The 144,179-nt window shown below is 44.1% G+C and overlaps 2 protein-coding genes and 1 long non-coding RNA gene across 4 annotated transcripts; 1 reads left to right on the top strand and 2 right to left on the bottom strand.

The window, feature by feature from the left end:
- LOC110257822 lies at window positions 15,236-20,644 on the bottom strand. Its single transcript, XR_002340827.1, has 2 exons — window positions 20,471-20,644; window positions 15,236-15,539 (listed from the first exon to the last, which is right to left on the bottom strand). It is a non-coding gene; the product is annotated as an uncharacterized LOC110257822 (long non-coding RNA).
- Window positions 35,001-91,648, bottom strand: SLC9A6 (solute carrier family 9 member A6). Of its 2 annotated transcripts, XM_005657924.3 has the most exons (17): window positions 91,579-91,648; window positions 91,218-91,442; window positions 79,889-80,088; window positions 77,627-77,704; window positions 77,279-77,355; window positions 76,864-76,976; window positions 74,037-74,142; window positions 67,920-68,061; window positions 65,997-66,102; window positions 65,455-65,543; window positions 63,181-63,294; window positions 57,050-57,161; window positions 55,859-56,012; window positions 50,305-50,335; window positions 47,326-47,405; window positions 41,081-41,186; window positions 35,012-37,699 (listed from the first exon to the last, which is right to left on the bottom strand). In XM_005657924.3, exons 2-17 carry the CDS (start codon window positions 91,384-91,386, stop codon window positions 37,427-37,429), a joined length of 1,950 nt encoding a protein of 649 aa, XP_005657981.1. In that variant the 5' UTR covers window positions 91,387-91,442; window positions 91,579-91,648; the 3' UTR covers window positions 35,012-37,426. The 2 variants fall into 2 exon arrangements, with proteins under 2 accessions (XP_003484206.1, XP_005657981.1); XM_003484158.4 differs by lacking the exon at window positions 91,579-91,648 and having other exon boundaries at window positions 35,001-37,699; window positions 91,218-91,576.
- On the top strand, window positions 109,811-122,397 carry MMGT1 (membrane magnesium transporter 1). Its single transcript, NM_001243208.1, is given in 4 exon segments — window positions 109,811-109,953; window positions 113,883-113,935; window positions 117,792-117,895; window positions 119,468-122,397. Coding segments are annotated over 4 exon segments (396 nt in total). The 5' UTR covers window positions 109,811-109,874; the 3' UTR covers window positions 119,628-122,397.

Below are 144,179 nucleotides of genomic sequence, written 5' to 3'. Positions count from 1 at the left end.
AACACATATTTAAAGATCCCTGTGTCTTCTCGGTGGACTGATTCTTTTATCATTAGGTAATTTTCCTCTTTTACCTGGTAAGTTTGGATTTTTGTCTGAAGTTTCTGTGATATTAACATAGCGACTCCCATTTTTTAATAAAGAGCGTGCAAGATGTACTTTCCTCTCTTTTTACTCTCAACCAACTTCTTATGTTGTCATGTTTGAAGTGGGTTTCTTGTAGAGAGCACAGAGTTGGGTCAGGCTTCTCCATTTACTCGGTCATCCTCCTTTTTTTGGCCCCACTCATGGCACGTGGAAGTTCCCAGGCCAGGGACTGAACCTGCACCACAGCAGTGACTGAGACACAGCAATGACAGCGCCAGCTCCTTGACACGCTGAGCCACCAGGAAACTCCTCACCTTCTTTAATTGATGTATTTAAACCAACTAAACTTAATATAATTTTTGATATGTTAGGATTTATGGCTGCAATTTTATGGTCTTCTCTTTGCTCTATTTCTTTTTTCTTGCCTTCCTGTGGATCACTTGTACCTTTTTTAGGATGACATTTTGATTTATCTATATTTGAAAAATGAAGAGGATAAATTATCCTACCAACATTCTCTTTACATACAAATTCTCTAAGATGATATGGGCTTTCTTTCCAATGCTCCTGACTTCCTCCTGAGCCCTTCCTGGCAGAATCTCTAACATCCACATTTCTACCCATACTCTGTCCAAGCCAAAGCAAGATTTTTCTACATGCTTTTCCAAAAGTTTCCAGCCTCCACTCATTATCTACCGCCACAGTCACTTCAACCTGTTAGGTACGTGTTACAGTGGCACTCTCCCGGAACACCAGTAAGGTTTCAATCAGGCGAACAGAACCAGTATGAAATATATACAAGGTTTATTATAAGAAATTGGCTCATGCAATGGGGCGGGGGGTAGCTGCCTTGGCAAGCCTGAAATCCACAGAGTAGACCAACAGGAAGGGCCGTCTGGGGCTCTCAGTCATGAGCTCAAGCTGCTGTCCAGAGGCAAAATTTCTTCTTCAGGGAAGCCTCAGCTCTGCTTTCAAAACTTTTCACCTGATTAAACCAGGCCCACTCAATTTATCTAGGATAATGTCTCTTCCCTGAAGGCCACTAAGTATGCACTTTGACCACGTCTACAAATTACTTTCAGAGCAAGTCCCAGATCAAAGTTTGATTGCATAACTGTAGCCTAGCCAAGGACACATAAAACTGGCCATCACAGACTGTAAATTGCCACATTCACCTTTTAAAACTGCTTGACAGCCTATACTAAAGCTAGCTGTGTATGTCCTTTATGACCCAGCAAGTATCCTTCCAGGTTTGGACCTAATATAAATCCATGTATCCACCAAAAGTCATGTACAGGAATGTTCCCAACAGCATTTATTTGTATGAGACTGAAATTGGAAACAACTCAAGTGTCCATCCATAGGAGAATAAATGAACAAATTGTGGCCCATCCATTCAATGAACTACTACTTAGCAATGAGAAAGAACAACCTATTACCCTGGGCAACGGTTCAGATGACTCACACAGACATGACGAACAAAAAAAGCCAATCAAAAATGACCACATTCTGTATGACTCCATTTATATGAGGTTCAAACACAGGCAAAACTAGCAATTGCCATTGTGCCTCAGTGGGTTAAGAACCCAACATAGGATTCATGAGGATGCAGGTTCAAGCCCTGGCCTTGCTGAAGAGGTTAAGGATCCACCGTTGCCACAAGCTGCAGCATAGGTCACAGATGCGACTCAGATCTGGCATGGCTGTGGCTGTGGTGTAGGCTGGCAGCTGTAGCTCCAATTCAACCCATAGCCTGGGAACTTCCACATGAAAAGAAAATGAAAAACAGGCAAAACTAATCTAGAGTGTTAGAAATCAGAATAGTAGTCACCTTGGGGTGGGAGTTGTTGACTAGAAAGAGGCCCAAGGGAGCCTCCTGGGTGCTGGTAAATTTCTGTTTCTTGATCTGAATGGCAGTTACAGGGACGTGTGTGTGTGTGTGTGTGTGTGTGCGCGCGCGCGCGCGCACGCATGTGTGTGCATGCGTGAAGATCAATCAAGCTGTGCAATTAAGACTTATGCACTTAACTTTATACCTTCATTAAAAGATTAAAATAATAGGAGTTCCCAACGTGGCTCAGCAGAAATGAATCTGACTAGGAACCATGAGGATGCAGGTTTGATCCCTGGCCTTGCTCAGTGGGTTAAGAATCCGGCGTTGCCCTGAGCTGTGGTGTAGGTCACAGATGCAGTTCAGATCTCATGTTGCTGTGGCTGTGGCATAGGCCAGCGGCTGTAGCTCCGATTAGACCCCTAGCCTGGGAACTTCCATATGTTGCAGGTATGGCCCTAAAAAGACAAAAAAATATTAAAATAATAAAAAGATCCAGACAAGCTAGGAGAATGAGTTGAAACCAACAAAATGATCTTGAATGTCTAATAACTTTAAAGTGGAGCTTGAGGGAGACCCACTTTGGTAGTGGGGAGAAAGCCTTGGGGGCTTCAGCTGACCACAAGTTCTGTATGAGTCAGCCAAGTGACATGGCAATTTTAAAACTGCAAGCAATCCAAGCCGCTTTAGCAGATGCAAAGTCTCTGTTATATTTGATCTTCTTGGTTCCAGCCCATCATTTGCAAATCTCTTTGAATCTTAATTCTGTCATGTGGGACAAAATGGGAGTGTAGAAAGAACTCTTAACTAGGAAAGTAAAGTCTTGGAATTATCTAAGACAACAATCTAGAGTTGAGCAAATGTCCAATGAGTTGTTTTCTTTGTAACTGGACTCAGATTTAGAGACCAGACGCAACACTTTTTAAAGGTTGTTTACAAACTTAAGAGGAACCAGAGGCCCAAGAGGTAGGATGGTAACGAGAAATAATAACCCTGCCATATATAGGAGAGCTTGAGACAGACGACTAAGGAGGGACATGGAAGGCTTTTTGTCTTGAATGTGTTTTGTTTTGTTTTTTGCTTTTTAGGGCCACACCCGTGGCATATGGAGATTCCCAGGTTAGGGGTCCAATCGGAGATACAGCTGCCGGCCTACACCACAGCCACAGCCACGCCAGATCCAAGCCATGTCTGTGACTACACCGCAGCTCACGGCAACGCTAGATTCTTAACCCTCCAAACAGGGCCAGGGATCGAACCATACATCCTCATGGATACTAGTCGGGTTCATAACCTGCTGAGGAACAATGGGAACTCCTATTTTAATGTTGGAAGGGCTGGCATATGGAAGAGGGCATATCCGTTCATGCCTGAGGGCAGAGCTAAACCTGTGGTAAGTGTGATAGAGAAACTGACTCAGGTTCCTTATTAAGAAGGAAGCATCTTTTTTTATTTTTTATTTTTTTTGAGGGAGGGTGTCCACAGCATGCGGAAGTTTCCCAGGGCAGGGATCAAACCCACGCCACAGCGACAACCCCAGCTGCTACAGTGACAATGCAGGCTATCCACTATACCACAAGGGAACTCTAAGAAGGAAGCTTACGCCTGGGGCTCTGCAAAGGAAAGAGCCGGCTGTCACGGAAGAGTTCAAGCAGTCGCTGAATGACCTCGGGCTGGACAGTGCTCAGACGACTCCTGGTGCATACTGCCTCTTTCCAGATGTGCAGAAGCGAAGAATGGCATGAAGGAAAAGGAAGATGAAATCTCAAAGGTAACGAGAATGAGAAACGCCAACACCCCTGTTCCACCATCACCATCCATTTGCAATCCCTTAAACGTGGACTGTGGGGATGTCTGTCAGGGGGAAGCATCACACATCTTAAACCAGAAATGGACCAGAAGTAGAAAGTAAGGTTGTTGCAACTTCCTGGAGGTGCCTCTGCAAAACGGAGCTAATACCAACCCCCGGCATTATGTTTTCAGAGGAGGGAGGGCAGTTTCAAATGCCACCTAGACTCTCCGGTCCATTTACAGGGCCACTCATTTAAAAAGCTCACCTCTGTGAAGCAGCATAGAGGACACCTTATTATGACACTTTTGGAGACCATGCGACTCCAAAACTCAAGTCCACCTGGGTAGAAAATCCATCAGATCTTTCTCCTCTCAATAAAGTGATTCGGCTCCAACTGTGTTTAACTTAGTAGAATTGGCATCAAAAATGAAGGATGACGCCAGCAAGTGTTGGTCAGTCTGACCCGGTCCAGAATGCAGTGCTTATTTTATGACACGGCTGCAAAAATATTGTCACAAGTATCTGTGACTATCTCTAAAGTACATAAAGTTATTAAAACACACTCTCTTACCGAAAGAGTACCAAATATTACCTAAACAAACCAAACGAGGAGTAAGCATATTTCACTGGCTTAAATAGCGCTGAGGAAGCCACTGAGGCAAAACATCTGAAGGGCTAGCAGGCAGGAGGGAGATCATTTCAGCAATGACGTGAAATGATGAATTGCCTCTGCTGGACACACTCGTCACTCCCGAAAGAACGCAGCTCCTACGCCCATCACGTTGTTCTTTCCCACAGACGCGTACGTCAACCCCGCCATCTCTGGATCTGAGCAGGACCAAGTCTGCCCTTTGTGTCCACAACTCCAAAGATGCAAAACCATGAAAGGAAAATAGACCCACAAAGCGCAACCTGCCTTGGGACAATTTTTAAGAGGTAAATGGCACGACTGGGATCCCATTTACATGTTTCCAGAGATACCCCTGGAATCATACTCTTTTGAGACGAGGCAGCTTGAGAAAAGGCAAACGCAGCCACACTGTGACCCTGGGGGAGCGGGACACAGAGCTCCAGCACTGAGCCACGCGTGAGGTTGAGCAATCAGTTAACGCTTCAATCTCCTCATCCATGTACCATGGATATAATACAACTTCCTGGGGTGGTTAGGAAAAACCAGGGGACGTCATGAATGTAAGATGTCTAGCCACACAGTTGGGGTCTGTTAAGAGCTACTTGGTATTATGATTGAGTCATCCGACAAATCTTTGAGTCATTTGACAAATGTTTATTGAGCACCTATTTGCCCAGCCCTGTTCTAGGTGCTGGAAATAGAGTAGTGAATAAGGAAACCAAAGTCCCTCCATGAAGAGATTTGAAATCAACTGAAGGGGACCAAACAATAAGCAAAATAAATAAGTCAAATGCGTAGCTTGTCAGAAGATGATAAGTACTGAGGAGAAAAATGTAGCAGGAAAACTATTCCATTTAGAATGGACAAGCAATGAGGTTGCACCGGGTAGCACAGGGAACTTAATCCAGTCTCTTGGGATAGACCATGATGGAAGATAGGATAAGAAAGATAAATGTGTGTGTGTGTGTGTGTGTGTGTGTGTGTGTGTGTGTGTGTGTGTGTGTGTATGACTGGGTCTCTTTGCTGTACAGCAGAAATTGGCACAAGATCATAAATCAACTATAATTTTAAAAAGAAATTTAAGAAACTTTGGGCTTGGTAGATGCAAACTATTCCATTTAGAATGGATAAGCAATGAGGTCCTGCTGCATAGCACAGGGAACTCTATCCAATCTCTTGGGATAGACCGTGATGGAAGATAAAATGAGAAAAAGAATGCATATATATATATATATATACACGTATGACTGGGTCACTATGCTGTACAGCAGAAACTGACACAACACTGTAAATCAACTTTAATAAAAATAAAATTTTTAAAAGGAAAAGAAGAATGTAGCAGGAAAACAGAATTAGGAGAGCTGGGATTGAGTGTAGGGTTGCAGGGTTTTGTTTGTTTGTTTTGTTTTTTGTCTTTTTAGGGCCACACCTGCAGCATATGGAGGTTCCCAGGCTAGGGGTCTAATCAGCGCTGTAGCCGCCAGCCTACACCACAGCCACAGCCACACCAGATCCGAGCCGTGTCTGTGACCTACACCACAGCTCACGGCAATGCCGGATCCTTAAGCCACTGAGCAAGGCCAGGGATTGAACCCACAACCTCATGTTTCCTGGTTGGATTCATTTCCGCTGCACCACAATGGGAACTCTGGATTGTGGTTTTTGATGGTTGGTCACCCAAGATGGTGACAACTAAGCCAAGACCTGAAGGAAGTGCATGCGTGAGGCTACCTGGGGGAAGGGTGTTTCAGGCAGAGGGAACAGCAACAAATGCCCTGAAACAGAAGCATGTGTGGGGTGTTCAGAATGACAGAGAGGCCAGTGCAGAGTGGTATAGATGACGGGAAGAGTAGTAGGAAAAGTGATGGGGACAAGATCACACAAGGCCACGTCCTGCCTGGCAGGCAGCAGATGCTACATGTGGAATAGGTTTTTGGGTTTTTTGGGGTTTTTGGCCGCCCCACAGCATGTGGACCACCCAGGCCAGGGATCAGATCTGAAGCCACAAACCAAGCTGCAGGAACACTGGATCCGCTGTGCAGGACTGGGGATTGAACCCATGTTCTAGTGCTCCCAAGCCACTGCCAATCCTGTTTCGCCTCAGTAGAAGCTCCTGGAATAGGTATTCTTATATAAAGCCGGCATCATCGTCAGACTCAAATATTTAAAGAATCACCCTTTTCAGGGCTGAATGGAAGCCCATGTCACCCCCAATGAAGTGGTCTTGCTTTAAAAAAAAAAAAAAACCTAAACTAAATCTGCTTAAACCTCTAGATTTGACAACCAATGTACAGAGAACACAAAAGACAAAGCAGCATGTTCCATGAAACTACAGGGACGCGGTCAGTAAACTAGGGAATGTGCAGCATTCAACAGGGTAAACAACCAGTTCTTTCCAACAAAGAAATTCTAAGGGCCAAGAAGAGCTGGAGGTGGAAAACTGCCAACACCAAATGCTGACGAGGATTTGGAGAAGCAGGACTCTCCTGCAGTGCTGGTGGGAATCTAAAATGGTACAGCCACTTCCAAAGAGTTTGGTGGTTTCTTACAAAACTAAACGTAGTCCTCCCACATGATCCAGCGATCACAGCCCTTGGTATTTTACCCAAAGGAGCTGAAAACGTATCTCACATAAATATGCACATGGATATTTATAGCAGCTTTATTCATAACTGTCAAAACTTGGAAGCAACCAAGGTGTCCTTCAGTAGGTGAGTGGATAAATAAACTGTGGTACAACCAGAAAATGGAATATTATTCACCGCTAAAAAAAGACATGCCCTATCAAGCCATGAAAGCCATGGAGGAAGCTTAAGTGCATATTATACAGACGAGAAGACAATCTTTGAAAGGCTATATACTGTCTCATTCCAACTATATGACATTCTGGAAAAAGCAAAACCATAAAAATATCAGTGGCTTCCGGGGGGGTGATGGATAGGGAGAATACAAAATTTTTAGGGCAGTGAAAATACTCTTTATGATACTGTAATGAGGGATACAGGTCATAAATTTGTCCAAGCTCATAGAATATACCACACCAAGTGTGAATCCTTAATGTAAACACTGGATTGTGGGTGATAATGATGTGTCAATGTACATTCATCAGTTGTAATGAATTGTAACGAATACACCGCTCTGGCGCAGGACGTCGATGATGGGGGGAGGCCAGGCATGTGTGGGGGCAGGAGATATGGGGGAAACCTCTGTCTCGTCCTCTTAATTTTCTGTGAACCCAAAACTGCTGTAAACAATAGTCTTTAAAAATCCAGTAATAAAAAAATGAAAAAATAAAATAAAATAAAATAAAAATTAAAAAAAAATCCAATAGAAGAGCCTTACTGCATTGCTTTATACTTTTTTGTACCTATGATGTCTAGAAATTTTTGCTGGTACTACTGGAATTCTGATTGTTCATCTCAGGAAGTCTTGTCGCTTTCATGGAATTACATTTGTAAGGATTTCTCAAAATTCAATTTTTATTCCATTGTTTTTATATTCCCCTTAGACCCTACAACGGATCCACTGTTTAAAGGAAGACTCCTTCGGTCTCAACTTTGTAGAGTTTCCCCTTCCGCTGCCCTCTAGAGCCCTGTGCATTCCTCATTAACCATCTTTGTGCACCTTTTCCATGTGTGTGTGATAAATTAATGAGAGAGAGAGAGGATATGAATGGAGAAGGGAATGTGGAGGCAACGAGTATAGACAACTCTTTTAAGGAGATTTAGTGTGAAAGGAAAGAGAACAATGAAAGACGGGGCAGTTGTTAGAGAAGAAAGTGAGTCAAGAGACATGGGGTTCACTGAGGGGAATGATCCACTTGAGCAGGAGAAAGGCCTGACTTGGAGGAGGTGGAAGGAATTGGAAGGATGGCTGTAGCTCGGTCCTTGAGTGGGTGATACAGGGTGGAAACCTAATGAAGAGCTGCAAGGGTTGCCCTTCGATAGAAAACACACCTCTTCCAATGTAACAGATTTGGTTGCGGGAGCTTTGAGAAGTTCTTTTTATCTTCTGCTGGCTTCTATTTTCTCAATAAACTAGCAAACTCGATCACCCGAAGGTTTGGGGAGAGAGAGTAGATGTGCCATGATCTTCCACAGGAGTTGGGGAGTGGATGTTGAGGAAAATGGTTTGGTTGCCCCGGCAACTCCAAGGACCCACTTGCGGTGAGTGGTCATGAATTTAAAGTGAGACCAGATAGCGTGCTTTTGTGTTTGCCTTCAGCAGCAGTTCAGCGACAGGTGCAGAGCAGGGAGAGAGGGGGACGTAACCAGTTTGGGGTTTTGCCAAGTGAGTATGCAGCAGTGAGAGGGCAGTAAGCTGGAGGGCGGGCGAGGGAGTGATTACCGTGATGGAGCATGAAGCACAGGATCAGCAAGGAGGGAAGAAACGTAGTAGGCTCAATGGATGGGAAGCCTCATGGGGTCAAAAGATAGCTGAGAGCCAGCCGGACGGATAGGAGATGCTAGCCTCCCATCTAGCCTTGCAATGAGACATTGAAAGTTTGGGTGGAAAAATTGGTAATGACCAGGTTGAGGGGACGATCATGAAATTGAGTGGCTGAGGGGGAGCGGAGGGTGAAAGCAGACAAGGTCATTGGCGGAAAGAAGGTCAAGGAACTGAGAGGCTGGGCTGGAAGGCCCTTGCCTGTGGACACTGAAGTGGCTGTAGCGCTGTTAGGAGAAGAGGTTTTCGTGGTGGTGGCGGCCCCAGAAAGTGTCATCACCAGTGGGAGGAAGGAGACGAGGGCAGGCAGCTCTGTAGGGAGTTCCAGTGTCTCCTCCTTGACTCTCCCGAGCCTCTCATATCTGTGTGCTTCCCTTCCCATCACCGTGCATCCCATTCTCTCTTTTGCTTTCCTTAATGTACTTCTCACTGTCTGAAAATATCATTTAGAATCCAGACTCCATGAACTGGTCTCCTCCAATGCGTTGTTCTCAGGGCCCCTACAATGCGTTAGTAGCAAGCAGTGAGGAAATACTGAAAAAAAAAAAATAAGGGAGTTCCCATCGTGGCTCAGTGGTAGTGACCCCGACTAGTATCCATGAGGACACAGGTTCGATCCCTGGCCTTGCTCAGTGGGTTAAGGATCCGGTGTTGCCCTGAACTGCGGTGTAGGTTGCAGGCATGGCTTGGATCCTGCGTGGCTGCGGCTGTGGTGTAGGCCAGTGGCTACAGCTCCGATTCAACCCCTAGCCTGGGAACCTCCGTATGCCGTCGGTGCGCCCCCCCGCCCCCGGAAAAAAAACAAAAAGAAAGAAAGAAAAGAAAAGAAAAGAAGAAAGAATTTTATCACCAGAGCGCTGCCTTCCCAGCCTAGAGGAGGGCCCCTCGGGAGCCTTGGGAAAGCTGGGGGAACACGGTGCATTTAGGGGAGGGTGAGCCTGTGTCCGTGGGTGAACAAGGTTTCTGGGAAGGGGGTTTTCGCGGATCCAGTTGTGAGTCCTCAATTTACGTAGAGTGTGGCCACTTATTTTTCTCTTCGGGAGAGTGTTGGGGGCTACATGTTGAATGAGTATAGAATTCACCCGAGGGGCTCCGCTCTCCCCCCCCCCCCGCACAGCCCAGTGGGGGTTCGATCTTAGTTCCCAGCCAGCGTGGAGTGACACGATTTGGGCCGCCCTCCAAGCCACAAGATGCTGCCTTTCCCTGAGGCTCTATCTCCACCTTTTCACATCCCCCCCCCATTTCTCCCTCTCCACTGGCTCCGCAGCCCCTCATCAAGGTCGCCAGTGACCTCCTGCACCCCAGTCCACTGTCACGCCGCTGTCACCAGCTCAGGGCAGCGACAGCTTCTGCCTCCCTGAATGAAGCATCTTCTTCTCCCAGCTGCTGGGCAGATACCTCGGCTTTCCCCCATCTCCCTAGCTTCCCCCCCCCACCCCCCGCCGCTTGGCCTCAGGGCTCTGTCTCTGGTCCTCTCCTCTCTCTGCCTTCATCCTGCTTCTGGCGACTTCCCTCGGCCTGGCCTCTCCGCCCATCGCCAGGCTCTGGGTTCCAGGCTTCGGCGTTTCCATCTGCCGACCAGACTTCGTCTCAAACTCAAAGGTCCAGAACCGAGCTGTTCATCCTGCCTCTGCCCCCCGCCCCCCAGATCTCAAGCTCTGTCCTGCCCGTCTCTCTAAATGGCTCTGGCAGAGACCCCGTCGCTGGAGCCAGAAACCTACGCGGCAGCATCAATTCCTCTCTCTCCTTCGCTCACCTCCATTTATAAATCCCTCATGGAGCGCTGTCAGTCTGACCTTCTACGCAGCTCAGGCCTCCGACCATCTCACCTCCATCCATCACTTTAGGCCAAGGCAGCCTCCTCTCCCGCCTGGATGGCAGGACTCAGGTTCCAACCAGTCTTCCTGCCCCGGTTCTTGCCCCCCCACTGTCGCCTGGCCACAGTCCCCTCAGAACATAAATTGGAGTATGTTTCTCTCCCACTCAATACTGTTGCATGGTTCTCCCATTGTCATCAAATACAAAGCCCAAATCCACGATGTGCCTCGCTCATCTCCCTGGTTTTCCCTGCAGGACTCCTCCCCTCCCTCAACTCGGTGAAGTTTCTTGGTCCCTCAGAGGAGCTGACACTGCACTGTGAGCTCGGGCCCTGCACATGCTGTCCCCTCGCCTCCCCACCTCACCTTCACTGTGTTGACCTGGCCAACCTCTCCTCGTCCTTCCCGTCACAGCTCAAATGCCACTTCCTCCAGGAAGCCCACTCTCACTCTCGCCTGCAGCCCTCGAGGTCCTTGCTCTGTGTTTCCAGAACATTCTACATCCTCTTCCTGTCACAGCACTGGAGTAACTGCGTTGTGGCTGCCAGGCTTTCGTCCCTCCATCTGGAGTGGAGGCTCTGCAGGGCAGGGAGCTCTTGTCACTTGCTCTTCTCTGTATGCCATGGGTCTAGCTCATAGGAGGTACTTGGCACCAGCTCATCCTTATGCCAAATATTCTTCGCCCACATCTTTAAAAGTCTGGCTGCTCATCCTTCTGATCTCAGGTTAAAGGTCATCCCAGGATGCGGTCCCTGAGCACCCCATCAGAGCTGGCCACCCAGCCACTCTGTCACGTCACTCTACTTCCATTCTCTGCACCGCACTTGCCATTCGTGGATATTTTCCGTGCCTGTGCATTTCTTTTCGGTCTGTTCCCGGCCTGGCTTCCCCAGCAGGAACGGAGGCTCCATGGGCCTTGTCCTGCCTCGCCCCACATTGTCACACGGCACCTAGGACAAAGCTTGGTGCACAGTAGTAGGATGAATGTTGGATGAATATATGTTGAGTGAATAAACCAATGAATGAATGAAGCAAATGTAACCCTCAGAGGACAGCTGGGTGTCCTCCCGTGGAGGCTGTAAATGAAGGGAGGCGCTGCGGAAGCCTCCTTCACAAGCTGGGGCCCAACGTAGGTCGTCAGTGGTTCCCTAAGGACCGTGGCCAACGTGATCGCAGAAAGAGCTGCCTCCTGCACGCAGGAGAGAAGGACACTGGGAAGGCTCTTTTTAAAAAAAAAATAATATATATATCCAAATAAGGAGTTCCTATTGTGGCTCAGCGGAAACGAATCTGACTAGCATCCGTGAGGACACGGGGTCGATCCCTGGCCTCCCTCAGTGGGTTCCAGCGTTGCCGTGAGCTGTGGTGTAGGTCACAGATGTGGCTCGGATCTGGTGTTGCTGTGGCTGTGGCATAGACCAGGGGCTACAGCTCTGATTCGACCCCTAGCCTGGGAGTGTCCATACGCCGCAGGTGCAGCCCTAAAAAGACCACAAAGAAAAAAAATGTCCAAATAGGGCAGACCTTTGGTATGGAAAGGAGAAAAATAGCCCCACATGGCCCTTCGTGGCCTGTGAGAGGGAGGGGCTGGCAGAGGGCAGCTTTTCAGAACCTCTGGTGGGTGTTGGAGACATTAATTGGTGACAAGGAAGAGCTGGGACACCGATGTCACACGACTACTCATAAAGCCCAGTTTCCCAGTGGCTAGCAACAAGACCCCGGGCAGCACGGAGCTGCCCGCGTGTCTCATGGCCCTTTGGGACGGTCTCAGCTTTTCCAGAGGGCAGTGAAGAGGAAGACTGGCCCCCGGTCCCCGCATTCCATGGCCACCCAGCCCCTAATTGTCACCAAGCCTCCCACCTCCCCACCCTCACGTCCTCCACCCCAGACGGCCAACAGCAGGAGCAGAAAGCCATCTTTCCACCTCCAGAAGCTCTGGCCACAGGACCAGGTCCCATCTGCTAAATCTACTAAATCGGGCCCTCACTCTATGAATACTAAGGGCTGGCCCACAGAACTTCTCCCTCGCTCAGCATCAAAAACCAAGGTTCAGAGCTTTCCAACAAACATTTCTGGCGCCACCGTCTTTCTTTTTTTAAAACTGCAAACTAAAGGGCTCTCTCGCAAAGAGCCCTCCTCCCCGCCTTGGTGGCGAGCCATATGCCAGTTTGGACATCTCCCAAAAACCAGACTTCTTGTGCCAGACTTTTTATGAACAAAGCACAAGTTCCCTCAAATGCTGCCTGATGGATGGCAGTCCTCTGGGAGTCAGCCCTGGGAGGATTCACGCCTGAAAGCCACTTGATTATTGAGTACCGTCAGAATAGAACCAAGCCCGAAATATAAAACCCGATGCCCCCGGGTCCCATTTGCTGGAGGCAATTCAGCGCATGATGTGCCCTCTGGTCTAAGGGACCCTCTGTGGCGTTGCCCAAACAATAGAAGACGTCATTCCTACCCTCGAAAGGGTCCAATGAGGCCAGATCTTCATATGTGCCAAGGACACACATGTTTGTCATGGAACTTGTAGTACAGACACATACGGCGTGACCAGCATTGGCCTGATGAGTGGGCAGAGCTCTCAGCTTTCCTTTGGGCTGAGACACGGAAGACCTGACTCCGGAACATCAGGACCAGACAGCGTCTCTGACTCAGGGCTAGTGATGACAGCTCGAGTTTAAATTCTGGTCCCTGGAGTTCCCGTTGTGGCTCACTGGGTTAAGAACCCAACTAGTGTCCATGAGGATGTGGGTTCGGTCCCTGGCCTCGCTCAGTGGGTTAAGGATCCAGTTGCCACAATCTGTGGCATAGGTTGCAGATGTGGCAGATGCGGCGTGGATCCCGTGTTGCTGTGGCTGTGGCTGTGGTGTAGGCTGGCCGCCGCAGCTCCGATTTGACCTCTAGCCTGGGAACCTCCACATGCCGAGGGTGCGGCTGTAAAAAGAAAAAAAATTGCCATCTCAGAAGACCCACAGAGCCTCCCACCCAAACTGGCCACCTAGTGGAGTGCTGGTTAACCAAGAGTCCCTGGAAACGGCCAGCCTGACCACCGCGGCCAGGGCAGGATGGGAAGCCAGAAGCACCAGAGGAGTTTATACTTGCAGCTCCAGCCTCATCCCGCTCCCTTCTTAGTAATCCGCTTGATCACACTCCATCACGCAAGCACATTTACTTTAATGGGAAGTAGAGCCACAAACGTGGATCCGAGGAACTCTGGCTGCGCCTGGGACTCTTAAGAGCACAGAACAACTGTGAGCTCAGGAGACACGTTGTGGGGATGGCAGTGGCCCTTGGCGGGTGGAGAGAGAGAAAAGAAAGAAAGGACAATGACAGGACGAGCATTTTGCTGAACTGGTTATCTTTTTGCTTCACAATATCCCTGTCCTGTCACAGAGTTAAGTTTAAAGGAAAATGAGACAGCAGAAATGTGGAGCAATAAGTAGGCATTTCACGGGTCTCAGAAACCACCAGACTAGACCCCCCAAGCCCAGCGGTCAGCACGGGGCGGGGCCACGGGGCTGCCACGCCCACCGCCTGGCCCTCTCCCGCCAATCCCAGGCCGGCCCGCAGCAGACCACATCCCCGCCCCAAGGGACGCTTGCCCATCCAAACTTGGCTGTGAGAAATGCAACTGAGCAAAGGGCTCCCTTAGCCCTTAGCCCAGGCTGTTCTTAGCCGAATGGGCCCAGTGCACCAGGCGACAGCAGAATCCGCTGCCACCAGCCCAGAGAAAAAGATGGGGACTTGCGGGACAGATGGGAAGGGCGTTTGAAGTAAAGAAGTGGTCCCTGAAGAGGGAGGGGAAAGCCACATGCTGAGGGGTCATTTTTCTGAGAAGCCGAATGGCCCCAGTTTAAGAAAAGACGCAGCAAAATCTCCAAGGGTGTTTGCCAAATAGAACTTTGACTCCCAGGTCCCTGGGTGAGGTGAGCTGGCCTGCGAGGAGATCACACCTGGAGCACCTTTTAGGAAACTGGCTTCAGACCCTGTAGCTCATTTCTTGGGATAACCCGAGTGCTGCATTGAGAGATATATATATTCTTTTTAGGGCCACACCCGTGGCATATGGAAGTTCCCAGACCAGGGGTCGAATTGGAGCTGCACCTGCCGGCCTACACTACGGCCAGATGTGAGCCGTGTCTGCAACCTACACTGCAGCTCACGGCAAAGCCGGGTCCTTAACCCACTGAGCAAGGCCAGGGATCGAACTTGAAACCTCATGGCTCCTAGTCGGGTTTGTTACCTCAGAGCCACGACGGGAACTCTCTGGACTGAATTTTTTAAACAATCGGTCAACGTTTGATCCATGGCCATGAGGCAGCTCTTCCAACCAGGCTGCACTACCTTGGGTCCCCGAAAAGAAGGTGAGGGGGATATTCTCAGGTGTCACTTGGCGGTGAGGGGCAGCCCCTGCGATGTCGCGCTGGCTGGCAGCGGCCGGGAAGGAGTGTGCAAGCTCCCAGGGGAGCTTCTTGGAAGGGCGGCACTCCGTTCGCCCTGTCAGGGCCCCAGCCTAGGTATTTTCAGCTTCGCGGGCCGCGTGGGCTCTGTCACACAGGCTCGACCCCGCCGCGGAGGCTCCAACACGGCCATAGACAAGAGCAGAGAACGTGCAAACCAGGGAGTGTGGCTCAGTGCCAATAAAACTTTATTTGCAAAAGCAGCCCGGACCAGATGGGCTCCCCACGCTGGCACCGGGCCTGTGGTCCCTCAGGTGTGACCCCCGCCCTCTGGGAAGCGAACGCTTATGTGCAGACTTCTTCTTGTTCAGCATCTCCAAACTTGCTGAAAGGTAAAGGGACAAGCGGAGGTCCCTAGACGCCCATAATCACGTCTCTTCAGCCGTTCTCAGTTTAATCCCATGATGTCATTTCTGCAACGCAGTGGGTCATTGACAGGGTCACGTTACTCAGAGAAAAACAGGATGTTCGACACCTAAAATATTCAGAACAAGCCCAGAGCTCAGCGCTGCAAAAATGCTCTTACATAATGGGAAGCAAGGGAGAAGGGGAAGGGAGCGGTGCGCAGCGGAGCCAGGCCCGCACGGAGGAGGGGCCCGGGCCGGGCTGCCCCGGAGAGGACATCGCGCCGCGCAGCTGTCACTCCCGTGGACAGATGACTTCATTTCAGCTCCCCCCACCACCAAAATCAAGGGGTAATAATCTCTCACTTGGGAGAAATACCATATGGTAGATGCTTTGAAAAACTGTAAGAAAAGCATACATGACCTGGGTGAAAAAGCTCCTTCCAAAAGCATGAAATGTGTCTAGAAAAGGATCAGGCAGTTTCTTTGAAATACCATAGCTTCCCAGAAAATCGAGTCTAAACCAGTGGATTAGGTAACAAGAGGGGCATTATCAAGGCAAATGGAAGGGGGGATCTGTTTCTGGTGTTTACATACCTTTAGGGCAGCCCAAATCCCCCACACTTATTTGCAAAGCCTTCCCGTGACCCGCTTCTGCTGAATCTCCAACCTCAACGCCCACCATGCTCTGGCTTTTACTCCAGGCTCAAAACTACATAACACAACGACTTCTAACTCCCCAAAGGCCCAGGGCCATGTGGCTTCTGTGCTTCTGGGGCCTTTGCTCACGGGGTCCCTCGTTCTGGAAGGCCCTTCTTGCCCCGTCACAATTCAGACTCTGTATAGGTATCAAATAAATAAGCCAGAGGTGTAGATCATACAGCACAGGGAATGGAGCCAATACTTTAGAGTAACTTTAAATGGAGTATAATCTATAAAAAGATTGAATCACTGGTATACACCTGAAACTAATATTATATTGTAAATCGACTATACTTCAATTAAAAAAAATCAAAATTCAGCCTCCCTTGGCTGTTCCCTGACCCTCCCAAATGTGTCCAGCACCCCCTCTTCTGTGCTACCTAGGGCTCTTGCACATATTTCTTGCATGGTGTTCCCCGCACTGTTGAGTAGTTTGATTACATGATGGATTTCCTCCACCAGACATGAGCTCCTCGCTGTTGGATACCTCACTGGCTCTCGAGAGCCTAGACGGTGCCGAGCTCACGGGAAGAGCTCCACAGGCATTTGTGGGATGGGACGTCCAACAGCAGGGGCGCCATATTGCCCAGGTGTCCCCCTCTGACCCAGAGCTGTATTTCCCAGGGCTTAAGTTGGGCCTCCGGGTTGTGGTCTTTAGAACACAAGCACCTTTGGCCCTGGGTTCCTCGGCATGAAGCTCCAGTCAACTGAGTCACTGGCATAGCTCTTTCATGAACGGAAACCCAACTCTCCGACAGCAAGCCTTCCAGCCCCATTCTTGGGACTCTCCCAGCCAGCTCCTTCTTATCGTTCGGGTCTTATCTTCACCGTCTCCTCTACTGAGAAACTTTCCTTGGCTCCCCGGCCTCGGGGAGGTCTCCGCATCACTGTGTCTTGGCACACCGCTCTTTGGCTTTGTTTCTCATCACAGTCCGTAATGACTTGTTGTCTCTCTTGCCCTGTTTATCATCTGCCTCTCCCACTCGAGGGTTCGTTTCATCAGGACAGGGGCCATCTCATCCACGGCTGGAGCCCTGGCCTGGAACACGACTTGGCATTTGCTTGGCCTTGAATACGTATCTGTTGAATGCACAAAGGCCGTGAGGGCTGAGTAACGTAAGGGACCTGGAATGCCTCACACAGGAACCGCTGCCTCCGGGCAAACCGTAACTGTTCCCTCCTCGACATCTCTTCAAACGCTCTGAGCCCAGGAAACAGTTAGGATAACGAAGCCACGTTCCTCCCGCTCCGGCCCTTACAAAAATGCTGCCCTCCGTCTACAGACTAATGAGAAGGCGGATAACCGCCAAAAAAGAAGGCGGTTGTCATCTTTCATGTACAAAGAAGGCGTGTGCAGAAGTCGACAGCATTCACGTTTCCCTCAAGGGCAGCAGAAGTTAAATTCCCCACGGCTTGAGCAACCGGGAAGACCAGAAATCTTCACACATAACCTTAAAAGTGGATCTGACCATACTGCAGAGGGAGACAAGCCCAGCTTGGGAGATTATGCCCATATAAGGCGCTGCAGGCCGCTCCCAGTGGAGCCTGACATAATTTGGCACCTCCGAGCAAAGACCAACAGGACTGCTCTCAGGGCTTTGTTCCCCAATAACCCTGGATCTGCTGTCTACATTTTCATCTAAACATTTGAGGAAAAACCTGATACCACCCTAAACATTGCAGGCCTTATAGACGTTTGGAAGAAGTGCTGAAAATAACTCCAAGGCGGCCGTTGTAGACACACACACACACACACACACACACACACACACACACACACACACACGCTCGAGACACCCTGAGCTGCTAAGAGGCTGGGGAAGATGGGGCTCTAGAAGCCACCTGAGTCCAGACATGGGCTGAGAGGTGCTTCCTCTCCTGCCAGCGACCTGTAAGTCCAGGCGGTTGGCAAACTCCTGCTGTAAAGAGCTAGGCAGCATTTTTGACTCTGTAGGCAGCAAGGCCTCTGTCACAACGCCTCGACTCTGCCATTAGAATGGAAACACCTGTATGTAAATGAATGAGTGTGCCTGTGTGTCAGTAAAATTTTATTGATGGACACTGGAATTTGAATCCCATAGAATTTGTGGGGGGCAAGGGGCACAGAGCACAGCGGCTTTCAGTGGGATCTCCGCTCCCAGACCAGGGATTGAACCGGGGCTGCAGCCGTGAAAGTGATGAATCCTAACCACTAGACCACCAGGAAAGTGCTAGAATCTCATACAATTTTCACATGTCATAAAATAGTCTGTTTTGATTTTTTCCAACCACTAAAACATGTAAAAGCCATTCTCAGCACTCAGGCAATATAAAAACACACAGGAGGCGGGCCAGATTTGGACTGCGGGCTGCAGCAGACTGGCCCCTGCAGCGGCAGGCTCGCACAAGAAACACAGCCCTAGGCATCAGGCCGCACTTGGATTTTTCAAGCCTACTTCTGCCGCGTTCTGGCTAGGTGACCCGGGGCAAGTCAGGGGAATCTGAGCCTCAGTTTCCCCATCTGTGCAGCCTTCCCTGCCAGCTCTGGAATGAAGATTGAAGAGATAAGCCTAGGGCTTCTTCGGTAGATCAATGGGTTTAGGATCCACGTGGCCACTGCTGTAGTTCAGGGTCGCTGCTGTGACATGGTTTGACCCCAACCTAGAAACTTCCGCATGCCATGTGCGCAGCCAAATTTTCTTTTAAAAGGAAGAAGAGATAGGCTGGGAAGCACTTAGCATAGTTCTTGGCACACATAACAAGCTCTCAGTAAACATTAGCTACTGTTATCTGAAATTCCCTTTAATTAGAGTTGGGGTTCTCCCTTTGGGTGACCCGAGTGCCTAGCACAGTATCTGACACACAGTAGGTACTCAGGAATGGTTTGCCGAATGGATGGATGGATGGATGGACAGATGAAGAGAACCCCACTGAAATGTAGCAGTTGATGCCTTTGCTCATTAGCTGCCTCACTTTCAGACTTTTAGTTTTGGCCCAGTGTCCTGGTCAGGTCATCACTGGGGACAAACGGCTGGGGCTGGACTTTGTGCCATGTCAAGATGTACACGCGGTAGCTGTTCAATAATTATGTGCCAAATGAGTGAATGAATCAACAGCTATTGCCTAAGCCAAGCCAATGGCGTCTGAAGCCCAAGAGAGACCCTTTCCCCGCCCCCACCATCCCTAGGGCTCCTGACGTTGGGAGGGGTCCGGAGGCAGAGGAAGACCCCTCTGGAAGCCTGCTCGGGGAGGCAGAAGGTCATGGAACGGCACTACCTGTCTGCCTTCCCCTGCCTTCCTCAGTTGGCCCCACTGGGGGCCACCGGTCTGCACCCCGCCTCCCTAGGAGACGTGGCTGGCACACAAACCTGGGGCTTTTTCTAAGCCGAGCTGCTCCCTGCATACACATCCTCACCCAAAGGGCCCTTGCTCCAGCTGCTAAGGTAAAAGAGGGGTTGGCCAGGGAGTCAGGCCGGTGCTTCATGGGAGAAGCCATTTCGTTTTATATAAACAGCATACGGCGCTCGTCTGCCCCCACCCCCAGGCCGTGGGGATTCCTGGCACGCGGGCGATTTTTAAGTTGCAGGGAATCTCCTGGGTCCCGGGGCGGGGCGGGGCGGGGGGGCTGCGGAAAAGACGGAAAGGGAAATGATCTCGAGCCGTCCGCAGCCGTCCCTAAACCACGAAGAGCCTCACAGGCGGACCAGTGGCTCCAGCACAGGCCTCGCTGGAGCAGGGCCCCGAGGAGGCGAGGCCGCGCCGCCGCCGCGATGCGCTGCGCGGGAACCAATGCGCGCCCTGTGCTCGCGCGGCTGCCGGGAAAGCGCGGCCTCGGGCGCCACCGAGCAGGGGCCTGCGGGCCCCGTGAGCACCGACCAGACCCTTAAAGGCTTCCAGCTTTCCTCCAGAGGAAGGCTTGACTTGGCTCCGACTACAAATACTGTCAACCACATCAGAGCTGTTGCACAAAAGCGCTCAGAAAATGGAAAATGTTCAGGGTATTTGTGGGAACCAAGAAGGAGCCAGACGCAAGCACGGCATCATTTTTCCCACCACCCAAGGAGCCACCTTCCCGTCCTGAAGGGACAGAAAGGGAAGGGGGCGGGGGGCGCGCGCGGCCAGCAGGCCCCGGGGAGCTCCGGGACGCCTGCGGGAGGCTGCATCTCAGAGCCCACTTTGGGCCTTTGAGCCCCGGGCACCCCCCCGTCTCTTCCAATTAATAAGAGTGATCAGCCGGGCACGAGCCGCCGGGGACAGAGGGGAGTGTTCACCGGCGCCCGGGCACTGCAACTAGGCAGCCCGGTGGCTTTCACCAGTCCGCGAACCTCTCCGAGCCTCATTTCTTGCGTATCTGTCAAAGAGACATGATCATAGCGCCTACCTCAGAGGAAGGGTGTGAAGAGTCGGCCAGGCCGTAGGGCTGAGGAGGGTAACGGCGCCAGGGGCCCAGATGAGGAGCTCAGTAAGTGGCAACTGGGGTCATTGCTGCTCCACGTGCAAAGCATCGAGTGATTAGGCGCGGAGGGAAAACCGAGAACAGCCTGCCCCACGCTCCTCCCCCGGCGCGGCCTTTGCACGCAGACCCTTTCAATTTCCTCCCAAGCCCCAGAAGGGGGAGGCGGGGCAGGGCTGACCCGGCGGTGGAAAAGCATGCGGATCCCGGATCCCTCGCGGCCTGCGTGCGGGTCAACAGCAACTCTGAGCGGCTGCCTCTCTCCCCTCCCCGCTCCCGCCCCCCGCCAGGTCCGTTTTCTGCAGTTGGCATCTCCTCGACAAGGCCCCTTGGCCTGGCACCGCGGGCAGCGCAGGAGGCCGGCCACAGCAACTGCGAAGCCGTTTGTTGGCCAGCTCACCAGGCTGCGCAGAGGCAGAAATACCAGAGCATTTGAAGGCAAAAGCCCCCCCCCCGGGGGGGGCCTTCTTTTAAGGCCGCACTCGCGGCACATGGAGGTTCCCAGGCTAGGGGTCCAATCGGAGCTGCAGCTGCCGGCCTACACCACAGCCACAGCAACGCCAGATCCGAACTGTGTCTGCCACCCACACCACAGCTCAGGGCAACACCGGATCCTTAACACACTGAGCGAGGCCAGGGATTGAACCCACGTCCTCATGGATACTAGTCAGGTTCATTACCACTGAGCCACAGCAAGAACTCCCAAAAGCTGCCCCTTCTGTGATGGCCATCAAAAAGAATGTTTCCGGAGTTCCCGTCCTGGCTCAGCAGAAATGAATCCGACTAGGAACCATGAGGTTGCAGGTTCGATCCCTGGCCTCGCTCAATGGGTTAAGGATCCGGTGTTGCCGTGAGCTGTGGTGTAGATCACAGACGCAGCTCACATCTGGTGTGGCTATGGCTGTGGTGTAGGCCGGCAGCTGTAGCTCCAATTCGACCCCTAGCCTGGGAACCTCCATATGCTGCGGGTGCAGCCCTAAAAAAACACAAAAGACAAAAGACAAAAAAAAGGAATGTTCCCAAAGGTATTTTTATCTCCTGCTTCTGAGTATAAAGCAGAAGAGAATAAAGGAGTGGCAGCGTCCAGTCCTGGGAAGAGGACGTTACATCTTGGTTTGCGCATTCGTCCATTCGCAGCATTCTTAGGAAGAAGCTGCTCTTCGCTGAGTAATACGCCCCTGGCGTGGGAGACAATGAGGCGAATAATACAAGGGTGCCTGGGCCCGGGGGGGGGCGCACCACGACCTGGGGGAGGACAAAGTCAGTGAGCAATTCTAGCGTGCTGTGCCAACTTCTCTGCGGGAGAGGAGCCCGCCGTGCTGTTGGGCCCCAGAAGAACGGGCACTGAACCCATCCTGGGAGTGTGTTTGTTTTAGTCGGAGAAAAAGCCAGCAACAACAACAAAAAATAGGCTTTGTTGGAAACAAATGGAGCTCAGCAGCCCAGGAAACCAAATGCACAGAGCCCAGAGCCAGCAAAGGCCGCTCTGGGTCTTACTCCTCTGGGTCACAGTGATTCTGCTGCTGTTTCTTGTCCATGCCCGAGCCCACTGACTGGGCTCTTGCCTCCAACCCTCAAGAAAGAGTTAATCGCTAAGAAAATGCTCACAATAAATATAGATTTTTTTCTATGGCCGCACCTGCGGTAGATGGAGTTCCCAGGCTAGGGGTCGAATCAGCGCTGTAGCTGCCAGCCTATACCGCAGCCACAGCAATGCCAGATCTGAGCTGCATCTGCCACCAACGCTGCAGATTGTGGCAACGCCAGATCTTTAACCCAATGAGTGAGGCCAGGGATCAGACCCACATCCTCATGGAGACATCAGGTCCTTAACCCACTGAGCAACAATGGGAACTCCACAATTTTTTTTAATTGAAGTATAATTGATTTACAATGTTGTGTTAGTTTCTGGTGCACAGCAAAGTGATTCAGTTATCCATAGACATATGCCCATTCTTTCTCAGATTCTTTTCCTATATAGTTTATTACAGACTATTGAGTAGAGTTCCCTGTGCTATTAGGTAGGTCCTTGTTGGTTATCTATTTTATATATAGTGCTGTGTACCTGTTAATCCCAAACTCCTCATTTATCCCTCCCCCTTCCTCTTTGGTAACCAGAAGTTTGTTTTCCATGTCTGTGAGTCTATTTCTGTTGTATAAATAAGTTCATTTGTATCCTTTTTTAAGATTCCACATATAAGGGATATCATATGATGTTTGTCTTTCACTGTCTAGCTTCACTTAGTATGAGAATCTCTAGGTCCACCCATGTTGCTGCAAGTGGCATTATTTCATTCTTTTTAATGGCTGAGTAGCATTCCATTGTGCCTATATACCACACCTTCTTTATCCATCCATTTGTTGATGGACACTGAGTTTGCTTCCATGTCTTGGCTATGGTGAATAGTGCTGCAATGAATATAGGGGTGCATTATCTTTTCAAATTAGGGTTTTCATCTGCCCCTGGTATATGCCCAGGAGTGAGCTTACTGGATCAGCTTACAATGTTAAATTGCAAAACCCCAAATAAAAATCCCACATCCTGTAGAAAGTAGGGTTCCAATTTTGTACTTATTTGTTTCTGTGTGTGGGAGTCCACAAGCACATAACAGAAAAAAGATTGGAAGGAAACACATCAAAACATTAAGGAAAAATACTTGGGGAAGTATTTTTCTCTCTTGTTTCTTATTTTCATTTCTCCACAATGAACATGCACCAATCTTTATAATCTGAAAAACAATGTTAATTTTAAAAGTGAAGAGGCTGCAAAAGGCTGCGTTACTGCATGATTCTGTTTATATGACATTCTGGAAAAGGCAAAACTATGGGAACAGAAAATAGGCCTGTGGTTGCCAGGAGCCTGGGGTGGGGAAGCGCCTGACGACAAAGGGACGCAGGGGGATTTTTTGGAGAGATAAAGATATTCAGTCACTTAATTGTGGTGACTGTATGTCTTTCAAACTTAAAGAACTGCGCACTGAAAAGGATAAATTTGGAGTTCCCATTGTGGCTAACCAGGTTAAGAACCCGACTAGTATCCATGAGGACGTGGGTTCGATCCCTGGCCTCGTCCAGTGGGTTAAGGATCCAGTGTTGCTGTGAGGTGTGGTGTAGGTCGCTGATGCGGCTCAGATCTGGCAGGGCTGTGGCTGTGGCATAGGCTGACAGCTGCAGCTCCAATTAGACCCCTAGCCTGGGAACCTCCATATGCTTCAGGTGCGGCCCTGAAAGGACACATTTTATTTTATATAAAGCATTCCTCAATAAATCAGATTTTTTTTTGTCTTTTTTTTTTTTTTTTTTTTTTTTGCTATTTCTTGGGCCGCTTCCTTGGCATATGGAGGTTCCCAGGCTAGGGGTCCAATCGGAGCTGTAGCCGCCGGCCTACGCCAGAGCCACAGCAACGCGGGATCCGAGCCGCGTCTGCAACCTACACCACAGCTCACGGCAACGCCGGATCATTAACCCACTGAGCAAGGGCAGGGACCGAACCCGCAACCTCATGGTTCCTAGTCGGATTCGTTAACCACTGCACCACGACAGGAACTCCAATAAATCAGAGTTTTAAAGTTAGAGTCTGGATCATTTCTTCAGTTCTATTATTTCTGGAGACTCCAATGGACCTAGGAAGCTAATGCGACATTTGGAAGATAGGATCTCAGAAGGAAGATTAAAGAAAGAGATAGAGGAAAATTTCATATTCCTCAGTCTCTTCAAGTTCAGCCTTACATGACTGGGGCTTGAGTTTGGTGTTTTGCTCTTTGCTCCTTTTTAAAAAGTCACTTGAGGCCAGGGTTTATGTGAAAGACAGAATTTTTCTTGGTCTTTAATGAGGTGACTTGAGTATGAATTCAAGTATATGGTTTACAAATGGGAGTGATATCTTTATGAAACACATCTGTGACAATACCTAATAAAACTTTTTATTATTATTAGAAACATTGCTTGTATGGTTAGAACAGACTGTCAAAATCATCCCCCTTGGACCAGACACATCACAAATTGATCACTAATCCCGTTGCTCTTGCCAGTGTCATATCGAAATTCAATCTGGGAGCTCCCTGGTGGCTCAGCGGGTTAAGGATCCAGCGTTGTCGCTGCTGTGGCTGAGGTTCCATCCCTGGCCTGGGAACTTCAGCATGTTGTGGGAATGCCCCCGCCCCCCAAAAATGCACACACGTGCACGCGCACACACACACAGAGATTTAAATTCAATCTGATAGAGAATGGAAAAAAGGGCAAGCCGGTGACATCATTTTCTTTATGAAGATTGGGGTCTTCATTTACCGCCAGGGGCACATCATAAAGGCTATCTTAGAGTAGGTGACTCCATGAGCCAGAAGCTGGCAAGAACTTAAGATCAGCTGTAGGAAGGAAATATGCCGAGACACAGATCCCGAATGACCACGGTAGACACTGGTTTTCAAATCCACTCATGTCGTTTAAAATTTTGAGACTGCTTTGTCTCATACTGAATATCTAATCAGATCATGGTCCATAAATCCTGACATTCGGTGCTTTCTAATGGAGGCAGATCCGAAGCTCCTCTTTCGTTTCTTCCGTAGGTGAACAACAGCAAGAAAAGGCTCCACCACAGATCAGGGTTAGGGAAAGGAGGTGAGCGACTGGCTCAGTACACAGGGAAGAGCTGATCCAGGTACCTTTTAATTGACCTGGAAATCCCATTTCTCTTTAGAAGTGGCTCCCAATGCATGACACAGAAACTGCATGCACAGATGCTCCTGGTTCAAATAAACTCAGTTGAGAAATCACAGAGAAATATCGAAAAGTAGAAAATAGCTAAGTGATTGATCCTGGTTAAGGGCATAATGAAAAGATGTCATGTTTTCTACAGGGAAAAAAAAAATCTGGTTGGTCTATTTTATTTACAAACTAGGGAATTAGAGCTTTAGACCCATAAAGCCAATGGCCCGCTGGATGTCTCCACTTGAATATCCCATCATGCTCAGTGTGTCTGAACCCGAACTCCTCCCCTTTCCCTGCCCCCCCCATCTGCTCTTTCTGGGGTCCACATCTTGGTGAATGGAACCACCGCTCACCAGCCCCTCAGTCCAGAAACCTGGCCGTCATCCTTAGGATTCCACCTTTCCTCGCCTTCCACAAGCAAGAAGTCAAAAGGTCTCTCCTGGAGTTCCCGTCGTGGCGCAGTGGTTAACGAATCCGAGGAGGAACCATGAGGTTGGGGGTTCGGTCCCTGCCCTTGCTCAGTGGGTTAAAGATCCGGCGTTACCGTGAGCTGTGGTGTAGGTTGCAGACGCGGCTCGGATCCCGCGTTGCTGTATCTCTGGCGTAGGCCGGCGGCTACAGCTCCGATTGGACCCCTAGCCTGGGAACCTCCATATGCCGTGGGAGCGGCCCAAGAAATAGCAAAAAAAAAAAAAAAAAAAAAAAGGTCTCCCCTAAACCTGCTTTCGTCATTCCCTTACTGTTACCATTGGTCTCCACATTCCTGGACCCGATGGATGCCCTTGTCTTCGTATGACTTGATCTCTTTACTGATTCTGATGTTACTGACCATCCCTTCTTGGTGAAAATTCGTTTTCTTCTTTCATATCTGTTACACCACCCTCTTCTTTTCTTTTTTAAAAAAATGTGTTGGGGTAGAGTCGATTTACATTGTTGTGCTAGCGTCACATTTACAGCAAAATGGATCTCGGGGATACAGACAGCCTTTCTTTCCCTGGCCCCCCGGGTTATTATTAGACAACACTGGGCAGTAGGTCCTTGTTAGTGTCTTCTTAGTTTCCACCAATCTCTCCAGTCCCTTTCAACATCACTGATTTTGCTTGTTTGCTGTCGTTGTTCAGTATTTTTTCTAGGACTCTTTCCGTTATAGACATTCTCTTGGTGATCCATCCACCCCCAGCATCTCGATCTCTCTCTGGTGCTTCGGGCTTATACACCTACCTTCTCCTTTAAGCCTCAATTCAATACCGCCTTCCTCAGGAACCACAGACTCATAATTCATCTAATGACACGTCCGTCTCTACTTCTAGACTGTGCGCTCCTTGAGGGCAGCAACTATGCCTTATTCACCTTTGAATTCCCAGTCCCCTGGGTGGGTGGGTGCTCAAATTTTTATGGATGAACAAATGAATGGTTACTGGACTCAAATATTGGTCTTGCATGAAAGGCAGAGGTCTGAATCCCCCGGGCGACATCCCTGCCAACAGCTCAAGAAGAGTAGGGCTCAGCTGGGTAGAGCATAGTGTGATGTGTGCAGAGTCGCTGGCTCCATTATTGCCCAGACCAGCCAGATCGGTCCTGGACGGTCACGCTGAGCCAACTGTGAGCTCTGAGCAGCCACCTTGAAAGCGTAGCGGTCATCGGGAGGAGAGCTGAGAACAGAGAATCACTAACCCAAGTGTTGTTAGGCTCTCACCCCAGCAAGTCATATTCTCTCATCCCTGGCTCCATCTGAGCCTCCTTTGGGGTGGGATTTGGTGTTGGCTCATGAAAGCCTTGCAGGGAGGGAGAGGAGCGTTTTCTCCTTCCTTAGGGCCCTCAGGGGTGACACATCCCACCCCGCCCGCTGCTGGGAACGACGCAGGGAAGCCAGCGAAGTGCTCTGTGTAGGTGGAAGGCACACATGGCGAGGCTCTGAATTTCATATACAAGCTTAGGTCAGTGCATCAGTCCTACGATTCCTGGGTGGAGGAATAAAATCCTGCCGAGGAAGGAATATAATCGTGCGGTAACAATACAAGCAATTTGGAGTTCCCGTCGTGGTGCAGAGGAAATGAATCCGACTAGGAACTATGAGGTTGCAGGTTCGATCCCTGGCCTCGTTCAGTGGGTTAAGGATCCAGTGTTGCTGTGAGCTGTGGTGTAGGTCGCAGACGCGACTCGGACCCCGAGTTGCTGTGGCTGTGGTGTAGGTCAGCAGCTACAGCTCCGATTCGACCCCTGGCCTGGGAACCTCCACATGCTTCGGGCGTGGCCCTAAAAAGACACACACACACACACACACACACAAAAAAAAAAAAAAACCCAAAAACAAAAAAAAAACCCAATGCACACAATTTAAGGAAATACCTATCAGGACCAACATTACATTTTTTTGTGTCTCTTTAGGGCCGCCCCCACCGCATATGGAGGTTCCCAGGCGAGGGGTCGAATCAGAGCTACAGCCACCAGCCTACACCACAGCCACAGCAATGCAGGATCCTTAACCCACTGAGGGAGACCAGGGATCGAACCCATGTCCTCATGCATACTGGTCGGGTTCGTTACCACTGAGCCACAACAGGAACTCGTCCATCTGTTTTTAATGATCGCTCCCGTGGATCATCTTTCTCTCAAGGTAGCTCTGAGATGACTTTTCCCACCGACTCCGGAGGCAACGAAGACTTCATTTTGGAAACATTGGCTGGGTGAGCTGGTGACTCACACCTCAGATGAATTAATAAAGTTAGGAAAACAAAAACCAGACGTTTCCTTCATCTCGATGCAGACCTCTCTGCTTTCTTTTGTCAGTTATACTGTCCACTGCTGATTTCCTTCTCTTGAAGTAAAACAAATCCTCAATTTTCAAAAAGTTTGCAGCTCTGCATATTTGCTGAGCTCCATCCCAACCGTGGCTACGGGGCTCAAACTTCCACCGGGCCTGCAGCTCCGGCCCCGACTGGCGGAGCAAGCTCGCGCCACGGTCTCTGCAGACAGCAGACCGCAGGCCTCCGGATGCTGGGCTGGACGAGCTAGAGAACTCTTGCAACAGCCTTTGGGGAAAAGCTCGTAAACCTCCCCAGAGCCAGCAAGGGTCTGGCCAAGTAGCCAAGTGGCTTCCTTTCCAGGTCCGGGATTCATCCTTGGCCCTTGACCCTCCCGGAAAATGCGTGCATTTTAGAGCACCCACAGCATGCACTTCTGCTCCTCTGGCCAGACCAGTGCAGGAGGACACCACGACCAGCCATCCTTCCCTGGGAACTTCAGAGGTTTTCTGGTTTTTTGTGAGGAGGGGAACTCGTTTATTTTTTCCTGCATCTATTGTACTTTGGTTAAAGCAATTATTTTCCCCAGACACCACCCAGAGCAGAAAAGCTCCCGATGTTCCTCGGTCACGACGGGAGCGTGTTTCCCGAGCTGGCATCCGCTCCCAGCTTTCTCGCCTGGGACCCTCAGTTCCCTTCCATTCCCCTCTTTTCCTGATGGGGCTCCACCTTCCCTTACCTTCCAGAAGCAAATGTCGGTTCACACCTTTCCTGCCTGCGTCTCTGAACTGTCATAAAAGGGAGTTTCTAAAACGGTAGCTCTGCCGTCCCACCCATCCTGGGCATCATAACCCTGCACAGACACTTACTCGGTACCTGCAGTCTCCGGGGCCTGTTGAGTCTACTGACTACACATCTGCGTTTGCTCCCTCCTCTCCTTTCCCACTGACCTTTCTAGGGTCCAGGCCACACCTTACTTTCACCCGGCCAGGTCCAGACCCACCACCATCCCTGCGTCCGCTGCTGCTCCGTCCGGGTCAGTCATCCTTCCTACTGCAGCCACAACGAGAGTGATCTTTCTCAGACCCAAATGTGGTCACGTCTTCCATACTCTGCCACCGCCTGGTAATCTAGGGGGCATGGTGGCCCGGGAAGATTCCTTACACCGGCGAGTAAATGTGGAGGTGTTGGCTAAAGCTAGGCGAAAGTCACAGAAATGGCAGGGCCTTCCTCGGCCTCTGACCGCTGTCCCAGCTGCGCATCCATCGTCCGGACTTTCCTCCATGTTGTCTGTATCCTTGCTAGTCTCTCCCACTGGATCGTGGACCCTGGATTTTGTTCGGCTCTTAAAAAACAAAAACCAAAAAACCAAATTTTTATCTGTCTATGTTTCTATTATCTATCTTTATTTGATCCCAGCCACTTGAGGCAATGCCAGATCCTTAACCCACTTAGGGAGGCCAGGCCTCACGAACACTGTATCGGGTTCTTTTTTTTTTTGATAGGCAAAAAATAGATTAATTACCATAGGACACGTGTGAGAGATGCAAGTAGGCAGACATGGAATCTCTGCCCCAAGGATCCGGTGAGCTACAGTTTTATAATCCAAGGGGAGTGGGGCTTGGAAAAGCCCACCTCTTCCTATGTCGGCTTCTTAACCCAGTGAACCACAGTGAGAACTCCTTGTTCAGTTCTGTATCCACAGCATCCTGCACAGTGCCTGACACAGAGCAGACATTCAAAACTAAATAATAAGAGACGATACCCTCTCCCGCAAAGGCAATGTGTTAGTTACCTACTGCTGCCATACCAAATGACCACAGGGAGTTCCTGTCGTGATGCAGCAGAAATGAATCCGACTAGGAACCGTGAGCTTGCAAGTTTGATCCCTGGCTTCGCTCAGTGGGTTGAGGATCCGGCATTGCCATGAGCTGTGGTGGAGATTGCAGTTGAGGCTCAGATCTGGCGTTGCTGTGGGAACTTCCATATGCTGCGGGTGTGGCCCTGAAAAAAAATTTTTTTTTTTTTTTTGTCTTTTGTTGTTGTTGTTGTTGCTATTTCTTGGGCCGCTCCCACGGCATATGGAGGTTCCCAGGCTAGGGGTCGAATCGGAGCTGTAGCCGCCGGCCTACGCCAGAGCCACAGCAACGCGGGATCCGAGCCGCGTCTGCAACCTACACCACAGCTCACGGCAACGCCAGATCGTTAACCCACTGAGCAAGAGCAGGGATCAAACCCGCAACCTCATGGTTCCTAGTCGGATTCGTTAACCACTGCGCCACGACGGGAACTCCCTGAAAAAATTTTTTAAAGTGACCGAAAACATAGGGCCTTAAAACAACACACCCTTGCCATGGTTCTGCAGGTCAGGAGTCTGGTGGAACATCACTGGGTTAAAACCCGGGTGTCAGCACGGCTGCCTGCCTTCTCGTGGCTCCAGGGGAGACTCTCTCCCCTTGCCTTTTCCAGCTTGAGACCGCATTCCTCTGTCTTCAAAACCAGCAACCTAGCGTCTGTCCATCCCTGCTTCCGTTGTCACATCTCTTTTTCTGACCACAGTCAGGAGATGTTCTCTGATTTTGCAGGCCCATCTGGATGATCCAGGATAATGTCCCCATTTCAAAGTCAGCTGATTAGCCACCTTAATTCCATCTGTAACCATAATTCTCTCTGCCGTGTGTGGACACCCTGAGGGGTCGTTATTCTGCCCACCATCAGCAGCGATGGCGAGGGCCCCTTTCTAATGCTTGTCACATGATTGCAAGGCTTTTACCTAATTGGCTGCAGCTGCCTTTAGATCAAAACCATGATTTAGTCACCTCTGCCTCCCTCGGGCCTGGCCCAGGGCTCAGCCCGAATGAGGTGCCCAGTGTTTGCTGACTGGAAGCCAGGAAGTAAAATACTGGTTGGTGGAATGTTTGAATAGCAACTTCTTGTTTCCCCTTAGAAAATGGAACTGTGATGGTTGGTCTCAAGAAAGTGTTAAAAACCCAATTTTGTAGCACAGTCAGGGGGTCCGTTGGCCATTATCTGGCTTTCTCGCACTAAAGTAGCTCTCACATTGGAAAAAACAGGCAAATCTTCCATTATCTGACAGAAGTCTTCCAGACTCTTTGGATGACAAAAACAGCGCACATGCTTTTTGCTTCGTCCACATGGGAACACAGCTGTATAGGAAATTCAAATTAACAAAAGAAAAAAAATCAAGCCATAAAGCCTTGTGACTCCCAGAGCAACCGAGAATTGAATACTTCTCAAGCAATTTTGGTGGGATTAGTCTTTAAACACACAGCGAACCACTTCAGTTCCAACAAATCTGGAGAAATTAAACCTTGCGTCCAAGAAGTGCTCTCAGAGCTTCCAATGTGTTTTTCCATCACTGCAAAAGAAATAACTCGCACAGCGAAGCTGCGGGTCTCTCCCGAGACCCCGTGACCATCAGCACCCAGGGGAAAATACGCGGGACACCAAGGGTGGGACTCCCAGGCCGCGAGTGCAAGTGCAGCCGGGGTGCCCTGGTAAAGGAGAAGGGCTCTTTCACTCGGCGGACAGAATTGTCCAGACACAGTCAGGTCTCATGGAGCTCAGGCTGCAGGCATGGCAGCCCCAGCTGAGCCCGTTCTCAGAGCTCGGCCTTCACCGTGGCAACCGCTTGGGAAACCTCCAACTTGCTGAACTGGAGATTCTGAAGGCAAAGAGCCCACAGCAGAAGCGGGGTCTGCAAAGGGTTTGCTATATTTTATTCATATAGCACCTCATCAGGAAGAGCTTACGGAACACGCAGGCTCCGTTTCAAGAGCCTTCTGTATTCCGGTCAAAATGTTTCAATGTCCATCACTTCAGCTGATGGCCCAAACAGGCCTGGCGGCTGCTTGGGGCCAAGATCATAATCCAGTACCTACCGCAGCGCTGGCACATGACAGTAGCTCAATAAATGCTTACTGGATCCGTGACCTGCCATCATTTTTGAGAGGAAGAAACAGGCTCGGAGAGGTTCAAGCGGCTTCCTGATCCCGCCCAGAGGCAGGCGGGCTGGGACTTTGGCCTTGGTGTTGTCCTGCCTTCCCTGTGCTGTCCTCCCAAATCCAACTGCCTTCCCTCCGCGTCAGCGAATGTTCATGGCGCATCTACCCTAAACCAGCCTTCCCACCCCGCTGCCCAGCTGTGCTCTGCCTGGCTGCTTCCTGCAGGTCCTAGTTCCAGTGTGACCTCCTGAGCGGGGCCTTGTCACAGCCGGCCCCTCTCCTTGCCACGTAGCCCGATCTCTGGAGTTACTGGTTTATTTACTTTTTAAATTACTTAATGAATTTTATTACATTACTTACTGGTTTATGATGGACCCCTCCCCCTACCCGCGAGTGGAAGCTCTGTGATGCCGGGGGCCGGCTCAGACTTTGTGCAGACACCGTGGATGAGGGACACAAGGCCACGGGAACGCAAGGCGCACTCATGAAACTGGCAGGGACAATGGACTTGGGACTTGGGGCGAGAGCGGAAGATGCGAAGGGGCGGGGCTGCTGGTCTGCGGGCGGCTGGATGTGGCTGGATGGGGGACAGGCGCCAGCTCCTCCTCTCCGAGGTCTGAAAGCTGCACCCAGAAGGGGGCTGGGACCCTGCCTCAGAGGGGTGGTGGGGGAGGCCGAGGGGGAGGAAGCTGCAGGGGCAGATTTGGGTTTAAGTGCTCCTTGCAAGGACCGTCCTGCACACCAGCGCGGCCATGCTAAGAGGGTCGCCCGCATCTATTTTATTCCTCATGGGAAGGAACTAGCGTGGCACCGGTTGGCCTGGCACTCAGTGACTATTTGATTGCACGAACGCTGTGCGGAGGGACAGCTACAGGAGAGCTGTCACTGTTCACAGGACTCGAATGGTCCCTTCCGCACCTGCCCGTCACCTGTGTGACCTCCGCTTCCTCTTGTGGGTGAACCTGAACTACCATGCGGTCAGGAAAAGCTTTCCTGTCCTATCCCCAAATGACAGTCCGCTCCCAGACGCTCCCACACAGTGCCACCACAGCCCTTGTGATGACGGCACTTGATGTCACCTGCTGACTAGTCTCACCAGCAGGCGGCCGGTCTTTCTGCATGAGTGGGTCCCAGCAAGACTTCGAGGTGGCCCTTGGCACCCGCTGCAGAATACGCTCTGTGAGAGCAGGACCGCTGTTGAGTTGTTGGCTGCTACAGCCACCGTGCAGGCCACCCATTAAGTGCTCAAATATTTCCTGAGTGATCTAATAACCTCATAGCTGAGAAATCAGAAAGGCTCGGCAACATCTCATAAGTGGTTGACGTTTCACGATAAGCAGGCAGTAGAGTCTGGATTCGAACCCAGGTTTGTGAAACTCCAAAGCCTGGTTTTTTTTCCCTACTACACCAAACTCGGCGGGCACAGAGCCGCTGTTCAAGACCGCATGCGCTGCCCTAAAAGGTGGGCTCCCTGGTGAAATGGCAGAAGGCAGAGTGTGAAGGCTTTGTCCACCGGCTCAAAGAGATACAGGCAGGCACTGCACTAAGAATTTGACTCGAGAAACTTTCCAACCAGGGGAACTCGTGCGGGACAGCCAACAGTGCTGCAAATGGAGCGACAGGGCTGCAGCTCCATGCCCTACCCTACCCTACCCTGGTGACAAGCAGATGGTGGCCAGCAGGACAGATGCCTGCCACCCCCTTCAGCATCCTTCTGGTTATACTAAAGTGGACCAGCATGTCGCCTGCCACTGGAGCCAGTGGAGCAGCAGTTAAGAAATCTAGACTTTGGGGCCAAGACTGGATTGGAGTCCTGGGTCTGTCACTTCCTGGAAATGTGACAACTTCGCTCCACCTCAGTCTCCTGATCTGTGAAAGGAGAATAAGAGAATAAACCCTCACAGCATGATAAAGATTAAATTAGAATGTGGATGAAAAAATACCTCCTACTACTTACACATCGCCTGGATCTAAGGGGGCTCAAAATATGGGAACTACTATTTTTATCATTCCCGATTTATTTCAAGCCTCCTGCCTCAGTGCTGCATCACCTGTGCGGAGGACTTCCCATCAAGGAGTTTCTGATTAAGTCGAGGCACGTACACTTTCATTTCCTTACACGCGTGCGCTGAGTCAGGTAAACACATGTACTTGCTTGTGAATCAGGAAACATGAGTCTGTTCAAGAAATGAGCCTGTGTGGCGGAGGCCACCACCTGGGTCTCCCACTGGACCATAAGCAAGGAAGCTGGCGTGGCTGGCAATGAAAGACAATAATGGCGAGGTCGGTGCCATTACCAGACTAAGCAAAGTCACTGTCAGCAGAGTCTAACCTACGAACCTTCTTACCTACAAAAAGAAAGACCTGTCTTTAATTTGGCAAAAAGGACTATTTGGGTGATCATGAGACCCAACTTAGAACTGCCTTTCTACCTAACTGGACAGAGAACTTACTCTCCCCATAGAATGGAACTAACATTTTCATGACATTATCCACCACTGAGCTAACAGGCTACAAATCAGTGTAACAGAATTCAACTGCTTTGAGTCATATTTCTTTTTTTTCTTTTTTTTTGTCTTTTTAGGGCCACACCTGCGGCATATGGCGGTTCCCAGGCTAGGGGTCGAATCGGAGCTGTAGCCACCGGCCTACACCACAGCCACAGCAACGCGGGATCCAAGCCGTGTCTGCGACCTACACCACAGCTCACGGCAACACTGGATCCTTAACCCACTGAGCAAGGCCAGGGATCGAACCCGCAATCTCATGGTTCCTAGTTGGATTCGTTTCCACTGTGCCATGATGGGAACTCCAGAGTCATATTTCTTAAATGGTCCGATTGTGACTAGAAGCAAATGCATCCAGCCTTACACATAAGCACCAAAAATGTGCCGCCCCATAGGTTATGTTCTGCTAGGTTTCGGTCTGTTGTTTTCCGAAACCTCACTCTTTCCCCTTGCCCAGGGGGTATACAGGTACCCAAACGAATGAAGTCGGCCCTCTTGACTTCTCACTAGAATAAACTGTTACTCAAGCACGGTGAGCAGTTCTTTGCAAGGCTATAATTTTTTTAATGACAGATTTTCCTAAAAGAAACCACTATAACATCTGTCCAAATACTCCAAGGGAAAACAAAAAAATACATAAAGATTAAAAGTCTATTACTTTAACAGCACACTGCCAAACACGGACAACTAGGATCAAACGCCAAGGAACCTTAGAAAATAACTTGAAAAGATGCAACGTTCAAGTCATTCAAACATGTAGGGTCCACAAAGAACAGAAAAACAAGTCCAAGAACAGTTGTACTTGTGCATGATGGGAACTCAGACTGTCCCTCATCCAAGTTCATCCAGGTGTCTCAAACCAAGAGATGTGTGTGAGCAGAGGTGGTTTTTTCTCTTTTTTTCTTCTTTGCTTGGAGATGTGCACACAGATTAGAGGAGAGGAGAACCTTCCAGATGCTGAGCTGAGCACAGCAGACTTGGTTCCCCTTTGATAGAGTACGAAGGCAGATTTAGTTGACTCAAGCTTTACCGGTTTCCCTAGAAAGTCTCATGCATGCTGAAACAGAAGAGTTACTGAATTTGTCATGCTAAATATTTACAGCCATTTTCACAAAGTGAGCTCGGTAACTTGATAGGATAAAAAAAGGTAGTTGTTAATTTCTTGTATAACATTTTACAACGTGAATGACTTAACGGGTAAGTGACGCTGAAGTTCAAAGTCCCTCAAACACACATTGACAAGAAATTATTACTGCATGAAGAGGCACACATCATAGAAAATGCACACTTCACGGGGTTCCTGCATGGCAGGAAAGTCGCTACCACTACATGACAAATGGCAATGCCAACAGTTAGAGCTGCCACTCAAGGGTCCAACACTAGAATTCCCTTAAAATCAGAAGGAGTGTTTGCATCACGGCAAGGAAACCTTCGGGAACATACATACATATTTTGTTTGGGACAATTTGACCATCATGTAAACAAATCCATTTTTCAAATTGGGTAAGATTTAAGGCAATGCTATTCAGGCCTGAGGGGGGCAAGCCCACAAGAGTTTCTATTTTTCTTCTGAAACATTTACAGGTCAGAATCGACATCAGAAAGGATCCCCCCCGCTAAGCATTCAATGCACCTTTGGGTATTTTCAGCCTTACAAAATAGAACTCGCTTTCATACTCTCAACATGCAATGGGAAATTGTTATGCACTCTTGCTTGAAAACTGTGAAAGACGACAACAAAACAAACATGGCAGCTCAGGTATCTCCTATGAAAAAGTTACACGCAAATAACGACAACGACACACGGTGCACACAGAGGAGCGAGGCCAGGCCCGTGCGGTAAGCTCGACGCGGAGCCTTCTGTTTCTCCCAGGACTGGCTTGGGTGTAGTGTGGAGCGCTCATGAGTTTATAAATTAACTTTTCACATCAACGACAGACTAACGAAGGACGATTAGACACAGTAAGTTCAAAAATTTTACATTTTGCTCCTGTTTGGCTGCTAAAGAGCAGCAATTTAAATTGATATAAAAAAAAACTTCTGACCACAAAGCTTGCTATACAGATAAAGTACACAATCAAAAAGTAAGCAGCAACTGAATTTCTTACTTCAACTGATCTGGTACAGAATATTTACACAGTTGGGAAGAGAGCTCTCTGAAACCGCCACTCTCCTCCCTCCCCTCCAGGCCTCTGCCCCTCGCTGCCCCTCCAGATGGAAATCAAGGGCTCTGAACCAAAGAGCTGTGCTTTGGCTAAGAGCGCTGCGCCATGCAACTCCTTCCAAGGTCTTGGTCTGCAAGAAAAGAAACCGAGTCTTGGAGGTCATCTGCAGCCTGCTTTTCCGAAGAGCACTGCACTGAAGCCCCCAAACCTGCTCTTTCACTGCGAGGGGGAGAGGGCCCTGCACTTCACTCCCCAACCCGAATGGGGCAAGATCCGCCTCTCGCACCACAACAGACAAACAGGAAAGAAAGAAGTGACGACTGAAGAAGGCAGCAGCAATCAACCCAAGTTTCCCCGACACAGGAGCTCCTCCAGCCTGGGCTCCCCCAGAAATAACACTCCCTCTTCCCTCCCCCTCCCCTCCCACAAAACAAAATGAATTCACATCACAAGAACTTGGTACTCTGGTTAAGTGTCAGGTAAATATAAGAAAGAGTCAATCTGTCACCTTGCACACTTGAACTGAGACATAAAGCTAAAAGAACACATGACATCACTGTGAAATTAACTTTCTAAAATAGCTCCGGTCTACATAGTGCAGCCAAGAAGACGTAAAAGAATATTTTGTTCACAATCTGCCTGGTACAGGGTATTTATAGTCTTTCGAGGCCATATAAATAGCATTTATATAGCTTAAACATTCAGAGACATGCACTGGGACTTTTTAGGTAGTACGAATTTCTTCATAATCACATGTGCAAAGTTTACAGATCACTTAAGTGAGTAATTAGTGAGCCTAGGCTGGACCATGTCTCGTATTATCTAACAAATTTAACGGGGGTTCAGAATCATCCATAGGAAGAACCAGGCGCGTTCCCCGAATGACCAGTTCGTGGTCTCCAAGTGCGAGCTCCCGATCCAAGGCGTCTTCAGAGCTGTTTCCTACAAACCTCCTCGGGGCTCCGGACGTTGCCGATTCGGTGTTGACGGTAGAATCCCCATACGTCAAACTAATGTCACCATCATTGAGAATAAGATCGGAGTCATCATCTTTCAACTGTTCCTGGTTCTAAATGGAAGTAAGTTTTAAGAATTGTTATCCAAGTCAGGAAACATTTCCAGCGGTAGAATTTTCAAGGATGTTCTATTTAAACGCAGCAGGAGCTGCCCCCTCCACTACCCTGCCCTTAGTACAAAGTCTACAGTCCTGACCTCGGTTTCAAAGACCCTGTGTGGCTTGGGCCCTGCAGCTCCATCTGCCACTACAGTCTGATTCCCTCACCCCGGCCGCCCCCAGGCTGAACTGCAGGCGACCGCGTCCTCTCACCTCCTGTCCCCTGTCCCCACTTCCTGTTAAGTAGAGCCTACTTACTGCTGAGGTCTGGGCTTAAAAGTCACTTTCTCCCGGAGCTAGCTTAGGCGTCCTCCTGTCCTCAGCCCTCTCCCTAGAGGGGCACTTAGCCTCTCTCATAACTGCACAAGCAGTGGTCTGCTCCCCCACCCCCCAGGCCCTAGGTACCTTGTCGCTGTCCTTCCATCACCTCACAGGCTGGCACACACAGAAAGTGCGCACTAAATGTAAGTTCAACCGATTGTTGGGTGGATTTATATAAATGAAGCTTTCACTTCTCTATCAACAACGCCTAGAAATCAGTGTCCTTCTCCGCATAGACTGAACCCTCACTACATACTGGTCACCCAGCTCAATAAACCTCGGTTCTAATGGAAACTTTGGGCCAAAAGAGTACAATTAATAAAGTTCCACAAAAGGATTAAATAGTCCAGCATATACAGTGTTATTTTGGTAAATTAAAAAATGTATGTGTACAGAGAAAAACCTAGAAGGGTATTCAACACAATGAGGATAGTGAGCTCTGCATGATAGGATTGCTAGTGGGCTATTTTTTCTTTATGCTTCTGTACTATCTGAAATTTTATCAGAATGAAAACATATTTGTTTGGAAAATCAGAAAGTCATTTTTTTTAATGTAAAGAATAACAATCACTCTAAACACTCATATTGATTTAGCAAAAAAAAAGTCTGTGACTACTCCTAGAGGGAATTAGAACTGACAGAAACATCCTACACCCAGCTCTCCTATCCTGTGTATGCTTGAAAATCTCAAATTTGTCTAAAATAGTCAAATAGAGTAAGGACACTTGGACGAAAAATTTTTTAATAATTTTAAAGTTGCTGTTGCTAGGTATTTGCCTAAATACTCAAAGACATGAATGAAAAAGCAAAAAAACCCATGCCACCAACCAGTCATAATCCCTTCCTGCTCACTCTAGTTATAAGAGTAAGTCTGGAGTGTGTGTCTATCGCCTAATTCAACAACACTCACAAAGCTCTGTGGCGCCTTCACACATCGGCAGGGGCTCTTCGGCACCTTCTAACATCTTTAATAAGTTTGAGGTTTGGGGCATTATCTATCAAATTTTAAAATGCATATGCCTTTTGATGCAACAATTTAATCTTTAAAATCTATTCTAACTTGATATACTTGGGTAAATTTATATATACAAGAATATTCACTGTAAACATGGTTCATAATAACAAAAACAGAAAAGGAAACAACTTGAAGGTCTAGCCACAGGAGGCTGATTACATCAAGCTTGGTAAAGCCACACTATGCAGCCACCAACAGAGACGGTAAGGGACCTCGGGGACTCTTAGAAAGGCATCCACTGGGGGGGTGGGAGGTTGCGCCGGGGGTTTGGGATGGAAATGCTATAAAATTGGGTTGTGATGATCGCTGTACAACAACAAAAAGGAAGGCATCCACAATATATCATTGAGGGAAAAAAGCAAGTAGCAGGACGATACTCTTGTTATGATCCCATCTGTGCAAAACAATAACAAAGCTCTCTATACACATGTGAGTTCGTGTAGATAAACTCTATCAGGGGAATCCACATTAAACCCTTATAAAGACTTGTCTCTGGGGGATATAGGTGAGAGAACGAGCGCAACTTTTATTTTTCACTCTGTCCATTCCAAAATATTTGTACATCTGGCCACAAGCATTCTACTTTTATAATTTAAAAAGTAGCTAACAAAAAGTAACATTAAAAATTAAGTTTTATGGTTTTTACAGGTTATATTGTAACCCCCTCCCCCCAAGAGATGTTGAATTCCTAACTCCCAGGACCTGTGAATGGAGCTGATCCGGTCTTTGCAGATGATCAAGTTAGGATGAGGCCCTTGGTTGGGCCCTGATCAAGTACGACTGGTGGGTGTCCTTCTAAAAAGGGGAAATTTGGAGACACAGACACAAGCACACACCCGCACGCAGGGAGAATGCCACATGCGGATGAAGACGGAGATCTGTGGGCTGCATCTACAAGCCAAGGACTGTCAGCGAACCCCCGGAACTGGGCAGAGGTCTGCGACCGGTTCTCCCTGAAAGCCCTGGGCAGGAAGCAAGCCTGCTGGCGCTGGCGCCTGACCTCAGCCTTCCAGCCTCCAGGCTGTGAAACGGGGCATTTCCATTGCTAAGCCGTTCAGATTGTGGTGCTGTTACGGCGGCCCATACGACAGTGTTGTATCGTGCTATACTGCACAGGACCCACAGGCATCACGGAGCTCTTCTGGTTTTGGGGGAGAGCGAGTGGCTCTCTGGAATCCACGAGCCAGGTCTCACTGACTTAACTGACAAAGCTGGCTGACCCCTCTGCCCAGAGCCATGGGGGCTAATAGGGTAAAGAGGGCATGGGCACTGGGTCCGACAGGGGAGCCTGGGCAACGCGGGAGGACACAGGTTTGATCCCTGGCCTTGCTCAGAGGGTTAAGGATCCAGAGTGGCCGTGAGCTGTGGTGCAGGTCACAGATGCAGCTCAGAGCCCGTGTTGCTGTGGCTGTGGTGTAGCCCGCCGAGCAGCTACAGCTTTGATCTGATCCCTAACCTAGGAACTTCCATACGCCTAAAAAGCAAAAAAAAAAAAAAAAAAAGATGAGGTACTATTTTATATCCGTTTTCAAATGATGTTTCAAAAGCTGTGGTATATAATTACAGATTTCAGTCCACTTACCAGCAGAACAAAATATGCTTACGTTTCCATTCATGGATTTTTGTATCTTTTTTGTCTTTTTGTCTTTTCTAGGGCCACACCCACGGCATATGGAGGTTCCCAGGCTAGGGTCTAATTGGAGCTGTAGCCACCGGCCTACGCCACAGCCACAGCAACGCCAGATCCAAGCCACATCTGCGACCTACACCATAGCTCATGGCAACACTGGATCCTTAACCCACTGAGCGAGGCCAGGGATGGAACCCACAACATCATGGTTCCTTGTTGGATTCGTTAACCACTGAGCCACAACAGAAATTCCAGATTTTATATGTTAAAAACAAGCAAAGCAAAACAAAACAAAAAACCAGTAACCCATCCAGAGAGCAGATAAATTTAACGTAATGAAGAACTTAAGTTCTGAATAAAACCAACTTACTTCATAAGCCTGGGGGCTGGTTAGGCATCTCGCAATCGGTCCACAGCAGGCAGGAAGGGTTGTCGTAAGAGGAGGCCCGCTGTGCGTCAGCAGAGGCTTCAGATAGCTGTGCTGGTTAAGGAAAGGCTGCGGCCCTTTCTTCACCAATTGAAAAGAACAACTCCTGTAATACCAATCACCGTTCACAGTGTACCTACGACTTCAGAGAGCAAACGCTGTCCGCATCATGTCAGTGAGACAGCAACGGGAGGAGGTTTCACTATTATCTCTATTGCACAAACAGGGAAACTCAGGCTCACCGAAGCCAGACTTGGCTACACGATTAAGCAAACAGAGGGCCAACACTCAAACCCCGATTGGTCTGATTCCAAATCCTGTGCCCTTTCCACTACATCCTACTGCCTTTCCGATTTCACTAAAGCCAAGAGGAAGACGAAATCGCTCTCAATTCAGCACTGAAGGAGGCGATGCCGAAGAACGTAAAGCAGGGGAAGAGTCTGAAAAGAGACCGAAGGAGGACTCCAGCGGTAGAATACAGTACTACAAATGGTTTTAATTACCTATTGTGGATGCAGCTGGTCTCTTCAATGAGTTGAAACTTTAGTATCAAAGGAAATTCAATTCTAAAAACATTTTTTAAATTATGTATCAAAATCTCATTTCAGTATTCCTTTATTCTCCAAAAATAAAAATAAAAACAGATGCAATAATATATGATACTTAGAAGAAAAAAAAGAGGGACTCAAAAGAAAAAGCAGTGACAGGGAGAAAGACACATATGCACATTCCCTACTTTCTAAAACTGCAACCTGAAGGTCAGTCCCAACTGAAAATGAGGAGGTCAGAGACATTTACATACATTCCGGTATTTACACACCCCAAGATTAAAGTACTCAGTATAAACACACTTACATAGTTCATAAAAAATCTTGCCACACAAAACCACTGAAAATCTGGAATGGTGCATTCTACTAGTGCATCAAGTACAGAAACTACAAGATCTTAATTGAGTGGTACTTAATGGGGGTAGTATAATCTAAATAACTCTATAAGAACAAAGTTCTTAAAAAAACAAAACTTACCAAATACTGACAAAAGAAAATCTGAATAGTCCTACATCTATTAAAGAAACTGAAAACCTCATACAAAAAGCTCCAGGTCCAGATAGCTTCACTGGTAACAATCTTCCTAGCACTTAGGAAGAAATAACACCAATCTTATACAAACGCCTCCAGAAAACAGAAAAAGAGAAAAATTATTCCCTACTCATTTTATAAAACTAGCACAATCTCGTTACAGAGACTTGACAAGGATATTACAAGAAAAAAAAATCATCTGTCAGTACCCCTCAAGAAAACAGACACAAAAATCAGATACAAAACATTAGCAAAATAAATCCAGTGACATACACAGTGAGAAACAAGCGTATCATGGTAAAGAAGGATTTGTTCCAGCAATGTAAGACTGGTTTAACGTTCAAATAATTGATGAAAACCAGCGAAATAACACACTAAAGGAGAAAAAAGTAAGCATATGACCTCGACTGATGCAGGAAAAGCATCTGATACTATTCAATACCTACCTATTCATGATAAAAATGTCTCAGCAGACTAGAAATAGAAGGGAATATTCTCAAACTGATCAAAGATATCTCAAAAACCTACAGCTAACATCCTACTTTTTTTTCCTGCACCTATTGAAAAATTTGGAGTTCCCGTCATGGCATAGTAGAAACGAATCTGACTAGGAACCATGAGGTTTCGGGTTTGATCCCTGGCCTCACTCAGTGGGTTAAGGATCTGGTGATGCCATGAGCTGTGGTGTAGGTTGCAGACGCGGCTCGGATCCTGCGTTGCTGTGGCTGTGGTGTAGGCCAACAACTGCAGCTCCAATTGGACCCCTAGCCTATGAACCTCCATATGCCAAGGGCAGCCCTAAAAAGACAAAAATACAAAAAAAATTGAAAAATTTCCCTCTGAGGTCAGGAATAAGACAAGAATGTCCACTACCATCACTTACATTCGACATTGTACTGGAAAGGTCCAGCCAGTATAATGAGACATAAAAAAGAAATACGAGATACTGGAAAAGAAAAAATAAAACATTATCATTCACTTGATTGTACAGAAAATCAAAAGAATCAAAAACTATTAGAAATAGTAAGTGAACTTAAGATTGCTGGATACAAGGTCTATATATAAAATCCAATTGTACATCTATATATTAAGAGCAAAAATGTAGAAAACAAAATGAAATACATACCATTTACAATAGCATCAAAAATATGAAATAGAGAAAAATATAATGAAACATGTTCAAGACCTATCACTGAAAACTATAAAACATTAATGAGAGAAATTAAAGATAATCTAAATAAATGGAGGGATATACTGTAGTCATGGACTGGAAAACTCAAGGCTGTTAAAATGTCAGTAGTCTCCAAATTCACCTATAGACTTAATACAAACTCAATAAAAGTGCCAGGGCGGGGGGTTGTGTGTGCGGGTGTGTACATGTATATGGAAAATGACAAGTTGTTTCTAAAATTTAGATGAAAATGCCCTTGACCTTAAAATAGCCAAGGTAATACTAAAGAACAACAAAATTATAGACGCTCCCTACTGGATAGCAAGACTTATTACATACAACGTACAGTCATTACAAGAGTGTGGTATTGATGTAGAAACAGACAAATAGAAAAGAGAGTCCAGAAAGAGACCCCCTCCTCCCGACTGACATGGCCAAGTAATTTACAATAAAAGTTCTACTGCAATACAGTGAGGTAAGGATGGCAGTTCCAATAAATGGTGCTGGGTCAACTGAATACTCAAATAAAAAAAGTAGGTCTTGACCCATATCTCACACCATGTGCAAAGATTAATTTGTAAAGGACTGAGGACTTAAATGTGATAGCTAAAACAATCACACTTTTCGAGAAAAGTAGGAAATAAGAAATATATAGAAGGAAAAAAAAAGATATAGGAAAATATCTTCGTGACCTTGGGATACAAAAGGTTTCCTAAGACACAAAAAGCACTAACCACAAAGGAAAAGATTAATAAAATAAACTTCATTAAAATGAAGAATTTCTGTTCCTCAAAAGACAGGATTAAGAAATTGAAAAGATCTGCTACAAATTGGAAGGAGATATTCACAATACATATAACCCACAAAGAACTCAATTCAGGAATACAGAAAGAACTACAAGTCAGTAAGAAAAAAGAAAAGGCAGCGCAATTAAATAACGAGAAAAAGAACTGACTAGATACACTTCATAAAGGAGGATATCCAAATGGCCAATAAACACATGGAAGGATGCTCAACCTCACTGCTCATCAGAGAACCGCAAATTAAATCACATCCCCACACACCCACTGAAATGGCTAAAATTTAAAAGGCTGACAAACAGCAAGTTTTGGAGGAGATGTGGGACAACTTAACTTGCTGGTGGGGTGTAAACTGGTCACAACCACCTTCGAAAACTGGATGGCACCGTTTATTACAGCTAAACATATGCTTATTCCAAATTCCACTCCTAGGTATACACCCAAGAGAAATGAGTGCCTATGTTCATCAAAAGATGCACATATGAATGTTCGGCTTTACTTGTAATCGTCAAAGGCTGGAGACAACCTCAACGTTTATCAACAATAGAATGGTTGACCAAAAAAACCCAAAAAACCAAAAAAACCCAAACCCCCAAACAATACAAAAAAACAAACCCCCCCAAATCCTGTAGTATAGTCATACTATGGAACACTACACAGCAATGATAAAAGAATGAATTTCTGAGAGTTCCTGTTGTAGCTCAATGGTAATGAACCTGACCAGTATCCATGAGGACGTGGGATTGATCCCTGGCCTCGCTCAATGAGTTAAGGATTCAGTGTTGCCTTGAGCTGTGGTGTAGGTCACAGATAAGGCTTGGATCTGGTGTTGCTGTAGCTGTGGCGTAGGCCGGCAGTTGCAGCTCCGAATGGACTTCTAGCCTGGGAACTTCCATATCCTGCAGGTGTGGCCCTAAAAAGAAAAAAATAAAAGAGGGAAAAAAAAAAAGAGAGAATGAGTTTCTTGTATAGGCAGCACTTAGCACAGTGCTAAGCGAAAGAAGCCAAAAGAGGGAGTTCCTGTCGTGGCTCAGCGGTAACGAACCTGACTAGTATCCACAAGGACGCAGGTTCAATCCCCAGCCTCACTCAGTGGGTTAAGAATCCGGTGTTGCCATGAGCTGTGGTGTAGGTCGCAGATGCGGCTCAGATCTAGTGTTGCTGTGGCTGTGGCATAGGTTGCAGCTGCAGCTCCAATTCAACCCCTAGCCTGGGATTGTCCGTATGCTGCATGTGCGGCCCTAAAAAGCAAACAAACAAAAAAACCCACAAGGCAAACAAGAAAGAAGGAAAACAAAGTAATACATGATATATGATTCCATTTATATGAAGATAAAAAAACAGGTGAAACTAATCCATGCCGCTAGAAATCAGAATAGGGCTGCCTTTTTGGCTGGGATGGGGCAGGCCTTCAGGAAGGCAGTACTGACTGCAGGGAAGGTGGTGTCTTCTAGGGTGCTTGAAATGCTCTCTCTATATTGGTGGCAGGCACACAGGAGTATACGTAAGACAAAATTCATCAAGTTGTAAGCTTAAGATTTGTATACATTACTGTAGTCAAGTTACATTTCAATTAGAACAATCTGGCTGCACAAAGGAACTGAAATCTGGAATGATGAATGCTTAGTTCTACCAGGGCACTAGGAATCAAATTTACCAAGTCTGAGGCTAATAATACTGAGTCAAACAATTCTTGGTGTTTACTTCTGTAAGAATACATAGAAAAAATTATTCTACTCTTTTGCTACATTCGTATCATTTAGTTACTTTGTATATTATGCAGAAAATGCACAAAACATTTTAGGCAGGAAAAACTGAACAATTTTGTTAAACCAGAGGGATGAAAAAGCCCCAAGAGATATGGGAGTGGCTTATACCCAAAATGCTGATAATGGAGCCAAAAATAATGACATAATTTTTCAACAATTTTAAAGAGGCAGCATCTCTCTCTCTCTAATGGGAGTCTTAATACCAGAGATATGCGGCATTCATGTTTTCATATATTAATCTAATCTTGAGTTCTTGCAAAAAGCGAATGTAAAATTCTAGCAAAGAGAATAAAGTAGTAGTTTCTAATGATAAGTGTCACATGTATTTTTCTTAAACATAGAAGGTTTTGATGAGAAAGTCAAAAGCAAGGAAAAAACATTTTACACGGTTGTCCCAAATCTGCTTCAATGGAACATAAACCAGGGTTTGATTCATTTACTGACAGGTCTCAGCTAGAAAGAACTCCATGGTCCCTTTTTCTACTTCAATTTTCAAAGAGGAAATTAATAAACGGCGAGTGATAAAATGCTTTTCAAAAGGCATGATTTAAACAGGTTACTATCTGTAACCCCACCTAAAGGAGCGCTCTGAAGAAGACTGTTGCAATAGGACCAGAAAGGAATCCGGTAAAAATAAGGAAGCACTGGCACTCCGAGTGGAGAGCAGAATCTCCCAGTCTCTGGAAAGGCCACAGAAAAAGGGCTCACTGTGGTCTCCAGCACTGCTGCATTTCTTTCTCATGGTTTTTTCCTAAGGCAGCCCTTCCTCTTTTGCCCTAGCAAGAACACTGACAAGAACCAACAAATACTTTTTGTGGCATTCATTGAATTAGCTGAAGGACAATAAATATTAGAGTGTGCTTGATAAATAAACCTATATATCAAAGCAAGGCTCTCACAAGGTCTCCCGAGGCCCTGCACGCAGCCAGCATCTGCAGGAAGCAGTCCCTACTGGTTTCGTGGGTTTCCGTTAGTAACCTTCTCCGCTGCACTGCAGAGGAAAGGGAGGAACAATGACCGCTTTTACGTCTCAGCTCAGGACGAGGGTAGTCAAAACAGTTGTTCCATTAACTTGTAATTGTTGGAGTTCCCGCTGTGGCGCAGTGGAAACGAATCCAACCAGTATCCATGAGGATGCGGGTTTGATCCCTAGCCTTGCTCCGTGGGTTAAGGATCTGGCATAGGTCATAGACGAGGCTCGAATCCCACAGTGCAGTGGCTGTGGTGTGGGCTGGCAGCTGTAGCTCCAATTCAACCCCTAGCCTGGAAACTTCCATATGTCTCAGGTATAGCCCTAAAAAGACAAGGAAACAAACAAAAAAACTGTAATTGTCCGTGTCCACACTACCAATTTTTTTCTCAAGGATACTTATGATCAAAGTTGTACCATATCCGGAAAAGCCAGGCACTCTCTGCTTTGGTGGTTCTTCTTTCACTTTCAGGAATACCCTGCAAACAGATAATAAATCAATACATACACAAAGATAAAAACACATTTAAGAATCACTTCTCTGTAGACTCAGAAATATCGCCTACCACATCTGAGATCCTCTCCCACACGGGTAACATCAGAAATGTACTAGCTGCAGTTCCTGTCGTGGCACAGCAGAAACAAATCCGACTAGGAACCATGAGGTTGTGCGTTTGATCCCTGGCCTTGCTCAGTGGGTTAAGGATCCAGCGTTGCCGTGAGCTGGGGTGTAGGTCACAGACACAGCCCAGATCTGGCATGGCTGTGGCTCTAGCGTAGGCCGACAGCTGTACCTCTGATTTGACCTCTAGCCTGGGAACCTCCATATGCCGCGGGTGTGGCCCTAAAAACAAAACAAAACAAAAGACAAAAAAAGAAATGTACTAGCTTGTATACTGCAGCTTGGGAATAAGAAACTGAAGTGTTTTTCCAAACACTTCCGTTACTCAGGCTGCTTGCTGATTTATGAGCCCACTGAGGGATTTAAAAAAACCCATGTGGGATAATTCACCCCTAAATCTGAAAGGTTTACACCCACAATGTGAACTATACCTTAAGTAGAAAACATCACATCGACATCCCAGTCTTTAAGAGCTGTCATGGGCCCCAAAAGTAACTGGCATTTTCAAAGCTGCCGCTATTATTCTTAGACACTAACAAAAGGCAAGCAAACAGGGAAAGTCCATGGTGAGCTGGACTGGCCGAAGGGAAAACATGCAGAGCAAGCAGGCCTCTGCATAGACAGCTTCCAAAAGCCTAAAGTGGGTCCCTATGTGTAATACGGTGTGGTCAGTCTGGCCCGTCTGGCTCTGACACGACCTGGCTGGGCCCTTCCCTCTCCGGGCCTGAGTTTTTTCATGGATGCAACGTGACTTAAAGGCTCTTTCCAGCATGAATGGTCTATGGTTCCATGAATTTCGAAGAGTGCAGAGTTCTGATTCTGGGTTTGGGTTCCTGCTCTTCCTGATTCTTGAAATAAATGAATCTTCCTCTCAACATGCAGCAGCACACAGGCCCACACGCAACGTTTAAGAGCACCGGGTGGGCTTATAAGAGCCAAGAAGCACCCAATTTTCCTCTCACACCAGGAGGTGTTGGCTGGTACGTCTCCGCTTTCTGAAGAGCAATGAATCTATAAATCCCTCGATCTTCTCACCACAAGAACACCTGTTCCCCCCCCTCCTCAACTCCATACCTATTATAATCCTCCTCTGCGCTTCTCGGATGGACACCTGAAGTACTGAGTAAACAATATGCTCAGCGAGGGCATCCATACAGCTTTGAGGGCAAAGTAAAAATGGTATTTTTTTTTTCTGGATGTTACAGCCAGTACTCAGCACCTGACTGTCCCCCTCTCACTCCATTTCCATTTCTCCCCTGTGGTGACAGGGGTGACAGAGCAGGTGGAGACCCATGCAGATGGTGATCAAGCATCTGTCTGGTGAGCCATTTGATAGCTCTTCTTGTTTGGACGTGAGGGTGGAGGCGCTGAGGGGCTATTACCCCTTGGAAGCTATCCCAGCAGCTCAGCCTTATGGAATTTATCTAAGCCTGGTTTGCACAAGTATTTCAAGCCCATGAAATTATACTTTCAGGTTCTGACCACAGAAGAGGCAAGTACTATGTCACATACATACTCATGACTAAACAGCTGGCAAAATGAACATATAGGAAATGAATCTGCTAAATGGGTTTTTTCCTGAACTACACCCTGAAGACAAATAGACTAGGGCTGGGAGTTCCCATCATGGCTCAGTAGTTAACGAACTGGACTAGTATCCATGAAGACGTGGGTTTGATCCCCGGCCTCGCTCAGTGGGTTGAGGATCTGGCATTGCTGTGGCTGTGGTGTAGGCCAGCAGCTGTAGCTCCCATTCGACCCCTATCCTGGGAACTTCCATATGCCGAGGTGTGGCCCTAAAAAAGACAAAAAGACAAAAAAAAACCCAAAAAACAAAAAAACAGACTAGGGCTTGTTTCAGACAAGAAAAAGAACTGTCTTTTGAAAGTGATGCTTTTCATCTTCAAAACCCTAATTTCTGTGATTTCCCACCTCACGTCTGGGGCAGAGGGACATATTCAGTGATGCTGCTCAGAAAGCATTAAGAAGCCGAGGGCAGATGCTCCCCTGAGGCACAGTGGGTTGAGAACCCGGCATCGCTGCAGCTGTGGTGCAGGTCACAACTTCGGGCTCGGGTTGGATCCCTGGCAGAGGAACTCCCATATGCCGCGAGTGCCACCCCCACAAAATAAAGCAGAGGGAAAAACCAGAAAAGGGTGGTCAGTTGAGGGAAGGCACTGGGTTACACTGCATTCGTCTACAGGCTCAAGCTCAGAGGACCAACCGAGAAAGTGACACATGGAGGTAAATAAGCCAGGAAACGTGGGCAGGGCTGAGGCTCAGGCTAAGAAAGCTGAACAGGCGGGAAGACTGGCTGAAGACTCCAAAGCTTCCAGGCAGTTCTCAAGGGCAGCTGCTGGTCATCCAATTTGAAAGTTCCACAGGAAGAGCAGCTGGAGTGGGGCTGACATCAGAGACAAGCCTTTATGCGCAAACCAAAGTGGAAAAAGGCTGCCTGTGCCAGGGCAGGCACTTGAAAACCCAGGAGCACTGAAGGAACTGCTCTCGGCTGTGCCCAAAGCCCAGGTTGGCCCACAGATAGGAGAGCTGTCACCCTGGATCACCACATGTTGCCTAAAATTCAGTTTTGTCTCTGCTGAGCAGTGAGAAAAGCCAGGAATGATGTCAGTGAAAAGCTGATGCAAACAAGACAGGATCTAAATAATAGTGGCACGCAGTCTACAGTAGATGAGTTTTCTCTCCCAGCGACTGCACATTCAACAGAAACGCCAGAGACAACACAAACGCATATTTACCAAATGTTCTTGGTCTGAATCAACACCAACCCTGAGGGAGAAACACAGAAAGCAAATGAGATCTCAAAGCCAAAAAAAGGGTCTATTCACACACTGTCAGGCAGCCCGTTTTCTCAACGCAGAAGCTCCAGAACGGTTAAGGTTTCCGTGCTGCTACATGGCGGCTGGTGCTTTGGCTCCTGCCACTTTCCTTAGCAACAGCTTGGATCCTAAGGCAAGCAGGCTCTGCTAACGTTCTCCTCCTGCAATCCAACCCCACTTACCAGTTTCAGAAAGACCTCCTTGTCGTCTCTGACTCTCAGCCCACTGCGAGCAAGTGTTAGGGACAGCAGCACTGCCCTCGCTGCTGAGGAGCAACTATGGGGTAGGTCCCAAGACAAGACTGGCCCACCGCAGTGCCAGGAGGGAGCTGCCTGTCTGCAGGCCCCTCAGCTCTCCTGGCAACATTCTGTTATGACTGAAGAGAGGGTTCAATTCCAGGGCTTTTTTTCCAGAAACTAATGGGTAGACATCAGCCTTGGTTCTTCATAATTTCTCTTTATCTGCTTCAAATTCCTGCTTTCTCTACCCAGGGAACAACTTCATCATGAAGAAGCTCATTTTGACTCCTCTGTCACCTCGATGCGAGCGCTCGGCAACTCTATTCATTCTTTCTCTAAACTGCTCCTCAGATCTTCTCTCCTGTCCATTCCAGCTGCTCAGGCCCGAGCCTCCTTCTGACAGATGGGGTCTGGAGCAACTGGAGCAACTGCCTCTAACCTCGAGGTGGGCGTCTGAAGCACAGGACTCACCAGCTTATTGCCTTGACAAAAGCCTCGAGAGGGGCTTGCCACTCACAGGACCAAGGCTCAAGTCCTCTGCGTGGCATTCAAACGAGCAAGCCCCGCCGCTCCAGCCTGCCCCCACCCCCCTTCTCTACCACACACCCCGTGTCAGCCAGCCTCGACCGAGGCTCTCCCCAGGTCCTGTCCTCTCCGGAGCCTCCTTGCCTTTGCTCATGCTGTGCCCTCTACGTGAAATGCACTGGCACTTATCTCGTTCTCTTCCTTTGTCGAGTTCCCAATGAGCCATACTATGACCCTTTCAGGCAGAATCATTTTTCCTCTGTGCTTTTACAGCACCTCCTAGGTCCCTTCATCATACTACTGAGCACAGTAGAGTATAATTATTTACCGGTCAGTCTCCCCAAACAGACTGTGAGCTCCTTGAGGGTAAAGGCCAGGTCCCAGCTCAGCTCTGTCTCCCCAGAGTCTAGCACAGTACCTGACACACAAGAGGCGCTCAAACGTTTATCAATTAAGGTCACTACTACAGACAACACAGAACACACAGCAGGATGGGAAGCTGTAGCAGGAGCATCCCAGAATATGAATACCACCGAAGGGAAGGAAGCGCTGCAAGACCTCATCTGGAAGGCAAGTGAATCACAATCCAATATGTGAAAACACATGGCCATGACTAGATTCAGAATCCCCCCCCCCAAATACACACACACTCATTTCTTCGTTAAAATGGCCAAAAGGTCTCTAATAGCTTCTTAGCCATGGGAAACTCTAACCACATTCGTGTATCTAAAGTGACACCTAGTGGTCTGGCAGGCAGCAACTTGGTGAGTCTCAGGGGGAACACGGCTGGAGGCCGAGGCAGCGCAGTGGATGTGTAGCAGAGCAGTCACTACCCGCCAGGCACTGTGCTAAGCACACGGCATAGACGTGACTTAGACACAGCCCTGCCCTCAACGAGCTCACGGACCAGTGGGGAGACAGACACAACGGGACTGTGATCCCCCAGGGCTCTGCCATCAGGGAGAGCTGGCTTCCAGTCTGACCTCAGCTCCTTTCAAGCTGTGTGAACTCAGTTATGCAGCCCTATGAACCTGGAAACTGGGAGTGATGTCCACCACACAGAGGTGCTGCAAGGATTAACCCAGAAAAGGTGTCCAAAGATTCAAAAAGAGTGTCTGACACCTCGTTACCACTCGCTAAATCCTTACAAGGCTGAGATAAGTGCCGCAACAGTGAGACCCTGTGTTACGCAAGTGGAAGAGTGGTTCCGATAGAAGTGGGGAGAAGGAAGGCCTTTGAGCTGTGTCATTTCATGGGAGTGAAAGAGAATTCCAGACAGAGGCAACAGTATGAGCAAAGGCTCAGAGATGAGAGAAATGTAAAGTATGTGTGGTAAACGACCCAGAGCCAAATGCGACTGTCACAAACCATGCGAAAGGATGTAGGAAGAGCTGGCTGGCTCTGACTCACGGAGGAGCCACTGTCCCCACAACAGATCATGTCACTCTCATGCTTTCAAATCCTTCAAGATTGCGGCTGGATTTAAAAATCCAAACTCAGAGTTCCTGTCGTGGCTCAGTGGAAGTGAATCCGACTAAGAACCATGAGGTTGTGGGTTCGATCACCTGGCCTCGCTCAGTGGGTTAAGGATCCGGTGTTGCCGTGAGCTGTGGTGTAGGCCGGCAGCTGTAGCTCTGATTAGACTCCTAGCCTGGGAACCTCCATATGCCAGCTATAATGGAAAAAATTACAAAATATCATTATCAAATAAATAAATAAAAACCCAAACTCCTCACCGCATCCTACAAGACCCAACAGCAGGGGGTACACAACCCACAGCCCCACAGGCCACAACCAGTGAACCTCCTGCTTCTGTGAATAGTCTTGTGGGAACACAGTCATGGCAGCCAATTGGTGTACTGTCTATGGGAGCTTCCATGCTAGAGGTGAGTAGCTGAGGCAGAGACCACGTGGCCTTCCAAGCCTACAATTTCTACTCTCTGGCCCTTTGCGGGAGATGTTTGCCAACCCCTGCCCACCTCATTTCCCACCTACCTGTTGATCACGATATTCCAGCTAGGTGGGCTTTCTTTCCTTTTCCATTTAACAGGCTAAGCCGATTCCTGCCTCAGGGCCTTTGCACTTGCTCATTCCTCTGTGGACCACTCTTCTTCCTGCTCACTGTTTAACTAGCACTGTCGCGTCATTCAGGTAGACTGAGCTCAAATCCAACCTTTCTTGATCTCTACCTATAAAATACACTCTATCCTCAGCTACCATCATAGTACCTTGTTTGCCATCAAAGCATTTAATACGATCTAAAATTGTCATCATCATTTATTTGCTTATGAGTTTACTATCTGTCTTTTCCCACTAACGTATAGACTTTATGAGACCAGGGACTTTTTCTATCTAATTACCACCACCATACCTCTCCAGACCAGGGTCTCTTAACCTTCACATTATCAACATTTTGGCCTAGATCATTCTCTGTCGTGGGGGCTGTGCTGTGCACTCTAGGGTGTCTAGCAGCACCCTTGGACTCTGCCAACGAGATGCCAGTAGTAGCACCCTCTCTTGATTTTGTGACCATCAAAAATGTCTCCAGACATTGCCAAATGTTCCTGAGTCGGGGGGAGATCACCCCCAGTTGAGAAACACTAAGTTAGAGCTTAACACAGCACCTGGCATATGGTTGGTGCTCAATCAGTAGTTATCGAATGAATGAGTAAAAGGTACGTATGAAATGCTGTGCCTAGAGCTTTACACATATTAGCTCCCTGAATCCTTACAACAACCTTGGGAGGTACATTCTATCACACAGGTTACAAATGAGGAAACTGAGGCTTAGAAAGGTTAAGGAACTTGCTGAAGATCACAGAATTACTGAACGATGGCGCAAGAACTCAAAGTCAAGTCTAATCCTGTATGAATCATGAATCTTAAACCTAAAGGACTGTATTAGTATCCTCAAAATTGGGGGGAGTTAAGAGAAACTTAATTCCAGTCTCTGTTTGCAAAGAGGCCCCCCTGCACCGAAAAACAGTAACAGTGACAAGAGTTAACCTAAGTCTCATAAGTAATATATACAATTAGATGTCAAACTATGCTACAGGACAGGCAAGATGGGGCCAAAGAGCTTGCAAAGCTGGTGAGGTGGATTGGACTTGATGTTAGTAGGTAGGTTTGTGTGGGGTTTTATGGGGGGAGGGTAGCAACAATGGGTATTTCGTTTGGTTTGTGTGGCAGGCAACCAGGGAAGAGAACTGATTCTACTTAAATATCGAGATTCCACCTAAGAGTCTTATTTTCCTAAATTATCTTACATTTAGTTTTGTTCTTAGTAAAATAAAGAAGAGTCTTCATTTACAAGCTCTTGAGGAAAAAAAAAGGAGTTTAATCCTTCCAAAATGGACCACCCTCACTTCTTGATGCAGCCGTCTACGAGAAATTAGGTGAGACTGGAAGCTCCTCTGTCCACCAATGGTTTTTAAGTCCTTGAATAACTTAGAAACCTTTTAAGCCTCTATTTCCTCACTTGTAAAATGGAGCAACTGTGATTAGATGAATATGTAAAATGCACTTAGCACAATGCCCAGCACATAGTAGCTGCTCAACAAATGCCAGGTCCTCTCTGAAGGAATAATCATTATTACATTATCTCGGTGTATTTTCAATTACCTACAATAACAACACAGAAATTGTAAGAAAGGGATTTGAACAGTAAAGAGAGATAAGACAAATAACAACAATGAAAGTCTGATTTAGGGCTGGTTGCTATTTAGAGTGTTTAAAGAAAAGCATAATAGAATGGAAAAAATGGAGAACAGATTCTATAAAATGTAAAATACTATTTTCTCTAATGAACCTTACATATTCTGGAAGCCTAGTAGCTCTTAAGGTCCAAGAAGTTTCAGCCAAACACAGAAGTGAAATCTACAAAGGCTTTAACAACATAGACTGCTGTACCCATGGAAACCAACGCTAAACTCCTGAGATAGGAGGGAGCTTTCCCACTGAATACATTAACTAGTACGCATTCAAGACTAAGACCCTACAACCTTGGCCTTGGATTGTTAGGTCAGAAACAGTGCTGATCGTGAAGATGAGAAAGAATGACACTATCTAGTATTGACTGGGGTTGGGATAAACCAGACTATCTCATATGCTGTAGACAGAATTTTTGATCTGGTCTGGTGATACAGATCAAAAGCCTTCTGTATAAGCATAAGCCTTGACCAAGCAATTCCACTTCCAGGAACGGATTCTAAGGAAATAAACAAGTGTACAATGATGTATGCATTTACAAAGGTTCACATTATTAATGGTAATTGTAAGAGCAAAATTCTCAATTGTTAGCCCCAATAGCAAAATCCTAGCAACAACAGAAAAATCCAATATGGTAGGGATATAGCTAATAAATCATACCATATGCGGCCATTAAACTAATGATATACACTAACATAAATGTCCAATCTATAGTACACTTAAAAATCAGCTTACAAGAGTACCTGTAATGTTGCTCCTTTCTATTAAAATACATAATGCATAGCAAGAGGTCTGGAAAGACATCTCTCAAACTGTTAACAAAGCTTTTATATTTCTTTTGCATATTTTCCTTTTTTTCCTGTACTACATGTTATATACTTTTTTAAAGGAAGAAATGAAATATGAGGGACTTGTCAAAGCTTAAATTTTTCTCATGATTAAAAGAAAAAAACCCTGAATTATAATTTAGCATTAAAATGAGGTCCCCTGTCATTACTTACCTTATATGCAAGCATGACAGCATGGCCGTGGTGCCACCACCAAACACCCACACAGTAAAAAACACAATCAGAAGGGTGGTGCTAAACATCATTTGCCGGGCATAAGTGGCAGTATCTCGAATGGCCAAGGCAAATGCCATGGCGCCACGAAGACCTACAGGGGCATGGAAGGAGCACAGTGTGAGTGAAATCAATTCAGAGAAATAAGGCACGTTCTGAGAAGAGCGTGAACAAGTACATCATCTATATTAACCCGCCTAAGTATATACAAATAGAAAAAAGAATTAGAAGCTGATACTCAGAAGCATCGGTCATTTAACAACTTTTGTGAAATCTATTTTAAAACTGACTCACAGTAAAGTTCACTCTTTGGGGTGTACAGCTCCGTGAGTTTTGACAAATGTCTAAGAGGCAGGTGACCGCTACCACAGCTGAGACACAGAGCAGTTTCCTTGCCCCCTCCCAAATTCCTTCCAGCTTTCTCTTTGGAGTGTAGCCTCTCGTCACCCTACTAAACTCCCAGCAACCACTGGTCTGTTTCCCATCGCAACGCTTTTGTCTTTTTGCCAACGTCGTCGTGTAGATGGAACATGGAGCGTGCAACCATTTGAGACGGGCTGCTTTCACCCAGCACAATGCCTCTGAGGTCCGCCCACACTGTGTGTACCAAGTTTGCTCTTCTCAGTGCCGCGCGGTATTCCGTGGCATGGATGTGCCACACTTTGCTTATTCCTTCCCTCACGGAGCTATTTCCAGGCGTTGGCAGTTATGAACATGACTGCCACGAACATGCATGTACAGGTTTCTATGTGAAAGTGTGTTCATCTTTATCTTCTCCACTATACGGGACATAGCTATGAACTGAGAATTTGGAACCAGAACATGAACAAGTTCCCACCGAAGGGAACGAGACACTTAGTATTTTTTTGCTGCGCCCGCAGCATGCCAAAGGCCCTGGGCCAGGGAGCGAACCTGCGCCACAGCATAGACAACGCTGGATCCTTGATCCGCTGCACCACCAGGGAACGCCAGGGAATGGGACACTTTTTAAAAGAATTTTTTACTAGAGGTTGCAACTTCAAGGTTAAGGGAGTCTTATATTACCAACAAATCGTTTCCACCGAAAATCAAGCTGCCATACGCAGTATGAGTTGTTTCTTAGACTAGGTAAGAGAGGGGGTTATAACTTACCAGCAAACATCATCATGTGTTGAAAATTTGATCCAATCTTACTTCTTCTCCCCAAATTAAGTAAGAGAGACAAGGGGTAAATATTGGCAGCTCTTCCCAAGAAAATAGCAATCTAAAATTATTAATAGGTTAAGGATACTTCCTTTTACTATTATTTAAAACTTTACATTCAAGACAGTAAAAGATCACCTTAAAAAGTTCAGTTTCTCACACACAGTCTTTGGATTCCGCTACGTGACACAGCACCATCCAATGGAACCTTCTGCCATGACAGTTCTATGTTTGCACTGTTCAAGGTGGTGAGTGCCTGAAGTGTGGCTAGTGTGACTGAAGAAATGAAAGTTTCATTTAATTTCACTTTAATTAACTTAAATTTAAATAATTACATGTGGTTAGTTGTTACCAAATTGGATAGTACAGGTCTAATATATAAGAAATTCACTAGATGAACAGAAACATGTTTAAAAACAGAGCCTCTTCAGCGCCTGAAGCACAGGGAAGTTCTTGGTCCAGGGATCAAACCTGTGCCACAGCAGTGACCACGCTGGATCCTTAACTGCTGGACTCCCAGGGAAGTCCTCTTTGGCATAATCTTAAATTACTAATAGAACAGGTTAGTTCACCCTATTTGTCAATGCTGGTGGCGGGAAGAGTGATACTGGCTAAACTTGCCCTGGCTTCCTCAGAACAAAGGGCAGCTCAAACACCACAGACACCGAAATTCCTGCCAGCCTTGAAGTATTCCTGAGTTTATACTTCCACCCTGCTTCAAAGCCAAGGCTTACTGGGAACTAAGAATGGTTTTAACTCGAAACCGGTTTTAGTGCCTTTTTCTCCAGTCTGCTGTCCACAGAGACTCTTGCTTGACACACACAATTTTTCTTTCAGGGGTTACAATACAGTCTCCACCTCATTTTCTGAAAGGAACACAAAGGAAAATCTAAGATTAAAAACAAAAGAAGGTGTGCTGGGCAAAGAGTGCTGACCTAAGTAACCTTGGAAATGGGTTAAAGGCAAAAGGAACTCGGAGTTCCCGTCGTGGCACAGCGGAAACGACTCCGACTAGGAACCATGAGGTTGCGGGTTTGATCCCTGGCCTCGCTCAGTGGGTTAAGGATCCAGCACTGCCTTCAGCTGTGGTGTAGGTCGCAGATGTGGCTCGGATCCTGCGTTGCTGTGGCTGTGGTGTAGGTCGGCAGCAACAGCTCCAATTCGACCCCTAGCCTGGGAACCTCCACATGCCACGGGTACGGCCCTAAAAAGGACAAAAAGACAAAAAAAAAAAAAAAAAGGAACTGCACAGAAGCATTGCATGCTCATTGATAAAGCCATTTCCATGGGAGCACAGGAGACAATCCTGATACTGCTATGCACGCTGGAACAATTAAGTAACGGATGGTGGAAAGCGGGAGCCAGGGTTCCCACTGTTGGAATGGGAAGTCACAGATCAGCAAGGGGAGTAGGCTCGAGGGACCCATGTGGTAATGGATTAGAGCTGGAGACACAGCCATCTTTGGCTTAAGAGAAATACTGATGGTTACCTGTGTGAATATTTATAGGTACACTTAGATAGAGGAGTTAATATACACACATATATATTTCTCCTCTGTCAGCTGGAAAGGCTTAGAAGCCAGCACACTCAGTAGCACTGAGCACACCTAGAGCCCTGATCTTGGTTTCTAATACCATTCCAACCAGTGCTCCTTGGAGAAACGGCCGAGTCTAGGGCTGGGGCAGCAAATATACAAGGTGAGTATGAACTATCTTGCAGTTCTAAGAAAGTGAGGAAGCATTCACAAAAACAAACCAACCAACAAAAAACCACACACAAGTGACACAGGAGCACATGGAAAGAGCTTCTAATGGCCAAAGTTGTCAACAGTCTGAGCAACAAAATATTAAAGCAGTACTGTATTATAACCCAAAGTATAAAATAAATATCAATGAGTCCATACTGATAAATAAGCAATGGCTTACAACAGTAACATGGGGAGAATAGATAAATCTCCCATGGAAAGAATTTCAAATAATTTTGTCGGTACTCTGTCTTCGAGGAGGTGGAACTGAACTCCTCAGTCCCTACGTGCAGCTCCCTGCAGTGACTCCCCTCTAAGCAGTACAACAGAGAGAGGGGCTGAATGAGTACCTTTACAGTGGAGCCAGCAGACAAACACTAGCTAGGCCAAGCGATTAAGACTAACGCTGAGGTTATTAACACGCTAATAGTAGGTACCCTTGATAAGACAGCACGTTACTTCTGTAGTCTTCCCCCTGAAGAATGCACAACCTTGGTCCAATCATGGGGAAAATATCAGGGCAATTCCAAGTGCGGGACATTTTGCAAAATGTCTGACCAGGACCCCCTCAAAGTCAAGGAATGTCTGACTTTGAAAATGAAAGACAAGGAATGTCTGAGAAACTGTCGCAGTCAACTGGAACCTCCTTAAGTGTGACAACTCAGTGACATGTGGCAGCCCAGACAGTACCTCGGACCGGAACAAGGACATTAGCGAAAAACTCTGGGGATCTGAATAAGGGATGAGCTTCAGTTAACAATGATCTATCAATATTGGTTTATTCACTGTGACGAGTACACCACGCTAATGTAAGATGGCAATAGCAGGGGAAACTGGGTATGGGATATATGAGAGTTTTCTGTAGTCACGATTTTTCTGTAAATTCAAAACTCTTTTAGAATACAAAGGTCATTAAAAACAGGGATTCTCTGGAAAAACACACACACACACCAAGAAAATGAAACAATAACAACAAAACATGTGGGCCAATGTGACGGCGACTGCTAGTTATATCCCCAACATCTATTTTTCTTCCCTTGATAGTAGCTTCCTCCCTCTCATGTCCAATTTTCATCTGAGTAAGTAGCCACCTAGATAAAAAGAATGTAATTCCAGCCCCCTCCCAGGTAGGTCTAACCAATGGATATTAAGTGGAAGTGATGTGCCCATATTCTGGCTCAAGAACTTAAAGGGAATTGGCAGACATGGGGGTGAGCCATAGTGGGTCCTAAGAACAAGGGCACCTCCCTAAGGATGGGTACAAGAAGGCTGCCTGGGTCCCTGATGACTCTGTGGAGCTGAGCTTGCCACACCAGTCCAGACCTCTGCATGAGAAAGAAACTTCTATCTTGATTAAACCTTGGTTAATTTTGGTCATTGCCACATGAAACCAAATCTACATCCTAACTAACGTAGCCAGCAAGAGAACGAGCTCCGAGTAAGAGTCAATTTCCATGGTAGGACTCTGTATGGAGGAAGATTCAATTCCTAACAAACTCAGAAACCTATAGAGAATATTAAGCCTCGTTTCTAGATCAGTGTAGTGGATCAAACCACTTGATTGCTCAGAAATTTCTCAAAGACTAGCAGGATTGAAGTTACTGAAGTTACTGAACTCCAGCTAAGCTTCTTCTCTTATGAATAAGGATCTATCATTTTTTTTGCCTGGGATTCATTTTCTAAAGGCTAAGACTCTGCAGAATGGCATTTCAGTACTTCACTTTCAAATACAGATCCTACTTAAAGTTTTAATTAAAAAAGTATTTCTTGGAGTTCCCATCATGTCTCAGCAGTAACGAACTCAAGTAGTATTCATGAGGACACAGGTTCAATCCCCAGCCTCGCTCAAGGGGTTAAGGATCTGGTATTGTGGCAAGCTGTGGTGTAGGTCGAAGACACAGCTTGGATCCCCCTTTTCTGTGGCTGTGGTGTGGGCTGGCAGCTGCAGCTCCAATTCGACCCCTAGCCTGGAACCTCCATAAGCTAAAGGAGCAGCCCTTTAAAAAAAAAAAAAAAAGTTCCCATTGTGGCTCAGTGGAAACAAATCCAACTGGTAACCATGAGGTTTCAGGTTCGATCCCTGGCCTCGCTCAATGGGTTAAGGATCCAGTGTTGCCTCTGTCTTTTTAGGGCCACACCCACAGCATGTGGAGGTTCCCAGGCTCAAGGTCAAATAGGAGCTACAGCTGCCAGCCTACACCACAGCCACAGCAACATGGAATCCGAGTCGCATCTGTGACGACCTACGCCACAGCCACAGTAACTCCAGGCGTGAGCTGCATCCACGACCTACACACCACAGCTCAGCTCACGGCAACACCGGATCCTCAACCCACTGAGTGAGGCCAGGGATCGAACCTGCAACCTCATGGTTCCTAGTCGGATTCGTTTCCACTGCAACACAACGGGAACTCCCTGAGGTAGTTTTTTTAAAAATGCTTCTATTGACAATCACTAACTCAAACATTCCTCTCTCTGACCACAATCTCTCTTTCCACATCTCACGTTCATCCTGGATAATTCTTCCACCTCACCGAGACCTTCAGGCCAAAGTCCCCACTGTGTTTCTGTCCATCCTCTCCCACCTTCATTTCCTTTCTCAGGCACATTTCACCAGCACTCTTGCCAATACCCTACATCCACCTTCCCCTGTTTCCCCTCTGCTTTTACTGCACCAACTTGACGAAACTCCAAACTAGGATGGGCCCGACCATCTATTTCCTCCATGCTTATAGCTAAATACTCCTGGACAAAGTCACACAGCAGGGCAGAATGATTCTACTGTTAATACCTATTCCTCAAACGCAAATGGATCCCTAACACCGCTCAGTGACCCGACTGCAGTTCTTTGGTCAACTCACTCTCCCACTCTGTGCGACAACTATTTCCGAACCCTCTCCTCAAAACTCCTATCACCTATGGAAGCCAGCCGCCCAGAGGGTCCCTCGCATGTACAAGCCTTGTGTCGTCTCCACTCACACGGTACCAGAGATGTCTGTGTGACCAACAGCAAGTGGCAGAAAGGATGACGGTATGTCACCCCCAAGGTGAGTTATAAAAGGCACTCGGGCCTCCACGCTGGTGCCCTCTCAGCTCTTCCCCTCGGGAGGAAGCTCTGCTGGGAGCTGGAGAGGTCCGTGTGGAGAACTGCAGCCTCCAGCTAACAGCCGCGTGAGTGAGCCCTGGGGGGCTCCTGCAGCCCTCGCCAGTCTCGAGAGCGTGCAGTCCCAGCCCAGAGCACCACTGCAACCCCACGAGGGATCCTGGAGCGGGAACCCGCTGGCCATGCTGCTCCTGGCCTCTGGACTCTCAGAAACCGTGTGAAATAATACGTGTTTGTTGTGAAGCTGCTAAATTTCAGGGTAATTTGTTATATAATAGATAGCTGATAGGCCACCTGCTCCTATCTCACTTTCAGCAGCTGATCTCACCTCCTACTTTACAGATAAAAATAGAAGTTATCAGACAGGAAAGCCATCCTGCGAATGCACCTCCATCTCTACATACCCTACCCTCTCCTGGAACAGCAGTGGGGCTGCGCTTCCTCCCACTGAAGGCCAGGCCCACCCCACAGGCTCCGGGATTCCAGCTCCTCCCGCAGTCCCATGAGGCTGGCTTTACTGATGGCTCTCTCTCCTGTCATCAGCTGGGTTTTTAAAACTCAACTAGAGAAGCGGGGGGAGGAGGGGAATGGGGAGGGCAGAGGGAGGGAGGCGGGCGAGCCCCCTTCCAGCTTTCACCATCTTTCACCCACCGCCCGTGGCACAGACTGCGCACTGCTCCCCTCCATCCAATCTCTTTCTTCCTGCAGCAACACAGGACAAACAGATTTATGTTTTGGAGTTGGCAGAAGGGTAGGAATCTTTTTTCTCTCATTTCAATCTGTCAGTATTATCTGTGCAATAAACAAAAATGGCAACTGAATAAAGTGTTGAAACCCTTATTTGCTTTACTCAGGAAAATTTCATGTATTTAATGTATTCTTAACAACCACCCCTCCAGAAAACACATGCAAATCTCAATTAAAAAGTTTCCAAGGGAGTTCCCGTCGTGGCGCAGTGGTTAACGAATCCGACTAGGAACCATGAGGGTGCGGGTTCGGTCCCTGCCCTTGCTCAGTGGGTTAAGGATCCGGCGTTGCCATGAGCTGTGGTGTAGGTTGCAGACTCGGCTCAGATCCCGCGTGGCTGTGGTTCTGGCGTAGGCCTGTGGCTACAGCTCCGATTAGACCCCTAGCCTGGAAACTTCCATTTGCCGCGGGAGCGGCCCAAAGAAATAGCAAAAAGACCAAAAAAAAAAAAAAGTTTCCAAAACAGAACACATAATAAAGGATACAAATGCTCCTACTACAAATGTTGGGTTAAAGACATGGTTCTGGAAGGTGAAGAGTGTCAGTCCCATGTAGGAGAAGATGAAATTCTCTGCCAAGAAATTGAGAAGCTCAAACAACTGAAAGGAAATTTTAAAAGGTTAGTCCAGTAAATAGTTATATAACTTGAAAACATGAGCATTACTATGATAATGAAACATATTTCAAACATGTAACATTCATGTATATCCCCCAAAATACGTGATTCAGAGGGGAGCAAATGCAGAGACGTCATTCCTGCTCCACAGAAAAAGCCAGAAGCATCACCCCTTCGCTTCCCCAATCAGCTTCCCTTCTCCAATCCCCATATTCAGTCATTCCTATCCTCCTCCTCCAAACCCCGCCAATTTTTCTTTTGGAATGTGCTTTGCTGTCCCTGCCGCTGCCTTAGTCTAACTTTCATCATGTCCCATCCACAACGCTGCTGCAATGAGCCTAAGGGTATCTCTGCCACCGGCATCTTCTTCTATGCCCCCACCCTACGCAGCTCTCTACATATAGCAGCTAAAGGCACTGCTCTCTGTACAGGCTGTGAGGTCCACTTCCGATTCCTTTATCCTGGCAGAGAGTGCTTCGTGACAACTCTCACCATGCCCCCGTGCCACGTGACTTCCTGTTTTACATAGGTCTCAGCCCTCGTTGAGGGAGTAAGGGCCCACACGTTACACTCTTATGCTCTGAATGCCCCTGCCGCCTGGCCGCCTCTACCCGTTCACATCACTGGGATGAAAAGGTCACAACCAGAAGCATGATAATCACAAAAGAAGACATCTCACTGGTAAAGGCAAACATACAGTAAAGGTTGTATACCATGTACCAAGCTAGTAGGAAGGTTAAAATATAAAAGTAGTAAAATCATTGATAGCTGCAGTAAGTAGTGAAGGGATACACAAAACTAAAGGATATAAAATGTGATGTCAAAGCCGGTAAACATGGGGGAGGGAGAATGCATTTAAACTTAAGACATCAGCAAATATATGCACCCCAATGTTCACTGTAGCATTATTTACAATGGCCAAGATATAGAAGCAACCTAACTGCCTATCAGTAGAAGAACGGATGTGGGGTGTGTGTGTGTGTGTGTGTGTGTGTGTGTGTGTGTGTGTGTGTAATGGAATATTACTCAGCCATAAAAACAATGAAGTATTGCCATTTGCAACAATTTGGATGGACCTAGAGATGATCCTATTAAGTCAGAGAAGGACAAATACTGTATGATTTCACTTAAAGGTAGAATCTAAAAACCTACATAAATGAAATATAACAAAACAGAAACAGAGTCATATATACAGAGAACAAACAGGTAGTTTGCAGAGGGGAGAGGGGTCAGGAGGGAAAGACACAGGTGATGAAGACCGACAGGTACAAAATTCCAAGTTGTATAATAAATGAGTCACGGGATGACATGCACAGTGTGGGGAATACAGTCAGTAACTATGAAATATCTTTGAGTGGTGACGTATCATAACCACACTTATCTTGGTGATCATTTTGAAATGTATAGAAAAATCAAATCCCTATGTTGTATAACTGCAACTAACATAGTGTAGATCAATTATACTTCGAAAACAAACAAACAAACAAACTCAGAGAAAAAGAAATCGGGCAGGGGTTGGGGGGAATTAGACAAAGGTAATCAAAAGGTACAAACTTCTAGTTACAAGATAAGTAAGTACTAGAGATATAATGTACAACATGACAAATTATATTGTTGTACATTACATGAAAAATATAATTAACACTGCTGTATGTTATATATGAAAGTTGTTGAGAATATCCTAAGAGTCATCACGAGAAAAATTTTTTTCTATTTCCTTAATTTTGTATCTACATGAGATGATGGATGTTCACTAAACTTACTTTAGCCATCATGTCATGTAAGTCAAATCATGACACTGTACACCTTACACCTACACAGTGCTGTATGTCAGTTATACTTCCATCAAAGTGCAAGGAACAAAAAGCCATTAGGTGAGGAAAACAAGGAAACGAAGCTAAATGACTGACCCCTGGAGCCAGAGCAGGAATAGCCCCTGGCTATTCTGCTGACCTATCTCTACCCTAAAAGCTGTCACCCTTCAGTCTGCCCATCCCATCTATTTGCTGGAGTCAATGGAAGAGGAGCTGAAATAAGCAGACATCACTTTCAACACATCAAAGATTATTTTTTCTTAGCACAAAACAACTTCTGTTTCACTGCAAGGAGGGAAAGTTTATTCATAACCTATAAACTCTCTTACCTGTTTAGTTCTATGCTGAGACTCCGTGGACAAGTTATTATACGTATAATGGGCCTGTGTGATGCCACAAAACAACACTGCGACCACACCTATAAAGACAATGAGTTCCAAGTTCTTATCAAAGGAGAGTTCCCAATTTTTAAACTGAAGCTCTTGGTTTTTTTGTTTGTTTGGCTGGTTGGTTTTTTTGTGGCTGCACCCATGGCATGTGGAAGTTCCCAGGCCAGGAATCAAACCCATGCCATAGCAGTGACTTGAGCCACAGTGGTGACACCACTGGATCCTTACCCTGCCAAGCCACCACGAAATTCCTGAGGCTCTTATTTTAAAGGACTAAATTACATACTGAGTGTCAAAACTTTCAGTTGTAACTTAACTTCCATTGAGAATTTTTTGTAACATTCTATAGTGACAGTATAAATCCCAACCCTAACAAGATTGTTCAAATACTATAGGAGTTGGTTCACTTGTAGAAAAAAAAAAAAAAGACTGGCTAAGTCACTCTCTACAAAGGTTGACAACTAAAGGACAAGGTAACCTACCTGTGAAACCCCAAGCTTCAGCCAAGAGGAAGGTGCTCCAGGACATCAGGAAGAACAGGCCTGTCTCTAACAACTGGAACTCCCGTAGTTTGGTGAACTTTGTCACGTAAGACTGTCAAGGTTGAGAAGATCTTATAACACAGACATGTGACTAGAAAAAATCAGTAGTGAAAGCAAGGCCAACATGAAGGCAAATGGAGGCTTCTCCCGCCCAACACCCAAGTCTCAGTGTAAGGTGGCACCAAAGTGAGGCAGCTCTGAACTGAAGCGCTGTACTACGCAGTCAGCAGCTGCCCTTGTGTGAGCAAGTTCTACAGCTCAGCCTATGCAATTGTTTTATGGCTATCACATGCCTTGCAGGAAACCATGGAGTAAAAAGCAGATAGAACAGTAAGGGACAAGAGCGACAGACTAGATATACAATATGCCAACCCAATTAATTTGTGACCCAAAGCTGGACAGCTTCCATAATTACAGCGATTCACATTTATTAAAAATGAGTCAGAAGTTCCTGTCATGGCTCAGATGTAATGAACCCGACCAGTATCCATGAGGTGTGGGTTCGATCCCTGGCCTCGCTCCGTGGGTTAAGGATCCGGCGTTGCCATGTACTGTGGTCTAGGTCACGGACGCAGCTCGGATCCTGCGTTGCTGTGGCTGTGGTGTAGGCCCACAGCTGCAGCTCCGATTCAACCCCTAGCCTGGGAACCTCCATATGCCATGGGTGCGGCCCTAAAAAACAAACAAACAAAAAATGTCATTTCCAGGAGATTTCATGTTTATTTCCTCCTCCGGCTCCTCTGTGATGTAGAGTATTCCACGAGGAAGACACTGAGGCCTGCCACTCACTTATACCATGTTCGTGGCCATGGAAGGGCCTGAGTCAAGCTGCGGGAGACCTCAGGTGGGAATCTACACTCACTCCAACCACCGTGCACGACAACGCAAAGGGTCAGTTCCTCAAGGAACCTCTTTGGGGGAAGAGATGCTATCTGTTCTGGGTCCTCCTTCAGATCTCTTTTCGCTGTCCCTTTATGCCTCAGTTTGTCTGTAAAACGTACCCTTTCAATCTTCCGCATACCACAGTAGGGAAGCCTCTTCCAGCACAAGGCTGAAGTAGAGCAAAAGAACAGATTCTTGGAAAAAGTATTTGTTTTATAGGAAAGTACCTTAGAAGTTTTAGAGCTGGAAGTCCTTCAGAGATCCTCAAGTCCCACTCCTTTTCCGGTCCCTGCCCTCTACCCCCCTACACTGAGGTCCCATGAGGTGAAGTGTCAACGCCTCCCTATCAGAAGCTCCGAAGGCAGAGGCCACAGCTGTCTTGTTTATCTTTGATACAGAGGGCAGAGCACGTGGCATCTAGCAGACAATCAAGAATTTTTTTGACTGAATACAAGAATGACGTGCTCAGTGTTTCTGACAGCAAACTAGTGGCAGTGCAGAGGACTCAAGAGCAGGAGGTGAAAATCAGTGAGAGCTGAGATGAACTCCCATCTGTCCTAACCCAGGAACCCTATTCTGTTCAGCTGGCATCAAGGCTATACTGTCCTATTTGTCCTATTAAACAAAGAGCAGAAGACTGCTAGGCTGAACAGCAGCACGGGACACCCAGAGGCTCTTTGGACTGTATTTACCTTGGTATCAATTCCATCTACAACCTTACATTTCACCCTAAAGGGTCACTGTGTCTAATTCGACTTTGGTAGTGCGTGTTTGAGGGCATGGAGCCCTATGCAAAACAATGAAATTATTTTATTTAATTATTGGTACAGATGATTGCCTAATGTTTTCAAACTAAGTACTGGGTTGTAAGGTTAATAATTATAACACAATGTCAATTATGGAACTAGGAGAGACCACAAAACACAGTATATGATTACTCTGTGAAGTTAACAAGCAAAGATAAACGTAGTAAAAGGATATTAAAGCTGTCACCACTCCAGTAGCAGCACCCATTGCAAAAGATCCACTGAAGATTCCAAGGAAAATCCCGATAGACTTGAACATGGCTGTGACATCAAAGGTGTGGCTGTTGTCTCCAGCTGGCTGGTATGCTACTATGGAGCTACAAGAGAGAGACTGTTCTTACTTCTGGAAGCAACTTTTACTTTTAAAACATTATCTAAAAATAATAAATAAATGCTAAAAAAATTACCTAGTGTAGAGCCTGAAAGACGAAATCAGAGGAGGGGCAAAAACCAAACACTTTGGATTTGAATTGCCAAAATAAGAACCAAAGGTTACCACATCACAGTAGATCCAGCTAGCAAGAAAAACCAGCCTTTCTTAAACGACAATTTCAAAAGGTAGAACATTTTCAGATCCTCTCTATGAAGGCTGTTGTACCAAGCCTTTTATTCCAGCCCCAAGACACTGGGCAGTACTATTCTTTTATGAATCTGTTTACAACTTACTGGTACTGAGTGACTGAAAGCCCTAACATACCAATGCGAACAAAACTAAAGAAAATCTCCCGTATTTCCAACCGAGGCAGAAGGATATAAGGAATACTAGTCAATACTTAACCTGCGTTTCCATGGAAAAAAAAAAAAAGATGACTGAAGTACCCTTTCAATCCTTAGAATACCAGAATGGGCCCAATGCCTCTGACCTCTTCACTCACTGAAATGGACTTTTATTGGACAAGGGGTTTGAAAGGCCTTCCAAGGAATGAGAATGCACTCAACAGTACTTTTAGCATACCAGCTGGATCCTCCACCTCAAACTTCTGAAAGAAAGTCACTCCCTAAGAGGCTAGACAGGCAATTACAAGGGACATTCTCCATCTTGAACTCATAGTCCAAACCTGGTCTAAAAGTACTTCTTTTAAAACAGTTGCCCCAGGAAATAAATGCAGCTGAGAAAATCACTGCTGCCAGCAGGTCTCTGGCAAAAGCACCTACCATTACTGAATCAATCCTCATCTCAGTTAACTGAGGTGCCAGTGTTTTTATAATAAGACCAGATTCAAAGATATCACACAAGTCATATCAAAGAAAAGGAGAAAAACCACATTCCTAAGAATATAATGAATTCTCCCTGTGGTTACTGCAGTATTTTTTCTGGTTCAAGGCTAACATGTGGCCTTGCTATACCGTGTACACCAAGTTCTCTTTGTACCTCCCTAGTTAAGTTAAAAAACAAAACAAAACAAAATCTTCGACCAATCTAAATTTTCCTAATTTTATCTATTTCACTGAAGTATGGCTCTAACACAAATTTCTGGTAATGGTATCCAGAAGTTTCTGAGACTCAATCTGAATTGAAAAATTGAAACATCTGCATTTAAACCTTCAAAGTGACCTGATCATTTTGAGACCAGTGGATGTGATGTTGTTTTAGGAACTGTGAAATGGCCTTTAATGTCATGCTGTCTTACTACACATAAAGAGCCCCACCACTATAAATGAGGTTTGATTACATTATAACATGAAAAGACGGCAGCCAGCTAGAGAAAAGAAAAGATAGTGCTACAGCAACCTTCTTTCTCCCTGGCGATAGTTTTCAAAATGCTGGCAGGAACAAAAAAAATCAATGCCATGCCTCCCGAGACTGCTTTCCCTGGATTAGTTCACAGAAACTCAAGATTCACACTAATCATTACTCCATTCTTTAATCACTAAAGTGTACAAGAACACAGGAAAAGCGTGGGGGGCTAAAAACAGATAAGAGGTTTGTTTTCTTCCTTTTCAGGCAAATGCAGGCCTCTGGACTGAAATATTAACTCATCTTTTCTACATCAGTCAACATTTTATCTTGAAGCAACAACATTTTGATGAATACATCTTTTAAAATCCTGAGAGTAACACAATATATTATTCAGGACAGAAAATCACCCCATCATTCCACTTCCCTGACAAATCTCTTACTTTCCTTCTGTATTTCTTTCCCTTCTTTTTGTTACATGCATGCCATTTCATGTTTAGTTGTAATCAGAGTGAACCGATGGTTTTGAATTCTGCTTCTTCAACTGACAATGACATAAGAATTATTACAATCTCCCTAACCATGGTTTTTTAAGACTTCAAAAATGGTCCAAATGAATGGAACATAATTTACTTAACCATTTCCTCGTTGTGGAGCATTTAAAAGTCACTTCTAATATTTTTGCTACTATAAATAACAGTGTGAAAGAACCTATTTGTACTTTTTAAAAATTTTGGACGGTTTCCCTGTGCTACACTCCTAAAATAGGGTATTACTCTACCTATGGCTCCTTTCACATGTTGAGCAATGGCTTCTCAACAGATCTGGATGACATTCTAGGAGGGAAATATGACTTTATCCCTCAATTTTTTAGTGATCATATCCATCGACCTAGAAATACTCCTTCTAAAAATTATCCACAGAAATACTCTCAAGGATTCAGACATTTTCACATAAACATGTTCACGCTAGTGCTATTCACAATAATACAATATTAGAAACCACCAAATACTAATCAATAGGGTATCGGAGGGGTGAATTTGTCGTGTATCTGTACAATGGAACAATGGAGGTACTGACATAGTAGAACGTCCAAGTGCAAAAAGCAAGTTACAGAAAAGTATATATATGCCTCTTTTTGTCTAAAAATTAATATATTTAGGAGTTCCCTTGTAGCTCAGCAGGTTAAGGATATGGCACTGTCACTGCTATAGCTCAGGTCACTGCTGTGAAGAAGGTTCCATCCCTGGCTCAGGAACCTCCACAAGTGCCACGGGGGTGGCAAAAAAAAAAAAAAAAAGTACTGCTAACCTGTTGGGTCAAAAAACAAACAAAAACAACTTTGGACATAAATTTCAAGAAGGGATATCTTAACTTGTTAACTGCCAAACAGAAGCCCTTCGGAAAGGGGTCCCCCTCTTTGTACAAGGCTGTTTCTATAGAATACACACACTAGAAACTCATCGACCTAACAGAAGTCAACACAAAGAAGACTACTTCTACCTAATGTACTTTTAAAGACAAATGAAAGATGATGCCGAACGTATCGCTGAGCACTCCAGCTCGTAAGCTCCCATAGGCTGCAGCATAACTGCCTTCCCTTCTTCTCTGCGGCAGCAACTTACTGGATCACCTCTGTGAAGACACTCACACAGCTAACAATTGCCCTGTACAACAGCCCTCCCCACCGCAGTTCCACCAGACTATGCAATGAGTCAACTTCTCTCCTACGAATTTCGACTAGTACTAGCTAAGGACCATCCTTAGGAAAAGTGAGAAAACTATCACTTGAATCGTTCTCTACAAGGCTGAATCCTCTCACAGGGCCCAATGTGAGAAAGCTGCAGCAGGAGAAGTCCTGCTCCCTTTGGGAGAAGCGTTATGGAAAGGGCATTCTCTTTCTAACACATTTGTTCTTCACCAACACTGATACACAAACCCCCAAGCTCTGAATTTTCCAATGAGTTTTTTCTTTTAACACTAACTGTTCTTAAAATTGCAGGACATGGAGTTCCTGTCATGGCTCACTGGTTAACAAACCCGACCAGCATCCATGAGGACGCGGGTTCAATCCCCAGCCTTGCTCAGTGGGTTAAGGATCCAGTGTTGCCGTGAACTGTGGTGTAGGTCGCAGACGTGGCTCAGATCTGGCATTGCTGTGGCTGTGGTGTAGGCTGGCGGCTACAGCTCCAATTAGACTCCCAGCCTGGGAACCTCCAGATGCCGTGAGTGTGGCCCTCAAAAGACAAAATAAATAAATAAATAAATAAAGTTGCAGGGAATAAGTTGCTTTATTAATGGAAAAGCTGAGGCACAGGACACATTAGTTTAAAACAAGACTGGAAGAGAGATTTTTCTGACTCTTCCTCTGTTAGGGCCATGAACACTTATTACATATAGTAAGATGATTAAGGAGCAGAATAGTTATTCAGGAGGGTGAACTGATGCTAAAAATAACTGCCTGTTCCCTATTCTCTGTCGGGTAGCACTGGAGAGCTCACATGTTCCTATTACTGAAAACTTCAACAATCTTTGTAGCTTCAGTTTTTGTAACATATAAGTTATAAGCATATTATCCATTTCTTCCTCCCTTTGAATCATAGAAAAGCCAGGGAGCAGATCAGAAGCACAGTGACGACCTGCACCCAGCTGTGGCAACACCGGATCCTTAACCCACTGTGCCAGGCTGGGGATCAAACCTGTGTCCCAGTGCTGCAGGGATGCTGTCGACCCGACCCTGTTGCACCACAGCAGGAACTCCTAGGCTTTATTTCTTAAATTAAATTTACATTAGTGGTAGACGGCACAAAAAAATCTGGCAATAAATATGGTGGAGGAGGTAAAATTCACATACATTTACAGTCAAGAAAGAGAGCTGATCTTTTGCACATGTTCATACACAACATTTAACGGATTAGTGTTACCTCTCAGAAAGGCTAATTTTCCACTTTGTAGTCAGACAATAGGGCAATCAAGCTATGTGAACCAGAGTCGGTGACAGATTACTTTCATCGTTAATGAAGTGGAAATGAAGGAAAGAAAGAAAAGTAATAAGAAGGAAATGTGAAGGGCTTTTACTGCTCTATCATAGAAAGTTCTGGTATGGAATAAAAGCAACTATCTGTAGGGTTAAATATTTGCTTAATAGGAGTAGGAGTGAGTTGGCAGGACTGAGTTCCTCAGAAGTTCAGACCCACTTTTACCTGAAAATACCTTCTAATAGCATGCACAGTAATTTCTATAGCTAGATTAAGACATTTTCATTAACCATCTTTAAAAAGGGTACTCTTTAACACTTCCTAAAGTTTCTGAAATGATTATGTTAAATAAGAGAAATACAAATTAAACTTATGAGGTATTTCTCAATTATCAAATTGGCAAAAATTCAAAAGTCTGACAAATATTCTCTTGGTGAAGCCATAAGAAAACAGGCACTCCCATAATTTGGTGATTTAAATGCAAAACAGCATAATGCTTTTTCACAGGCAATTTAGCAGTGTAACGAAATTACAACTGTATTTACCCATTAACCCACTAATCTTACTTCTGGAAATTTATTGTACCAATACACCTATGTATGTATAAAACAGTTAAGTTCAAGGTTAATCAATACGGCATTACTTGAGATAGCAAAGGACTGAAAATCCTTTATACTTCAGCGACAGAAGACTGATTAAATACACTATAGTACAGTTCATGATATTGTACATAGAATACTATGTGGCTACAAACAAAGAATGAGAAATTCCTTGTTTTGATATAGAAAGATCTCCAGAATACAGTTATGCCAAAGTCCGATATAGAACATATATAGCACATTACTTTTTTTTTTTTTTTTTTTTTGTCTTTTTGCCTTTTCTAGGGCCGCTCCTGCGGCATAAGGAGGTTCCCAGGCTAGGGGTCTAATCGGAGCTGTAGCCGCAGGCCTACACCACAGCCACAGCAATGCCAGATCCTTAACCCACTGAGCGAGGCCAGGGATCAAACCTGCCACCTCATGGTTCCCAGTCGGATTCGTTAACCGCTGAGCCACGACGGGAACTCCCCAGCACATTACTTTTAAAATAAGAATATTTATTCATATGCATGCTTGATTTGAATTAAGAAATACTAGGATACCCTAGAAACTAATAAAAATGACTAACTATAAGGGGCTGGGGAAATAGGTAGATGAGGACCCGAGTAAGAACATGACTTTTCAGTGTACATCCTTCTATATAGTTTTGATGTTTGAAACACGTGAATATGTGCCCAAAACTTAATTTAGTGAAAAAATAAAATGTCCATGTTATAATGTTAAACAAAATACAAAATTATATATACACTATAATCACAACAATGTAAAAATACTACACATTGAAAAAAAAGAATTTAAAAAATGTCCTAGAATGTTTACAGTAATAGTCTTCAGGTTTGGGGAGTACATATTTTTTTCTTCCTTTTCTTCTTTGCACTTCCCATGTTATCTATAAGCATGTATTTCTTCAAGAGGAAAAAAATGCTTCTGTTTTTCAAATGTTTCCATTCATAATATACTTCGCTTAATAAGTGATTTTTGGTTCTTAGCAGCCTAACATTCAATATACGAAATATAATAAGAAAACAAACACTTACGAAGATAGCACTATGGCAACAGCATCATTGAGGACACTTTCACCAAAAAGAAGTGCATAGAGTTCAACATCAACTTGAAGCTCGTGGAATATGGCAAGAACAGTCACTAGCAAGTAGAAGGAGTCAGAGGAATATTAAGATGTTACAAATATAATATTTCCCTTCCATAGATGATCATAAGTTATTTAGAAATTCATTTTTTCCATCTAAAACTTTAATTAAAGTATAATTTACAATCTTGTGCCAACTTCTGCTGTACAGCAAATTGACCCAATCATACATACATATACATTCTTTTTCTCATACTATCTTCCATCATGGTAATGTCATTTGTAGCAACATAGATGCAACTAGAGAATTCTCACACTAAGTGAAATAAGTCAGAAATAGAAAGACAAATACCATATGATATCACTTATATCTGGAATCTAATATATGGCACACATGAACCTAACTAGAAATTCATTTATTCATCTCAGATTCGATCTTAACAAATATTCTCTTACTATATTAAAGACTCAGCAACTTTATGTCAATATTTTTCTTTTCCCTGACCGTGTACCTATAGTGTCTACTTCCTCTCTCTTATAAAGAACTGAAAATCATCTTGGAGGACTGACTTGGCCTACATTCTTCATGCAAATGCTAATAATCTTGTCCATCTCTTTTCCATAAAGAATACATTCAGGATTCCTTACAGACCAGGTGATCATTAATCTTTGATGAAGAAGACTATTATGAAAAGCATTTCCTGACACAAACTTCATTTTTTCCTTGGAGCCGTACAACTCACTTCTATTTGACTCACTAATTTCAAGCATACCAGTTCAGCAAAGACAGTAGAAAATGAAAACACAAGTTTGGTTTTCAGTTGGGATAAAATTTATGACCAGAATTACAGGTGCTATATTTAACTTAATAAGAAGCCAACTATCATGCCATTACAGCTTGAGAGAAAAAAACCTGTTTTTAGGAAACAATTACATGAGAATTCTTGAAAAATCAAAAGAGAGTAAAGTTGCATTCTAACTTTAATTGCTGAGTTACATACAACTCACTTGCTAAATAAACCCAAGCAAACGCAAAAGATTGTTATAAGCAGGGTTGGGAGGGCCTTTTCAAATGTCAACCAAAAAACAGGAAGCTTGTATTTAAACAGACACAGTTTCTAGTGCAAAGCACTTCATCTGGCATATGCTGATACCAAAGCTAACCAAGAGAAGGAGAAAAGGAGGGCAGGAGAAAAGGCTGTAGAATTTTAAAGAGAGAACCTCTGGCTTACTCTTCTCTTGAGCAAACAACTGCAAAATTAAAGAATTATCATAGGGGCAAATACCTATATAATTCAGAAGAAATATAACTATCCAACTTTATATAACCAAAACGGTTTTGCTTGAACCATTCAGGCAATACTCCTAGCAAACAAAATCAGAAGTTTTAAGTAATGTAGCCAGTCCAACTGACTCAGATTTCTCACTGACTCTGAAAAATCAAGGACCTTGCTTCTAGTGAGAGAACACAGAAAACAGACCACTGGCTCCTTGCAAAAACCATCTCATCTTCATATTGATAATGGGAACAGCTACAAACCGTAAGGGAGTAGCCTTGACTATCTCCAAGGAGGGATATGATTTTCAGTTTTAAAAATGCCAAACTACACAAATACCTCTCCAAAATGTCCTCTGAGCTTTAAAAATTATATCTTATATAACTGGGAACTATATCTAGTCACTTATGACAGAGCATGATAATGTGAGAAAAAACAATGTGTGTGTGTGTGTGTGTGTGTGTGTGAGAGAGAGAGACTGGGTCACCTTGCTGTATGGTAAAAAAAGTGACAGAACACTATAAACCAGCTATAATGGAAAAAAATAAAAATCATTAATTAAAATAAATAAAAATTTTAAAAAATCATCTCATATAGAGCACATTTCCTACTTTCTAGAAGGCCCTCTGTTATCAGCATTAACATAGCAATTCAGAGATAACCTTAGGATCCTACCTTTAATTATGCTGGATGATAATTAAAGAAGATTATTAACTTACAAGGTCAAAGGGTAAAACAGAACAAATCTCTACTAAGGATCTAAAGTCTAGTGAAAGAATGCATTCATCTTAGTGCAAAAAAAACGCAGTCTCTGCTCTTATCCCTACATCTTCAGCCCACATATTCTCTAAATTCTTAATACGAATGTGGCTGTGAAGCTCACCAATATTATATTAGGAAAACTACAATCTAATTCATCCACCTCAGTACAATTAAATTCATTCTCTAGTCATGCCACTATCAAAACTATTTTATAATCAGAAAGGCAATTTTATAAAAAAACAATTCTTCAATGTGTATTATAGCCCATCAATGACCCAAAATCATTCTTGTTCTTGCACAACGGCCTTCCAACAATCATTTAAAAACTTTTTCTTACTCTTAAATGCAGAAAGTTGAATGTAAACAGATTTTTAGGGATCTAGAAGTTTGAAAGGAAATTATTACCCATCTTAACTCCTATAGTTCATCTTCTACAGCCAGTCACTTGGGAGAGAGACCAACCTGAAATTCTGGAGAAAATACCTTATAGCCCAGTCTAAACTGCATCAAATTGTGGATCAGTAATAGGAAATAGAAGAAAGAGAAAAAAATGTCTGCTTAAGCCAAAAGGAACCATGAATTTTGCTTTTTTTCCTCTACAACTGGAAAATATAGTAATATGGGGAGTACCTAATCCTAAATTCTACACCTCGAAGGAAGAAATACCCACACACGTGCACTGATGACCAAACACTGTACAGCTTAAGTACTTGGGCCCCACTCCCATGTACAACATACCTGGATCAGTTGCCGATACAATGGCACCAAAGAGCAGGCAATCTGTAAAGTAAAAATCTCCTGCAAGTTGTCCGGTTACTTTCATCAGTGTTACACAGCCGTACATTATCGATCTGTTCAATAAACATATTTCTACTTTAGAAAAAAACATCAACTGTTAAAGAAGTCAGAACATAGTAAGCACAAGAAGATAGGTCTACTGCAGTGCTTTGTGACTAATCCCAAATTTACCTTATGCCATTTAAATAAGGTAATGCCTTAGCCTTAAGGAAAACTCAAACAACTTACTATCTATGTGAATACATTTTACTGCAAAAGTCCTTAAACACATTCAAGAACACTGCATAAATCAAATATGTATTATTTTAAAATTATAATTTGAAGGCTAAAAGTGTTTTAAGCCTCAAGTACTTACCCAATTACAAAACAAGAAATTGCAGTTCCAAGAAAAGCGTATGCTAGGATAGACCCAAGGTTTCGAAAGAAGTGTCTCTGACAAAAAAAAAAGTTACACTGTGTAAGAATACGCACCAATTATTTAAAAAAGAAAAGGTTTTCTCTTCTAGTATGCTATGCTAATATCAAATGCATTATTCATTAAAGGAGATAAGAGAAAGAATTTTTGGATAGGCGTAAATTTTGGCATCTCAAAAGAGAGGAGAGTGGGGGACCTGGAAAGAACTGCCTGTTTCTGAAGTGTCAAGGATGATAAAGCCCTGGAATTTAAGGTTGTTCAAAGCATATAAAATACAAAGGCACTTACTCTTTTCAGACTATATCCCGCATAAAATATGATAGGAGGAAGTAATATGTTGAAAAATACTTCCGGATCAAAAGTAACCTGTTAAAATAAAGAGATTTTTTTAAATGAATTCCCTCAGAAGATTTCATATTACATCATCAAATGAGCAAAACGAAAAAAGAGTAAATGTTAAATTGGCAAAAGGCAAGAATATTACTACTGTGGTAAATGAAAAATACTTCACATAGGACAATCGTTGTTCCACTTCTCAACCAAATGACAAGGAGATCACGTTGGAACAGTCAGTTCAGTCTTATCTGTGTGAGGTATGTTTAAATATATTATAGGCGTTCCCATCATGGCTCAGTAGTAACGAACCCGAATCCATGAGGAGGCAGGTTCTATCCCTGGCCTTGCTCAGTGGGTTAAGGATCTGGTGTTGCCATGAGCTGTGGGGTAGGCTGCAGACACTGCTCAGATTCTGCTCTGCTGTGGCTGTGGTGTAGGCCAGCAGCTACAGTTCCAATTGGACCCCTAGCCTGGGAACTCCCATGTGCTGCAGGTGCAGCCCTAAAAAGCAAAAATAAAAATTAAAAAAAAAATAAAGTACTATTATAGTAAAAATCTTTAAAATAAGAGAAAGCATGAACATATCTTTGCTATAAATAAAAGAGACCCAATAGAATTCCCTCTGTGGTGCAACAGGATCAGCAGCATCAACGCTGGGATGCAGGTTCGATCCCTGGCCTGGCACAGTGGGTTAAGGATCCGGCACTGCTGCACCTGTGGCTGGGATCCGATCACTGGCCCAGGAACTCCATATGCTGCAGGTAGGTCAAAAAAGGAAAAAAAAGAGACCCCAAACTGGTAATATACAATCTAGGGGTATAGCATTATTATCAGCAAGAGGAAAACAGACTTTTTGCATAGGTAACATTTCTAAAGGTATACAACATATTATGGTAAAAAGTTTCTGTACAACTCAAATTTCTAGTCCTGATAGCCCATACCTTTTAATACCTCTTCCCTATAATAATACAGACACCCCCTTCTGTTCATAAGGCTGTAGTAGGATTTGACATGAACACAAAGCAGCTACACACATACCCATGCTAAAACTTCATTCCCTAGAACTTTTAAGGAACTGGAATTTTCCACAGGTGGAAAAACCCTTGCTGCAAAGTAAACTTGAAGTTTGTATGCAATTTTAAAAACCATTAAAGATGGTCAGGAACACAACCAAGTAGCTATAAAAGCCAAGTCCTGCCAATGTAGAAGGCGGAAGCAGAGGCAAATGGCCAAGGGTGGGTAAAAACAGAGACACGAGCAAAGAGGCCCTGAGAAGCTTCAGGATAGAAACTATGAGAGGGACAGGAGAATGCAGCTCCAGGAATGTCTGGGAGCCGGGAAAAGGCAACCCAACCTACATCAAGCTTCATGCACAGCATGGTACACTAACTGCTACTCAGACTGAGGCCCCTGAAGTTACACCAGATTATTAATTAAAGAAAGATTAAGTTGTGCTTAATATTAGAGTATAATCAAGGAGTTCCTGCTGTGGCACAGTAGGTTAAGAACCCAACTGCAGCAGCTTGGGTTGCTGCGAAGGCTCAGGTTTGCTCGTTGCCCTGGCACAGTGGGTTAAAGGAACCGGCCTTGCTTCAGCCATGGCTTGGATTCAATCCCTGGCCAAGGAACATCCATGTGCCACGAGTGTGGCCATAAAAATTCAAAAAAAAAACCATAATCAAGGCAAGAAAGAATACAAAATATTTTAATGGAGGGAGTTCTATTGTGAGGCAGTGGGCTAAGGATCCGGCATTGTCACTGCTGCAGCCTGGGTCGCTGCTGTGGCTTGGGTTTGATCCCTGGCCCGGGAACTTCCACATGCCTTGGGCAAGGCCAAAAATAAAAAATGTAAAATTTTAGGTACTATCAAACAAACTCACTGTGCTGAAGTACTATAAAACCTCAAGGGCCATAAGCAATTTGAAAGAAACACTTATAAATTCTGCTTAACTCAATACTGGTCACCATTTATTACAACTGTAAACATTTACAGAGTAAAACAAAAAAGGTTATGCTACTTAGCCTCAATCAGAAAAATGAGGCTACAGACATGTCAATTTCCTTAGCACCGCATTACATTCATTGAGGTCTGCTCCACTTTAAAAGACTGATTATTCTAAATATCATTAAAAATTCATTATTTTTCTCCTGAATGACTTTGCTGCTATTATACTTTTGTAAAAATTCAAAGACTCCCTTTAACGACAAACTTACCTTCCTAAGCATTTCATTATCTTGAACGTTATTGAGTTCATGGGAACTAATCTCTCCTTTCAGCGTATACTCATAAAATTTTCCACTAACGTTTACCAATAAGGTCGTTGGGCTTGACTGCACTTCACAGCTCAGGGTCACGTTATTTACATCACTTGGAACATGAATGCCATATCGAAGCACAAGGCCCACCAAAAGACCTGGAAATAATAAAAGGATAACATAAGCTCTTCTTTTAGACAAAGACTACTTCTTCTGCACCCCACACATACCTTTGGATTGATAATAGGAACTCTTTTATGGTAGTCCCCTGAGTTCAAACCTCATTTTTAGACCAAATGCAGTTACATTTTTAATTTTTATTTCTTTGCTTCTTAGGGCCACACCTGCAGCATGTGGAAGTTCCCAGGCTAGGGGTCAAATCGGAGCCGCAGCTGCTGGCCTATACCACAGCCACAGCAATGGGATCTGAGTCACGTCTGCGACCTACACCACAGCTCATGGCCACGCCAGATCCTTAACCCACTGAGCAAGGCCAGGGATTGAACCCGCCTCCTCATGGATACTGGTTGGGTTCATTAACCACCGAGCCACGAAAGGAACTCCTGCAGTGACATTTTAAAGCATTAATGAATTCACAAATCTAAGAGTGTGCTATTCTAATCATCCAGTGATACAGAAGGGGACAAAATTCCCTAGGGTAACAACACATGTCACTGTATTCCTAGATCAAGATATAAATAACTGATTAGGATAGAAACAAAATGAGAAAATACATTCAAATCACCTGTACAGAGAATATGCTCCAAGGTATCCCAACCTGACAATGTAATCATGTTAGAAATGTGTTGACCACCTCCATCCGTCAATTCACAAGACGTAAACACATGCACTTCTCAAGTTACTCCTAAAGCACATGGCTGGCCAAACAATACAAACTTTACAAACTGGAAAGTCAATGACGTTTGTAGATTGATTGAGTTCTTCTAATATTAAAAGGTCAGATTTTTTTTTTTTGTCTTTTTGCCATTTCTTCGGCCGCTCCCTCAGCTAGGGTTCGAATCGGAGCTGTAGCCTCCGGCCTACACCACAGCCACAGCAATGCGGGATCCAAGCCACGTCTGCGACCTACACCACAGCTCACGGCAACGCCGGATCCTCAACCCACTGAGCAAGGGCAGGGATCGAACCCGCAACCTCATGGTTCCTAGTCAGATTCGTTAACCACTGAGCCACGACGGGAACGCCAGAATTTAATTTTAAAATAGATGTTGTAAAATCAAAACATGGAATAGAAGTCCTGACTCTGACACTATGATATCAATGTATTACTAGAATTTTACCTGGATCATCACATTGATATTCAAAGATGCACAATGTTCTAGGTACTATAAAACTATACTGACCAATAGGTTTAATAATGATCTTATGGAGATATAATTCACATAGCACAAATTTTACACTTTTAAGCTGTACAATTCCATGGCTTTCAGTATATTCACAAAGTTGTATATTCACCACTTGGATCACTACTATCCAATTCCAAAACATTTTCACTGCTCCAAAAAGAAATCCTAAACCTATTAGCAGTTACTCTCCATTTCTTCCCACCTCAACTCCCATTCCCCTGGCAACCGCTATTCTACTTTTTCTCTACCCAGATTTACCTATTCTGGACATTTGATATAAACGGAATCTTACAACATGTGACCTTTTATGCCTGGCTTCTCTTACTCAGCATGTTTTCAGGGTTCATCCATGTCATAGCATGTATCAGAAATCCATTCCTTTTTATGGTCAAATAATATTCCATTGTATAAATATACCTCAACTGCATATTGAATTCAAATGTCAGGAACTTTCCTGAACTCCACTATTAGTAGCCTTTCACCTTCCTATCTCTTTTCATTCTTTTTTTTTTTTTACCTATCTCTTTTCATTCTAACCAGTCAGCCTTTCTTTTAATATATGTGAATGGAATATGTGCCAAGCAGGTTCACAGATGAAAACAAGATCCCTCCTTCAAGGAGCTCTTAATCTGGTTAGCAAAAACAGACTGAATAAACAATTAGAACATGACATATGCATACATACATACATACGTGTGTGCATGTGTGTGTGTGTGTGTGTGCAAGGTATTGTAAAACAGAAAAGATGTACCTAAGCAAGTCCGAAAGAGTGGGGCATTAGGAAAGTCTTTCCAGAGGTGTCAGCTAAGCAAGTCACAAAGTAAAAGAAAGTGATTTTCCAAGTAGGAAGAAGAGCAGGACACATCCAGTTATGGAAGAGTGAGGAAGCATAGTCTGTTCAGGGAATCATACATAGTTCAGTATGGCTGGGATATAAAGCAGCAAGAGCCGAGGTGTGAAAGATTGGCACGAGCTGAATCATAAAGGACCTGGCATATTGGGAAAGGGTGTTTAGACTTCATCCTGAAAGCAAAAGGAAGCCACAGAACAGTTTTAAGCAGAGGCTTGACATCAGATTTCTATTTTAGCAAGACTGGTTTAGAATACAGAGGTTCAGAAGGGCCAGCTAGAAAGCCACTGCTGACATTCAGGCACTGAGTACAGGCCTAATCTAAGAGAGCAGAGATAGGGAGAGGGGGAGATTTTTTACAGTATTATCTTGTAGAAGGATCTGATGACTGAGTAGGCTGGGAGGAAGGGAGATGAAAAACTAAGAGGAACCTAAACTGACTTGGCAACTAGGTGGGTAAGCTGGCCTGGCCCATCTGGTAGGTAACAAGGCCAGTCAGTGAGACAGGGAACAGGTTTACAGGGGAAAATGCACAGTTCCGTTTTAGACATGCTGAGTTTTATGTACTTGTGACACATGCATAGCTGAGTACGTGGGATCTGGAGCTCAAGGAAGAGGGGGCTCAACTGGAGATACACACTCGGCCATCATAAGATGGTTGAAGTTAGGTGCACATGGCATTTCCCAGGAAGCAAATAAAATGGGGAGAGGACTATGGATATATGCCCAGAGTTTTATGCCAAAATTAAGGGGCTGGTAAAGGAGGAGGAGACCATGAAGAAGTTTAAGAAAGAAAAGCTACAGGAGGAGGAAGTGATGAAAACTAGCAAATGCTGCAGCAAAGTCAAGGGAGACAGACATTAAGAAGTGTCCACTGGCAGATGAATGGATTAAGAAGATGTGGTACAAGTACATAATGGAATATTACTTGGCCATAAAAAAGAATAAAATAATGCCATTTTCAGCAACATGGATAGACCTAGAGATTATCATACTAAGTGAAGTGAGTCTGAAAGACAAACACCATATGATATCACTTATATGTGAAATCTAAGATATGGCACAAATGAATCTATCTACAAAACAGAAACAGACCTTGAGACAAGGAGAAAAGACCTGTGGTTGCCACGGGGGAAAGGGAAAGGGAGAGGGATGGACTGGGAATTTGGGGTTAGTAGATGCAAACTATTACATTTAGAATGGATAGACAACTAGGTCCCCCTGTATGGCACAGAAAACCATATCCAATCTCCTGGATAAATTATAATGGAAAGGAATATTTTTAAAAATGAATGTATATATGTGTATAACTAAGCCACTGTGTTATGCAAGAGAAATTAGCACAACATTGTAAATCAACTATACTTTGCTTTCAAAAAGTGTCCATCGGGTTTGGCAACAAGGAGGTCATAGGTGACCTTGGTAAAAGCAGTTTCAGTGGAGCAGTGGGGGTGAGAGTGGGAAGTGATAAAGCAGAAACGGGGACTGTAAGAGCAGTCAGCTGGGAAGAGAGGAGGAAGCAGAGATGAAGGACTCTCCTGCCCCCACCCTTCTCCCTATATATTTTATGGGCCCATCTGATGCATATGGAGGTTCCTAGGCTAGGGGTCGAATCAGAGCTACGGCTGCCAGCCTACGCCACAGCCACAGCAACTCTGGATCCGAGTCCCAACTGCAACCCGTGCTGCAGCTTGTGGCAATGCCGGATCCTTAACCCACCGAGTAAAGCCAGGGATGGAACCCACATCCCCACAGAAACAAGGTCAGGTCCTTAACCCATTGAGTCACAATGGGAACTCCCACACATATTTTTTAAAAGTGAGCGGCAATGAGTAAATGGTAAAAACAGTACAATGACATCAACTCTAAAAACATTTTAGCAAAGGTTCATATTTAAAATAAATGAGTAGGCCAGCAGCTACAGCTCTGATCTGACCCCTAGCCTGAGAACTTCCACATGCCACAGGTGTGGCCCTAAAAAGACAAAAAAAGAAAAAAGGGGGACTTCCCATTGTGGCTTAGTGGTAATGAACCCAACTAGTATCCATGAGGACATGGGTTCAATCCCTGGCCTTGCTCAGTGGGTTGAGGATCCGGCATTGCTGTGAGCTATGGTGTAGGTCACAGAAGTGGCTTGGATCTGGCATTGCTGTGGCTGTGGTGTAGGCCAGCAGCTACAGCTCTAATTCGACCCCTAGCCTGGAACTTCCATATGCTGTGGGTGCAGCTCTAAAAAAAAAAAAAGAGAGAGAGAGACAAAAAAAAAATAAAGGTAAAATATTGACAGATCTCATGCCTCATAAGGGACTAATATCCAAAATATATAAAGAACTCATACAACTCAATGGCAAAATAACAAACGATCTGATTTTAAAAACTGGGCAGAGCATCTGAATAGACATTTTTCCCAAGAAAACAAAGGTACCTAAAAAGATGCTCAGCATTCCTCATGATCAGGGAAATACAAATCAAAACCACAATGAGATAGTACTTCACACATGTTTGAATGGCAATTATCAAAAAGACAAAAAATAGCAAGTGGCGGGGATATGGCGAAAAGGTAACCCATGAGCACTATCGGTGGGAATGTAAATTGCTGCAGCCACTGTGGAAAACAGTACACAAGTTCCTTAAGAAACTAAAACTAGAACTACTATATGATCCATCAATTTCACTTTGGGGTATTTATCCAAGGAAAATGAAAACATTAAATCAAAAAGATATTTGGACCCCTATGTTCACTACAGCATTATTTACAAGAGCCAAGATATGGAACCAACCTAAGTGTCAATCGATGGATGAATAGATAAGAAGATATGGTACATATATACACAACAGAATATTCTTTAGCCATAAAAAATAATGAAATCTAGTCATTTGAAACATGTATGGACCTAGAGGGTGTTACTAAGTGAAATAAGTCAACCAGAGAAAGACAAATACCATATTCTCTCTTATATGTGGAATCTAAAAAAAAACAAAACAAAATAAAAAATGGAGTTCCCTGGTGGCTCAAAAGGTTAAGGATCCAGCATTGTCACTGCTGTGGCTCGAGTCACTGCTATGGTGCAGGTTTGATCCCTGGCTCAGGAACTTCTGCATGATGCAGGCACAGCCAAACCACTTCCCCCGTTAAAAAAAAACTAAAAAACAAAAACCAAACTCAATAGATACAGAGAACAGATGTGAAGGGGGTATAAATTTATTTAAATTTTTAAAAATAAACAAAAGATACACTCTGAAAATCTCACTTCTGAAAAACAAAATTAAAAAGTGATGACTTGGGGAGTTCCCATTGTGGCTCAGCAGGTTAAGGACCCAACTAGTATCCATGAGGCTGCAGGCTCAATCCCTGACCTTGCTCAGTGGGTCAAGGATCCGGCGTCGCCATGAGCTGTGGTGTAGGTGGCAGGTGCGGCTCAGATCCCACATTGCTGTGGCTGTGTTGTAGGCTGGCAGCTGCATCTCTGATTCGACCCCTAGCCTGGGAACCTCCATATGCCACAGGTGCAGCCTTAAAAAGCCAAAAAAAAAAAAATAGTGATGACTGGGTATCAACTGTGTTTGATAAACATAACCCAGGAGAGAAAAAGTTAGATCCACAGTCATTCTGTGTATGTGATATACACACAGCTCCTCACTATCCAACAAGACCTCCTAATTGAGAGGCTCAGTAGTACTAAGTCGTCCCCTTATGTTTACGTGTAAAAATCACAGTTAAGCTACTACAAATAGTAATAATAACAGCATAAATTCTTTCCATATCCCCAAGCCTGACTGTGGAAGGAAGAGTGCCCACTGGTGACAGCACTCCATCCTGATGCTGAAAGGCCACTGGGTGCCCTGAGCAGGGCTCAGCCCTTGGACAAATTTGAAACACGCACCTTGGCAGTTCAAACATCTGCAAGGAGAATAATCACTTAGGCTGGGGGAAAAAAATGAAGATTCTTGACCACAGCATCAGACAGCTGAAAAATTGGAATGTCTTTGAATAAAGTTGACAGGTCAAGTTAACTTGGGTTCTGTGGGAGTTCCCGTCGTGGCACAGTGGTTAACGAATCCGACTAGGAACCATGAGGTTGTGGGTTCGGTCCCTGGCCTTGCTTAGTGGGTTAAACGATCCGGCATTGCCGTGAGCTGCGGTGTAGGTTGCAGACGCGGCTCGGATCCCACGTTGCTGTGGCTCTGGCATAGGCCGGTGGCTACAGCTCCATTCAACCCCTAGCCTGGGAACCTCCATATGCCCAAGAAATAGCAAAAAAAAAAAAAAAAAGTTAACTTGGGTTCTGTGAAAGGTCAAATCCTAACCAGGGAGTCAAAGCAATTCTCAGTAAAGAGAAAATACACAAGGGGAGTGCCCTGTTCAGGGGATAAGGCAGAAACGTCTAGCCTCCTACATAGACAGAGGCACAAAAAGTATTGATAGCATGAAATTTAAACTTACCACCAACAGGCAACAAAGAGTACAACCACAAAGAGACAACTTTCACAAGCCAGGGAAGTTCCACCCCCTGCCCTGCATCCCTGACCCTCGTGTGCTGGAGACCCTCCCAGGGATGCAGAACTAGTATCACCCAAGGCCCCACCGCTGCATGAATCCACAGTGGAAACTAGTTTTCCAATGGAGTTCAGCACATTCTTCAAGCTTTTCACACTAGAAGCTTCTGAGAGTCAAAAACATGGAAGGAACATGAGGTGTATTAAGTGTGGCCAAAAATGATATTTCTACAGATTAAAAAGTGTATATACGTATATATGTATTTTTTATATAAGTATATATATGTGAATGTGGGTATGTACATACATAACATTTATCTACTTCTTGAAGAATGCTATTAGATTGTCTTAAAAGCTAATTCAACTATTATAAATCTCTCAGTCATTATTTTCTCATTTATAAAATGGGGATAGGTGACTTGCCCAACATTATTTGGCATCGAGTGACAAAACCAGAACTGAAATCTGGGTTTTCTATTCCAAAGCCTCTATAATTTTCTGGTTACTTCCTTGCTCTCACGTCACCACTAACCTGTTCTCTGGCGGTTTAGGTCTCCATTCTCTCACAGCCATCCCTCACAACTCACCTCCAAAACCCCTATAACTTTTATTTTTTTTAGGGCTGCACCTGCAGCATCTGAAGTTCCCAGGCTAGGGGTCAAATCCGAGCTGCAGCTGACGGCCTACACCACAGCCACAGCAATGCAGAATCTGAGCCGTGTCTGCGACCTACACCACAGCTCATGGCAACACTGGATCCTTAACCCACTGAGCGAGGCTAGGGATTGAACCTGCATCCTCATGGATACTAGTCGGACTTGTTACTGCTGAGCCACAATGGGAACTCCCCCAAAACCCCTATAACTTTAAGTGTTAACTTCCTTCATATCTGATCTCATGCAAGTCAATACAGTGGACTACATGAGAAAAAGCACAAGTCTGGAAGTCAGCTAGAGGTGTGAATTCTGGCTCCATCAAGTTCTAGTCTGTGATCCCAGGAAAGATAACCTCTCAATGAACCTCATTAGTGATGATAGTTCTAACCTGTTTTGTCTTCAAAGATAAGTTTTATCTCTTTAACGTAAGGCACTATTTAAGGGGCTAACAGAATGTGGCTCCTGAAGCAGACTGACTGTATCTGAATCCTGCCTTAATACTTACAAGTTATGACTTCAGGCAGGTCACTTACCCTCTCTGTGCCCCATTTCCTCACCTGTAAAAAGGGAACGATAGTGGCACCTATCTCACAGGGTCTTCATGAGATTTAAGTGAGCTGATATTTGTGAAGCGCCTAGCAGTGTCTAAAGATCCTGATGCTCAATAAACACCACCTATTCGGGCACCAGACTGTAAGTGTTTTGAGGGCAGGGATGATGACTCACATCGGTGTTTCCTATGGTATCTCACCCATCAAAGACACTTAATAAATATTTATTGATGAGTCACATTAGTTAAAGCTGGGACTGTGGATGCTATAGTTTAAGGCATAATAAATACTGCTTCCCTGTCTTTAGCCTTTTACACTATCCGTAAGAACACTGCAGTGAGTGATCACTTTTCAGACTTACTAACAGTGACTCACTTTTAAGCTTCTTAAGTAAGCTAGCCCAATGAACAGAACGCTTGGGTGCTTCGACATTGTGTTTGTAACTGGAGCAATTAGGCTATTATTACAATCTAGAAACTGACCACATTGGCAATTTAATCTCTCTTTTTTTTAACTCTTGCTTCTCAAAAAAATAAAGGAGAAGCTTATTCTGAGTAGCATTTTTCCAGGATTTAGGTAACTCAATCATCAGTGGGCTGAATTTTGGAGGTCTAGACATTTTCATCTGGAAGTCAAGCTGAAAAATAAAGTCCTTAAAATAATATATTAACATAATAGCAATAATGGTACAAGAGCTGTAAGAAAAGATAAATGACAGGTGGTAATTAGAAAATGTCCGTTTCCGTAGCATTGACAATACTTTGACCCAACCCCATCTATTCTCAAACTGGACTTGGGAGTTAGTCAGGAGGCTGTGCATCCGCAGCCCCCATCACCCATATTGAGAAAATGGGACAGGCTCAAGAATGCCAAGTCGTGGGAAATCAACCCGATGTGACTCCCAGATAACACTCTTTCACTTTATATTCCACAAAAGATAGCCTTGTTTTTCCTTCACAAAATACTGACACTAAGGTACGCCATCACTTTTCATTAACTTAGAAACACCAGGGAATGCAAATCAGTTATCCCAATTTTCTCCCCTAGCCCAAGACTTAGAGAAGGTTAATGATATCAACTACCAAAGAGCAAATAGCTTCAGGGCAATTCTAAGACCCTATTTGATTTTTCAAAAATATGACGTCTGCCTCTAAACTTAAAGATTAAGCAATTAAACAAACTATTCTGAGCCTAACCTGAGAAAATGCAGTTATAGCAATAATAATAGTATCACAGCACTCATTTAATGAGCACTTACTTAGGGGTCAAGTACTAAGCTAAAACATTTCTCCCTCACAACAAAGCTACTATCATTGTCCTTAATTTATAGCTGACAGTATAAGAGGGTAAGGGACTTACCTAAGATCACACAGAGCTACTGGCACAGTGGGACAGGAACCCAGGCCTGACTCTAAAGCAGGGGTTGAAAATCACAGTGGTGGCCTGTTTTTGTAGGGCGCAAGAACTAAGAATGGCTTTTATCTTTTTAAAGGTTTGTAAAAAGAAAAAAAAAAACAAACAAAGAAGAAAACGCAACACATTTTCACAGCACATAGATTGATGTGATCCAAAAGCCAACAATAATTACTCTCTGGCCCTTTACAGAAAAAATGTGCAGACCTCTGGTCTACAGCCTTATATCTTTAACCACTTCATCATACTATCTCTCTGGACAGGAAAGAGGTTTCTGCGATCAGTTCCTTATTTTCACACCATAATAATCACTTGGCATTTAATGGCATTTAAGATGCCTTTATTTTCTTTATATAACCTGTCTACCGAAGAAGGATAAGTTCCTTGAAGGCAGGAATCATATATTTCTTCACATTTTCTGTGCATAACATAGCAGGCTGAGTAGCAAATGTTTGTGGAGGACAGTAAATAAATCACACAGTTATACAGAGATGTATAGCTTATCTGGCCAATTTAGCTTAAGGAATGCTGTATAGAAAATGCAAAAAAACATGAAATATGAAAACCACCCAATACATCTAAAAACTAAGAATCTTAGGAAGCATACATACTTAGAATTTCATTACCCCACAAATGAAAAATAAGCTGGAGTTCATGCATTTTCCTGATGCACACAACAACTTTCCCCTGCTATGCTACCCTTGAGCTGCACATTCCAGAAGTCTGTATTTACTGGAAAGGGGTGGGGGTGGGGGGGGCGCATGGAGAAATGTCTTTCTGTGCCAAGGCTTCTCCCACCTATCTGCAAGTCTGAGACACAAAGCTGAGCAATCTCATCCCTTTAAGCCTGTTCCAAATGAAGATAATCTTCACTCATGCACTGCCCAGAAAGGATTGTTTGCCCTCATCTCTCCAGCCATGTATGGCCTCGCGGTCATCTTAGATTAAGACAGTCAGCAATATTCATCTTTTCCTCCCATGAAGCCCCAGCACAGGCCAAAATGCCTCGGAGTCCATGGCTTGATTTGCCTTTCTCTCCTCATGACCAAAAAATAAAGATAAATAAGAAACATCAAAAAGAAAGCACACTAGGTCACAAGAACTGAAGCCCTTTACTCAATGATCTGTCCATAACCTATGCCACCAGCGAGTCACCCATAATACTGCATATGCATGGTGTTCCTATTTACTTTTTGGCTGAACTGTCCTGCTCATGCCATAGTACAACATGCTGCTGGAAGATCTTCACCTATTCTTCACCAGGGCACGGCCTGAATGATCAGGTTCAATCATCTGTATCCATATCAGATATTGCAAGCATAGTACAATAAATCAGGACGTCATTTCAAAAGCCCTAAGCCTTCCTCAGCTTCTTTCGTGTTCAGGTTTTTACTTGGGCAACAGTCTACTTTGCATTCTCAACCTCCAAAGGACAGGGCGTAGCAAGCAAGACCTGGGTGATGGGGAAAGGTGGACTCTGGCTTCAGAAGAACGCCAGATTCAGAGCAGCAGACAGACTACTGCAGCCTCAACGGCCCTTAAGCAAACTGACACCCCCGGAGAAATGGATCGCTAGGCTGGCTTCCCCTCCCCCAGTCCCCAGCCCAATCCGAGACACCGCACCCACTCCCTTCCATCCTCAGGCAGAGGCGGGGGGCGGAGGGGGGTGCGGAAGAAAAAAGGGGGTGGGGTCGGAGGAAAAAAGGTGTGGACTGGCAGAGAAAAGGGGGGCGCGGGGGTGAAAACGGGGGTGAGGCTGAGAAAGGAGGGGCGTAGCAGAAAAAGGGGGCGAGGAAGACGAACCGGGGGGGGGGGGGAGAGGCGACGGGGAAAATGGAAGGACTTGGAAGGGGAGCCGAACGCAGGCCGAGCAGGGCCGGGAGCGGAGGTGAGGCAGCCGGCGGGCAGAGAAAGGGGGAGCGCCAGCGGGGGACACGGGGTTGAGGCACTTGCCGTAAATCATAGCCAGGCCGGTTTCGTGCAGGAAGCGGGCCCGGCGGTGCTTGAAGAGCCATATCGTGAGAATGGTGAGCGTGAGCAGCAGGATGAAGATGAGCAGGTTGGCGCTGTCCTGCCGGTGGCTCTCCTCGGCTTGCTTCTCTGACACGATCTCCTCGTCCATGGCTCTCGCCGCTCCCCCAGCGCCGTCCGAAGCCCCGGCCCAGCCGAAGACGCCCACTGCGAGGAGCAACCAGAGCGGCCGCGTGAGCCCACGGGCCCGGGGGCTGGCGCCGCCGACGCCGCGGCGGAGCGGCGCCCGCAGCCAGCCGCGCCGAGCCATGACTCTCCCCCCACCCCCCGCCCCGCTCCTCACCCGCAGCCGCCCGCGGTCGGACCACGCCCCGAGGGCTCACGGGAAAGGGGCGGGGCCTCAGGAAGCCTTCGGAGCGCGCGCCTCCGCCGCCTCCGCCGCCGCCACCGCCCTTAAAGGGGACGCGACACTCCCAGTTCGCTGGGCCCCATCCTTTTGGCCTTTCGTCCCCCCCCCCGCCGCACCAGCTCCCCCCAGGCCCCGCTGCGCCGCAACGCAAGGCCGTCGAATCCAGTACAGTCCCTTCTGGAAACGAAGCCTGGGCTCAGCGTAATCAAAGCAGAGGCAGATTGTGCTCTGTCTACTTTGATCCTATTCTTAGTGCTCGCAGGGGAATCGATCTTTCATAACCCATCTGAATATTGTCCCCCAGTGTCTCTTAACAGGATGAGACGTTGTCCTCTTGGGAGGGGCCTACATCTCCATCTCTAATTTAAATCGGATTCTCCTTGTTCTGTCCTCGTTCGGAAAAAAACAGCAGCACTGTAGTAGTTCATCAATAATTGACTTAAAGGCAAGGATTATGTGTATGTATGTTCAGTTGTCTTTACACGTAAACGTTTACCTGATGTAAGTTATCTCTTAGAGATAAACTCCTCCATCTCACAAAGATTTGATCGATTTGTGCTCAAATTTACCCATTCTCCAAATACTCCCCTCCCTCCCCAAGAAGAAATCTTTTGTGAAGTGGAGGGTTTCTCCTCTTGCTCCTCATCTTTTTTTCTAATTTTTATTATGATTGATTTAGCATTCTGTCAATTTCTGTTGTACAGCAAAGTGACCCAAACATACATATATATATATATTCTTCTTCTCACATTATCTTCCATCATGTTCCATTACAAGTGATTATGTGCTATATAGCAGGATCTCATTGCCCATCTACTACAAATGCAAGAATTTTCATCTACTAATCCCAGATTCCCAATCCATCCCACTCCCTCCCCCTGCCCCCTGGCAAACAGGAGTCTGTCCTACATGTCCATGGTCTTTTGCTTTGTAGATAAATCATTTGTGCCATATTTTAGGCTCCACATATAAGTGACATCATATGGTGTGTCTTTCTCTTTCTGACTTTACTCAGTATGAAAGTCTAGTTCCATCCATGGTGCTGCAAATGGCATTATTTTGTCCTTTTTTATGGCTGAGTAGTATTCCATTGTATATATGTACTACATCTTCCTAATCTGTTCATCTGTCCATGGGCATGTAGGTTGTTTCCATGTCTCTGCTTTTGTGAATAGTGCTGCAATGAACATACAGGTGCATGTATCTTTTTCAATGAAAGTTTTGTCTGGATATATGCCCAAGAGTGGGATTGCTGGGTCATGTGGTAGTTCTATATTTAGTTTTCTGAGGTATTTCCGTCCTGTTTTCCATAGTGGTTGTACTAAGTCACATTCCCACCAACAGTGCAGGAGGGTTCCCTTTTCTCCACATCCTCTCCAGCATTTGTCATTTGTAGACTTATTAATGATGGCCACTCTAACTGGTGTCAGGTGGTACCTCATTGTAGTTTTGATTTGCATGTCTCTAATAATTAGTGATGTTGAGCATTTTTCATGTGCCTGCTGGCCATCGGTATGTCTTCTTTGGTGAAATGTCTAGTTAAGCAGATTTCTCTAGCTCAGAAGTCACCTTTGACACCATCTCTCATTTGTCTTCCTCAAAGAATATTTTCCCTGTCCTCAAGCCTCCCTACCTCTCGAACCAGAATTTTCACCTCTTTGAGAACAGTGGGTTCCTATTTTCTCTGTTCTTAGATCATTCAGTCTTTGTGGGCTTTTTGTTTTCTCCGGACTCTCCCTAGAATGTTTTATTTCTCCCTCCGCAGAAATGAACTCCAGATCCCAAGCCTTGAGCTGCCACCCTCCCTTCAGGCCTCTGCCTGGTGGCTACTGAGCACATCCTGTTGAGGTTCCCACCAATCTCATTTTTAAATGAGCTCATTTCATCCCACCAACACATTTTTTCCTTCTATTTTTTCATACCTTCGATGACACTAGGTATCAGTCCAATTCCTATCATTCTGCCCAGAAGTCATGATTCTCAAACGTTTTCATCTCATGGCCATATATCCTCTTTGCTAAGACAAACCACATCCAGGCAGCTCCTAGCTGTCCCAGTGTGGATTCACTCCTGCTCACCAGTTCATTAAATTCTGTGAGGATGCTGAGCTTAAGAAATAGAAAGTGCTGGAATGGTGTTCAACTCTTGAGTTCTGTCCCCCTGCCGGGTCAGGAGCTGTCCTAGTGACTGTGGGCCCATTCTCTGCTCTCAGTATCTGGGTTGGCCTGTGCCTTCCCAAGAAACCTCGTGGCCGCCTGTCCCCTCTACCCTCTCTCCAGCCTAATCATACTGCCCTGTTCCCATAGGGCTGTGTGGGGAGAGGCAAGGAGCACAGTGATGAGCCTTCCCAGTCTCCATACTGCCCCCTCCCCAGAGTTGTCTCTGTCACCCCAGAAGACCTAGGAATGCCTATTCCGGCTTTTTTAGGCCTAACCACCAAATCCGAGGCTGTTTCGCCCCTGCACAAAACCATTGTTCATTCTCCTAGTGTTTGGAACTCAAAAAATCCCGAGTCAGAGATGGCTTTCCTGGCCACAGTTAGCAAATGTCTTCAAGCTTCAGACTCTACCTCTGTCTACAGACCCAGCATCTTCGGCTGCCCCCCGCCCCCTCTCCAGCAACGCCTTTAGAGCAGAGTTCCAGAGTTCCGGGGGGAATCTTGAGACAGCAAGATTCATCAAGCAGATTCATCAAGCCTCCATCAAGCAGGCCAAGCCCCATGAGTCTTTGCTCCCCGTAGAAAATACTTTTCTCTCAACCCAGCACTCTCTTGGGTGACTCTCATCCTCCAGTTTCTCTTCTCACTCCTGCTTCCCCTGCCAGTCCTGTCTGGTGCTTTCTGGAAGGCCCTCCCTTATGAACAAATTACCCAACCCTCAACCCTCTCAGTTGCTGCAGTGAGGCCCCCTCCATTCTCCTTTTCCTGGTACCCAAATCGCGACCAGGATATCACATGCTCTGAAGCTATTTACTCCCCCCCCCCCCCGACTGTCCTAGGCGCCCGCGTGTGTGTACACACACATACACACACACACACACACACACACACACACACACCCCTCTTGCCCTGTATCACTCCCCATTGTGGTTCCAGGCTCCTTACTGCTCCACCCTCGGACTTCCTGGTCACTCTCACACACTCACGGGGAACTTGGGTATCGGGTTCACAGCGTCCTTCCCCCGCCCCCGCCAGCTTCCCCACCTCAGGCCGCCTGCGCTGCTCCTACAGGGAGGTCACAGGGATTTTGAGCAGCGCCTCCTTTTTTTCCTGGGGAAATCAAGATCCTCAGAAAATAGCCCTCGCTGTCTCACGCTGCAGTCTCCTCCGATATGCCATCAGTGGCTACCAGCTCCTCCTGCCCTCCGGCCTCGGGGCAAGGGCGTCCCCCGCCCTCGGGACACTCGGGCCTCCACTTATACCCTCGGCTCTCCCCCATCTCCTTCCCGCCTCCTCCAGGAGCGGCCCCAACCGTCTGCTGCCTCCACCGTCTCTCGCTTTGTGGTCTCTCAAACCACTTTGGGTCGCTCACAACCCCTCCTCCTCACTCCGCGCCTGGAGACCCCGCTTCGCAGGACTCCCTGCTGCCGGCTCTGCCTCCTGTGCGCGAGTCAGCCGGCCGCACCCGGCCTGCTGCCTGCTCTGCAGGGCCTGCAACTAAGGATGCTTTTGACATTTTCAGCGGTTGAGAAACAAAACCGAAAGAAGACGATTGTCTTGTCTTTTTTTTTTTAAATCCTACTTCATTTTATGGTGCTCCCAGATACTGCATTTTTTGAAATTTTTTTATTAAAGTATAGCTGAGTTGCAATGTGCCAATTTCTGCCGTGAAGAGAGGCTTGCTTCGTGACACGGGAAAACCCTGTGCCGTTCACGCTGCAGCATCCACCAGTAAAAGGGCCTGGATACGGCCCTGCCCATTTGTTTACCGATTGTCTGTGGCGGTTTTGGCACCGCCAGGCAGAGTCGAGTGGTCGCAAAGGAGACTGCACAGCCTTGCAAAGCCTGCAGGCTGTACTGCCGGGCCTTTGCAGGGAAGGTTTGCCACCTCTGCCTCGACCTCTGTCAATCATTCTTCTCCACTTCTCCCGGAGGGCTCTTTGGGAATGTATCTCAGGCCTGCTGCCAAGCCTCCAAGGAGCCCATGGCCCTCAGCTCTGGCTCCTGAGCTTGGGACCGGACGCTCCTCAGGTCCTGTCTCCAGGCAGCTTCTTCACTCCCTGTCCTGCCCTTCTCCCCCAACTACACTGTGCTTCAGCCTTTCTGAACTCCTTGTCGTTGCCTGAATGCTCCTCCAGCGCTCATGTGTCTCTGCGCCCTGTCACGTGCTCCCTCTGTTTGAATAGATCTGCAGCCCATTCCTCATCTAACTAGCTTCTTATCTGTCAACACCCAGTTTAAAGGTCACCAAGCTTTCTGGGAAGTCCTCAGGCTGAGTTAGGGGCTCCCTGTAAGGTTTCCACAGCCCAGCCCACTCTCACCCCAGGCAAATCTTTCTTTCAGCCCTCCAGGTTGTGAGTAGATTGAAGGCAAGAACCAGATGTTACTTAGTTCTCTACTGATAGCATCTAGCCCAAGGCCTAGCCAAAAGAGGTTCTCAATAAAACACATCCGAACCTCGGCTTGGTGGTAACAAACCCAGCAAGAATCCATGAGGACTCGGACTGGATCCCTGGCCTCACTCAGTGCGTTAAGGATCCGGCGTTGCTGTGAGCTGTGCTATAGGTCACAGATGCGGCTCAGATGCCAAGTTGCTATGGCGTAGGCTGGCAGCTGCAGCTCCAATTTGACCCCTAGCCTGGGAACTTCCATATGCCTCAGGTGCAGCCCTAAAAAGACCAAAAAAAAAAAAAAACATATCTGAGGCTCAGGGAGATCTCTTATGTTTGAAAATGACATTAATTCCCCTAGGTTCATAGATTCAGTCCAAGGATAAACAGAAAGAGGACATTACAGTACTGGGTACATAGTACGTGCCCAGGAATGACTTGATAATTGAAAAGCGTACATAAGAAGTCCAGAGTTTACTGCAGTCCTTGGTTCTTTGGAGGTGTGTGATAAACATGGAATTAATTCATGTGTCATGGGAAAGGCTGAACAGCTAAGTTGAGGCCATATTGTGGAAGGTCTTAATGCCACAGAAAATTTTAACTCATTCATTTCTTGATCAAAACCTCTCCAATATTGGAGTTCCCGCTGTGGACAGTGGGTTAAGAATCCAACTTCAGAGGCTCAGATCGCTGAGGAGGCTCAGGTTCAATCCCTGGCCAGGCATAGTGGGTTAAAAGATCCAGCGTTGCCACAGATTTGGTGTAGCTTGCAGCTGCGGCTCAGATTCAATCCATGGCCTGGGAACGGGTATGGCCATAAAAAAAAAAAAATCCTACTGTGCAGCACAGGGAAATGTGACCAATCTCTTGGTGATGGAAGATAATATGATAAAAAGACTGTATATATATGTATGACTAAGTCACTATGCCTCACTGCAGAAATTGACCCAACCCTGTAAATCAACTAAACGCTAATAAAAATAAATAAATCCAGCAAAGCTATACACTTGTTTGTATAATATGCTTAATTGGCAATAAATAATGTTGGCTCTTTATTTCCAAAAAGCCTCTCCAATATTAATTTGGCAGCAGAAAAGGGGATGAAAGAAACACAGAAAGATGGGCAATAAGAGAGGCCAGTAAAGAAATTGAAAAGTAGTCTTGCTGAAAACCAATGAGGCGTTCATTTGTCAGATGCGGTAGGAATGGAAACTGGGGGCTGGATGCAAAGGCCAATGCAGAGGTAGGATTAACCTATTTTGGCAACCCATTGGGTGGGTGGATGGGATGTGCTTGAGGAAGAAGGATTGAAAGATGACTTCAAGGTTTTGAACCTGCATAGTGGGATTTTTTTTTTTTTTTTTTTTTTTTTTTTTTTTACATTTTTACAGCCGCACCTGAGGCATTTGGAGGTTCCCGGGCTAAGAGTTGAATCAGAGCTACAGCTGGCAGCCTACGCCAGAGCCACAGCTATGCCAGATCTGAGCCACATCTTTGACCTACACTGCAGCTCATGGCAATGCCGGATCCTTAACCCACTAAGCAAGGCCAGGGATTGAACCCACATCTTGTCATTTTTTATTTTTTGTCTTTTTTGTTTGTTTGTTTTTTTAGGGCTGCAGCTGCAGCATATGGAGGTTCCCAGGCTAGGAGTCGAATGGGAGCTATAGCCACCGGCCTATGCCAGAGCCACAGCAATGCCAGATCCGAGCCACGTCTGTGACCTACACCACAGCTCATGGCAACACCATATTGTCAACCTACTGAGAGGCCAGGGATCAAACCCGCAATCTCATGGTTCCTAGTCAGAATTGTTTCTGCTGCGCCACAACGGGAATTCCTGAACCCACATCTTCATGGATACTAGTTGGGTTTGTTACCACTCAGCCACGCCACGATGGGAATTTCAGCACAGAACTTCTAATTGCATTAAAATTAGAGTCAGAAAATAGAGCTTAGCTCTAGACAGGTTGGATTAAGGGACTGGTGGGATAGCCAAGGGGAAGTATCAAAATGGGCGGTTAAAAGCTTGGGTCTGGAGTTCAGGAGTGAAGTCAGGACCGGCGATGAACTTGGGCGCTATCTGAACAATATAGAAGCTATAGGACTCATGTGTTCTCCAACGAAGAGGGGGTAGAAAGAGAGCCAATCCTGGGGCAGTAGTAGAGGGAATGCTTATATTCACAGAGTAGAAGAAGGAATAGGTCACACCCAGCAGTTAGATCCCATATAATTATGCTGGAGTTTTCAGGTTATTTCCTGAACCCAGCCCAATGTGCTAAAAAATCTACTAAGGCTTTGGGTGTTATTTTCAATGTCATGGCTATTTGAAATGCATGATCATATTAACCTCAGACAGGTAACCTAGGATACTTTGTGCAGAGGCGTTAATGAAATTCCACGGGAAATATCAGTGGATCTGGAAACAGGCCAGAGAATAGCAATTAAAATGATCAAAAGGGAGAAGCAACTAATGTTTTAGGGAAGACTAAAGGAATAAAGAACCTCTTCAGTCTGGAAAAATAGCTAGACGTGTCAACAACAGCAGCAAGAACAGTCATAATAATGGCTAACATTTATTGAGTGCTTCCTCTGTGTGAGTGTTTTTTTTTTTTTTTTTTTTTTTTGTCGTTTTAGGCATATGGAAGTTCCTAGGCTAGGGGTCAAAATGAAACCGTAGCCACCAGCCTACACTACAGCCACAGTCACGCCAAATCCAAGCCTCATCTACAACCTATGCCGCAGCTTGCAGCAATGCCAATTCCTTAACCCACTGAGCAAGGCCAAGGATCAAACCTGAATCCTTATGGATACTAGTTGGGTTCTTAACCTGCTGAGCCACAATGGGAACTCCTGTGTGAGATTATTTTAAACAACTTGTCCACATCATCTCACTCAATCCTGACAACAATATTATCAGTTAAGTACTATTACTACTCCCACTTTACAGGTGAGGAAAATGATGCGCAGTGAAGTAAAGTAACTTGTCCAATCTCCCAAAGGTAGTAAAGGAGAAGCCAGGACTAAAACAATCTGGAAGTTCTCTCGTGGCATAGCGGGTTAAGGATCTGGCATTGTCACTGTAATAGCTTGGATCACTGCTGTGGCATGAGTTTGATCCCTGGCCCAGGAACTTCCACATGCCATGGGCACAGCCAAAAAAAAGAGAGAAACAAAAAAAACTCAACAACAACAAAAACACAAAACCTCAATCTGATTCTAGAGCTTGCGCCAAGATGGTAGAGTAGGAAGACCCCTGAGCTCACTTCCTCCTAAAGACGCACCAAAATTGCAGCTATTTATGGGGCAACTATTGATAAGAAAGGCCAAGACGCTAGCAGAAAAGATCTTCTACAACTGAAGATATAATGAACCACAACGAGACAGGTAGAAGGGACAGATATGCAGTAGAGTCGAGACCCGTGCCCCAGGGTGGACAAGCCACAAACAGAAGGATAATTACAACTGCAGAGGTCCTCCCCGAGGAGCAATGGGTCTGAGCCCCACATCAGACTCCCCAGCCTGGGCGCCCGGCCCTGGGAAGACAAGGCCCAGGAATGCTTGGCTTTGAAGGCTGGCAGCCTTACTTTGGAGAGAGCCAGAGGGCTGCGGGAAATAGAGCATATATTTCTGGTGACCAGAGGGGAGTGTGTTGCTGGGATGCACAGGACATCTCCTACAAAAGGCCACTTATCCAAGGTCAGGAATGTAACCGACCTCCCAGGTACATAAAAATTAGCAAATTAGGGAGTTCCTGTCGTGTCTTAGTGGTTAAAGAATCCGACTAGGAACCACGAGGTTGCGGGTTTGATCCCTGGCCTTGCTCAGTGGGTTAAGGATCCAACATTGCCATGAGCTGTGGTGTAGGTTGCAGACATGGCTCGGATCTGGTGTTGTCATGGCTGTGGTGTAGGCTGGCAGCTACAGCTCCAATTAGACCCCTAGCCTGGGAACCTCCATATGCCACGGGAGCGGCCCTAGAAATGGCAAAAAGACAAAAAAAAAATTAGCAAATTAGGCAAAATGAGGTGACAAAGAAACATGTTCCAACTGAAGTAACAAAATAAAACCCTGAAGAACTAAGTGAAGTGGAGCTAAGCAATCTACCTGATAAAGAGTTCAAGGTAATAATTGTAAAGATATTCAAAAAACTTGGGAGAAGATTAGATGAACACAGTGAGAAGTTAGAAATTTTTAACAGTTAGAAAATATAAAGAAGAACCAACAGAGGTGAAGAATATGACAAATGAAATGAAAAATACACTAGAAGGATCAACAGTAAATTAGCTGATACTGAGGAACAGATCAGTGACCTGGAAAAAGAGTAGTGGAAATCATGAGGTTCAAAAGAAAAAATTAAAAAGAATGAAAATAAGTGAGGACAGATTAAGAGACCTCTGGACCAATATCAAAATACTACTATTTGCATTAAAGGGGTCCCAGAAGGAGAAGAGAGATGGGGAGGGTGCTGCAAACATACTTGAAGATGCAATAGCTGAAAACTTCCCTGACCTGAAAAAGGAAATAGACATCTAGGTCCAGAAAGCATGGAGAGTCCCAAACATGACCAACACAAAGAGGACCACACCAAGATACCCTGTAATTTGAATGGCAAAAATTATGATAAAGAGAGAATATTAAAAGCAGCAAGAGAAAAGCAACAGGCTACGTACAGGGGAACTTCCATAAGGTTATCACCTAGTTTTTTTTTTCTTTTCTTTTTTTCTTTATTTTAATTTTATTTTTTTCTTCCAATTTCATTGAGATATAATCAACAAACAGCTCTATTTAAGTTTAAGGCATACATCATAATGATTTGACTGACATACATCATGAAATGACTATCACCTAAGTTCAGTGAACGTCCATCATCTCATAAACATACAAAATTAAATAGGAAAATTTTATTCTTTGTGATGAGCACTCTTAGGATTTATTCTCTCTATTTTCCCCACCCCCTTTTTTGGCCATACCCACAGCATAGAGATGTTCCCAGGCCAGGGATTAAATCCAAGCCACAGCTGCAACCTACAGCCACAGCTGCAACAATGCCAGATCCTTAACCCACTGCACCACAGCAGGAACTCCTCTTGACAGTTTTCATACATAACATACAGTAGTGTTAATTATGTTTATCAAGTTGCACATTACATCCCTAAAATGCTTATTCATCTTATAACTAGAAATTTGTAACTTTTGCAAAATCCTCAATAAGCCAGACTATTTACTGGTTATTAATACAAAGATTTTTCACTCAAAAAATCACAAATCCATGTGGCAATGTGGTGCTTAATTAGATTTCCCCGACATTAGTGATGTTATAGGTTGGTAACATTGCTTCGGTTTCACACCAGGGGTATAAGACCCCATCTCTGAATTCTCCCTGCTCCTCCCTTCACCCCCTCAGTTCTCTCTTTCACAGAACACCCACCTTCCCTGAGAGAATCCCTGTTTCTCTGGTCATGCACAAACAAGTACCCCTTGGAAGAGTTTGGCAAAAATCATGATAAGGAGAGAATATTAAAAGCAGCAAGATAAAAGCAACAAGTTATGTACAGAGAAACTCCCATAAGATTATCATCTAGTTTTTAAATTTTTTTTTCTTATTGAGTAGTCTTAATTGTAATCAATTGTTATTTCCCCAATACATTATTATTTTTCTACTGTACAGCATGGTGATCCAGTTACACATACATGTATATATTCTTTTTTTCTCACCTTATCATGCTCCATCATAAGTGACTAGGCTTAGTTCCCAGTGCTGCACAGCAGGATCTCATTGCCAATCCATTCCAAAGGCAAAAGTCCGCATCTATTAACCCCAAGCTCCCAATCCACCCCACTCCCTCCCCCTCCCCCTTGGCAATCACAGGTCTATTCTCCAAGTCCATGATTTTCTTTTCTGTGGAAAGGTTCATTTGTGCTGTATATTAGATTCCAAATATAAGTGATATCATATGGTATTTGTCTTCTCTCTCTGACTTACTTCACTCAGGATGAGAGTCTCTAGTTCCATCCATGTTGCCGCAGATGGCATTATTTTGTTCTCTTTTATGGCTGAGTAGTATTCCTTTGTGTATATATACCACATCTTCCTAATCCAATCATCTGTCGATGGACTTTTGGGTTGTTTCCGTGTCTTGGCTATTGTGTTCATTCATGCTGCAATGAACATGTGGAGGCATGTGTCTTTTTTAAGGAAAGTTTTGTCTGGATATGTGCCCAAGAGTGGGGTTGCTGGGTCATATGGTAGTTCTATGTATAGTTTTCTAAGGTACCTCTATACTGTTCTCCATGGTGGTTGTACCAGCTTACATTCCCACCAACAGTGCAAGAAGGTTCCCTTTTCTCCACATCCCCTCCAGCATTTATTATTTGTGGACTTATTAATGATGGCCATTCTGACTGGTGTGAGGTGATATCTCATGGTAGTTTTGATTTGCTTTTTTCTAATAATCACTGATGGTGAGCATTTTTTCATATGCTTGTTGGCCATCTGTTATCATCTAGTTTTTTCAGCAGAAACTCTGCAGGCCGGAAGGGAGAGGTACAATATATTTAAAGTGATGAAAGGGAAAAACCTACAACCAAGAATATTCTACCTGGCAAGGCTTTCATTCAGATTTGCTGGTGAGATCAAAAGTTTTTTTTTGTTTGTTTGTTTGTTTGTTTGTTTTTTTGTCTTTTTGTTGTTGTTGCTATTTCTTGGGCCGCTCCCGAGGCATATGGAGGTTCCCAGGCTAGGGGTTGAATCGGAGCTGTAGCCACCGGCCTACGCCAGAGCCACAGCAACGCGGGATCCGAGCCGCGTCTGCAACCTACACCACAGCTCACGGCAACGCCGGATCCTTAACCCACTGAGCAAGGGGCAGGGACCGAACCCGCAACCTCATGGTTCCTAGTCGGATTCGTTAACCACTGCGCCACGACGGGAACTCCAGATCAAAAGTTTTATAGACAAGCAAAAGCTAGCAGTTCAGCACCACTAAAGCAGCTTTACAACAAATACTAAAGGAACTTCTCTAGGTGAAAATGAAAAGGCTAGAACTAGAAACCTGAAAATTATGAATGGAAAAATCTAATTGGTAAAAGCAAATATACACTAACAGTAGTAATTCAACCAAGTATAATGCCAGTAGGATGGCTGAAAGACAAAAGCAGTGAAATCACCTACACTTGCAATAAGTATTTAAGGGATACACAAATCAAAAAGATATAACATATGATGTCAAAACAGTAAATGTGGGGGAAGGGAGTAAAAATGCAGGGTTGTTAAAATGTCTTTGAACATAAGAGGTCAGACACCTAAAATAATCACATATATAGATTAAGAGATACAAACTTGCAGTTACAAAATAAATGAGTCATGGGTATGAAATGTACAGTGTGGGGAATATAGTCAATAATGATATAATTTCTTTGAATGGTAATATATCATAACTAGACTTATTGTGGTGATCATTTTGAAATGTATAGAAATATCGAATCACTACGTTGTGTACCAGGAACTAACATAGTGTTGTAGGTCAATTATACTTTAAAAACAAACGAACACGCTCATAGAAAAAGATCAGATTTGTGGTCACCAGAGGCAGGGGTTAGCAGGAGGGGGAATTGGATGGAGGCAGACAAAAGGTACAGAGTTCCAGTTATACGATGTGCTAGGAATGTAATGTGCAACGAAACAAATATAATAACCCTGCTGTATGTTATATACAAAAATTGTTGAGAGCACCCTAAGATGTTCTCATCATGAGAAAAGCTTTTTTTCTATTTTTTAAATTTTGTATCTATATGAGATGATGGATGTTCACTAAACCTATTGTGATAGTCATTTCATGATGTATGTAAGTTAAATCATCATGCTGTATACCTTAAACTTATACAGCGCTGTATGTCAATTCTATTTCCATAAAACTGGAAGAAAAACATAAATAATAAAATAAAAAATAAACCCAATCTGATTCTTTAGCATTTGCTCTTAACCGTGGTAGTATAAACCTTCCAGCAAAATAATCTTAAAGCTATGAATCAAGTAAGCACAGTCTTTTTACCAAGATTCAAAACTCAAAATACCAAGGCACCAGAGTATGCTTTAAGAGGAATATACTGCTTTGCTGCTTGAATTTCTTAGACTGAGCACACATCACTTTTGTAAAAAAAAAAAAAAAATCAGAGGATACAATTTCAATATGTATATATTGAAAACACTAGTTTACCTAGCAGGAAGTAAACTTCTAGAATTTTTATCCAGAGAGGTAGTAATAAATAGCTCAAAGAAAGGTTTAGTACCTACAGTAGATAGATGCCTCATACAGATACCTCTAAGAGTCAGGAATGGATTTCTAGGGAAAGTTGGCTTTTGACCTAGGTAGGAAAGGACAGCATGCTAGGTAGAGGGACAATCTGTGTGGGGAATGGATACCGGGATGTAGTGTATGAAGTTACTCCTCTAGTTGGGTAGCAGTAAAAAAGTTGGTTAACTTGAAGACAATTCTGGGACTGCGGTGCCTTCTCTACTCACCCAACTATCCTGAGGAAACTGTTAGGAATCTTCAGAAACAACATCTCCGTCTCCATAGCAAACACTTTAGAGATGGTTATTCCCACTTTTACTAACGTCTGCATCATTAATCCACTGTGCATATGGACAATGCCTCTTTCTTGGGGAAAACTAAAGGCACTTTGGGGGTCACCTAGGTATTTAAATGTTCCTTCTCATGAGGTTTGACTTTTGTTCTAAGAGCTAATGAAAACAGTGTTTCCATGAGCTGTGCCTTGCACCTGTGGGATTGACTCAATGTCGAGAACATCGTGTGAGCGGACCCAAGGTACTTACTTGAAAAATACAGTCCTTGGTAACTGTGACTATGACGATCTTGGCTTCTTTCAGGGTGGAATCTATAGATAAGACAATTTCACGCCATGAATATGAATTAACCATTTATTTCTAGAAAATGTAAAACTAGCCTAGTTTCTTTTGCACTCAGTATATTGGTAAGATATTCAAAAGAAGACACAGTGCAGAATGCATTTTGAGTGTGTAATGGAGAAAACAAAATTCAATACCTGGATACAGGTTACTTCCTTGACGAGTAGGGTCATGTATTGGTGGTTTATACAAATACCAGAATCCTCACTGACTCTTTTTTTCTATAACCTCATTTTTGGGGGCTGCATCCACAGCATGTGGAAGTTCCTAGCCAAAGATTGAATCTGAGCCGCAGCTGCAACCTACACCAGAGCTGTGGCAACATTGGATCCCGAACCCACTGCACCAGACAGGGGATTGAACATGTGCCCCAGCACATAACCTCATCTTTTTAAAGGAAAATCACCCGATCTCAGCTCCCTTGAGAAACCTTTTAATCATTTTCTGTTTCAGATAAATTAACATTAACAAATATTATTAGCAAATATTCAGGTGATTTAATAGAGTACCTGAAAAGATTAATTTCAACATGACCATCATCAGAGCCAAAACAAAGTTTAAGATTTTTTAATTTTGTATCAACTATCTTTTCTTGGGAATTCCCGTGGCGGCACAGTGGTTAACGACTCCGACTAGAAACCATGAAGTTTCGGGTTCGATCCCTGGCCGTGCTCAGTGGGTTAAGAATCTGGCATTGCCGTGAGCTCTGGTGTAGGTTGCAGGTGCGGCTCGGATCCCGCGTGGCTGTGGCTGTGATATAGGCCAGTGGCTACAACTCCGATTAGACCCCTAGCCTGGGAACCTCCATATGCTGCGATAGTGGCCCAAGAAATGGCAAAAAGACCAAAAAAAAAAAAAAAAAAAAAAAACCAAAAACTATCTTTTTTATCTGGCCACCTCCCAGGAGTGGAGAAGGAAACACTTTCCTGTCAAGTGTAGAGATTATTTCCTGGTTCTTCCTGATTGTTAGGGTTATAATTGGGCTATATTTGTAAGGAATACAATATGCTGTACTTGACATTGATCAAGTACCATGTCAACTCTTGGATTAGAGGTGAAGAAATTGCAGAGGGCCCAGAGAAAAACAATGACCGTAATGAAAGGTTTGGAAAATGGGATCCAGGACAAGAACTATACAGGTAAAGTCGAAGAAATCTGATGACTTTTGGATGCCTTCTTTATTTTCTAAATTTTTTTCAGCTTTGAGGAAACCCAAGTATATCAGAAAATATTTATCATCAATCAAAATGTTATCAAAATTTAGGGGTGTGTACAAGTCCACTGGAATTTTTGAACCCGATTCAAAATGAAGGACTCTCTGTAGAGATTTTTTTTTTTTAAGGGCTGTACCTGCAGCATATGGAAGTTTCTAGGCTAGGCGCTGAATCGGAGCTGCAGCTGCCAAACTACACCACAGCCACAGCAATGAAATCCGAGCTGCGTCTGCGACCTACACCTCAGCTCATGGCAATGCTGGATCCTTAACCTGCTGAGTGAGGCCAGAAGTCAAACCCAAGTCCTCATGGATACTAGTCGGGGTTCTTAACCCACTGAGCCACAATGAGAACTCCTAGAGATCTGTTTTTTTTTTTTTTTTTTTTTTTGGTCTTTTTAGGACAACACCTATGGCATATGGATGTTCCCAGGCTAGGGGTCGAATCAGAGCTGCAGCTGTCAGCCTACACTACAGCCATAGCAACACAGGATTCAAGCTGTGTCTGCGACCTACACCACAGTTCGTAGCAATGCCAGATCATTAACCCACTGAGCAAGGCCAGAGATCGAACCTGTGTACTCATGGATTCTAGTCGGGTTTATTACCACTGAGCCACAACGGGAACTCTGAGATCTTTTCAAATGATGGTACATCCCTCCCCACTTCTCTCCCATAATTCATTCATTCATTAGCAAACATTTATTAAATACCTACCATGTGATAGGCAATGTTCTCGGTATAGACAGAAATCTCTGTCCTCTTGGAACTTACATTTCTAGGGGAAGAGAGACAGTAAACCATAACATACAAACATGATAAATTAAATTACAGAGTATATGAGAAGGTGATAAGAAAATAGAGCAGATGAGGGGGATCAGGAATGGGAAGAGTGCAAATTTGAAAGGGTGGTCAGGAGTGGTGTCTAGCAGCAAGTGAGAGGGAGCAAATGGATGCAGCTCAAATGCAGAATTCTGACGGGGTTGAGGGGAAAGGACGGTGCTCATACTTTGCATTTACCCTGTGATATGCAGTTTACAACGTTATGCCAACCAGTCAGGGGGCACCATGAGAGGTGGTGGAGTTTGTTAAAAGAGACAAATTCTATTTCAGCCATATTAAATTTGAAGTGCCAGGATTTCCCGCTGTGGCACAGCAGGTTAAGGATCTGACGTTGTCTCTGCAGTGGCTCTGGTGCTGCTTCCATCCCTGGCTGGATGCAGTGGGATGGGTTAAGGATCCAGCACAGATTTGAGCCATGGCCTGGGAACTTACATATGCCACAGGTGTGGCCAAAAAAAAAAAAAAAAAATGGAGTGCCACATGATAGAAAGAAATGATCAGCAGGTAGTTGGAAATACAAGTCTGGAACTAAGGAGAGACATTTGGGAGACAGATGTCGATTTGGAATCACTAATATTGACAACGGCTGAAAGCAGTGGGAATAAATAGGCAAGCAGGCCAAAGGACAGCAGGGTGTAAAGAGGTCAACATAAAATTGTTGCCGAAACTCAGCCTCTGTTCATTGATGCAGAATAGAAACAAGGAGAAAGTTTTGGGTAAAGGAGAAAAAAATAGCTTTTATTGCTTTGCCAGGCAAAGGAGGCCACAGTGGGCTACTGCCTTGAAGACTGTTCTCCATTGGGAAGAATTGCAGGGAGTTTTATAGTAAAAAGGAGAAAAACAAGGTTCGGGATAAGAACTGGGGTTGAGGACAAATATGCATTCTTCTTTCTTTGTGGGACTCCTTAGTTGGTGGAATTGAGGTTGGTGTCATGAGGTCTCCGCAAGATCCTGGTGGTCTTCTGGGTCGTCGTATCTCGATTTTTCCCAAAATAAAAATACTTTCGGGAGTTCCTGTCATGGCTTGGTGGTTGGTGGATCCAGCTGGGAACCATGAGGTTGCAGGTTCGGTCCCTGGCCTTGCTCAGTGGGTTAAGGATCCGGTGTGGCTGTGAGCTGTGGTGTAGGTTGCAGACGCGGCTCGGATCTGGCATTGCTGTGGCTCTGGCGCAGGCCGGTGGTTACAGCTCCGATTCAACCCCTAGCCTGGGAACCTCCATATGCTGTGGGTGCGGCCCTAGAAAAGACAAAAAACAAACAAACAAAAAAAACTTTTGAAAAGAGCATATTGTTCAGATATTAGGGTAATCTAGGAAAGTCCCCCCCCAAAACATCATGTGCTTAATCTTTGACCCACAGGCAATTGTGCTCAGGGTGCCTAATCTGAAGCTCAGGGGTGATTGTGTTAAGAGTGCAATTAGGAGTTCCCGTCGTGGCGCAGTGGTTAACGAATCCGACTAGGAACCATGAGGTTGAGGGTTCGGTCCCTGCCCTTGCTCAGTGGGTTAAGGATCCGGCGTTGCCATGAGCTGTGGTGTAGGTTTCAGACGCGGCTCGGATCCCGCGTTGCTGTGGCTCTGGCGTAGGCCAGTGGCTACAGCTCCGATTCGACCCCTAGCCTGGGAACCTCCATATGCCGTGAGAGCGGCCCAAAGAAATAGCAAAAAGACAAAAAAAAAAAAAAGAGTGCAATTAAGCCAGGGAGAAGCACAGGAAGGGCTCTAAGCTATTCAATTTTAAACTAGTCATTTCTAAAGAAGCATAAGGAATATAACTTTTCTCTTAGGTGTATGAAGTTCCGATATCAAATTGTCTGTATTTTATGGGCTGAAGACCAAATACACACACACACACATATCGAGAAAGGAGAGTATATTTTATTCTGATCACAGAGGCAGAAGATTGGCCTGTGTTGTTAGCATCCTTTTATTCTTCCCATTTCATTTCTCCCTTATGTAAACTGGTTCTCTTCATGACAGAACGTCCCGCTGGGCTACACTTTGGGCGGGAAGGTACGGACACTTAGAAGGAAACTAACTTTTACCCTCCCCCCGGCCTACCACTTATTTGGGGCTCCAAATCCAGGGTGGTTTTCCTCTACATCCCACCCGCCACCTCGCTTTCACACCCTTGCCTCCTTCCGCAGTGCCGGTTGCCAGAAGGCTGAAATACAGGAAAGGTCGACAGAAAACAAAGAACGCAGCTTGACAAGGGAAAAGCAAAACAAACAAACAACCTCCCCCTGCCCAGGGGTAGGGAGCCAGCACAGACCACCTTTAACACCAGCCCCCAGTGCCCCAATTCCTTTGCCCAGCCCGGAACTCCCCGCAGGCCCCGCCCCCTGCCCCACGGCGCGCGCTCATTTGCTGGCGCCCATCTTCTCCGCTTCCCCATTGATTCGCTCTCGCCTCCTCTTTGATGCCCTCTGCTCAGCTCCGCCCCTCGCAGAGCGGCAGCCCGGCGCAGGCCCGGCTCCTCGCCACTCGCGGACCTTTTTCCGTGTCGCTTTCTCCTTCTTCCCGGCATTCCTGTTTCCGCTTTCTCATGGCTCTTAGCTTTTCCCACCTCTCAGGCACTTCGCGCCCAGGGGTTCAGTGACGTCATCTCTCCGCGCTGCGCGGACACCCGCCGGTGGAGGAAGGAACGGCTCCGCCGCCCTTCGCTTCTTTGTTGGGCTGCTGCTCCTTCGGAGTCATGGCGCCGTCGCTCTGGAAGGGGCTGGTGGGCATCGGCCTCTTCGCCCTAGCCCACGCGGCGTTTTCCGCTGCGCAGCGTAAGTGCCTGGGGGACGGGGACCGCTCCCGTGCGGGACTCCGGGGGCAACGTGTGGGCGCACCCCTGAAGGGAGTGTCGGACCGAGTGTCCCGGGAACGGTCATTTGAGACCTTAGACTTTGGGGTGAGTGTGAGAAGCAGTACAGGGCTCCCCGGTGCAAGGCTTTCAGTGTGAGTTAGAGGAGAGTGGGGCACCTGGGATTGCAGCAGGATTGGAAGGGGGTGTTGGGGAGAGGGCTCAGCACGGGACCGGCGGGCTGCAGGATGGGCAGAGAGGAAGTCTATCCGAGAATTCGAAACAAGTGATGTCAGATCCAGCGTGGGGCTGATCAGACAAAGTGTCAGACTGAGGATCTCGGATGCTCACGGCCCCATGACAACTAGATGGACAACATCTTGGGCACTCCTGGGCTGTCCAGGCACACTGAGAAGTTAGGTGACCATTTGCCTCAGGGAGGCACTGTGATCCAGGGCGAAGAGCACTGAACTGGGGGATTGGAAGGCTGGTTCTTAAAAACTTGCTTTACCACTAAATCCGTGACCTTGGGCACATCATATCCCTTCCCTGAAGTTTCATTGAGGTGGATTTTAATTCGTGCCCTGTCTATGTCAAAGAGCGATAGGGAAGTTTAAGTGAAAAAAAAAAAAAGTAAAAGTACTTTATCATACGCATACAATTGTGAGGTCAAGAAGAAACCTGGAGTCCAGCAGAGGATGCAGTGCAGTCTTGAGACGGTTGATCTGTTTTGAGGTCTTCTCTCCTAGACCAGGAGCTAGCCATCTCTGGCATGTGGGCCAAATGCGGCCTCCCTCCTGTTTTTGCAGGGAGCTAAGAATGCTTTTAGACTTTTAATTTGTTTTGGAAAAAACAAAGGAATATCATTTTATGATCCATGACAGTTATATAAAATCCAGGTTTCACTGTCCATCAGTGAAGTTTTATGGGCACACAGCCACACCCATTCATTTGGGTATTGTCTGGCCGCTCACTAAGGGCAAAGTTGAGTAGTTGCAACAGATAATAATATCTGGTCCTTTACAGGAACAGTTTGCTGACCTCTTTCCTAACCTATAGAACCCATGAGGACAGAGACAATGTATATTTTGTTTATTTCTGTAATTTCATGCCTAGCACAGTGTTCTCCACTGTAGGTATTTAAGAACTTGAATGAAGGGAACAAATTCAGAGTTGACCTTTATTCCTTTCTTTGCTAGATTACTTTCCATCTTCAGGACTAAAGTAGAAAACGAAATGTGACTTCCTTCAAAGCGCCAATTGTTTTCAAGACAAAACCTTTTGTCCTATTTATTATATATAATTAAAAGGATCCAATTATTAAAATTACTTTTTACATATGTGTATTATGACATTTGTCTGACAGAAATTCAGCTTTATTAAATTTTTGTTGTGAAATTTTAGATTTACAGAAAGGCTGCAAAGATAGTACAGAGAATTACTGTATACCTCTCCCCCCAGGTTCCCCCACTGGTAGCATCTTACATTACTGCGGTGTAATGTCACAACTAAGAAACTGCCAGTGGCACATTACTAGTAACTAAAGTCTAGCTTTTCTTTGAATTTCACCAGTTTTCCCATTAATGTCTTCTTTCTGTTCCAGGAATCAATCCAGGGTATTGTATTACATTTAGTTGTCATGTTCCCCAGGCTCCTCTGTTCTGTGATAGCTTCTCAAAAACTCCAACCTTTAATGATAACGATAATAATAGTCAACATTTATTAAGTGCCTACGGTGTGCCAGGCGCTGAACTAAGCACTTTACAGGTATTATATAATTCAGTCCTACCAGTGAGGCAGATATTATTGTTATTATTGCCTTTGAAAGATGAAGAAATTGAGACACACACTGCTAGGAAGCTTGTGCAAAAATTACAGAGATGATAAATGGTGGCGCTTCAAAACAAGCAGTTTGATTCTAGAGCCTGTGTGCTGCACTGCTTGGTAAAATTCAGTCTTGAGTAATTGGTTGAAATTGCACTGTGCTTAGGTGCTAGAAGGTGCAATGATGCCCTGAGGGAGTTCAGAGTCAAGTGGAGAAACAAATGGATCAAGAAACAATCACAGTAGTCATACAGATGCTAGGCTAAAAGTAGGTAAAGATATATTGAGGCAGGGGAAGTCATTTTTCAGGTGGCAAAGGGGTTAATAAAGGTATCCAAGAGCCCCGATCAAGTGTGGTCAGTAGACCAGCATCTTGGGACTCGCCTGGGAGCTTGTCAGAAATGCAGACACTCAGACCCCGCCCCAGATCTTTGGCGTCTGACTCTGTGTTTTAATAAGCTCCCCAGGTGATCTGTGCACACATTCATTTGAGAAGCGCTGCCCTAGAGGAATTGAGGATGCTGGAGTACTGCGCCATTTCCTACAATAGACTTCAGCTGTAAATTCGTGCAGTACTAGAGCAAGGAGACAGATGACTGAGGTCCAACCCCTTTTACACCTGAGGAAATGCCTTGCTCAAGGTCGAGTTACGTTAGAGTCAGATTGGGCTTCCTGCAAAGAAGAGAAGTAGCTTGGGATTGAACGGACAGTAGGAAGTTGTCCTTATTTATGATAAATCCTGTGAGATAAAACTTCAGAAATGTCTCTAAACACATTCTCTCTTGAGAGTCAATTTGCAATTTTAAGCATGTTATGAAGTAGGGCTTGTGCAGGTTTCTTCTAGCATTGAGATTTCGCGTTTTTATGTGAGGTGAGAATGCCCTGTGGCATGTGTCACTGCAGTGGGACATCTTTATAATGCTCATGTTGGAAGGGGACCAGTATTTGCCTTTGAGGCTGTCATGCCCAATTGTGGCAGCAGGCAGCACCCCGTGTTGCTGTGGCATGCTCACCTTTGCCTGATGAACTTCGTTGTGAAAATGCCTATTGGGTATCTCACTTATCCTCCTATTATTCCCATTTTACTGTTGCAGAGACTTAGGTTGTGCAAAGATAGATACTGTATTTGTTTCATTCTCAGACACACTCCCCCTCCTACATTTTAACACTCTGAAGTTGAGATACATGTTACAATCCACGGGTGCCTTACACTGAATGAGATAAACTGAAGAGCTGGAGTTATGATCCAGGCTTTTTCGCTTCCAAATCCTGATCCATTTCCTTCATACCTTGCTGCTTCCCAAGGCTAAAGCAGTAGCAGAATTATAATTAAATCATGAAAGCAGAGAGTTCCTGTTGTGGCACAATGGAAACGAATCCGACTAGTCTCCATGAGGTTGCAGCTTCGATCCCTGGCCTCACTCAGTGGCTCGGGGATCTGGCATTACCATGAGCTGTGGTATAGGTCACAGATGCGGCTCAGATCCTGCATTGTTGTAGCTGTGGTGTAGGCCAGCAGCTATAGCTCTGATTTGACCCCTAGCCTGGGAACTTCAACAGGCTGCAGGTGCGGCCCTAAAAAGGAAAAAAAAAAATCATGGAAGCAAAAATTGGTGTCCAGGAATTTCTCCTCTTCCAACACTGCCCCCGCATATTCTCGCAGGAAAAACATGTCCACACCAGTATTACTTTGTATTATGTGATGGTGGTGCTACTTCAGAGTTGAGATTTTCTGAAGACATAGTTTTTAAATAATTGTGATTTCTTTGACCAGTTAGTGAAAGAATTTCAGAGAATTCTAATTTTCCTGTAGGAATCATGAAAAATTATGTTTAGGTGTTTCTTCCTCATATTGGCTCACTTTTCACTCTTCTGTTTTATGAGGTGACAAAGCAGGTCATGATGGGAATAAAGTAGTTTAAGATCAGACTGACCGCCTTAGAAGATAGAGGGTTTTGAGGAATCTGGGATTAGCATTCCTTTTTGTAGCATATAAATCAGCTGCTTCTTTGGTACATTGATTTGCTTGCATTTTAAGAAAAATGGGGTACAATTTCCTTAATATACTGGTATGCTTCTGGTTTATAGATCGTTCTTATATGCGATTAACAGAAAAGGAAGATGAATCACTGCCAATAGATGTAAGTTGGTCATTTATATTCCATTAAATTATATATAACCGAATCGCTTTGCTGTATACCTGAAACGAATACAATATTGTGACGTCAACTATACTTCAATTTTAAAATATATATATATATATATATTTTAAAAATTAGGAGTTTCTGGAGTTCTCTCGTGGTGCAGTGGGTTAAGGATTTGATGTTGTCACTGCAGCAGCTTGGGTTGCTGCTGTGGCGTGGGTTCAATCCCTGGCCTGGGAATTTCCACATGCCTCAGGCACAGACAAAAAAAAAAAAAATTAACCACATAGCTTATAATATTTTTTTTACTGCTTTTTATTTTCTTAATTTTCCAGACATGAAGTAGCATCTGTTATCTACTTTTTGTCCCTTACTGTAAAACCCAAAGATTTGGAAACAAAACATGTCTCTATTTGGTCTCCAGAACTTAGTTTAAATAGTCTTTCTAGGAGTCCTCTGGTGGCTTAGTGGTTAAGGATATGGTGTTGTCACTGCTGTGGTGTGGGTCAGATCCCTGGCCTAGGAACTTGTGCATGCCATGGGCGTGGCCAAAAAAAATACATACATACATGCATAGTTCTTTAAAAAAAGTAGTCTTTCCTTTTTTTTTTTGGTCTTTTTGTCTTTTTAAGGCCGCACCCGCAGCATATGGAGGTTCCCAGGCCAGGGGTCCACTCGGAGCTGAAGCTACCAGCCTACACCAGAGCCACAGCAATGTGGGATCCAAGCCATGTCTGCGACCTACACCACAGTTCACAGCAACGCCGGATCCTTAACCCACTGAGTGAGGCCAGGGATCGAACCCATGTCCTCATGGAGGCTGGTCAGGTTCGCTAACCACTGAGCCATGACGGGAGCTCCAAAAATAGTCTTTCTTTCTTTCTTTTCTTTTCTTTTTTTTTTTTTTTTTTTTTTTTGTCTTTTTAGGGCCACACCCACGGCATATGAAGGTTCCCAGGCTAGGGGTCCAATCAGAGCTGAAGCTGCCGGCCTATACCACAGCCACAGTAATGTGGGATCCAAGCCATGTCTGCGACCTACACCACACCACACGGCAACTCCAGATCCCCAACCCACTGAATGAGACCAGGGATTGAACCTGCATCCTCATGGATGCCAGTCAGGTTTGTTAACCGCTGAGCCACGACAGGAACTCCAATAGTCTTCTTAAAGTTGCTCCGTCCATAGTCTGAGACAGACTTAAGTTGATTACTTGACCTTATTTTTTAAGAAAAGTTCCTTTTCTATGTAAATTTTAAAAACAAGCAAAACTGGAATTCACTGGTGGCTTAGCAGGTTAAAAGACCTGGTGTTGTCACTGCTGTGCTCAGGTAACTGCTGTGGCATGGGTTTGAGTCCTGGCCATGGAACTTCCACATGCCGTGGGTGCAGCCAAAAACAAAACAACAACAAAAAACCCAAGAAAAACTAACAAAACATTGTTTAGGGACATATACATAAATGGTAAAACTAAAGAAAAACAAAAAAGTGCTTTTTTTTTTTCTTTTTAGGACTTCATCTGTGGCATATGGAGGTTCCTAAGCTAGGGGTTGAATCAGAACCGAAACTGCCGGCCTGCACCACTGCCATGGCAGCATGAGATTTGAGCTGCATCTGCAACCTATGCTGCAGCTTGTGGCAACGCCAGATCCTTAATCCACTGAGCAAGGCCAGGGTTCAAAGCTGCATTCTCATGGATACTAGTCAGGTTTTTAACCTGCTTGCTGAGCCACAAAGGGAACCCCAGAAGGGCTTTTTTTTTTTTTTTTTTTTAAGCAAAAATGATATGTGAGCTTTACTCACTGTTTTTTAAAAAATATTTATTGGATTTTAAAGCATAAAAGTCATAAGTTCTTTGTAACTTACAGTAATCAAACAGTGTCAAAAGTAAAACTGACCCCATAAATTAAAAAAAAAAGACAAACTGACTCCATTGCTCACAATTCTATGTCTACTCCCAACAGTTTGGAGTGTATAAGTAATTTAGTTTTCTTCTATAAATAAATAACGTTATCTTTATTTATATAATTTTACCTAATCAAAACACACAGAGGTTTTCTTTAAAAAAAGGTTATTATATGTAGTGGTTTTATAAATAGCTTTTTATTACTTAACAATTTATCTTGACATATTTTCACTACAACTTATAGATTTACCACATCCTTGGGGTTTTTTTGGTTTTTTGTTTTGTTTTTGTGGCTATGCCTATGGCACACAGAAGTTCCTGGGCCAGGGATTGAACTTGTGCCACAGCAGTGACCCAAGCCACTGCAGTGACAGTGCCCAGTCCTTAACCTGCTGGGCCACATGGGAACTCCAGCACATTCTTGTTAATGATGCCTATAATTGCATTGTGTGAAATGGGTCTTGGTACACTGGTGGTGGGTATGTAAACCAGTATAACATATGACATTAGATTCTAATTTGGGAAGTTAGAATAAATAGCTTGTGGCTAATTTTGACTTTGTCCATAATTAAAGAAATGGTAGATGATGTGGTTATTAACCCCGCCTATCACCTTTGTTTTGTGGTATATGCATGCACACATATACACACATATACACATTCATTTATATCTATTTAAAATAACTTTCTTCTGTTTACAAATTGGAAAATTTGAAAAAATATAGAAAATCACAAGAAAGGAGTTCCTGCTGTGACACAGTGGGCTAAGGATCTGGTATTGCTGCAGCTGTGGTGTAGGTAACAGCTGCGGCTCAGATTCACTCCCTGGCTTGGAACTTCTGTATGCCACAGGTGTGGCCAAAAAAGAAAAGAAATTATGCTTGCAGTCCCATGTTGGTTAATATCAAATGTTGCACGTTTTGACTTGTGCAGCCTCTTTGGAGCACGGTTTGGGATTAGGTAATGACGTCGAGTTTGGGTATACTGTACACTAGTGATTGCACGCCCACGTGCCATGAGACTTCCACAGAGATAGCCATCCTGCCGTAAAAGTCACAGACAGGAAACAGCCCACACAGTCGTCAGCAGTGGAAGGGATAAATTGTGGGATTTTCATATGATGAAATACAATGAAAATGAATGGACTACAACTATATAGTACAACAGGGAGGAATCACACACAAAAAAGCTCAAAATGGGAAAAAAATAAGCAATATGTGTCTTAGAGGTACATACAGAGCTGGTAAAATTATCAATGAAAGCAAGGAACTGATGACTACACAACCAGGGACACTAGTTAATTGGGAGGGAGGGTGAAGGATATAGTTGGAGGGGGACACATGGGCCCTGAGAGCTCTTGGTAATGGTCTGTTTCTTAAGCTGGATAGTGGGTAAGGGGTGTCCTTTTTATATTCTGTGATACATTAAAACATTCTTAGTTGCTCTTGGAAGCAGATAGTGGTTGCTTACTGATTTCTGAATGACATGGTACCTGTTTTTGCTATTTGAGCAAACACCAGAAGTACTTTTGCAGCTGATCCATAGAACTTAAAGAAGATTTTATTGTGTCTGATTCCACATCATGTAAAGTGAGAATTGGGAGTTCCCGCTATGGTGCAGTGGGTTAAATGTCTGACTGCAGCAGCTCGAGTCACTGTGGAGGGGGCGGTTCAGTCCCTGGCCTGATGCAGTGAACCCAGTGAAAGGATCCAGGGTTGCTGCAGCTGAGGTGTAGGTCGCGGCTATGGCTCGGACTCAATCCCTGGCCCAGGAACTTCCGAATGCTGCGGGAGCAGCCATTAAAAACAAAGTAAGATAAAGTGGCAGTTGTCTCCTTTATAGGCTCTGGGAGAAACACCTGTTAGAGGCTAGAAAGAAATGGAGAGAAAATTGCCACTTTTTATAATAATATTTGTATTGTTAGTAATGTCAATTTTTGTACTCACAGATAGTTCTTCAGACACTTCTGGCCTTTGCAGTTACCTGTTATGGTATAGTTCACATTGCAGGGGAGTTTAAAGACATGGATGCCACTTCAGAACTAAAAAATAAGTAAGTCTCTTGCTTTTCATAGGCATTGAATTTCATGGGGGGGTGCTTCATTTACATAACTTAAAATCTGTTTTTCTGGTACATAAAAGTTGGTTTTGTTTTTACATTTTAATTATGTACTTTGAGTAATGAGGTAAAAAAATTTGAGACAATGTTTGATATAATAGGAAAAATAGTGAAGTGACAGATATTGGCATTAGAATAAGATGTTATATTATGGTTGCTTAAAATTACTTGTTCGTTGGTAGGTTGGATGGATAGATAGATGGAAATAGATATAGTGGACGATACTCCCACAGGAATTCCTCCTCCTTCCTTCTTTCTGCCCCTCTCTCCCTCTCCCCTCCCCCACCTTCTTCCCCCCCACCCCCTTCCTTTCTCTTTATATATTCTTGTCCCAGCTTAGTCTTTGGAAGATTAAGGGGTTTTCTGTTTCCTCTATCACTTGAACCTAGTCTGTGACATAAGCATCAGCTCTCAGGCCCTTTTCTATTCCTGGACTAAAGTATATTTGCTCTTCTGCTTTCCTTTTTCCTCCTGTATGTCTAAGCTATTTTCATGAGCTTTGCTTGGTTTTCTTTTCCATATTTCTTACTTTCGTAAAAATCATCCTTTAGCTTTGTTCAATTCCATCTCTGGCCTTTATCCACCTTGATCCTAGAAATTTTAACACAATGTTTCCTTAGAAGGATTCACAACAAACATTTATGTGTTAGAGGAAATTCACCCCCTTTTACTTTTTAGTTTACATTTTAAATAGTCACATCTCAGGCTTCCCATTTTGTGTGGGGGAATGCTTGGATTTTCGGTGGGCTGACTGAGATTTGAGTATTTATCGAAGGAAGAGTTCTCTTTGTTTCCAGGAAATTAATATTTAAAAACAAGCCAACAGCAAAAGCCATACGCTTAGGTGTGAACTTTTTTTAGACTACATATATCTCACTGGAAAGAAGAAAGGATCCTCCACTATCACCACCCACTACTGTTCTTACAAAAAGTCTACCAAGAATCACAGGCAAGGGGCCAGGAAAGAAAGAAGTAAAACAGAATGGCATTAAGTAGGTGGTAGCAAAATACATGCATTTAGTAGGTGGTAGCAGAATATATGAGTTTGGACAACAGTGGGTAAAGAAGGGCCAAAAGGAATTTTTCGTTGTACTTGAAAGATTCTTGGAAGACTGAGCTGCGAAATGATCAGATGGCTTGAATAGTGAGGGCCAAATGAGACTAATCAAAGATACAACCTCTGTACGGTTTTTTTAAGGCCTGTTTGGCATGGGCTCGTGTTAGATTTACAGAGGTGATGAAAGTTGAGCGATTATTTGTTTTCATAGGCATCTTGGAAGGAATGCCTGAATTTAAAAATTTTGAAGTTTTTATGTTGCTTTTCCAGGTTTCTAGTACAGGAAAAAAGTGAGACACAGTATGATTACCAATTATAGTCGATTGTATGGATTTAAACTTAGTTAAAGATATAACCCATAGCGGATTCATAATTCATTAGAAGCCTGCTTATTTTCAAATAGGCTTTTATAAAGGTTTGTCTAAAATTGATGCTTTTTTTCTTTTAAGGACATTTGACACATTAAGGAATCACCCGTCATTTTATGTATTTAATCATCGCGGTCGAGTACTGTTCCGGCCTTCGGATACAACCAATGCTTCAAACCAAGATGCATTGTCCTCTAACACATCATTGAAGTTACGAAAACTTGAATCACTGCGTCGTTAAGATTTTTACAAATTATAACAACAGGACAGGACACAGAGCTGGAATATTGGAGTTTGGGGTACAAAACACTCCCCCCATCAGTATTTATATTGATCTTTCAGACCTAACTAAAAAAAGTCTATGACCCTTGTTTGTACACTGTTAATCAAATCATTAATGCAGTATAAGTGATCTGTGAAATGAGTCTTTGATCTTTCAGAGAGGATTCTTTTTTTCATTGAAAACAAATTCACATTTTTTTTTTGTAAAAGTCACTGTTTTGAGCACATTTCTTGGGAAAATGTTGATGGTTTTGTAATTATTTATTTTCTTAGATTTCTTTTCTTTTGCACTACAGTTTTGAGGATCCTTTTGGAAATAGTGTGACTACTGCATTTTGCAGCATGAATGATGGTAAAATGGTCTTCATTTCTTAACACCCAACGGACTTCTCTAAAGAGACCAAAATGGTGACTTCATCAGCTTTCCTTATGCCCCCTACAAAGTGGCTCTGCTTCAGCAGATACTCGCCAGTTTTTAATTTATCCGTGATTTCTCACCCTACCCCGCTCCCATATACCTCCTAACATCAGCTGTCTTGTTTCATCACTTCTCTGGGGTTCTGTGTGCAGTGAGCAACTTTCGTGTCAGAAATCCTTTGTCATAACAAATATATTTAACAAACTCGATTTGCTGTAAAGCTACTTGTGTTCTCATTTATCTGTAAAAAAAAGTCCCTAATTGATTATGTAGTGTGAGAATAGCTGAAGATAGACCAAAAAGACCATTCATGAATTAATCATCCTGCCTGTGTAGAAGAATAGTAATCACTGAGGAAAACTGATACTTGTCATTAAGCCAGTTTAACTTATTCAAAGCCTCTGTTACTTTATTGCATACTAAACTAGTGAATTAGTAAAAATAAAGGAAACTTTCTCATTAAAGGTAGACTTCAAAGGAATTGGGCCAAATATGTTCTAAATATTTGGAACTAATATTTTTAATTAAAAAATTAAGGTCATTTAAGAAATTTTCATAGCTTCTGATTTGCAGCAGGCTTAAGAGTTTTCCATCTTCATTGTATGGTGCGGAAGGTGAGGATGAGGGTACAGCATAGAATTTTTTTAGAAACAGGGATCTTAGTTTTAGGGAAATTTGGCTGGCTCTTTGATCTGCAGGAAGCTAAACATTTCTTTGTAGGGAATGTTGCTTTTGCTGAATCGTGCAGGTATGAACACCGTGCTTTTGTTGAACTGTATAGGTGTAAAGGGAATAACTATGCAGATTTGAAAAGGAAATATGCTTTAGTCATAAGATGCCCTTATCCTTGATGGCATTGAGTTTTTATCATTGCTTAGTTTTGTTTTGCCAACCCAGTCAGTCTATGCAACCCTGCCTCTGCCCTCTATGGAGAACAAACTTAGAAATCTGTTGAAAACCTAAAATAATTTAGAAACAAGTTTTAACATGTGAAGTCAGGAGCTAAGTGGTCATAATTAAGTCAAAATTATGTGTGTGAGAAACAAGCTCCTCGCATCAGGCTTGTCTACCGTTTCCTCAGGTATGACTTCATTTGCAAGAGCCTCCTGTTTTCTTCTCTTTTGGGGCCTGTCTTCCTTTCCTAATATGTTTTTATGGTAACTTAATTGAAATGTAACTCACGTACCTTACCATTCACCCATTTAAGGGGTACGGTTCAGTGGTTCTGTAATATATGCACCAAGTTGTGCGACTCTGTGACCGTATGACCACAGTCAACTTGAGAACATTGCCATCAGCCTGGGCCCTTTAGCCGGCACCTGTCATTTCCCCCCAGGGCCTTTTGTCTCAATAGATTTGTCTGTTCTGGTCATTTACTATGAATGGATTCCTACAGTGTCTGGTCTTTCGTGACTGACTTCCCAAGGATGGCTCTGTTCTATGTGGAGGGAGAACTTCTCATCTTGAGAACTGGGATTGCTGTGAAGGGCAGGGGCTGGTAAAGGTCAGTAGATGTAAGGAGCGAAGGGCAGATGCCTAAGAGGTTTCTTAGTCTTAATGCTGAATAGTCCTTCCTCAGAACCAAGCATTCATGATACGTTACTGCTTTTAATATTTTGTCTGGTCTCTAGAATGGATATTGAAATCTTTGCCTGCATGGTCGGGAGAGTCTTGCTAAGTAACGATGCCAAATAATGGGGCAATTAATTGACATAGCAGTTTTCAGTTGTGTCTAATTATTCAAGGAGCTTGTATACCTCCGGTCAGGTGAACTTCCCAAATGTTTCAGTTTCCTCCGTGAATTTCTGCTGTCCTTTTCGAGTATGTACCACAGGATTTGGGTGATCTGGGTACATCGTAACAGTGCTAAAGGGATTAGGTTCAGGTCTTTAGTCATCATACGATGAGACAGCACTAAGGTAGTCCAAAAATGTAGTGATGTGAGCTGGTTAAGCCTGCAGTTGACTGTGATTTCAGTGACATTCAGAAGCGTGTACTATTGAAGGCGCTCTAGAATATAGGAAGACTCACTCGATAACCAGGGAACCAGCCCAATGCTGTGGGCTAGTGGGAGACTGCAATGCTCTGTAACTCCCTAATGACTGTTTCCTAAGCATTGTGGCTTATTTTTGAGTGGCATGACAGCATCTCCCTGGTTGTATGTGGCCTGTTTCCATGATGTATTGAGTAGTGTTGTTTGTTGTGAGCATCGATGCCTGTAACACCAAGCTAAACACATTCTTTTGGATATGTTTCCTCTCTTTAAATGACCTTGCCCTGTCCAATAAATAAATGATTGTCTCACCCTGTTTTTGGTAGTGGTTTTTTTTTTTGTTTTGTTTGTTTGTTTGTTTGTTTTACTTTTAATCTCATCTTCTGCTTCTCTGTCCCCAGAAAAATGTAAGATCTAATTTTAATGACTGTATTTTTTGCAATGTAATGCTGTTTTAATAATGGATACTTTACTTTTCATTGTACATGTAAAGTCTAATTGCAATTTTATGGTTTTTTTAGAGTCAAAGTAGAATGTGTAATCTCATTTATATTTATGAATTATCAAATGCCCTTTGGAGTATAAGAATATCGGTCCTTGAGTAGCAGTGTCTAATCATTCCATCACAAGTTTGTTATATAGCCGAACTGCCTTTACAGAGTGGCACCTTATATTTAACAAGAAATCATGATTAAAGCATCAGGGGGCAAATCTAAAGTTTCATGAAAATCCAAGGGGAAGTTCTGGTTTGCAAAACTTGGTACTTGTCTGTAGTATTTTGAAAAATAGCACGACCAGTAATCAAAGCTACATAGGAATATCTCAGAATAACCTACTAATCAAGTATTCTTTTAAAAGGAAAAAAGAAAGATAATATATGCACATGGCAAAAAAATCAGATGGTACAGAAAGGCATGAAATTAAAACTTGCTCCCTTTCCTCCTGCACCTAATACCTCTCTCCAAAGGTAACCAGCTTTAAGTGTCTTGTATATTCTTTCAGGAAAAAATATCTGCCAGCAAATATATACTTAAAAAGGTTTTACATTAATGGAGTCAGACTGTATAGACTCTTCTGTACGTTGCTTTTTTTGCTACCTGTGTCTTATAAGACCTTTCTGTATCAATATATACAGAAATACCTCATTCTTTTTAACGACTGTGGTATTTTAATATATGGATGTGTTTATAAATGTTTGAGCACTGATGAACTTTCAGGTTGTTGGCAGTATTTTACTCTTGCTAAACCATACTGCAGTGAGCACACTTGTACGTATAATGAGATGAAACTAAACAGGGTTCGCGCCTGGCAATAGAATTGCTGGGTCAAAGGATAGTTTTCATTTTCAAGTCAGTAGTTATTGCCAAACTGATCTCCAGAAATCTTTGTTGACGTTACTTCTGCATATAATGTATAAGAATAATTACTTATGAGGCCCTTTTAAAAATTGGATCATCTGAAAGTGAATAAATGGTATTTTGCATCTTAATGAAGCTATAATGCATTTTAATGAAGGAGATGGAACACATTTTCATGTTTATTGGTTACTTATATTTCATTTTCTGTGAACTGTGTGGTCATGTTCTGTTTTCTAGTAGATGATTTGTTTTCTATTGGTTTGTATGAGCTCTTTGTAAGCTAAGAAAATTGGTCCATTGTCATATGTTTAATAATATTTTCCTGAGTTTTATTTATTCATGTAGTTAAACTTATCAGTCTTTATGGCTTCTGGGATTTGTGCCTTCCTTTAGAAAGGCCTTCTTTACATTTAAGAATAAATTTAATGTATTTTTCCAGTCCTTTTAAGTTTTTTTTGTAACCTTTAAATCTTTGATTCATTTGGAATTTCTTTAGGTGAAAGGAGTGAGGTAAGGTTTCAACATTTTTCTCTTCCAAAGAGCAATCTGGTTATCCCAACCCTATTTATTGGCTTTTTTCCACACTGATTTGAAAAACTGTTCCTCATACATTGTTTCCATATGTATTTAGATTTGTTTCTGAACTCTGCAGTCTTTTTTTTTTTTTTTTGTCACGCCCACAGCATGCAGAGGTTCACAGGCCAGGGATCAAACCTTGAGCCACAGCAGTGACAATGCTGGATCCTTAACTGCTAGGCCACCAGGGAACTCCCTGAACTCTGTAGTCTTTTGCAATCTTTTAATTGTTTAAAATTAGTATACATTTTCATATTTGGCATTGCTGGTCCATACCACATTATTATTAATTTCAGGATTTTTTCCCAGTTATTCTTGCATGTTTATATTTCCAGATGAACTTTAGTATCATTTTACCCAATTCCAAAATCCTACTGATACTTTTCTTAAAATTTTATTTTGAAAAATTTCAAACTTACAGAAAGTGTGAAAGAATAGTTTGATGAGTGTCAAAATACTTTTCACTTAGATGCATCATTCCTAACATTTTGTTACTTTTGCTTTTGTTCTCTCCAAATGTGCTTTTTTCAAAACCCTCCTGAATTGTTTGTGGCGAGTTACAGACCTCATCATCATGCTTCATGACATCATGACATTCCTAAATATGTCAGCGGAGAAGCATTCTCCCATTTAACCACAATACCACTCTCACACTTAAGAAAATGATGAGCCATTCAATACTGTTCATGTTCAAATCTACCCACGTGTCCCCAGAATGACTTGTATCGCTGCCCTGCCCAAGGTTCACAAATTACGCTGGATACTTTGTTTCTCTTTTAATAGTCCCTCTACCTCCTTTTTTAAAATGGTATTTTCTAAATAAACTTTATTTTTTAGGACTCATTTAGATTTACAGAAAAATTGGGAAGATGGTACAGAAAATTCCCACATAGCCTGCCTCTGTTTCACCTATGGTTAACATCTTATGTTAGCGTGATACATTTACTAATAATCCTTGAACCAATATTGATACATTATTATCAACCAGAGTTAATAATCAGATTTCCTTAGTTTTTACCTAATGTCCTTTTTGTGTTCCAGGATTTCATCCAGGATACCGAATTACATTTAGCTGTGATGTCTTTAGGCTTCTCTTGGCTGTGACAGTTAATTTTAGACCTCCCTTATTTCTGGTGACCTTGACATTTTTGGGGAACACTGGTCAGGTATTTTGTATGCTGTTCCTCTACTGGGGTTTGTCCAGTGTTTTTATCACTGTTAGACTGGGATTATGTGTGCCATGGTGATCACACGAAGGACACACATTTATTAACATGTATTATCACTCTGGATGTTGTTAGTGATCACCGGAAGCAGTGCTTGTCAGGTTTCTCCACTGCAGAGTTAACCCCTTCCATGCTGTCCTCTTTGGAAGGAAGTCACTATGCACAGCCCTCACTTTCGGGGCGAGGTGTGATGCTCCACCTCCTTGAGGATGGAGTATCTAAATCAATTATTTTGAATTCTTCTACAGGGGAGAAGAAACTTTCTCCCCAGTTTATTAATTCATTTGCTCTTTTATTTATGAGTTTGGGCTCATGGATATTAACTTTATTTCATACTCTGGGTTATCATGCAATGCTACTGAATTTTGTTGTTGAAATTGTTTAGGATGTTGGTAGCTCTTTCATTTGGCTCCTACATCCCTTTGACGTTATTCCCATTGTTGTGGATTTTTTTTCCCCAGCACTTCTTTCTGGCACTACTTGTATATTTCATTCCCCAGTCCTATGTCAGCCTTTTCTCCAAGAAACCTGGTTCCTTTTACTGAGGAACAGTCTTAGAAACCAAGTTCTGGGCCCTAGTTGTGCTCAGCTGCTGCTGAAGTTTTGTAGCTTCAAGGCTGACAAAGCAAGGAGGTATATGTGTGTAGACTAACCTGTGCATATATGCATTATGTATAAATATTTCTATATGTAACATCTGTATTTCTATTAGGTGAGAGACAAGTTCATACTGATGTTTGATCCATCCTCGCATAAATCATTTTAACCTCCTCCTCTTGCTTATCTGTAAAGTCCCACGCCAGCACTGAGAAGCCTGATTTCCAAAGTGACTTAGGTCAGCACATGCCCTCCCCATTCTCTTCAGTATGTGTTTCAAATGTTCGTAATAGAGCTCATCTGTCACATTCTGCATTCTATCCTGGGATTCCCCTGACATAAAGGGTTTTTTGGTTTTTTTTTCAATATACATCATTTTCACTCTTTGTGCTCTAAAGTCCAGTGCATTTTGACAAATCATAATGTTATATGTCCACAATTTCATTATCATATAGAAAAAATTCACAGCCCTAAAAATCCCTTGTGCTTCACACGTTCAACCCTCTCTCTCCTTCCCCCGAGCCCCTGTTCACCGCTGATCTTTTTACTGCCTTCATGGTTTTGCCTTTTCCAGAATGTCATATAGTTGGAATCATACGGTATGTAGGCTTTTCAGACTGGCTTCTTTACCTTAGCAATATGCATTCAAGTCTCCTCCATGTCCCTCGGTGGCTTGATAACTCATTTTTGGTATCTCTGGACAATAGTTCATTGTATGGATATTTCACAGTTTGTTCATCCATCACCTATTGAAAGACATCTCCAGTTTTTGATGATCATGAAACAACACTTGCATGCAGGTTTTTGTGTGGACATAATTTTTCCAATTAGTTGGGTCAATACCAAGGTGCATGAGTGTTGGATCATATGGCAAGATTACGTTCATCTTTATAAGAAACTGCCAGCCATTTTCCAAAGTGGCTGTACCATTTTGCGTTTCCATCAACAATGAACGAGTTCCTCTTCCTCTGCATCCCCTCCAGCAACTGGAATTTTCAGGTTTTGAATTTTAACTATTGTAATAGGTATGTAGTGATATCTCATTTTAATTTATAGTTCCCTAATGACAAATGTTGAGCATGTTTTCATATGCTGATTTGACATCTGTATTTCTCTTTTGGTGAAATATCTGTTTAAATGTTTTGCATAATTTTTTTCCTTTCTTTTTTTTTTTTAGGGCTGCACCCACAGCACATGGAAGTTCCCAGGCTAGAGGTCAAATCAGAGCTGTAACTGCCGGCCTACAGCCACAGCCATAGCAATGTCAGATCTGAGCCGTGTCTGCGAGCCACACCACAGCTCGTGGCAACGCTGGATCCTTAACCCACTGAGCGAGGTCAGGGATCAAACCCTCGTCTTCCTGGATACTAGTCAGGTTTGTTACCTCTGAGCCATGATGGGAACTCCTTATTGTTGCGTTTTGAAAGTTCTATGTGTATTTTTTTTCTTTATTATTTTTTGCCTTTTTGCCATTTCTTGGGCTGCTCCCACAGCATGTGGAGGTTCCCAGGCTAGGGGTCAAATTGGAGCTGTAGCCACCGGCCTACGCCAGAGCCACAGCAACGCCAGATCCGAGCAGCGTCTTTGACCTATACCACAGCTCACAGCAACGCCGGATCCTTAACCCACTGAGCAAGGCCAGGGATCTAACCTGCAACCTCATGGTTCCTAGTCAGATTCATTAACCACTGAGCCACGACGGGAACTCCCATTCTTTGTGTATTTTGAATACAAGTCCTTTACAGATGTGTGTTTTACAAATATTTTCTCCCAGTCCGTGGCTTGTCTTTTCACTGTCATAATAGTGTCCATCACAGAGAAGTTTTTTAATTTTAGTAAAGCCCAACTTAGCAATTTTCTCTTTCATGTATTATGCTTTTGGTTTTAAACTTGAAAACTCATTTCTAAAGCGATCTAGATTTTCTCTTACATTTTCTTATACAAGTTTTATTGTTTTTAATTTTACATTTAGGTCTATGATCCGTTTGGAGTTGTTTTTTTGTGAAAGATACAAGATCTGTGTCTAGGTCTCCATGTTTTTTCATATGGACATCCAGTTGTTACAACACCATTTGTTGAAAAGACTATGATTTCTCCATTGAATTGCCTTTGCTCCTTTGTCAAAAATCAGTCAACTATATACGTGTAGGTCTATTTCTGGGCTGTCTGTTTTGTTGATCTACATATCTACTCTTTTACCAATATCACACTATCTTGATGACTGTAGATTTGTGTTAAGTCTTGAAATTGGGTAGTGTGAGTCCTCCTTTGTTCTTGTTTTTCAGTATTGGATTGGCTATTCACGACCTTTCATCTTTTTCTATAATGCTTTAAAATCAGTTTGTCGATATCTACAAAATAATTTGCTAGGATTTTGACTGGGATTGCTTTGAATCTACAGATCACACTGGAAAGAATTTACATCTTAATATTGAACCTTCCATTTTGTGGACACGGAATAATATCTCTACATTTACATAGATCTTGTAGTTTTCCACATGGAGATCCTGTACATATTTTTTTTTATTTTTATGTATTTCATTCTTTTGGTGCTACTGTAAATGATACTCTTTAAATTTTCAGATTCCAGTTTGTCATTGTTGGTATTTTAGAAAGCAATTGACTTTTGTATATTAACCTTGTATCTTACTCCTTGTTGTCATTATTTTAAAAATTCAGGAATGGATCTTGAATTTTATCAAATGAGTTTTTGGTATTTATTGAGATAATCATGTTTTTTGTTTTCTTTTACCTATTAAAATGGTGAATTTATAAGAATAGATCTTCAAATGTTGACCCATCTTTGCGTTCATGGGATGAAGCAAGTGTCCATTAAAGATAATAGCTTGCTAGGATTTTTGGCTTTTATGATTTTCTTTAATGTTAACCCTGCTTTTATAACCCTTTCTTTAAACCACAGCTTCACTGGTAAGACTAGAATTCCGCTAAAAGTTGGTTTATTTCTTCTTTGGTTACTGAATTCTTTCTCTGCCATAATTTATATGCCTTTCTTTTTGCAGTATAACATCGTATAATGTAGTGTTTGGTCCATACAAAAATGTATGGTTCATATGTGTAAGATGAAGCTTAACAAAAGGGACTTGTGTAAACTTATGTCAAATTTAAAAAGGAGAGTATTACCAATACTACTGCATCAACTGTTTCTGTTATGTTTAGTGCTTTTTGTGTATGTGTCCTCTTTAAGAAATAGTTTCCTATGTTTAAAGTCTTCAAGGTATTCTTCTCTAATTTCTTCTAGAGTCTTAATTTTTTTCTTTCACATTTAAGTACTTAATCAACCTGAAAAAATTTTTTGCATATGGTGTGAGGAAGATATCGAATTGCATTATTTTTCACATAGATTGCCAGCACCATATGCTGCAAAAAGAAGTATTCTTTTCCCAACAATGTGCAATGACACCTTTGAAACGTATCACATTCCCATACATGCGTGAAACTATTTCCGGGCTCTGTTATCCTATCTCATTGTTCTATCCGTGTGCCTCTGCATCTGTATCACACTGTCTTAATTACTAAAGGTTAAAAATGAGTCTTGAGATCCCCCTAACTTGTTCTTCATGTTTGTCTTGGCTATTCTTGGGCATTTACTTTTCCATATAGACTTTGGAAATCAGCTTGTCAAATTCCATGAAAAAAACCATTGGAATTTTGACTGTAATTTAGCTAGATTTATACATTAAATTGAGGGGCAGAGGAAGTGGACACTGAGTCTTCCTGTTTATGGTACAGCTCTCTAAGTCTTCTCTGATAGCTTTCAATAAAATTTTATAATTGCCTACTGGTATTAGACATATTTAGTTATATTCATTCCACATACATATTATCTCTCTATATATTTATTTCATAATATACTATATGTATATATTCCTATATTTTTAATATATATATCTCATAAAATTTACAAGTTTTTGTAATAGTTTAAAAACTTACATTTCCCGAATTTCTTGTTCCTGTTATATAGAAGTAAAATTAATTTTTGTGTGTCAATTTTATATCTATTCTCTTTGTTAAATTCTTTGTAGACTACTTTGAGTTTTTAGTTTAGCCAATTAACTTACTTATCTTTTATTATCTTAGGGTGCAAGCTAGGGATTCTTGTAGTGCACTCTTGAATAGAAGTGGTGATAGTGGACATCCTTGGCTTGGTCTTGATCTTACAAGGAATACTTCTAGTTTTTCACCACTGGGGAGAATGTACAATCTAGATTTCTGGTAGATTCACTTCTTAACAAATGTTTTTAATTTCATCCTCATGAATAGTCGCTGCATTATATCACTTGTGTTTTCCACATTGATTAGGCTGTATGATTTTCCTCCTTTATTTGTTAATACAGTGTGCTGGTTATCCACGTCTTGCCTCTCAGCTCCAAATGTATCTGTTTGGCCTAATTGTGAAAATGTCTGTTCCTTTCATTTTTCTTATAACCATTGTTACAGAAGTTTGTCTGTAGAGGGCACCAGATACACTGCAAGGGGAAAGTTTTGCTTCCTGGTTCTGGGTCGCTGGCACAGAGGGCTCCTGCTGGGCACCCTTCTCCAGTGCCAGCCTTTGCACTGCACACAGCTTCTCCAGAGCCGGCTGGTGCAGGGCAGAGGCCAGCAGCATCCTATGACCAGCAGCTTCCCCTGACACCCTCTCCAGGCAGTAATATACATCAGACTGCTTCTGGTGAAACATCTCTGTGTACAACATTCTCAGATACCCCAGAGGCAGATTTCTAGAAAGTTCCACTGGTGTGGTACCACAACAACTTTACCACTGTTCTCTGAGTCGCTTCTAGTCTCCTCTAAGAAGGTCAGGATTTCAACCCGTGGGGCGGGGGAATACTTTTCCTCGGTACTTTAGCACTACCCTGCCAGGGGACTCTTTCTTGGGTGTTCTCAGTCCAGAGGGTGGTACTGTTCCTTGGGTGATCTGTCTCGACCCTGGGAGCAGGAAGACTTCCTTGGTCACTATACATCAGCCGTGGGGTAGGGACCCTTCCTTGGGTGACTGTCTCAGCCCTGGGGGAGAATTTCCCTTGGCGCTCGCTCTCAGCTGTTGATGAAGGGGCTTTCCTAGGAGGCTCTACTTCAGTCCATTGAGGAGGATCTCTTCCTTGGGAGATTGTCTCAGTACTGAGGGAGGACTCTCCTGGGGTGCTCCCCATCTCAGCCACGCTGGGGGAAGGGACTTCGCTTGCTGGCTTATCAGCCATGTAGTGGGGGGTCTTTTCCTTGAATGCACCTTCTCAGGCTTGAGTTTGGCGCTGTTTCTTAGATTGTTTCTCAGTCCTATGACGAGGAACTCTACTTTGGGTGCTTTATATTAGCCCTGGAGTAGGGGCTCTTCCTTGATGTTCTGTCTTTGCCATGGGTGAGGGGTGCTTTTGTTGAATGCCCTGTCTCAGCTCCATATAGGCAGGGAGAAGCTCTTCTTAGAGCCTTCTATCTCTGCAGTGTTAGAGGAGGGGTTTGTCCTGGGGTGTTTGATCTTAGCCCTAGAGACAAAGGGATTCCTTTGCTACGTCTCTAATCCCAGAGGATAGATTCGTGGCACCTCAAAAGCTCTCTGCTACACACTGAGTCACAGCTGGGCCTTTCCTACAAGATCTGGACTTCAACTCTTTTGGGGGGAGGGGTTCCTCTTAAGTTCCCTCTAAGCCCTGGAGAGGAATTCTTATCAGGTACTCAAGTTCAGCCAAGGTGCGGCACTCTTTCTTAGGTGTTGATGTCAGTCCTGGGGGCCGAAGTTCCACTGGGGGCCCTGTCTCAGTTGTGTAGTAGGAGGGCTTTCCTTGGGAGCTGTATCTCAGCCCTGGTGGGGACAGTCCCTTAGGTGCTCTAACTCAGTCCTAGGAGTGGTACTTTTCCTTGAGTGTTCTTTCTAAGCCCTGGGGGGTGGCTCTTCTTTGGAGCTCTCAGTCCTAGCTGGGATGAGAGAGACATAGCTGTCCTCATGGAAACATACATGAGTAGCATGTGCCCACAGAACACTCATTGGTATTAAGCACAGAATAGGCAATGACCCTTGTCTAACAAAAACTAGACATAATTATATTCCACCTTACCCCAATCCTCAGTTAATTAGAATTTTCCTTAATCTTTCTGTACTTTGGTTTCCTCATTTATAACAATGAGGGTGATAATCACACCTAACTCACATGGCTCTGCAGAGGATTCAATGAGCTAATATAAAGCATTTAGAACAGTACCTGGCAGGTAGTAAATGCTCAATTGTTTTCACTCTCTTTGTACTCTTCTAAGAAATGCAAATGATATGGAAAAATTCTTTACCATGATTTTATTCAAATAATGGGGGGGCATAGTCTTTGGTTACCCTTGGATGAGAACAGCTTAAAGATAACCTTCTATAATTCTGGTCCTTATCCTCCCAATTTGAAAAGTACCTCTCTCTACCCAGCACCTTCGTGGACATATTTGAATCTCCTTGTGTTTGGGGGTGGGGGGACTCAAGCTACCCTACCCTTCACCGTCTATGTGTGGCGTTGGGTAAAGTAGTAGTCAGCGTTTGTTAATGATGAGTTTAAAGCATTAAAAGGACACATAAAAAAGAATGATTTTTCCTAAAAAGGGTTGATGCAGAATGACCTGTACTTCTTCAGTGAGTAATTGTGCATTTGTCCCTTTGCATTGATGAGAGCCACTCTTTCCCCAAACATTCTGATCAGTCATGGCTGTACCATGTTTGGCTTTGGACAATACTTTGTATTGTAACTTCCTTATTCCACTTAGACTGGATTAAAATTAAGTCACATTTCTGGCATGAGTGTTTCTTGGGGGATGGCAAATTTTTGCCCCATTATTAAAATCATATTAAGGGTGCAAATACATGATTGTATACATCCTTGAAGACTTTCCAATTTTGCCATGGTTGTATTTTTGTCATTAATAGAATATGTTGATCGCTTTTTTTTCAGTGAATGATGACTGATGAAGCTGATGAGTTTGCTGCTGGCCTTGAGAACAAAATGAAAAGTCCTAGAGACCCCAACAGTCCTTCCTCATCTAAGAGAAGGTAGAGTATGGCTTTGCTGTTAATGAAATAGGAAGGAAGTGGTAATTATGTCTTTGAGGAACAGAGAGATATGACCATGGTTGCAAGTGGAAGTGAAAGAATCTAATAAGGTGCAACCATTCGGAGTTGTTGCAAGAGTTAGAAAGATGGATCGGGTTCCTGAGGCAGAAGGTGATGGGCTCAACAGGAAGCTCGGTCTGCTCACATTCTGCCTGTCTCCTCACCCTGCTCGTGCTCTAACCCAGTGCAGTCTGGTTTCTGCATCCTCCACTCCACTGAGACTGCCATGTCAAGTCCTCAGGGTCCGCTACGTGTTGCCTTTAACTATCTCATCAGTGTTTGCCACAGTTACTCGCTCCCTCCTCCGTGGAAACCTTCTTGGGTTTCCGGAAACCACATTTCCCGGATTTCTTCCCTGTTCGCTCATACTTCTTTTCATTCTTTTCTAGTTGTGTCTTTTCATTTCCACCACTAAATATCAGAAGGCCCCAAATCTGGAAACTGGGCCTTCTTCTCTTGAGTATACTCTCTCCCTAGATGATACCACATAGTCTCGGGGCTTTAAATATGATGTGAATTCCAACAATTCTAAATTTACACCTCTGGACTATAACTTACTCTTGAACCCTAGACTCAAATTGAAACTCACATATGTAATCTCCACTTGCATGTCTAAGAGACATTTAAAACTTAACCCATTTCATGTGTTTAAACTGAACTCCTGAACTCCCTCCCCTTCTCTGAATTTCTCTGTTTTTGCTTTTGTTGTCTTTGCTTTTAGTGTCATATTCAAGAAATTATTGCAAGTTCTTGAATGCAGTGAAAGTCCAGTGTCATGCATCTTTTTTTCCCTTGTGTTTTTTTTCCAGGTGTTTTATAGTTTTAGGTCTTACATTTAGGTCTTTAATCCACTCCGAGTTAATTTTTGTTTATGGTGTAAGATCAGGGTGCAACTTCATTCTTCATTTATGTGAACATACAGTTTTCCAAACACCATTTCTTTGAAGATGGTCCTTTCTCCATTGAGCAGTCTTGACACCCACAGAGAAGAACATTTGACCATATATGTGAGGGTTTATTTCTAGGATCTTTATTCTATTCCATTGGTCTATTTGTGTGTCTTTATGCCAGTAACACACTTGTTTTAATTACTGTAGCTTTAATAGAGGAATGTAAGTCTTCCAATTTTATTGTTTTTCAAAATCTTTTGTCTATTTGGTATCCCTTGAGAGTCGATATGAATCTTATGATTAATTTTTCTGTTTCTGTAAAAAATGCCATTGGGATTTTGATTGGGATTACACTGTACATCACTTTGGGTAGTGTGGACATCTTAGCAATATTAAATCTTTCAGTCTAGGATCATGAGATGTCTTCCCATTTATTTGTGTCTTCTCATTTCTTTCAGTGATATTTTGTAGTTTTCAGCGTACAAATCCTTCACCTTGCTAGATTTATTTCTCAGTATTTTATTCTTTTTGATGCTATTATAGATAGAATTGTTTTCTTAATTTCCATTTCAGATTGTTCATTGTTAGCATATAGAAATGCAACTGATTTTTGCGTGTTGATTTTGCATGCTATAGCTTTCCGTGAGGTTTCATTTTATAATCCCATGTATATTGTAACCTCCTTTTCGTATGCCTCACAATGCCTTGTACAACACAGGCGTTTTAGGCATCTTTTGCTTAAAGAAATGTTTGTTTATTTTCAGATTTAAGAGAATATCCAGGACCTTGAGAAGGTACTATAAAAATAAATTCCCATCATCGCAACAAAATTAACTACAAGTCAAAACATAATCCCATCAGAACAATCAATGAGAAACAAAGACAAGTTTGCTGTGCTGTAGGATGGTGCTGGAAACAGCTGAAGTTTCCTAGACTATGACACTCAGAGGAATTGCCTTCCAATGGTTAAGAAAAAGTAGTGAACCTTTTTTAATGTTATGATTCTCTGTCAGCAAAATCTGGCTTTGGCCCTAAGAACTTTTTTTTTTTAACTTTTAGGGCCGTACCCACGGCATATGGAGGTTCCCAGGCTAGGGGCGAATTGGAGCCACCACTGCCAGCCTACACCACAGCAATTCAGGATCCGAGCTGCGTCTGCAACCTACACCGCAGCTCACAGCAACGCTGGATCCATAACCCACTGAGCGAGGCCAGGGATCAAACCTGCAACCTCATGGTTCCTAGTCAGATTCATTTCTGCTGGGCCATGACGGGAACTCCAGAACTTTATTTGAATAGTTTGCTTGCTTATTTATTTGTTTTCCCTTGGAGGAGGGGTGTGTCACTAACTCATCAGGCTAAATACTATTACGGCCCTGGTTTCTGCAGCAGGTCGCATTGCTGATGTTTATAACCACTTTCCTTCAATACCCTTGTCCTCAGCCAGCACTCAGCTCTTCATGGTTCTTTGCCTGGGAAGATGACTTAACATTTTTTCCCCCACACCCACAGCATGTGGAAATTCCCAGGCCAGGGACTGAACCACAGTAGTGACCCATGCCACAGCACCATCGTAGTAACCCGTGACCTGTGCCATTGCAGTGACAAGGCAGGATCCCTGTGCCACAAGGGAACTCTGCAACATTCATTCTTGAATGCTTTGGCCATTAGATAGTCTGCCTCAATTAGGTTATTATAATTATCCACTGACTTCCCCTCTCAGCTTTATTGATAAATAAAAGTGTGAGATATTTAAAGTGAGCATTGTGATGATTTGATGTACATACACTATCCACTGACTTTCATCACAGAACTTGGGAGTGTCAAGAAGCTCTCTAGGTATATCAGACAGTCCTCCATGGCCCCTTTCACAGTTGGAAATCAACTTGCCTTTGGTGGTCAGGTTAAATCCCCCCAGCCAGGACAGTGCAGCCTTTCTTTGCCTGTTGACTGAGAGGGATGGGAAGTCCAAAGTAGTCAGCTGGAAGCTTCAACTTCCCATTCAGTGGAGTCACTGTTTTATCCCATGGTGAGAGCACTTCTTTCTTTAGAACTAAGACCCCTAGGTCAGAAGAGCTAGCGCTCTTGTCGGGACAAGAAACAGAAGTTTTCTTTTGTACCGCTGGGGGCAATAATCTATACACCTTGATTGCAGGACCCACGAATCCATTCGATGGGAGAAATAGAACCATATATCTAGGCATATAAATGCTTAGATAAAGCACTGCCATCTCTTAGAGGCCTTGGTCCCAGCCCCTCAAGTTATTAACGTCTCGCTGAAACATAGGTAAGTTTTCCACAGGTCATTTCGCATCAGGATGAGGGGAACATAACAAGAACACTGACTTCCATGGACACTGTGCTGGTGCTGTGCTCGTTTCCTGTGAAATGGGCTCCTGTTTAGAAGTGATGCTGATTAGAATACCATGATGGTAAATGAGACATTAAATCAATATTGTTTTCTCAAAAGCACTCTAGGTGGAAGGATAATCCATATCTCGAATGCCTACTTGTGTGCAGACAAAGCCCTGCCCCTGCCTTAAGGGAAGTGGTCCTGCCACCTGGAGACTGGGGCCGTATCAAGGGCTCAGCGTTGCTCTCTGCTTTTTGTGGTTTGGGCCCTCAGCAGTGTGTTATAGTGAGACCAGCCTGGGTGAGTGGAAGCCCACGTTGCTGAGCAGAACCTCCATCCCTGCCACTTGGCCCCTTGGCTCTTGAGCCCACTGGGTTAGGACCCAGCTTTTGGGGAAAGAGGCTGACTGATGTGGAGATGATGACTACTCTAGCCATCAGATTATTCAAACGCTGCTCTGCTAAGCGTATCTGCTGAGAATGCTCATGAGACACAGGTATCTTCACCGCATATATCCATTTGGACAGATATATACACATATTTTCTCCTGGACCACCTTGTCCCAAATATGCAGTCACGTATCCTGGGTCCCTGACCCTCCAGCCGAGGGCTCGGGCATGACCTAGGCATGGATATACACGTGTACCTGTGGCCGTCTCTCCTCCAGGCAGAGGAGCGACCCGACGACTGCTCAGAGTTCTTCCCTCTGGGAGGACTGCCCTTCACCATGTCCTCCCGGGCTGTCCCACAGTGGACCGCAGTGCTGCAGCTGTCACTCCTGGCCCGTGTGGTAGGCAAGTGTGAGGAGCTAAATGTTGGTGCCCCCTGCCTCAATTCATATGTTGAAGCCCTTACCCCCAATGTGATGGAAACGGGGCCTTTGGGAGGGGATTAGATTTAGATGAGGTCATGCGGGGGGGGGGGGGCGCTTCATAACTGGATTAATGCCCTCCAAAGAAGAAACCAGAGCCTTACTCTCTCTCCCTCTACCACGTGAGGACAGAGCGAGAAGAGAGCTGTCTTGCTGCATGCGGGCTACTGTACCAAAACGCCACAGAGTGACTTATGAACAACAGGTATTTATTTCTCATAGTTCTGAAGGCTAGAAAGTAGATCAAGACACTAGCAGATTTGGTGTGTGGTAAAGACTTACTCCCTGGTTCATAGATGTCTTCTCATTGTGTCCTCACATGGCCGAATAGGTGAGGGAACTATCTAGAACCCCCTTTAGAAGGGCCCTAGTCCCATTTATGAGGGCTGTGCCAAAAAAGCATCCTCATATTGATATAGGGAGGAGTAGCCATCCCCTTCACTCCCTGTCCCTCCTCCCCTGCCCCGCTGGCCTGCCCCGAGGACCAGTTCTCAGCACCACCCACTTCTTTTCCGCCCCTGCACCTGACTTCAGCTTTTCTTCAGCACACCTGTGGCACCTGACAGGCGCTCTGCGGGTCTGGTGTCTTGATCTCCCAACTGGAAGCTAAGGTCCAGGGGAAGAGTGTTTGGTTCGCTGTGATTTCACACCTACATAAGCCCCTGGCACGTGGAAAGTTTCTCATAAATATCGAATGAGCTGTTTTTTAATCCTCGCAATAAGCCGAAGAGGTCGATGCTGTCACCACCCTCAGTTGACAGGAGAGGCTGTGGACACACTAGGAGGTCAGGGAAGTGGCTCAGGGCATGAGCACGTCAGGGCAGACCTGGAGCAACAACTCAGTGCCAGGTCTGTCTTGAAGCCCGGGTTCCTAGACTCTGCAGCCTCGGGCTCCCCCTGGCCCACAGTCTCCCGTTGGTCCCCGCTTGTCACGTGACCCTGGATCCAGCACTGGCTCTATTCATTTGCTATCCCTGACAGGTGCTCCTATGTCTCTCAGGATATGTAAATCTGCTGCTATGAATCTGTCCCTTAGCTCATCATATTGTTTTTAATGAGGCAACAAATACGTAACATTACATTTGCCATGTAACTATTTTTAAGTGTACAGTTCAATCATGTATGTTCACATTATTGTGCATCCAATCTCTAGAACGTTTGCTCTGCCACTCTGAAACTCTAGACACACTAAATTTAATCCCCTTTACCTCTCCACCCCCAGCCCCTACCCTTGATGACCACCTTTCTACATTCTGTTTCTAGGATTTGGGCTACTTTAGATCCTTCAAATGAGTGGAATTATACAATGTCCTATTGTGAAAAGCTTATTCAACTTTGCCTAAGATCCTCAAGGTTCATTCATGTTGTAGCATATGATACAATTTCTTTCATTTTGAGGTGTACGTAATATTCCGTATTAGAGAGGCATGTCGCCAATTTGGTGACATAGGAGATCCCAGTCTCTGTATCCCCACAAAGATTGACGTTAGACAGATATCCATGAACAAAAACCTTGATAGACCCTAGGAGTCCACTTAAGAAACTTCAGCAACACAATGGAACCCAAACCTGAGACTAACCACACAGGAGGAGAAGGAATGACAGCTCATCGTGCCTGTATCATTCCATTCCTGAAGCTGACATTGCTCAGCACCGAGAGGGACCTCCCCAGCTAGAAAGAGTTCCCCGCACCAGGAAAGGAAGAGTGGGATGAGGGACCAGCTTCCCCAGCCTTTTGGGGGCAGTGCACAAAGGTCTCGCTTCCATTTCACCCCACCCAAACCACTCCATCCGAGTGTGCAAAAAAGGGATGAAACTGGAGGGCATTATGGTAAGTGAAATAAATCAGATGCAGAAAGACGTACTGAGTGATATCACTTATATGTGGAAACTCGAAAGGCTGAACACACAGAAACAGAAAGTATAGTCTTGGTTACTGGGCGCCGGGGCGGGAGAAATGGGGAGATGTTGGTCAAAGGGCACACATTTTCACTTATAAGATAAGCCCGTTCTGGGGATCTAATGTACAGCATGGTGACCATAGTTAATAAAACCGTATTATTTACTCGAAAGTTGCTAAGAGAGTATATCTTCAATGCTCTCACCACAAAAAAAGCAGTAGTTATTATGTGACATGCTGGAGGTGTTGGCTCATTCTATGATGGTCATCATTTTGCAATCTATGTGGGTCACATCAACATACTGTACACTTTAAACATGTACAATGTTATATGTCAACTATATTTCAATAAATCTGGACCAAAATATTCCACTGTATGTCTACACCATTTTCTTTATCCATTCATCTGTTGACAGATGTGGCTGGTTTGCATGTCTTGGCTGTTGTGAATAATGCTGTGATGAACATGGTTGTGCAGGTATCTCTTCGATGTCTTGCTTTTTATTCTTTTTGATGTATATAGAGAAATGTGATTTCTGGATCACATGGTAATTCTATTTTTTTTTCTGGCAACTCCACACTGTTTTCCACAACGGCTGCACCATTTTACTTTCCCACCAGCAGTGCACAAGGGTTCCAATTTCTCCTGTCCTTGCCAACGCTTGCTATTTTCTGTTCTTTTAACAGTGGCCATCCTAATGGTTGTGAGGTGCTATCTAATGTGGTCTGGATTTGCATTTCTCTTATGCATAAGAGAACGTGCACGTGGAAACTTGTCAAACAAAATTGCAGAAGTCATTCAGTTATGAATTAAAAAAAAATTCCAGCTACTGAAAATGAGTTCTTATCACTGACATTATTAGAACACAGTTACCATCAAAACCAGAGCAAACTAAAGAATCTTGGAATTGTGAGAAACAATGAAGGGAAGTGTTGGCTATTTCAGAAACTACTGAGTGCAAGAGAGTATGACATTGTGGCCCAACGGGTTATGAACCCAACTAGTATCCATGAGGTTTCGATCCCTGGCCCCACTCAGTAGGTTAAGGATCCGGCATTGCCATGAGCTGTGGTGCAGGTCGCAAACGTGGCTTGGATCTGCTGTGGCTGTGGTGTAGGCTGGCAGCTGCAGCTCTTACTTGACCCCTAGCCTGGGAACTTCCATATGCCACAAGTGCAGCCTTAAAAAACACAAAACAAAACAAACAAAAGAGTAAGATGGTACCACATAAAATAATCTGTAAAAATATTCCACTGTTGCCAATTTCCAATAAAACAAAAATGATTTACTTAGAGTATTAACCAGACCATGAACAGCATACAGATTTTGGAGAATCCATTCCACATGATAACTGAAGATTTTAAATAAGACAGGTATATAAGAAAATTATCTAAAGGAGAGTTAATTCATCTCGACTGAATTATTTATTACAAAGAAGGCTTGTCTTTATCTGTTTTTCCCTGCATACTTTTTAGCAGTAACATGACAGATTCAGATATTTATAAATACACAAAGTTTTCAAAGGCTGGGAGGACTGAAACAATATGGAACCACAAGAACTGAATGTTTCATTACGATGCTTTTCCAAAATGGAAGAATGTAACATATATACATATTATATGTGTATATACATATATGTATACATATGTATACGATATGTTTATGTATATATTAAAACTCTTAGTTTAATTGATGATGGTTTGCATAAGGGGATAGCAGCAGAGAATGAGTGGTGGAATATATTGGAGTGATAGTAGACATTTGTGCAGAAAATAAGTTAACTCTTAAAAGATCACAAGAAATTACCTCAAGATAATTATCTCAAGATAAGATCACAAGAAATTATCTCAAATTATCTCAAATGATTTAATACTTATGAATTTAGTCAAATTTATATCATTATAATGTTGTTATAACTAATCATAAATCTACTCATACACATGGTTATATGTCTCATTGGTCCTATGAAATTCAAGTAAGTATTTAAATGTTTCTAGTAAATCATATTAAATCTAATATCCTTTTGGTTCACCAACCAAACAAAATGTGTTTGCTCACTATCTGATTATACACTAGATGTGACCAATCATGAGCAAATGCTTCAGATTATTAAGTTTATTTATTTATTTATTTTTAGGGCTGCACCTATGGCATAAGGAAGTTCCCAGGCTAGGGGTCAAATCAGAGCTGTAGCTGTCGGCCTACACCACAGCCAGAGCAACGCAGGATCTGAGCCACGTCTGTGACCTATACCACAGCTCCCAGCAACACCAGATCCTTAACCCACTGAGTGAGGCCAGGGATCCAACCTGCGTCCTCATGGTTACCAGTCAGATTTGTTTCCACTGCACCACAACAGGAACTCTCTATTAAGTTGCATCAAATAGCAATCATGTTATAACACCAGAAGAAAGTTTTATTGACTTCATTGAAAGAAAAAGAAGCCTGGGTACAGTCTAGATTATGAAGTTATTAATAAGTTAAAAGAAGATGATATTGGCACAAAAACACTCCTATCCAGTGATATTACAATGGAGCAACTCTGGCCAATACAAGGCTGTATACTTGCCATAATTTCTGCAAGAATAATCATGCCCAATCTGTGCCTTGCTGGGTTCATTTTTATGTGAATTCAATGAGTAGAGCAAAGTTTTTGTATCTTTTCAAAATTCTAACTAAAATATATATGCAGATGTGCTGCATATCAGGATGAAACTTAACACATCCTCGCAACAAATGAAAGATGTTTATCAAAAAAAAATTTTTAGGGCTGCACCCGTGGCATATGGAGGTCCCCAGGCTAGGGGTCGAACTGGAACCAAGGCTGCAGGCCCACGCCACAGCCACAGCAATGTGGGATCCGAGCCGCATCTGCAACCTACACCACAGCTCAAGGCAATGCCAGATCCCCAACCCACTGAGTGAAGCCAGGGATCAAACCCGCATCCTCATGAATTCTAGTCGGGTTTGTTACTGCTGAGCCACAATGGGAAATCCTGTTTATCAAACATCAAAAGATACAATATGAAGTGACATAATACACTACAATAAATTGAAAGCATCTTGTCATAAATGTATCACAAAACTTTACTCAACTTATCTGTGTGATAACATTTTGTACCAAGCAGAAAAGGTTAATACAATTCTACAATAAAAAGTCATGATTATGTATAAAGCAAGCCAAGCTCACTTTGTTTACAAAAGTGAAATAATGTAACTTTGAAAGTATGTTCGATGAATGTGAAGATTTAACAAGAGAGCTAAATATATTTCCTGAATTTGAAAGTGTAGGAAAAAGAAAAATAGAAAAAGAAAAATAGAGAACTTAGAAATATAAAACCACCAGATAGGAATATTAATTATTTTGTGAAAAGAACAATTTGAATAGAAACTAATACTCTTATAGAGGTCCTAATTTTCTTAGTAATGGAGATATGACAAATTAATGTGTCTTCAGGTTTAATATAGATCAGTGGAACAGGATCGATACCCCAGAAATAAACTCACGCACATATGATCAATTAATCTACAACTAAGGAGGCAAGATTATACAGTGGAGAAGAGACAGTCTCTTCAGTAAGTGGTGCAGGGAAAACTGGACAGCTAATTGTAAAAGAATGAAATTAGAGCATTCTCTAACACCATACACAAAAATAAATTCAAAATGGATCAAAGACCTAAACATAAGGCCAGATAGTATAAAACTCCTAGAGGAAAACAGAACACTTTTTGACAAAAATTGCAGCAATATATTTTTGCATCAACTTCCTAGAGTAATGAAAATAAAAACAAAGATAAACAAACGAGGCCTAATTAAACTTAAAATCTTTTGCACAGCAAAGGAAACCATAAACAAAATGAAAAGACAACTCACAGAATGGGAGAAAATATTTGCAAATGAAGCGACAGACAAGGGATTAATCTCCAAAATATAAAACATTTCATGGAGCTTTATATCAAAAAACAAACAACCCAATCAAAAAAATGGGCATCAGATCTAGACAGACATTTCTCCAAAGAAGACAGGCAGATGGCCAAAAGGCACATGAAAAGATGCTCAACATCCTTAATTATTAGAGAAATGCAAATCAAAACTACAATGAGGTGTCACCTCACACTAATCAGAATGGCCATCATCAGAAAGCCTACAAACAATAAATGCTGGAGAAGGTGTGGAGAAAAGGGAACCCTCCTACATTGTTGGTGGGAATGTGAATTGGTGCAGCAACTATGGAGAACAGTACGGAGATTCCTTAAAAAACTAAATATAAAACTACCATATGATCCAGCAATCCCACTCCTGGGCGTATATATGGAGAAAATCATACTTTGAAAAGATACATGCACCCCAATATTTATTGCAGCACTATTTCAATAGCCAAGACATGGAAGCAACTTAAATGTCCATTGACAAAGGAATGGATAAAGAAGATGTGGTGCAGATATACAATGGAATATTACTCAGCCATACAAAAGGATGAAATAATGCCATTTGCAGCAACATGGATGGACCTAGAAATTATCCTACTAAGAGAAATAAGTCACACAGAGAAAGACAAATATCATATGGGATCACTAGTATGTGGAATCTAATAAAAAATAATACAAAAGAACTTATTCATAAAACAGAAACAGACTCAAAGATTTCAAAACCAAACTTATGGCTACCAAAGGGGGAATGATGGGGGATAAATTAGGAGTTTGGGATTAACATATACACACTACTATATATAAAATAGATAACTAACAAGGGCCTACTATAGAGCACAGAGAAATCTACTCAATATTCTGTAATATAACCTATAAAGGAAAAGAATCTGAAAAAGAATGGTTATGTGTATATGTATAACTGATTCACTTTGCAGTACCCCTGAAACTAACACAACATTGTTAAGTCAACAATAGGCCAATAAAATTTAAAACAAAAAACAAAAAAAAAGTGTCTTCAGGTTTGGAATTATATACAGGGCAATTTAAAAAATTTTTTTCTTTTATTTTTAATTTTTATTTTGTAATTTTTATTATCTTATTTTCTAATTTTTTTAAATTTAAATTTTTATTTCATTTTATTTTTTCTTAGGGAAATGTTACTTTCTATGAATATATCTGATTTACAAAAGAAGCCACTGACATGGTTTAAAAACATGCTGATGATATAATTTCTATAGAAATTTCACCTAAAATAATTCATTTAAAGAAGAAGCAATATCAATACCTTGTAACACGTTC

This window comes from Sus scrofa, chromosome X, assembly GCF_000003025.6.
Source record: "Sus scrofa isolate TJ Tabasco breed Duroc chromosome X, Sscrofa11.1, whole genome shotgun sequence".
In the NCBI taxonomy this organism is placed as follows: Eukaryota; Metazoa; Chordata; class Mammalia; order Artiodactyla; family Suidae; genus Sus; species Sus scrofa.
Note: the sequence above shows the minus strand (reverse complement) of the source record. Positions and strands in the feature narration are given on the sequence as shown.

Coding starts and splice junctions, on each gene's coding strand:
- SLC9A6 (XM_003484158.4), bottom strand. CDS start 91,545: ATGGCTCGGCGCGGCTGGCTGCGGGCGCCGCTCCGCCGCGGCGTCGGC. Junction 76,977..77,278: donor ATTTCTTGTTTTGTAATTGG/GTAAGTACTTGA, acceptor TTTATTGAACAG/ATCGATAATGTACGGCTGTG. Junction 47,406..50,304: donor ATTCAGACCAAGAACATTTG/GTAAATATGCGT, acceptor ATCTGTTTGCAG/GGTATTCCTGAAAGTGAAAG.